Raw genomic sequence first — 144179 nt, 5'->3', positions numbered from 1 at the left:
GGAAGAGATTGCCTTGCCACTGTACATGCACAACAACACCAATTACAGTGGCAAAAGGCAAAACATCAAAAAATTTTTTACTTTTTTCATTTTTGATACCCCAAATTATTTTTTACTTTTAGTTTTTCTAAATTATTATGTATTTTATTTCTTATCTTTAAATCTATCATTACTATTCAATTTTCCTATTAATTGAATTTGGCAATGTATTAGGCTCCATTTTTGAAGAGGTTTTGGATCACAGAGGGGTTCAACTATGGCAGGGGAGGAGCACTGTTATGGGGTGTCATTGACAGCAGATGCATGGGTGGGAGGGAGTTCTCCAGGGCATACATGTATGGTGTGTGTGTGTGTGTGTATATATACGTTCAGATGTTAATCGTGTATTGACATAGTAGGTAGAATTTCACATGACAACTGAGGGAGTGCTGAGTTCACATCCTGGGGAGCTCTGTCACATCCCCCAATGGAAGAGGAACAATCCACCAAGAGCAAAGGCAAAGACCAGTGGAGAAGGATGGTCCAATGATGGGCCCTTGATACTGATGACTATGCTTATGAGCCTGAGCTGTAGGGAACCTAAGAGTTAACTACTGAAAGCCTCCATGTTGCTCAAATGTGGCCATGCTCTAAGTCAAACTAGGCATGTAAATGCATTACCTTCCCCCAGAGCAGGATATGACTCCCAGGGATGAACCTTCATGGTAGTGAGGGTATTTTTACCAAGCACTGCCTGGCGATGCAACAAGAAATAGACATTGACTGAAAGGGGGAAATGGTGAAGAGAAATGAGTTTATAAAGCTAAGAGACTTCAAAATGAGTCAGGAGCTCATCAGAAGGGTCGCACTTATGCACATTTCAGCAGAATCTCAGAGACAGCCAAAGTAGATACAACCCAAAGTAGTGGTGCTCCTGAGGGCTATGGAGACACCCAGGGCCATTGGCCATGACAGATGGCTCTGGAGTTCAGTGCCTTGCCAGTGGGCCCTACATTGAAATTTGTGCTCCTGAGTGTGATGGAGTTGGACTCAGATATGACTTTTCTACACCTGACTCTTCTGTCACTGTTACTGAACCTGTGGTTGGCATTGGGGTTGGTGTATACACAGGAGACTTGAATCTCTGGACTGTCCATGTGTCAGCCTGGTACCAAGCCTGAGCAGAGTTGAAACACCTACTGGCCAGTTTGTTGGACATACCCAGGTCAACTAACAAGGAGGGGAGGATGGTTAACCCCACACCAAGAAAGTCTACAATTGAAAGCACGAGACTCCCATCCATCAGTCATGTGGGATCTAAGCTCCTTCTCAAATTAGAGGTGGAGAGGGCATCGTAATCCCAGGGACCTCAGGATGGAGGAATAAAATATGGATAAGAGTGAACTTACGAGTATTCTAGTATAGAATTATTGTGACTGTAGCAATGGAAGAAATTGTACTATTAATGTGGAGCCAGTGACCACAGGAGTTGCCAAAGGCAGGGAGAGGGAAAAAGAGGTATAATATGGGGTCATTTTCAGGACTTGGGAGTTGTCCTGAATGATATTGCAGGGACAGAGGCATGACATTATATATCCTGTCATAACACTGAATGGACTGGGAGAGAGTGTAAACTAAAATGTAAACTATAATCCATGCTGTGTAGCAGTGCTCCAAAATGTATTCATCAAATGCAATGAATATACCACACTAATGAAAGATGTTGTTGATGGAGAGGAGTGGGGGAAGCGGGAGTGGGGTATTTGGGAACCTCTTATATTTTTAAATGTAACATTTTCTGTGATTTATGTATTTGAAAAATATATAATAAGAAATTAAATATAAAAAAACTGAATCATGAAATGCAATTTACTCAAAGTGACTCTACTATGGACAAATTTCTCGTCAAAGAAAGTCCACATTAGCTCAGTCATATTGATCCAAGGTACAAGCCTTGGAGCCTTTTTGTTTTTTCTGAAAAAGCAAAATCCTTAAACTAAGATTGATGGGATTGTCCCATCCCCAGGTGCTCCTTATTGTTATTTTTATTTAATCATATTGTGATCCATGGTGAACAAGGTCCTGCCAACAAAAGGGAGGACAGCACATGATTATCAGCAATCTGTTAGAATTACTTCAAAATACATGGAAACCTTCTCAGGACACAAATCTGAAAATCCAGAGACTCAAATGGGATTTGCTCAGGCTTAGCTCTTTTAGGGGAAAACAAATCTCACTTTTCCTAGTGAAGGCAGGGTACAGTTATTACAATCCCTCCTGCTATAATCCAGCATTTTCAATTCACGCAAATCCCACTTAAAATACAGAATTTAGAGGACACAAGAAGTACGCAGAATGAAAATAAGATACATAAAAAGCAATGAATTTATATTATTACTTGAATACTGTATTTTGTACCTTATAAATATGTATTTGGATATATATTTATTCAGGAGTCATCTTTAAAACACTTATAAACAATGTTCCACTGTACATAGAATAGGCATCCAATACCTGGAAGAGGTGAGAGGTGTGTTCAAGGCAAAAGTACATTAGATGATTACTAACAGAGTAGAGAAAGAAGAATATGATGGGACTGGGTGTAACAAGGTGGTTGAGTGGCTGCTTCTCTTGTATGAGGTCCCCAGTTAAATCCTTAGAACCTCCTAAAAAATATATGTTAACTCTAAAATATCTATGCTTAGATATGATCAAGTATATCAAAGTTGTTTTGTTTTCCAAGGCTATTAATTAAAATGAATTCTTAATAAGAAGTTAAAAGTTTGGTTACAAATAAATCTATATCACAAGTAGAACAAATTCTTAGCATTTCTCTGTAATGTTCTGTTTGCAATAATCACTCTGTATAATAAGCTCTGTGCAACTATCCATGCGACGGCTTGCTCGGTCGGTAGAGGTGGGGTCTGGCTGCGGACGAGGGGTCGGTCCCGCTTGGGATGAGGGGTCAGTCCCACTTGGGACGAGGGGTCGGTCCGGCAGCAGACGAGGGATCGGTCTCACAAGGGGTTGCGCGGTTCGGCTGACGGGGTCGCCCGGCAAAGCCGGCGACGAAGGGGTCGCCCGGAGAAGCCGGCGACGAAGGGGTCACCCGGAGAAGCAGGCGACGAACTGGGGACAAGGGAGGCCAGGCCCTTGTCGGGGGCTCTCAGGACTGGAGGGCGCACGGCAGAAGAACTACCGCGGAGACAAGGTAAACACGCAAGTCCAACTTTATTGAGGTAGAGGCAACAGTTTTATAGGGGCTGGGGAAGGCTGATTGGTCGAAGCCACGCCCTGTTCTGATTGGTTGCCGGTGAAAGGTCAGTGGGCAGTACTGGATGGGGGAGGGGTGGTGGTTAGGGATTGGCTGTCGCTGTTGCTGGGGGAAGGGGCAGGGTTTAGGGATTGGTGGCTGCTGTTGCTGGGGTGGAGGGCAGACTTGAGTTTCCCACCCACGCCTGGCTGTTGCTGCTGTCGGGGGAAGGGAAAAGGGCAGACTGGATTTTTCCGCCCTGCACCTGCGCAGGGAGAAGGAAGAGGAAGGGTACTGCCCCACAGGCATCGTGTGGCGCCACCCGGGAGGAGGGGCGGCCGCGGAAGCATGGCTGCCGAGAAGGGGAGACCCAAGGGCACTCTGCACCCATGCCGAGCTCCCTTCAGGGGTGGCAGTGAGTCCGACCAGCCACCCTATTATGGGGGCAGCGGCTTGGCCTGCCGCGGCTGCTCCCCCGCCAGGCCAGCAAACCACACTTCAGCCCGAGGGGTGACCGCATATCCATATTTAATTTTAGAAAGACCAGTTCTCCTCAACCCAAAAACAGACTCTCACTGCTATGTCCTCGAACAATGTCTCACTTCCAAAAGTCCCCACCTATTTAATGGTTATATCATCCCAGTGATATTGAGGAAGATGGATGTACAAGTCAAGGAAGCGCAACACACCCCAAACAGCGTAAATCCCAAGAGGCCGACCCCAAGAAATATACTTGTCAGATTATCCAATGCTCAAGACAAAGAGAAAATACTGAAGGCAGCAGGAGAAAAGAAAGCCATCACATACAAGGGATGCTCAATAAGACCAAGTACTGATTTCTCATCTGAAACCATGAAGGGAAGAAGGCAGTGGAATGACATAATGCACTAAAAGAAAAAAAATTCCAGCCAAGAATACTCTATCCAGTAAAGCTAGCATTCAAAATTGACAGAAAGTTAAAAATATTCACAGATAAACATAGACTAAGAGAGCATGTCAGTAAGAAACCTGCTCTTCAAGAAATATTAAAGGGAGTTCTGCAGGAGAAAAGGAAAGAACAGGAGAGACAGAGTTGCAGGAGAGTGTAAGACCAACTAGAAAGACAAAAAGAGAAATAAAAACAAGTAAAATAAACCTAAAGAAAATATCGCTAATGTAAATAATCCCTTGAGAGTAATAACACTAAATGTTAAAGGATTAAATTCACCTGTGAAGAGACAGATTGGCAGAATGGATAAGGAAATATGACCCATCTATATGCTGTCAATAAGAAACCCACCGTACACACAGGGATACAAGGAGGTTGAAAGTGAATGGCTGCAAAACAACCTTACAAGCAAACAATAACCAAAAAAGGGCAAGAGTAGCTATAGTAATGTCAGACAAAATGGACTTTAATTGCAAAACAATTGTGAAAGACAAAGATACACACTACATATTAGTAAAATGGTAATCTTTCAAGAAGAAAGAACAATCATAAACATGTATGTACCAAACCAGTGTACCTCCAAATACATGAGGCAAACATCAGAAAAATTAAGTGCAGTAATACATGCCTCTACACTTATCCCGGGGGTCTTTAATATACCATTATCACAATTAGACAAAACATCTCAACAGAGAATCAATAAGAAACAAAGACTTTCAATAACATATAAGAGGTTCTATAACTAATAGGCATATACAGAACATTACACCCAACATAGCAGGATAGATATTCTTCTCAAGCACACATGGAACATTCTCCAAGACAGACCACAGTTTAGGCCACAGAAAAAAGTCTCAATTCAGAAGGACTGAAATCCTACAAAATAATTTCTCTGACCACAGTGGAATGAAGCTGGAAATCTACAAGGGCCAGAGAACCAGATCAGGCACAAAGATATGGAAGTTATGCAACACACTCTTAGGTAAACAGTGGGTCAAGGAGGAAATTTCAAAAGAGATCAAAACCTACCTAGAAACCAACTAAAATGACAACACTACATATCGAAACTTATGGGATGCAGCAAAAGCTGTACTGAGAGGGAAATTCACAGTCATAAATTCAAACATCAAAAAAATAAGAGCTAAAATCGAAGACATAACTGCACACTTAGAGCAATTAGTGAAAAAACAACAAATTAACATCAAAGCAAGAAGAAAGAAAGAAATAAAGATCAGAGCAAAACTAAATGAAATAGAAAATAAGAAAGCACTAAGAAAATTAAACAAAACAAATAACTGGTTCTTGGGCAGGATCAATAAAATTGACAAATGCTTAGCTAGGTTAATAAAGAAAAAAGAGAGATCAAATATATAAAATACAAAATGAGAAAGGGAATATCACCAGTGACCCCACAGAAATAAAGACTATCATAAGAGGATACTTTGAAACACTATATGCAAACTAGAAGGACAATTTAGAGGAAATGGATCAACTTCTAGAAACACATAAAGAGCCTACAAGGTCGAAAGAAGAAATCGATGAGCGTAACAAACCAATCACAAATAAAGAGATGGAATCAGTCATTAAAAACCTCCCGTCTATGCAGAGCCCTGGCCAAATGCCTTCACAGGTGAATTCTATCAAGCATTCTGGAAAGAACAAACACCAATCTTGCTTAAATTCTTTCAAAAAATTAAAATAGAAGGAACATTGCCTAACTCATTCTATGATACCAACATCACCCTGATAACAAAGTCAAACAAAGACACCACAAGAAGGGAAAATTACAGACCAATTTCTCTAGTGAACCTAGATGCTAAAATCCTCAACAAAACACCTGAAAAACAAAAGCAACAAAACATTAAAGGAATTATATACCATGACCAAGTGGGCTTCATCTCTGGGATGCAAAGTTGGTTCAACATATAAAAATCAATCAATGTAATATACCACTAAATAGATGTAAGTAAAAAAATCATGATCATATATACAGATGCAGAAAAATCATTTGACAAAATGCAGCACAATTTCCTGATAAAAACACTGCAAAAGGTAAGAAGAGAAGGAAACTTTCTGAACATGATAAAGGGCATATATGAAAGACCCATAGCTAACATCATTTAGAATGGTGAAATCTTAAAATCTTTCCCTCTAAGATCAGGAATAAGAAAAGGATGCCCACTATCACCCCTCCTATTTAACACTGTATTAGAAGTACTTGCTTGAGCACTGAGGCAAGAACCAGATAGAAAAGGCATCCAAATTGGAAAGTAAAATGTCAAAATTTCACATTTTGTAGAAGATATGATCCTATACACAGCCCTGAAATACCTACAAAAAAAGCTTCTAGAACTTATAAATGAGTTCAGTAAAGTCACAGATTATAAGATCAATGTACAAAAATCAGCAGCATTTCTGTACACCAATAATGAGGGATCTCAGGAGGAAATCAAGAAGAAATTACCAGTTACAATAGTAAATAAAAACTTCAAATACCTAGGAATAAATCTAACTAAAGATGTAAAGGACTCATACACAGAAAACTACACAACACTGTTAAAAAAAATTAAAGACTTAAATAAATGAAGAAATATTTCCAGTAAATGGAAAGGAAGACTAAATATCATCAAGGTATCTATCCTACCCAAACTGATCTAAAGATTTAATGTCATCCCAATAAAAAGCAACACAGCATTTTTTATTGAACTTGAAAAACTATGAAATTTATTTGGAAGGGAAAGAGGCCGAAAGAGCCAAAGACATAATGAAAAAGAAAAATGAAATCGACTTTAAAACATACTACAAACCTACAGTGGTTAAAACGGCATGGTGGGAAGTGGATTTGGCTCGACTGATAAAGCATCTGCCTACCACATGGGAGGCCCAGGGTTCAAACCCAGGACCTCCTGACCCATGTGATGTGATGACCAATAGACAGTGCTGATGCACACAAGGAGTGCCATGCCATGCAGGGTTATCTGCAGCATAGGGGAGCCCCACATGCAAGTAGTGTGCCCCATAAGGAGAGCTGCATCACATGAAAAAAGTGCAGCCTGCCCAAAATGGTGCTGCACACACAGAGAGCTGACACAGCTAGATGACACAACAAAAAGAGACACAAATTTCCAGTGCTGCTGATAAGAATACAAGTGGGCAAAGAAGAACACACAGCAAATGGACACAGACAGCAAACAAATGGGGGGGGGGGCGGGTGGGAAAGGGGAGAGAAATAAAAAAATAAACCTAGAAAAAAAAGAATCTACCATGTACCACCAGGTCTTGAAGATAGTTTCCTATAATTTCTTTGAGAAACTTTACATTTTTAAATTTTATTTTCAGATTTTTGATCCACTTCAAGTTAATTTTTGGATAAGGTATGAGATAGGAGTCCCTTTTCCTTCTTTTGCCTATGGGTATCCATTTCTTTCACCACCATTTGTTGAATGGACTGTTCTGCCCAAGCTGTGTGGGTTTGACAGGTTGGTCCAAAATCATTTGACCATACATGTTTCTGAACCATCAATTTGGTTCCATTGGTCTATGTGTCTCTCTTTATGCCAATAGCATGCTGTTTTTACCAATATAGCTAGGTAATATGATTTAAAGTCTGGAGATGAGGGTTCACTTTTCCTTTTTATGCTGTTTCTGGCTATTCAGTATCCCTTACCCTTCCAAATAAATTTGATAAGTGTTTTCAATTCTTTTTAAAATGCTGGTGGAATTTTGATCTCGATTGCATTGAATATGCATATCAATTTGAGTAGAATTGACATCTTAATGATATTTAGTTTTATGATCCATGAGCGTGGACTGTTCCTCCAGTTTAGGCCTATTTTGACTTCTTTTAACATCGAGTTGCAGTTTTTTGAATACAAATGCTTTACATTGTTAAGTTTAATCTTGACTATTTGTGTTTTATCCTTTATATTTTATTTTCACCGTTGTTTTCACACTTTTAGTTACTTGTATTGATAAAATCTTCATTTCTAGACGCTCTTCCAGGCCTCTCTCCCCTGTCTTGTCTTTTCGGGCTCTAGCACACACTTTAGTATTTCCTGAAAGTCCCTTGCTTAGAAATTCTCTCAGCTTCTGTTTATCTGTGAATATTCTAATCTCACCCTCATTTTTTGAAAGACAGCTTTTCTGGATATAATATCCTTGGCTTGACATTTTTCTCTTGTAGTATCGTAAATATATCAGACCACTGTCTTCTTGCCTCCATGGTTTCTGGTGAGAAATCAGTACTTACTCTTATTGGGTATCCCTTATATATTATGCATTGCTTTTCTCTTGCTGTTCTTAGAATTCTGTCGTTGGCACTTGATGTTCTGATGAGGATGTGTCTTGGAGTTGGTCTATTTGGATTTTTTTGGATTGGACTATATTGTACTTCTTGGACAGGGATATCCCTGTCCTTCAATAGGGTTGGGAAATTTTCTACCATTACTTCTTTCATTATTCCTTCTGCCCCTTTTCCCTTGTCTTCTCCTTCTGGGACACCCATGACATGTATGCTTGCATGACTTTTGCTGTCATTTATTTCCCTGAGACCTTGCTCGTTTTTTTTTTTCATTCTTTTCTTCATCGATTCTTTTGTAGGTTCCCTTTCAGAGACCATTTCTTCAAGCTCACTTACCTGTTCTGCTGCTGCCTCAAACCTGCTATATGATTTCAATTTTTTTTAATTTCATTTTTTGCACCTTCATTCCCATAAGATCGGCTATTTTTTATGTATGCTTTCATGTTCTTCTTTGTGCTCATCCAGTAGCTTCTTACTATCCTTCATCACTTTAGCCATCTCACTGAATCTACTAGGGAGATTTGAACATCTATGATTAGTTGTCTCAACTCCTTTTTGTCATCTGGAGGCTTATCTTTTTTTTCCCCCAAAGATTTATTCATTTATTTTATTTCTCTCCCCTTCTCCCCCCCCCCCCAGTTGTCTATTCTCTGTGTCCATTTGCTGCATGTTCTTTTTGTCCGCTTCGGTTGTTGTCAGCGGCATGGGAATCTGTATTTCTTTTTGTTGTGTCATCTTGCTGTGTCAGCTCTCCGTGTGTGTGGCGCCATTCCTGGGCAGGCTGCACTTCCTTTCGTGCTGGGCAGCTCTCCTTATGGCACGTATTCCTTGTGCATGGGGCTCCCCTATGCAGGGACACCCCTGCGTGGCAGGGCACTCCTTGTGTGCATCAGCACTGTGTGTGGGCCAGCTCCACACAGGTCAAGGAGGCCTGGGGTTTGAACCACAGACCTCCCATGTGGTAGACGGATGCCCTAACCACTGGGCCAAGTCTGCTTCCCTGGAGGCTTATCTTGTTTATTTAACTGGGGCATATCTTCCTGTTTCTTGGTGTGGATTTTAATTTCTTTTTGGTGTCTTGGCATCTGGCTTACTAGTGTATTTATTCTGGGTGCAGTTTTTCTCTTATTTTAAGGCTTCCTGCTCTGTCTTCCTTGCTGGTTGTGCAGGAGGAGCCAAGGATGGAGATGGTACTACAACCTCTGGAGGCTCAAGCTGCCCTCATTTTTTCAGCAACCCATGAGGCTTCTCTCAACTTTCTCCTTTGCCAGGGTAGAGACAGAGTCACAGCTATGTGGAATAATCCAGGTCATGCAGGCCTACACTGTAGTTCCCACAGAGAGACTAATGAATATTCATGGCCCTTTCTCCCCTGCCTGGGGCAGGGATGGAGCTCCAGGTGTGGGCAGCAATCTGTGCAGTGCAGGTCCAAGATGACCACAGTTGCCCTGGTAGACCTCCGATTATTCACTCTGTGCCAGCCAAAGGTACCTGCAGTTCTCTGGATAGGCTGGTGCAGGGCCCACTAGCCTCATCCCTGACAAGGGTGGCGTCGAATCCTAGTGTAGGGTTGCAGGCCTATCTAGGTGAAAGAAACTGGTTCCTACCATCACTGTGATTTTTGGTCAGCCCAATTTTCCCTCATGTTGGGGATGGAATAAAAATGGCAGCTACTGGTGGCAGACTTGGGCCAGTGGTTTGGGCATCCGTCTACCACATGGGAGGTCTGCAGTTCAATCCCTGGGCCTCCTTGACCCTTGTGCAGCTGGCCCATGCACCATGCTGATGGACACAAGGAGTGCTGTGCCATGTAGGGGTATCCCCCGCATAGGGGAGCCCCCCACACAAGGAGTGCACCCCATGAGGAGAGCCGTCCAGTGCGAAAGAAAGTGCAGCCTGCCCAGGAATGGACAGCTGACACAAGATGATGCAACAAAAAGAAACACAGATTCCTGTGCCGCTGACAACAACAGAAGCGGACAAAGAAGAAGACGCAGCAAGAAGACACAGAGAACAGACAACTGCAGTGGGGGGGGAAAGGGGAGAGAAATAAATAAATTAAATCTTTAATAAAAAAATGGTGGCTACTCAACTCTTTCTGACTTGGGCAGATTCACACTTCAGCTGTTCCTAGGGTTTTGCCTTAGCCAACTGAGTTTACTAATCAGTAGCCGAAATCAGTAGCCGAATTGGTGGTCTCCTCCTCCCCTGTTTTTGGTAAACGGAGCTTCCAATACGAGGCACAAAACAGCTCCTGGGGTGACTTGCACTGCCAAAGTAAGGTAATCACCAGCCTCCATGGCTTGGCTGGTAATTTCCTGGAAAGCCTGGCACAGGTCACAGCAGCTTCCTCCCTGCTGGAGGAGGGGCTGGGGCTTAGGCTAGAGTACAATGTGATCTGGATGGAAAGAAGCCGGTCCCCACTGGCACTGGCATTTTCACTCTGGTCCACATCCCCTCGTGCCAGGCGTGGAGTTAAGATGGTGGCTCTTGGCCTCTTTGTGACTTTGATAGGCTCAACCTTCAGCTGTTCTTATGGTTATACTTCAGCCTGCTGAATTCACTCATCAATAGCTGAAGTTGGTGCCCAACCATCTCTTCCTCCCCCATTTTTTGGAAGTGGAGTTTTCAATACCAGGTGCGGAACAGCTCCCGAGGCAGTTTGTGCCTCCAGTGGAGCTCTACTTATGAATCTTCTCTGCAGATGGGCAGTCTCCTTCCATTCCTCCAAGTATATTGTAGGATGCCCTTCTGGCCTCCTGAAGACCCCAAATAGGTGCTTCAGATAGCTCCAGAGAACTCAAGGTGTTAACTAACTGCCCTGTAGCAGGAACTGACTCTAGAAGTTCCTTACTCTGCTACCATCTTGTTGGTTCTCCAGTGATTTCTTTTTGACAGACACTGGAGTTTCAAGTTATAAGTTGCTCTTGCTGTTAGAGGACAAGCACATTGATGAGGTGGAAGAAAAATGAGAACAGAGCCGGTCCTCCAGTTTGTGATTAGGGTGTCTGATATTCTGTTTTTGCCATTAAGCAGTTTTTATTGGTACACATGATAACACAGAGCTCTTGAGAGTTTTGATATTATATGACACTGAGTTTGACTTCAAGGACCATATTAACCAGTTTTTTTGTTTTCTTTGGACACTGGAAACTACCCAGAAAAGGGACTTTGGACCTTTACATTGATTTTTAAGTCTGCATTTATACTATGTAAACACGCAAGCACATCCACATCCAAACACTCTTGATAAAAAAGGAATAATGTAAAAAATAATAAATACCTCTTTACAATGATTTCACCACATCCTGGTTCCTGGAAAAATAGCTTTCACTTATGTTCTGCTTTTAATATTAATAACCCCACTTAGCAGACATTTTTATTACATGCTAAATAAAATTCATGTTTATATGAATACTCAAGCAGTTCATAGGGTATTTATTTCACTTATAACTCTGGAGGTTCTGGGTGGCATTGAAGATTTAGGTGCTTACTCAGTTTTTTTTCCTGCTCCAAAATAGCTGATTATTTCTGTTTAAAAAAAGTGTTTGAACCCTGTTAATGTTAGGAACAGCAGCTCCTTTGCATCTTACAATTTTTAGACTCCCTGTGATTGGGCAAACGTGTCATGCTATATACTTCTTAATAAATGTAAAGGTACTGTGTAATTACAGTGGCCATCTACTCAGGGAGTGGGAGGTGGGGATAAGTGAGGTATGGGGCATTGAATGCTTGTTTTTGTTTTTAAGAAAACAATAAACTCCAGTGCTATAATATTTCAAAAAGACTAAGCCTCAAGTTAAAATTCACTGTGTAGTCTGGAAATTAACCCATACATTTATCTTTATTGTCAAATAATTTTCAACAAGGATACCAAGTACCTTCAATAGGGGAAAGAGTGTGTCTTCAACAAATGGTGCTGGGACAACTGGATGTTATTTAACATGCCAAAAGAATGAGTATGAACTACATACCATATAAAAAATTAACTCAAAATGGATCAAGTACATAAATAAAACATCCAAAAGCACAAGTAATCAAAGAAAAAAATAGATACATTGGATTTCTGTTGCAGATCTGGACCCAAAGGGTATCGGGAATGAAAGAAAGCGAAAGAAAGAAAAAGAAAGAATGAGAGAGCTTGTATCAGGGGGTCTGTAATAACTCATCAGACAAATTTATTGTTTACAAGGGGCTCTCTATATACCCCAGTGTACATGACAAGAAGCAGGCATACATAGCCTACGTACCAATAAGCATTAACACATAGCGTACATGACATCAAGCAGCAACATGTATTAACTATCAGAATTACCTGTAGCCTAAGAGATTTTAAAAAATCTTATCTTAAGGTACAAAGTCAAAGTGTTCTATTCACTACAAAAGGTATGTGCTCATCTTTTCATTCAGCCTTTAACAGCTTCATCTCTTTTGCCAGGAACTCTTAATTACCGCATTCCTTAGGTTGCAAATGTAGCCTTAGAGACAGCACTAGCATGGAGACAGCACGTCTCTCCTTGAGAGGCCACCGTGCCTCAGTTTCCAACATCCCCCCTTTTTGTTTTAGTCGAGGTGACCGTGCCTGTCTTAGGTTGCCCTCCTCTGAGAGTCTTACCCGTCATTGACTACCGGCCAAGCTCTTCGACTTGGGGAAATTATTGAAGTGCTTTTGCTAGCACGAGATTATTTGCATGTCCCATGGCTGTTACGCTTTGTAATTTTCTTCAATAGCACTGTCCGGCACAAGCAAGAATCATGAGCAATAGAACAAATATGATTAGCCCTATTCCTAGAGCTGACAGGAAATGCTGTGATTTCCACCAATTAACTGGGTTAAATTTTGTAATATGTGAAATCATATCTGAGAAAATATCCTTATCATTGGCTACATGAATTTGATTTTGAGACATTTCTAATATTTTTCTTTGTAATTCCATTATTTCCAGAGATATTACTTTTATGGCCTGGCAAATGATTCTTAATTTTCCCCCATTCTATATCAGATGAATTATAGGCAAGAGGAGTAATACAAAAGTTGCTTTCATTCCAATCACATCTCAATCCCCTTAACAAGTTTAAATTATACAATTATCTCCAATATGCAAAACAGCAGATTCTAACTCATTAAACGGATTATTTAACTGTTCATCAATGTGTTCTTGGCTAGGCCACAAACCACTAGCATTTTTATGCCAATCATGCATGTATTGTTGAGTCTGTACTTTCACGTAAAGTTACCACAGGAGTACCAGCAGCTGTAATGATTCCAGTTAGTCCCAAAATGTTTACAATAAGCAGTCCAATAAAGCACTTAGTCCATTTCAAGAATTCTTATGTAGCAATAATTGACTTTCAGAAGATGACTGCCAAATCTGCATCATTCTAACCGGTATCCAGATGCATTTTCTTCTTCTGGCCATGGCTCATTGATGTTCACCTTTTCAGTGGAGCCACTTTTGCCTTTTCTCAGGTTTCAGTGGTAGGGCCCTGGATCTTCACAAAGGCATCTGCGTCAACAGTTCTAAAAGGGATGATAGTGGAGTGGGCAGGGACATGACAGGCACCTGTTACTACTAGCAGGTTCCTGGATGTTTTTTTCATAATCTGAGGATGATTTACAGCAGTCCATCATTTCTGTCTTGCTTTTAGTATTTGCAATCCACCCCTGGATAGGGATGGGAATCTTTATAATGACCAGACACTATTGGGTTAAGTCTTTCACTTTTAGCAGGACCTCCTATGCTGCACACAATTGCTTTTTTATATTTTGCTTTTGGCCTCCTTCCACAATTGTGATTAAAACCCAAGGGGTACTTTAGAATTTTGCTTTTGCCATGAATCTACCCAAAGCCAATATGGGTGCTTGCTACATCCAATTCATAGGCTAAGCTAATGTCCACAATTTACCTTCCTTTTTTTACTATTTAAAGCAGCTTGCTGGAGGTTTTCCTACTTCCATGAAGGACCTTTCCCAATTAATACATACAATGGTTTTAATATTTGAGACTAAGTGAGAGAGAAAACATTGCACTTTATCAATTACAGCAGGTTATAGTTTTGTTTTACCGAACTAAACAACATTGAAGAATTTGATAGAGCAGCAGGGACCCTGCAGCCTGTCCCAATTGTTTGCCTAGTTCAGGCTCTTAAGATAAGACAGTATTGTCTCTGATGTTTCTTTTCATTCTGAAAAAAGGATTACTGGTTAACAATGTCATCAGTAGAGTTTCAGCCACTGAGTTTTTTTCTATGCAGGTAGATTATCATCACCATGGAAGGACTGATGGCTAGGCTATGCACACAGCCTTGGGGAAGCACTGCAAAAGTCCATTGCTGACTTTTCTACAGGTAGGAGAATGCGGGCTGGCCTGACTTGCTGAAGGAAATACTAAAGAAAGTGTTAGGATGTTTAAAACAAAGTGATAGCGACATGGCTGGACATTAACTTCTTGCAACAAACTAGGAATATTTGGGACTGTTGCATACTACAGTGTTATTTTAATTTATGATGAGGTTGTTTCTGTGACACATAACCTTTTTATAATAATCAAAACCATAAATTAACCACATTGCACTTCTGTTTAATATTATGCTGAAATATTGGTAAATTTATACACTCTTAAGTACTCATCTGAAACTTTTACTCATACAACTTTAATTAACAGAGGGTTAAAAAATCCTGTTAATTTTATAACACTTTTAAGCACTCTCTACTTAACTTATAATGTATTAAATGAACTTAACTATTTTATTACGTTAATTTTTCTTTCAAGGTAAAAGAACAAATCTCTTGTAATTAGTTCAGAATAAAAAGCTACTTTTCAGGATTTGATTTTTAGAAAGCAGGTTTAAACTTATTTTCCTTTAAAAGAGATAAGACCCTTTCTTCTTCAAACACAGGAAATGATGAGATTAAAGCACAAAAAGCTGTTTTGATAAAACAGGCTTTCTTTGTATACTGATTATTCAGGATAAATACTTTTCACAAACTTCTAACAAAACAGACTAATGATTTGAGAGACTTTGAAAAAGGACAAAATGTTTAACTTTACATTACTATACTATTTGATACTAAAGCTTTTTAAAACTTTATAGACAGACCCATCAAATCTTAACATTTAACCATAAAGTTTTCTTTTCCACAAAGCTTTTGCACTTTCTATATTTATTCAGGTTTAGTCCCACATTTTATATTTTCTTAGTAACCAATTATTTTATTTTAGTGTTATAGACCAGCGATATTGACCAGACTCAGACTTTGAATAAGGTTCCAGTTGAGAGCTTTATTAGCCACGTGGCGACTGCCTCATCCTACGCAGAGGAGAGAACAGCCCCGCGTCTCAGGGAAGGGGTGGTTTTATAGCCTTTTAGGAAAGGGGGCATTTGCGAGCAAGCAAGCAGGCACAGAAGCGGAACACTGCAGTTAGCTGAAGAAAGCGTATCTATTTTTTTCTTTTTTAAAAAGCCCCTTCCTGTAAGCATCCCCGTGTTATTTATTCGCCCTTTTCTTGGGGACAGCCCTAAGTTATTTATTGGCATGCTCCTTGGAGACAGCCCTATGTTATTTATTGGCACTCTCCTTGGAGGCAGCCCTAACTTACTTATTTACACTCTTCTTGGAGGTAGCCCTAAGTTATTTATTTATCTGAAGGCACTTGCAATTCTTATTTCCTAATGTAATTCTATTCCTGTTTTCCCAATGGGGCCCTACCCTTACATTAGGACAAAATTATTACTATTATTTTTAATAATAAAAACACATTCTATATATTCCACATACTAACTTACCAGACAAACTTCGTACAACATATAATTGCCATGAACAGTAAACAAGCTTGTTAAAATAATGAACTTTTCTTCACTTTAAATACTTGGTAGCATGCAATACTACAAACAGTCCCCAAGAAGCAAATTGGCAGGGGAGGATGGCCACCAACAAGTTTTCCTATCATAAAATTACCTTTTATTAGTAGTATTATCAATTCAGGTTTTGTTTAATAATGACTTTTTGGAATTAGCTATTTAAATACCTTAATTTAAACAATGCTTCATTAAACTTCTTATAATTTTTTCTTAAAAATTTTTAATTGATTTTGTAAAAACATTAAATTACAAAAAAATATATGAGGACCCCTTCAACCCCACCACCCCCACCCCACCACTCCCCCCCCAGCAACACTCATTCCCATCATCATGACACATCCATTGCATTTGGTAAGTACGTCTCTGGGCACCTCTGCACCTCATGGTCAATGGTCCACATCATGGCCCATACTCTCCCCCATTCCATCCAGTGGGCCCTGTGAGGATTTATCATGTCCGGTGATTGCCCCTGAAGCACCATCCAGGGCAGCTCCAAGTCCCTAAGACACCTCCACATATCGTCTCTTCCTGCCATTCCCCATACCCATTAGCCACCATGTCCACTTTTCCCACTCCAATGCCACCTTTTCTCTGTGGACATTGGATTGGTTGTGTCCATTGCACCTCTATGTCAAGAGGAGGCTCAGATTCCTTATGGATACTGGATGCAATCCTCTCGCTTTCAGTTGTAGGCACTCTAGGCTCCGTGGTGTGGTGGTTGTCCTTCTTCAACTCCATCTTAGCTGAGTGAGGTGAGTCCCATAAATCAGATTGTAGGTGCTGGAGTCTGTTGAGGCTCAGGGCCTGGCTATCACATTGTCAGTCCAGAGATTCAGATCCCCTAAATATATCTTAAGCCCCGACACCAACTACAACTCCAGCACAGTAGCATGAAAGTCTTAAGAAGAGAGATCCCATCTGAGTCCAGATTCATCACGCATAAACATCAGCTCCAAAGAAGGGCCATCTGACATGGCAGTTAATCCCATCTGCCATGACCATAGCACCCATGGGCCTCTTTAGCCCTCAAAGGAACCAATATCTGGGGATTGTATCTACTTTATCTGTCTCTTAGACTCTGCTCAGTTGTGCATAAGGGCAATCCTTCTGACAGCCTCCAGACTCTTTTTCAGAGACTCGTAGCCATATAAACTCATTTCTCCTTTCCATTTCCCCCTTAGATTAGGTCAAACAGCATTTTAAAGTCATGTTATTTTATGTAGACAGGGATATTCTGCTGATCTGCATTGAACCTTCCATTCAAGGTCATTGTCCAGTTGCATCATCCGTTGGTAGTTGATAGTGATCCCTCGGTGCCAGGGAGGCTGATCCCCGGGTGTCATGTCCCACGCTGGGGGTAAGGCATTGCATTTACATGCTGAGTTTGGCTTCGAGACTGGCCACATTTGAGCAACATGAAGGCTGTCAGGAGGAAACTCCCAGGCACAATGCTGCTCTAGGCCTTGTTCTTATTTCAGGCATATCAGCTCACAAGCATAGTCATTAGCGTCAGGGGCTCACTGTTGGACCCTCTTTCCTTCCCAGTCCTTGACGCTGCACTTGGGGGACTGTCGCTGCTCCCCTAGGGACCACGACAGAGCACCACCGGCCAGGAACCCAGTACCCCACCAGCTGTAGTTTTTAATTGTTGCCACTTTGAGTATATCCAAACATTACCATGGACCCTGGACATATGTGCTGTATAGCTCCCTGTCAGCCATATATCATCACCTGTCAATAGTATCCTATACCGTATTCCTCTGTTGCCATTGTTGAACCACTCTGTGATCCAGAACTTCCTGAAAATTGAAGCCCAATATAACGTCAGGATCCCTTACTAGCAAAATGGCATATAGCGATGGGTTTAAAGGTTAGATATAGAATACATGTTGACTTGGAAAAAAATTTACATCCTATCTTTTTCCTTTTCTTTTTTTCCCCTAATTATTGAACTTCTCTTAACAAGAGCCCTAGACCACAGCAATTCATATATACAATATACAGCACTCCCACACATCCACCACAAAACCTTTTCCCTTCCACAGCGATACTCTTACACCCTATTCATATCATATTTACTTAAAGTGATGTACAGAGTCTGAGACAATAGCTTTCAAACAAGGTGACATCTGTGCTTACATTGTGGTGCTTACTTTAGGATACACTGTTTTCTAATTTTTTAGTTACCCTATGTTTTACATTATGGTTTACATTATCAGTCTGTCGTCTCCTATATGTTATGGTGTAATATAACATGTTTTATATCCATCCTTGTGTACTCTCGCAAAACTCCTCTCTTACCCCCCATTTACCTTGGTTCCACACATTTAACATCCACTTTCCCATCCACCTTGGTACCCACAATGACAGCGAACCTCCGTTTCCCGAGGAGCTACGTCTAGAGATAGTTGGAATAGTGTTCAGGGCCTAACTTGCTCAACTGCCCCAATGCCCTGGGAGCCACCCTTTCTCTTGAGAGATACAGTTCCCTCTATTTGATGGCATTAGTCCTCCCCAGGATGTGGGTCCACCCCCACTCTCACTCCTTGGGTCTCTACCCAATGGTGCCACCCACTCTGGCAAAATGAGCATTCATACATTCCTCAGGAGCCCGTCCTGCATTGGACCATCCCCTCAGAGCATTCTAAACAGGTAACCTTCTTAATTATATTTTGATATGATTTTCTCGGCATTTTACTCTCCACCAACACCTGACACTCTCCTATGTACGTATGCTACCCCTCCCTCCCCCCACTTTTGGGCAACATTACCTATCCGCCCAGCCCCAGCCCCCCGCAATCCCCCTCCCAAAGGAAACACCTTGCCCCCATTTTATCTCTTCTTTGTGTTCATACTTACCACCAGCTCGTCATAAATTCCACCCCTGCAGACGCCGGCTCACATCCTTCCTCCACCCCCCGACTTCCTGTAAGCCTATCGTTCAGTCTCTTGCTCTCTGAGGCAGCTTGCTTATATCATATCATTGAGGTCATGTAGTATTTGTCCTTCAATGCCTGGGTTGCTTCACTCAACATAAGGTTCTCAAGATTCATCCATGTTATCACGTGTGTTTGTATTGTTCTTACAGCCGAGTAGTATTCCATTGTGTGTATATACCACATTTTATTGATCCACTCATCTGCTGATGGGCATTTGGGTTGATTCCAACTTTTGGCGATAGTGAACAATGCTGCTATGAACATTGGTGTACGTATATCGGTTTGCGTCCTTGTTTTCAGTTCTGCTGGGTATATACGCAGCAGTGGTATTGCTGGGTCATATGGCAAATCTATGGCTAGTTTTTTGAGAAACCGCCATACTGTCCTCCAGAATGGTTGGATCCTTCTGCATTCCCACCAGCAGTGGATGAGTGTTCCCCTTTCTTCACATCCTCTCCAGCATTTGTATTCTTCTGTTTTTTTCATAGATGCCAATCTTATGGGTATAAGATGGTATCTCATTGTAGTTTTGATTTGCATTTCCCTGATAGCTAGAGATTTGGAGCATTTTTTCATGTGCTTTTTAGCCATTTGTATTTCTTCTTTGGAGAAGTGTCTCTTTAAATCTTTTTCCCATTTTTTAAATGGGTTGTTTATCTTTTTATTTTCAAGATATAGGAGTTCTTTATATATGCAAGTTATAAGTTTCTTATCAGATATATGGTTGCCAAATATTTTCTCCCACTGTGTGGGCTCCCTTTTTACTTTCTTGACAAACTCCTTTGAGGTGCAGAAGGCTTTAATTTTGAGGAAGTCCCATTTATCTATTAGTTCTTTTGCTGCTCGTGCTTTTGGTGTGATATTCATGAAGCCATTTCCTATTACAAGGTCCTGTAGATGTTTCCCCACACAGCTTTCCAAGATCTTTATGGTCTTGGCTCTTATATTTAGGTCTTTGATCCATCTTGAGTTGATCTTTGTATAAGGTGTGAGATGGTAATCCTCTTTCATTCTTCTACATATGGATATCCAGTTCTCCAGGCGCCATTTGTTGAATAGGCCATTCTCTCCCAGTTGAGAGGATTTGGTGGCTTTATCAAATATTATGTGGCTATATATATGATGTTCTATATCAGAGCTTTCAATTCGATTCCATTGGTCTGTGTGTCTCTCCTTATGCCAATACCATGCTGTTTTCACCACCGTAGCTTTGTAGTATGTTTTGAAGTCAGGTAGCGTGATTCCTCCAATTTCATTTTTCTTTTTCAGTATGTCTTTGGCTATTCGGGGTCTCTTTGCTTTCCAAATAAATTTCATAGTTAGTTTTTCTAGTTCCTTAAAGAAGGCTGTGTTTTTATTGGGATTGCATTGAATGTGTAGATCAGTTTTGGTAGGATAGACATCTTAATAATATTCAGTCTTCCTATCCATGAACAAGGAATATTCTCCCATTTATTTAGGTCTTTGATTTCCTTGAACAGTCTTGTATAGTTCTCGGTGTATAAGTTTTTTTTACATCTTTAGTTAAATTTATTCCTAAGTATTTGATTTTTTTATTTACTATTGTGAATGGAACTTGTTTCTTGATTTCCTCCTGATCTTGCTCATTATTGGTGTACAGAAATGCTACTGATTTTTGTGCATTGATCTTATAACCTGCGACTTTACTAAACTCATTTATGAGTTCTAGAAGCTTTGTTGTAGATCTCTCAGGGTTTTCTATGTATAGGATCATGTCATCTGTAAATAATGAAATTTTGACTTCTTCCTTTCCAATTTGAATGCCTTTTATATCTGGTTCTTGCCTCAGTGCTCGAGCAAGTACGTCTAAGACAATGTTAAATAGGAGCGGAGACAATGGGCATCCTTGTCTTGTTCCTGAGTTTAGAGGGAAGGATTCTAGGATTTCTCCATTGTAAACAATGTTGGCTTTAGGTTTTTCGTATATACTCTTTATCATGTTCAAAAAATTTCCTTGTATTCCAATCTTTTGGAGTGTTTTTATCAAGAAAGGGTGCTGTATTTTCTCAAATGCTTTTTTTGAATCTATAGATATAATCATGTGATTTTTTTCCTTCGATCTATTTATATGGTATATTACGTTGATTGATTTTCTTATGTTGAACCATCCTTGCATACCTGGGATGAATCCCACTTGGTCGTGGTGTATAATTCGTTTAATGTGTTGTTGAATACGATTAGCAAGTATTTTGTTAAGTATTTTTGCATCTAGGTTCATTAGAGAAATTGGTCTGTAATTTTCCTTTCTTGTGGTGTCTTTGTTTGGCTTTGGTACTAGGGTAATGTTGGCATCATAGAAGGAGTTCGGCAATGTTCTTTCTGTTTCGATTTTTTGGAAGTTTCAGCAGGATTGGTGTTAGTTCTTTCCGGAATGTTTTGTAAAATTCACCTGTGAAGCCATCTGGCCCTGGGCTCTTCTTAGTTGGGAGATTTTTAATAACTGATTCTATCTCTCTGCTTGTGATTGGTTTGTTAAGATCATCAATTTCTTCTTTCATCAATATAGGCTGCTTATGTGTTTCTAGGAATTTGTCCATTTCCTCTAAATTGTCATTTTTGTTGGAATATAGTTTTTCAAAATATCCTCTTATGATAGTCTTTATTTCTGTGGGGTCAGTGGTGATATTGCCTTTCTCATTTCTTATTTTGTGTATTTGAATCATCTTCTCTCTTTTTTTCTTTGTTAGTCTCGCTAAAGGTTTGTCAATTTTGTTGATCTTCTCAAAAAACCAACTCTTGGTCTTGTTCATCTTTTCAAATGCTTTCTTATTTTCTATTTCATTTAGTTCTGCTCTTATCTTTGTTATTTCCTTCCTTCTTTTTCCTGTTGGGTTATTTGTTGTTGTTTTTCTAATTCTTTCAAATGTGCAGTTAGCTCTTCAATTTTTGCTCTTTCTTCTTTTTTGATATATGAGTTTATGGCTATAAATTTCCCTCTCAGTACTGCTTTTGCTGCATCCCATAAATTTTGGTATGTTGTGTTCTCATTATCATTTGTTTCAAGGTAGTCATTGATTCCTTTTGAGATTTCCTCTTTGACCCACTGTTTTTCTAAGAGTGTGCTGTTTAATTTCCAAATCATGGTGTGAAACCTGGGCTTCTGTCCCTTGCAAATTTCCAGCTTGACTCCACTGTGTTCAGAGATATTGTTTTGTATGATTTCAATCTTTCTGAATTCATTCAGCCTTTCTTTGTGGCCTAGCATATGATCTATCTTGGAGAATGATCCATGTGCCCTTGAGAAAAATGTATATCCTGCTGCGTTTGGGTGTAATGACCTATATATGTCTATTAGACCCAGCTCCTCTAATATACTGTTCAAATGTTTTGTTTCTTTAGTGATTCTCTTTTGAGATGCTCTGTCCAGAGTTGATAGTGGTGTATTAAAATCCCCCACTATCATTGTAGATGCATCTATTGTTTCACTTAGTTTTTCCAGCGTTTTTACGTATTTAGAGGCGCCCTTGTTAGGAGCATAAATATTTATGTTTGTTCGATCTTCTTGACAGATTTTCCCTTTCACTGAAATGTAGTATCCTTCTTTGTCTCTCACAATTGTTTCACATTTAAAGTCTATTTTGTCTGATATTAATATAGCTACTCCTGCCTTTATTTGGTTATTGTTTGCTTGTATGATTGTTTTCCAGCCATTCACTTTCAATCTCCATGCGTCTCTGGGTCTAAGATGTGTCTCTTGTAGACAGCACACGGATGGGTCATATTTCCTTATCCAATGTCCCAGTCTGAATCTTTTGATAGGCGAGTTTAATCCGTTGACATTCAGTGTTATTACTTTCAAGGAATTATTTGTGTTAGCTATATTTTGTTTGGATTTGTGTTTGTCATATTTTGTTTGTATTTTTTTTCCCTTCTCTTTTTGTCTTTTTTTTTTTTGGTTGTTGTTGTTGTTGTTGCTCTTATACTCTCCTCCTACTTTGCCTGTCCTGTTTTTTCCTTTCTTTCTGCAGAACTCCCTTTAGAATTTCTTGAAGGGGAGGTTTCTTGTTAGTATACTCTTTCAGTTTCTGTTTGTCTGTGAATATTTTGAACTCTCCATCATGTTTGAATGCTAGTATAGCTAGATAGAGTATTCTTGGTTGGAAATTTGTTTCCTTTAGTACCTTGACTATTTCATACCACTGCCTTCTTGCCTCCATGGTTTCAGATGAGAAATCAGCACTTAATCTAATGGAGCTTCCCTTGTATGTGATGGTTTTCTTTTCTCTTGCTGCTTTTAGAATTTTCTCTTTGTCTTGAGCATTGGATAATTTGACAAGTATATGTCTTGGGGTGGGCTTGTTGGGGTTTATGACCAGTGGAGTGCGCTGTGCTTCTTGGATATGTACATCTGTCTCTTTCAGTAGATTTGGGAAGTTTTCAGCCATTATTTCCTGCAACACTCCTTCTGACCCCTTTCCCTTCTCTTCTCCTTCTGGAATGCATATAATACATATGTTTGAGCATTTTGCATTGCCATTCAGGTCCCTAAGTCCTAGCTGGATTTTTTCTATCTTTTTATCGACCCCTTCTACTATCTGTTTGATTTCTGATGTACTGTCTTCCACATCACTAATTCTCTGCTCTGCCTCTTCTAGTCTGCTGATATTTGCTGCAAGTGTATTTTTGATTTCTTGAACTCTGGTGTTCATTTCCATCATATCTGTTATCTTTTTGCATATGTGTGCAATTTCCCCTCCAAGTGATGTCTTCATGTTGTTAACCTCTTTCATTACTTCATCAAATTTGTCGGTGACAAATGTTCTGAGATCTCTCACTGCTTGTGCTAAGTTCTGCTCCCCTTCCTGATTTCTGATTTGTTGATTGGATTCAGCCAGGTTTTCCTGATTACTGGTTTGGTTTGTAGATTTTTGTTGCTTTCTGGTCATTATTTAATCTTGACGGATTTAATCAGTTCCTTAGCTTCTTTGTCTACTCTTGGGGATGAATTAGCTGTTGTTTTTGCGTAAGTGTTATATCTTCTGTTTGTCACTTTGTTCTTTTTATTCTAATTTCTTGCTGTTGGTTAAGTTCACTTTAAAGGAAAGTATTAGTGCCAGGGAAAGGCAATTGTGTAAGCAAGGGAAAAGTGTAAAGTAGTATTGGTGATATAGGTTAACAAAACAAGAATATGAGATGTGGGAGGATGGAGGTTAGATTCATGGAAATTGTGTAGAGTTATAGCAGTAGGTAGAGTACCTATTATGAGGTAGATGATTGAATATGGGAGGAATGTGGTATGAGCTAAAAAGCTGTTGTTTTCGTGAGAGAGGAAAAAAAGAAAAGAAAGGTAATAGTTTCAAGAGTGGATAACAGACAGAAAACAAAACAAAAGTATTAGAAATTAAGACTTAGACACTTCGTTGATCAAAGAAAGGGAGGTGGGAGGTGGAATATAGGAGAGACAGTAGATGATGGCAGATATCAAGATGTAGGGGAAAGAGGATAGTGTAGGTCACCTAAATCAGTTCACATAGAAATGAGGCAGTGGAGGATGAGAAAACCTCAGCAAATGTGAGGTGTTTCCTGGCACACCTATTGTATAACTGAGTTAAAATAAAATAAGTAGAAGATGAGGGACACGAGGGGGAGAGAAAACAGAAAAAGAAAACAAATAAAAAAATAAAAAATAAAAATTTAAAAAAAGGGGGAAGAGAAGAAAGGAAGAAAGGAAAAGGGGGTGGGCTAAGGGTGGGGAACAGGTAGGGGAAAGAAAAAAAACACAGATATACACGATCCACTATTAAAAACACCACCTAAACAACAACCACCACAAAAAAACCCCTAACTAACTGAATATTTGGGGGATATGCTGTGAGAACAGACTAGGGGATAATGTGGTGTTAGCAATCAGGACATTTAAAAAAAAGTAAAAAATAAGACAAAATGAAAATAAAAACAAAACAAAATGAAACGATAAAGAAAAATCGCCAATGTTGAAGGCTAGGGCTTTCAAGGACCTCAGATGGACCTCAGGGCGTGATGGATTCAGGGGTGGAAAGTCTGAGATATTAAAGACTCAAGAGGTGTGATTCTCTGGGGTGTGGGCCACCAGAGTTTAGGGGATTCAGACCAGGCAACCTCCAATCTGGTCAACAGGAAGCCTAGGAGCCCCGTAGTGTAACACAGCCCTCAGGGATCCCCACAGCTGGGCGCCAGCCCTATGGGGGAAGTCAGATCTGCAAACTCTATATTATGTCTGAACCCTGCAATTCACTTACTTAGTAGGGCTCATTAATGTGAGTATATCGCCACTTCAGCTTTTGGACAGCTCCCGCCCTGGGCTTCCATAACACTGCCACTTGAGGGCGTCTTTACACCGCAGCCATTTTACTGGCACAGATCTGAAGCCTGGCCCGTGACGCCGAAAACAGATTCCAAAACCGGAATTCCCAAGCTTCGCAAAATATTCCCTAATTGGCTTCTACACGTGTCCCCCTCCCTCACCGCACCCTGAGACAACTTCCAATTATGTTCCTTTATTGCCTACAGCCTAATTCGGTTGCAGATTGGCAGCTGGGGTGTGGCGGTGGGGCTTCAAGCGGAAGTGCTATTATTTGTGTCCGCCATCAAAAATTTTCCTCTGCTTCACAACAGAACACCGTCTATCTCCCCAAATCGATCCGCAAAGGCAACCCGTCGCATCAACCCGCTAACAGCCCACCCAGGACTCGCGAACTGCCTAGCACCGCAGAGCCACCAAAAAGCTGAGCTGCTGCGCGGCACCACGGCTCCACCCACCCCCAAGAGGGAGGAACTCGTGTGCGGGTCTCACCTCCGGTCAATAGAACCCAAATTATATCTTATAGACTGATCCTCTCCGTTACCTTTCCACCAAATCGATGTCCAGACACTTCCTGCCCTGCAAAAATCCTGAAAAAGCCCCGCCTGGGAGAACCTCCAGCCGCGCCCAGCCGTTTCTTCCCAGGAGAAATTGCAAGGCAAGTTCACTCCTCTTATAATTATTTATAACCATACAGACTATAATTATATTACTTTAAGACAAATATTACCTTCACAGAACACATTCCCTTACTTAAAGTTACCACAATACCTTCTACAACTTGCCACATGCATTTAAGTTCCAAGAGTTTATGAAAATTAGCCATCCTTAGGACGAAACACAGCTTTTAGAAAAAACTTATTTTCAGTCAGCATTCCCACAAACTTTTAACCTTCTTTAATATTCATTTAAGTTTTACATCCTTCATTTTATCCTGTGAGGAAAAATAAACTATTCATTTCAATCTAGGCAAGAACTATTTTTTATGAAAAGACTTATAGTAATTTTGTTAATCAAGACTTACAATTTTTTATCATTGTAGATATCTTATTAACATTTAAACTTATGTATTAAAAATAATGAATAAATTTTTAAAAAGTAAAAAAAAGACAATTTTTTATCATTGTAGATATCTTATTAACATTTAAACTTATGTATTATATAAGCAATTATTTAATAATTTTTGGCCATTTGAATAGAACTCTTTATATTTATTAATTTATATCACCATCCGGAGGTATCAAAATGTACACTGACATTGAACAAACAGACAAACACAAAACAATTACAACACACTAACAGAAACATACAGTTTACAATTGACTCATAAATCTTACTTTCTTGGTATAGTTGCTTTTAAGTTCTCTGTTATAGCATATGTTAGATTGTACTTTTTAAAATTTCTTCTGGAATCCATGTTGCCTGTAACATGCAAGCTTGTGCTTGGAAACATTTTTATTCGTTATTAGCAATTAGTTAAGATAACTTGAGCAGCATAAATGTAGCTAAGCTCTTATTTAGGAGTTTAGACAGACCGTTAACACACATTTTTTATTACTACTCTGTAAGACTATACTGAGACTTGAAGTTCAGTAGTAAACTACTGATTTAAAACTGAAAATTCCTTTTAACACCTTGATAAAAATTTTGTACTAATTTTATTATTTTGGTTAAAGAGGCCCAATCAGAATTAGCATGGAAACAAAACACAAGGGAAGGCAATTAGGTAGGTGCAGAGGGTTGTACTGGATACACAGAAGATATTTCATTAGGACATTTCACTGAGCTTTTGATGATGAAAGGGTTAATATTCCCCATTCACCTCAATCTCCCAGTCTTGTTCCAATTTACTTTCTTTCATTTCAAATTTACTTATGGGCTTAGGAAATAATTTCATCTTTCTCAACTTTCTTCAGACTGTAAAGGATTTAAAGCTGCCGCTATCTGGTGGTGTAAGGTCCATACTGATAATGGAATGAATTCCTTTTTTTCATATGCTCTTCATAAAGCTTTCATTACACATCTCCACTGTTTCAAATTTAAAACATTAGCCACTGAGGCTGAAGCCAGCAACAATGCTTTTGTGTTAAAGCTAACAATTCTAGTAATTCATAGCTTTTTACAGGCACCCCATTAACTTTCAGTAAAGTTACTAATGCGAATATGCTTCCACACGTCCCATTTAATTACCCACTACCCTGATCACTTCATGGAAAATGTTACTTAAAAGAAGACTCGAGTCACTCTGCTTTGGATGTCACATGACCCTCAATGAGGTCTTTTCCGTGGTTCCTGATACTGATTTGGAAGACACTTCTTCAGGCCCCACGTTGGGCGCCAGATGTTGGAGATTGGGACCCAAACGGTATCGGGAATGAAAGAAAGAGAAAAGGGAGAAGGAAACAAAGAAAAAGAAAGAGTGTAAAAGAAAGAACAGGAGAACTGGGACCAGGGGATCTGCGAGTAATAACTTCTCAGAGAACTTTATTGTTTACAAGGGGCTCTCTATATACCCCAGTGTACGTGACAAAGAGCAGGAATGTGTAGCCTATGTGCCAATAAGCAGGAACACGTAGCATACATGACATCAAGCAGCAACATGTATTAACTATCAGCATTACCTATAGTCTAAGGAATTTTAAAAAATCTTATCTCAAGGTACAAAGTCTAAGTGTTCTATTCACTACAAAAGGTATGTGCTCATCTTTTCTTTCAGCCTTTAACAGCTTCATCCCATTTGCCTGGAACTCTTAATTACCACATTCCTTAGGGTGCAAGCGTAGCCATGGAGACAGCACTAGCATGGAGACAGCACGCCTCTCCTGGAGAGGCCACTGTGCCTCAGTTTCCAACAGATTTCAAACCAAAATCAGATCGTAGGTAAATGGAAGAAAATTGCTGAAAATCTGGATGTAAAACTGGTGTCATTACAGGAACGTCTGGATGAGGTGAATGCTGCCTTGGACGCAGCATTGAGACTTACAGAACAGTTAGATCTGAAGAAGGAACAAATTGAAGAACTTAAAAGAGAAAATGAGCTCCGACAGGAAGTGCTGGATGATGTACAAAAGATATTGATGAATTTAGTAAACTGCACAGAAGGAAAAGTGGACAAAGTTCTAATGAGAAACCTCTTCATTGGACATTTTCACACACCAAAAAACAAATGTCATGAGGTGTTAAGATTTTTGGGAAGCATCCTGGGTATCAAAAAGGAAGAATAGGATCTATTTTTCACTGAAGACATGGGCAGAGATACTAGGTGGGTGAATGGTCGGCTTGCAGGGGGATCAAAAAGTGTCCCCACCACACATCTGAAACTGAATCAACAGAGTGTACTTAACAGTTCTTTTTCAGAACTTTTTCTTAAATTTCTAGAAACAATCTCACACATCTGTCCCAGCACCAAAACTTTCTGTTCATGCCATGAAACCTCTAGATTCACCAGGAAAGACAAAACTAGCCATAAATGTAGCACCATGTTTTAAAGATACAGCAGAGACCAGAACCAGAAGAGCAGATGGGAGTCCAGTGTTACCTAGGGTCTGCAGCTGTGCCTCTTATCAACCTAGCTGGACTTGGAAGTGGTGGGCCTGGGAATCTTCTTTTAAAAGCCATTTCAGATGAGTTGCCCATATATACCCCTTTGCCATGTTAACTGACAACAATGTTGGAGCTACATTGAAAGACTTTTTAAAGCAAGAGGTGATTCTCAAGCTAGAAAAAATATAGCACTTTGAAACAAGCAAACCAACCTTGAACATTAGGTGTTTATGTTTTATCACAATGTGGCCTTTTGGAAGAAGTCACGTATTTGTTTGTAGTTGTACTTTCCTTATGTTCAATAAAAACATCCTTAAAGTACTTTTAGAAATTACAGATGTTATAGAAAAAGTGTTTGCTATATAATATGCCCTTTCTTCTCTGAATTGAACCCATTTAAACTAAAAACATTGATCTTTTATCATAATATATAAAAGGGAAAAAGAAAGAAATGCAAATAGCCATGTAACGGTTCTTTATTTCCTTCTCTGATTTTGTTAAGAGATGAAACCTGTGGCTAGTTACCCAGAGCTGAGCCTCAGGAGAGAGTGGACTCTGGGGGGGTAAGGCAGGGATCTCGGCAGGGACAGGCAGCCAGCTGTGCCACGGGGCAGGACCTGAGGATCACCAGTGCTGACCCTGGTGAGAAAGCATCTCTGCTGGTGCTTTCATTTGCACACTTCACAGCCTCAGCGCTGTAAGTTTTCACACTAAATAAATCTCCATTATGATTTACTTGATTTAACTTAATGTGTGAGGGAGAATTCCTGCATCTATGCATTGGGACTGGCTCCCAGTGCAGGACAAGGCGCTGATATCCAGGCTACAGGTCAGGGAATACAGATGGGGAGAGTGAGATGAGAAGGAGGGGCTCCTGACAGGGCCCAGTATTTCCTCTCCTAGGAACACCCCACATCACTTTCTTCACTCTGCTGATCGATATATGTACAGGGCCTTCATGAAGTCCAGGCAAGTGGCTGTAAGAATGTGCTTCCTGAACTGCTCCTTCCAGAATTAGCACAGGGATCCCCAAACCCATAATCCTTCCTCTCTGTCCCATGCTCCCTCCCCCGGGCCCCTTTCCAGTGACTGCACGGCCTCTGCCACCACCCTGACCACCAAGACATTGTTTACTTTGGCTCCAGGAAGACATGACTGTCTTGTGGACATCATATCTCCTGTCTCCTCATCAGTGCCTCCAGAGTCTCTCAATCCCCTTTCCCATTCCATGTGCCAGACCCTTGAAGTCCACCTATGGTCATCTCACCCATTTCCCCGAATCCAGAAAACCCATTCCGAAAGTCCAATGCTGACACACTAGGACCTGCTTAATAAATTGGGTTCATGTCTCCAGCTGTTCGTCCCTCTACACCCGATCTGCTTGTGGGAAACCTATGCCTGATTCAGGAGTTTCAGTTCACCCAACTTGATAGCCTCTAAGAGCTTCCTGTCTCACACAGTATACTCACATGCAAAATTACGGGACTGACATACTTAAACTATGCCATTCCTACCCTTCACACTGCACAGAATCGGCTTCTGTCATTTATTATTAATATTTTTACTGTTTGTGTAAGTAGAAATTCTAAGTGATGAGAACATTAAAATAAATCATGTGTTCTACCATGGAGTAATATCAATGACCTACAACGATGAATTAATTTGAATGTTTTGGAATTTTTGCTTGGTATTGATCTATATCTCCTCTGACCATATTTTTTTCCTCTGACCACATTTTATATGTACACACAGAGATATGGAGATAGAGAATGAGTCCCAGGGTCCTGTGTCTGTGCATGTGCTGATATACAGCCCAAGTGGTTCCTCTCCCTTGGAAAATGCTGACATCACATAAACAAGTGGAGCACAAAGTGTTCCATCAAGAGTCATGGGTACTCTTCCCAAGAAATTGAGTGCCCTTCCCAAGAAAACCTAATGAACGTGACTCTATGACAGAAACACCTAAGACCTGAGGGTCAGTAGTCATAAGGAAAGAAGGCAAAGGCAATGAGGGAGGGACTGTGAGGCCAGAACCAGGTCTGCCCTTCAGGGAGCCCAGGAGGGGGCTGGACTGAGTGGGATCAGGACCAACGAGCTGAAGCTCTTCCCAGGAGCGGGGAGTGGAGGCAGGGAAGGGCCTTACTGCCAGGTTCCTGGACTTCCTCTCTCATCTCACCTCCAGCTTCAACTTTCTGGTTCCTTTCCTGGCTTTCAAAATCATAAGTTATATTCTTAGAGAAAATGCCTATCAGATGATGGCAGAGCCTAGAGTGACACTGAGGAAGGTGGAAGACACCATGACTTTCCCTTTTGCCTTTGTTCTGTGCCCTGGGAGCCCCAGCACGGCCCCCAGTGCCTTTCCTCATCTGACTCTAAAGAGATATGAGGGAAATGACTTAGCACAGAATTATTCTGAAAACTCCAAACAGTCTACCCTTTTGTCCAAGGTTGAATATTCCCTGAGCAATTCATGGTTAAACACTAATGCATCAGAGATACTCTGTGTCCTCCAAGCTCCCAAATAGTAAATGATGGTGTAGCTTCCTCATGACCAGGAAGATGAGCTGGACCCATCTGATGCTGCGGTCGGGTTGCTATTCTGTGTCTAAGATATAAATGTTACCTTTTTTGTTTCTTTCTCTTTCCATTGACTTCAGATAAGGTTATCTAAATGTGTACAGTATATTTGACATATATAATTTCCTAGAAGAGGAGAGTGTCAAGTGGGGGCATCTTCAAACTGACCCCTTTTTGAAAAGGACATCCACAAAAAGCAGCAGCAGATTATAAACTACCTTGCAGGGGTCTTTATCCCAGCAACATTTTTCCTCCACCAATTAAGAATTTTGGAATCACAAAGCAAAATGGGCTTGAGAGATGTATGCACAAGCAAAGCATGTGCCCTTCCACAAGTGTCCCCACACTTGCTTAGAGAGCTTTGATTTGACCACCATATCCCATCTGTTCTTCTAAAGCACCAAGAGAAAAGCATCTGAGCAGAGTGCACAGCAGGGTCCAATTCTCAGAGAGTTTTCATTTGGGCAACTGGGCATTACTCTAAGAGAAACCAGAACAGTACAGATTCTGGATTCACTCACTTTTCATTGTTGTTGCATCATCATCTTGCTGCATGACTCACTTGCGTGGGCACTTCTTCACCACACAGGCACTCGGCATGAACTAAATGATCCAGAAGTTAAGGAGATAAAGGACAAACGAGATGTTTTTAAAAAGTTACGTAAGGAAAAAGACCTCTTAATCGAAGCAAAAAGTGCCAAGTAACTTTCGTTAAATGAAAATTTCACTAATAAAGTGAATGAAAATGAACTTTGAAGGCAGGCAGTAACAAACCTGAAGGAGAGAATATCAATTTTAGAAACGGACATTTCTAAACTGAAAGAGGAAAATGAAAAAATAGCAGAAACATCTAGGGTAAAAGAAACAGAACATCAAGCATTAAAAGAGGCTAATACCATGATGTCGATGATGCAGTAAGAAAGGGAGTTTGAGTGCCAGGCAATGAAGGAGAAGGCTCTTGTTTTGGAACAACTACTCAAAGGAAAGGAACAGGACAAGACTGGGGAGTTAGATCAGCTTTTAAATGCAGTGAAATCCATGCAGGAGAAGGCAGCTGTGTTTCAACAGGAGAGAGATCAAGTCCTGTTGTCCTGAAATAGAAACAAATGGAAAACCATGCCCTGCAGAGTGAGGTACAACATTTACATAACAAGGAATTACACTTAAACCGGGAGCTAGAGAGCCTGCATAAGCATGTTTTACAATCAGAAGACTCTTCTACTCGTGAAGCTTTGGCTGCAGAAGACAGGGAGAACAGCCTAAGAAAGAAAGTCACAGCACTGGAAGACAAGCTACTTTCATCCCCTGATGCAATGACGGACGCAAAGTGTCAAGCCAGTTTGCAGGTAGCATCATTGCAGGTCCAACTGAATGCAGTCTCCACACAGAGGGATGAAACTGCACAACAGCTTTCCATCTCACAAGAACAAGTAAAGCAGTATGCTCTCTCCCTAGCCAACCTGCAGGGGGTACTAGACCGTTTCCAGCAAGAGGAAAAAGCTATGTATTCTGCCGAACTACCAAAGCAAAACCACCTTGTAAGGGAATGGAAGACAAAGGCAGAAAATCTGGCAGGAAAACTTTCATCACTACAGGAACGTTTGGATGAGGCGAATGCTGCATTAGACTCAGCATCGAGACTGAGAGAACAAGTAGATGGGAAGGAGGAACAAGTTAAAAATCTTAAAAAACAAAATGCATGCCAACAACAAATGCTGGATGAGGTACAAAAGAAACTGATGAATGTACTAAAGAGCACAGAAGAAAAAGTGGACAAAGTCCTAATGAGAAAGCTCTTTATTAGATACTTTCAGACATCAAAAACCAAGTGTCGTGAGGTATTAAGATTAATGGGAAGCAGTCTGGGTATGAAAAAGGAGGAAACGGAAGAGTTGTTCACTGATGGCCAGGGTGCAGTTACCAGGTGGATGAGTGGGTGGCTTGGAGGAAGATCAAAGAGTGTTCCCAATACATCTCTGAAACCTAGTCGACAGCGTGTACTTAATAGTTCTTTCTCAGAACATTTTCTGAAATTTTTACAGAGTCTCATCCATTTGTGCCACCACCAAAATTTCTTCTCATGATATGAATCTCCAAGATCCACCAGGAAGGAAACAACGAGCCACAAATGTGCCACCACATTTTAATTATACAGCAGCGTACAGAACCAGTACAAGAGCACCTGAGAATTCATTCTTAGCTCCCTGCTCTGCAGCGGTGCCTCTAATCAGCCTTCCTAGACTCGGAACTGGTGGGCCTGAAATCTTCTTTTGAAACCCAACTCAGATGTGTTGCCCACATTTACAGCTCTGCCATGCCACCTGACAACACCGCTGCAGTTAAACTGAAAGACTCTAAAGCAACGAGCAATCAAGCCAGAAACAACTGTACCACGGTGAAACAAGCAAGCCACCCTTAACCATTATGTGTATATATGTATATATTTTATCACAATGTCACCTTTTAGAAGAAGTCAGGTGTTCATTTGTACCTGTACTGTCCTTATATTTAATAAAACTATCTTTATACTTTTAGAAATTGCAGGTGTCATAGAACAAGTGTGCCATATAATTTCCCTTTTTTCCCTCTGATTCAAACCCTTTTAAACTAAATCATGTATATTTTACCATAATTGACAAAAAAGAAAGAAATGCAAATAGCCATAAAGCAGCTCTTCATTTCCTTCTCTGATTATTTTATGAGACAAGCCCTGTGACTGGTTGCCCACAGCACATCTCCAGGACACAGTAGATTCTAGAGGGGAAGGCAGGGCTCTCGGAAGAGACAGGCAGCTGGCTGTGCCATCGGGCAGGACCTGAGGATCACCAGGGGTTGACAATGTGAGAAAGCATCTCTGCTGGTGCACCGAATTGGGCAGTTCATATCCTCAGAAATGTAACTTTTATGCTACATAAATCTCTATTATGACTTACTTGGTTTAAATATAAGTCGGAGGAAGAATTCCTGAGAATTCTATGCATTGGGCCTGGCTCCCAGTGCAGGACAAGGGTGCTGACATCCGGGCTACAGGTCAGGGAGGACAGATGGAAGAGTGGGATGAGGAGGAGGGGTTACTGGCAGGGCCCTGTTTCCTCTCTGAGGAACACCCCACATCACCTTTCTCACTCTGATCGATACATACTCAGTAACTTCATGACACCCAGGCAAGTGGATGTAAGAACCTGCTTCTGAAACTGCTCCCCCCAGAATTAGCACAGGGATCCCCAAACCCATGGTCCTTCCTCTCTTGACTCTCACTCCTGGGCTCCCCTCCCCCTGGGCCCCTTCCCAGTGACTGCATGGCCACTGCCACCACCCTCTCGACTAAGACAAATTCTGTCTTGGCTCCAGGAAAACACGCCTGCCTTGTTTCTGTCATAGCCTCTCAATCCCCTTCCCCATTCCATGTGCCACCCCCTTGCAGTCCACCCAGGTCATCTCACCCAGCTTCCCCTATCCAGAAAGTCCATTCTAAAAGCCCACTGCTAACACACTAGCATCTGCTTTATAAATTGGCTTTATGACTCAACCTTTTCCTCTGTCTCCACCCCATCTACTTGTTGGAAATCTATGCTGGATTCAGGAGTTTCAGCTCACCCAACTTCAAAGCCTCTAAGACCTGCCTGTCTCACACAGTGATACTCACATGCAAAATGATGGGATTGACATACAGAAACTACTCCATTCCTACCCTTCATTGTACCAAATGGGTTTTTCTCATTAATATCATTATTATCAGTGTAAGTAGTAACTCTAAGTGATAACAATATTAAAATAAATTATGTTTTATCATGGAGTAATATCACTAATGCACAAAAGACCAACTAATCTGAATGCCTTGGAATTTCTTGTTGGTATTGATCTGTAGCTCTTCAAGCCATATTTTATATGTACACACAGAGATATGGAAATAGAGAATGGGTCCCAGGGTCCTGCGGTCTGTGCATTTGCATGGACGCAGGCCAAGTGAGTTCCTCTCTCTTGGAAAATGCTGAAATCACATACAGAAGTGAAGCACAAAGTGTTTCATCAAGAGTCATGGGTACTCAATGGGACAGTTGAAAGCTGAGTGCCCTTCCCAAGAAAACCTAATGAATGTGACTCTATGACAGAAAAACCTGAGATTGAGAGCTCAGTAGTCCTACGGAGAGAAGGCAAAGGCAGTGAGGGAGATAATATGAGGCCAGAACGAGTTCTGCCCTTCAGGGAGCCCAGGAGGGGGCTGGACTGAGTGGGATCAGGACCAACGAGCTGAAGCTCTTCCCAGGACCAGGGAGTGGAGGCAGGGAAGGGCCTTCCAGCCAGCGTCCTGGGCTCCCTCTCTCATCTCACCTCCAGCTTCAAGTTTCTGGCTCCCTCCCTACTCTGAAAATCAAAAGCTATATTCTTAGAGACACGCCCATCAGATGTGGGCAGAACCTAGACTGACACTGAGGAAGGTGGAAGACATCATGACTTTCCCTTTTGCCTTTGCTATGGGCCCTGGGAGCCCCTTCTGCCTACCTGCAAGCCTCAGTTTCTGAGCCCAAGTGAATGCCACTTTTTTCTCAAACAGGCCCAAATCAATAAATTCATCCTGACCCAAATTTCTTTTCAGACATCTCAAAACTGTAGCTTCAAGAACAAAACCTTCTTTCTCCACAAAATACGTAAGGGGTTAAAAACATGCTAGTCCAGATCCCTGCCTCTTATGAACATTGAAAGAGTCATACCATGGGGTGATATTCTGGATCACTATTGCCAACACATGCTGAAGCCAGCTAGTAAGACAGGAAGTCAAGAGTCAGATCTGGAACCTGGCAAAGAGTCCAGAGGGACATCAGTAACCTCAAGATGGCTGTGGGACCCCTCAAACAGTTCTGGCATCCAGAAGACAATTTCCTCCACAAGCCAGGAGAAGCCCAGGATATTCCACAAGGACTTAATAATTGGATCCTCCTGGGGGATTGATGGGAGAGGAAATCAATCAAAACAACAAACAGCTGCAACACATACCCTGCCGTTAGCAAAGTGTGGAATAATTTATAGTTTGAACGCAAGCGCCAAGCTCTCCTGCGCTCTTGCCTTCACCCTGTCTCAGTCCCAGTGCTGGGTTGCCCTGCTTCTGCCTTCTGCACCCTTCTCCCGCTGAGTTCTACCACATGGATCAACATGCAAGTCAAACCTGGACACTTATAAACTATAATGGGAAATTGTAGTCTGTAACTCAGCCTGCTTGATCACTTCTCAGCATCTTTCTCTCTACCTGGGACCTGTGATCCGTCATTTTCTCCCATTTCTCTTCCCACCCGACCTGAATAAATTACTGGCCTAACTCAACAGATGTGCTCTTCTTTTTTCCCCTCGATGTGCTCTTGAAATTCACTTCTGCAGCTCAGTCAAGAACCTAGACAAAATCTGGTAACAATGCCATGAACTGTCAGTAGCCTCTTGATTAGTGGAAACAGAGGGTTCTTAAGGTCCTTGAAAATAATCAGAGGGCAGAGTCAGCTTTACAACTCCCACTGGAGAAGCTAGCTATCTTATATAGAGATGGGGATTCTCTTTCTGAATGATGAGATCATTCTCCTTTTAAGAATTTCAAACAAAAGGATGAGAGGTCACTCATTGCTGACAGCAATCTCCTCATTGATTGTAGAAGAATTCTGCCATCTATGCCATCAACTCACTGATTAAAGTCCAGGAAAGACCCTTGTATAGAAATTAGCTCAGTGCTTTCTTTTTTTTTTTTTTTTCTTTTTTTTTAAAGATTTATTTATTTATTTAATTTCCCCCCTCCCCTGGTTGTCTGTTCTTGGTGTCTATTTGCTGCCTCTTGTTTCTTTGTCCGCTTCTATTGTCGCAAGCGGCACGGAAGTGTGGGTGGCGCCATTCCTGGGCAGGCTGCTCTTTCTTTTCACGCTGGGCGGCTCTCCTCACGGGCGCACTCCTTGCGCGTGGGGCTCCCCCATGCGGGGGACACCCTTGCGTGGCATGGCACTCCTTGCGCGCATCAGCACTGCGCATGGCCAGCTCCACACGGGTCAAGGAGGCCCAGGGTTTGAACCGCGGACCTCCCATATGGTAGACGGACGCCCTAACCACTGGGCCAAAGTCCATTTCCCAGCTCAGTGCTTTCTTGACCAAACAAATGCACACTTCACCTGATTGAGTTGACAAAGTCTACCCATTACACCAACTGAAAATGGGCAAGGTAGAGACTTAAATCTTCAGGCTTTTCATATCCTGCTTGAGCCCTGAATCTCAGCAGAGGTGCAAGAACACCTACTCTCCAGATCATTGTATTTGCCCAGAGCAACTAATAAAATGATCCCAAAAGACAAGGAGTATCTACAACTGCAAACAAAACATTTCCTTCATCTGCCCTATAAGATCTAAGTCTCCATGCTATCTGAAGGAGAGCAAGCATCACAATTTCACACTCAAGATAGAGGAATGAATAAACATAAGTAAGGATGCAACCAGGGACCAAAGTAGATCTTGTATCATTCAAATAACAGAAAACATTTTAATGCTGATTTAAAGGAAGTGGTTACCAGACTTTCTTTTGGGAGGGGGAGAGAAAAGAAGGTAGAAATCAGAATATTTTTAGGGCAACTGAATTTTTCTGCATGACATTGTTATGATGGTTATGGGCCATTATACATTCTGCCAATATCTATAAAATTGTATGCGGAAAAGTGTAAACTAAAATGAAAACTATAGAGCATAGAAGTAGCAGTGCGCCAATATTCATCAATTCTAATAAATGTAACATACAAATGGAAGAAAGTATTCTAGGGGAAATGGGAGAGGCAGACAGGTAGGTTATACTGAGAGCTGTCCCCTTGGTGGACTGATACAAAAGTCTTTACTTAAGAAGATACACGGAAGAGGAGAGAGCTCTGTTTTGTTTCATCCTGTGGCCATGGGGAGAGAAGAGTCACTCACCTGTCACTTTGCAGCTGAAGACAACAGAGCAGCTGAGCAGCTGAGCAGGCCTGGAAGGAACCAGCCCTATGACAGAGACTGAGGCAGGAAGCCCTGGGAGCCCAGGCAGAGGTCTCCTCCCTACGGCTTCCACTCCGGGCAACTGACTCTCCTGAGAAAACAATGAGTAGGACTCTTAGGGCCTTGTAACTGTAAACTTTTACCCAAATGAATACATTTTAAAGCCAACAGAGTTCTGGCACTTTGCATCAGCACCCCGTTGGCTGACTAATACAGCTATAAGTCTTTATTTTTTTTTCGTATTAACAAAATATGGATTAGTGAGAGTGTGAAAAATGAGAATACTCGGAAATAACTGGTGGTGGTGTTAACTGGCCAACTGTATTTCAGAATATTTTGGCTCTTCCCAATGTGTTAAAAATAGAATTTTCATGTATCTGGAAAATATCATGTGCTGGAAAGCATGGTCATCAATAATCAACATGGGGATGAATCTACTAGTACCCCTCAAATTCCATCTTGTGTTTTACACATCTGTTTGCAAGGGAAACCCACCTTTTCTCCAGAGCTCTGCAGTCAGTGTGCTCTGCTACAAACAATGCATCTCAGTCTTGTTTTCACCATTCCCCAATAAGGGCAGCCAATCCTCCTCACAACTTTTGTATGTGAATTTTAAATAAATGAACTAGAAGGGAAGCTAGCCATTATTAAAACCAAGACAGTTTTTCTGTTTCCAGCTCATTTCCAATCTCCAAAGCCCTAAGGCTCTGACAGGGAAATCATTAGTAACTGGCCTCCCAGCCAGGGGCTCACAGGCGGGCTCGGTTCAAGCACAGTCCTGATCAGCACCCCCTCCTTCAGTCCTTTCCTTGACAGAAATACCTGAACACAGACATATCCATGGGCCACAGATCTGTTACTAGGGTTGTCCTGATGGACATACACCTCCTTGGAGGCATGAGATTCCTATGGCTGTTTCGAAGAGGATAAATTTGGGAATCAAAGCAACATGTATTACCATCCTTAGAATTCTCGTATTTAAGTCTGAAATAGGATTCATTGTGCCAAATCATGGTATTTATAGGAATGCATCTCCTCTACAGACCCTAGGAGAGAATCTAGTTTCAGATTCTAGAGTAGGGTTTCTTGAACTCGCTCACTCATGGCCTCTTGGCCATGTTGAAAACTGATGTGATCAGTCTACTTCAGTAGTTATATTGTCTTGTTATTGTCCTGCTACCTAATATCCCTCTCGTCCTCAAGGACACCTGTCAATGTGTATAGGGCCCACTGAAAACTCCAGGAATTCTCATCTCAAAATCTTGAATCATACCTGCAAAGACCCTCATGCATATCAGCCATCATTCGCAAGTGTCTTGTTTAAGAACCTAGATATATTTGGTGCTACATATTCAGCCTAATACATTGCCCTGGTGGACCAATCCTCAGGTGTTACCTTCTCAGTGGTCATTTTATTTTCTAGTGTACAGTAAATATGTGTTATTCTATGTGTGTTTGTCTTTGATGTTTAAATCATTTTTCATAGGCACACATGTGATCCATCTGGGCCTCTCAAAATGAGTGTACTGCTGTTCTTTATGTTTGTAATCTGGAAGTATATAATTAAGAACTTACAGGAAGGGCACCTTCTGAAGCAGAAGGCCTCTGTTAGTCTGGTATATGCCCACTGTGGGTACATATCCTTGTCAGCCCATGGGGAACAATGTCCCTACTGAGCTTCCCCATAGCTTAGAAGAAGGGCTCTCCCACATGCACACGAGGACCCCTGCTTCCAGGGTAAGGACAGATTCAGAATTGGAAAGTTTATGACTCTCTTCTCTGTGAACTGGGTGTGTCCTCAGGGAGATCACCTCATGGACTTGGAAATCTTGGAGTTCACAAGTGTCTTAGGGATTGGTGGGGATGGATGAATGGTGAGGTTTCATCTCACTTACTGTGGTTAACCGTGTCCTCATGTGTCCTATGTCAGGTACAGCAGGGGGTGTCAGGCCCACATCAGGTGAAACCCTCGAAGACCCTTTTGTCACCTCATATTTTGGTAGGTTCTTCATCACAGCCCAGTGTTCCAACTAAGTCTGGATCCTTCAGTCCTGAGAATACCATCACGGTGGAAGAGTGGCACTGCATTCACTTCTACTGCCTACTCCAAACCTTTCTACCAGAGCAGAATATCGATGCCAGAGATACGCCAAAGAACCAGCTCCTGTTTCAGCTGAGCTCCAGGACTGTCTTGGAAAGAGCAGTGTATCACTGTTTAAGAATCACTGTGAGAGAAATGTAGTGGGATTCCAGGCACCAATGCCCCCCCACAGCTGGCACAATGGGGATGGCCACTAGGTGGAGTGAAGGATCCATGAATCACTGATGCCCATCTGATGAACCAGGGCACAGAGAGCTTAAGTAGGACCTTCTTGAATTAGCCTGATTATTTCTTCTCCTTAGAGAGAAAACAACTTACCAATAGCGTCTACCTTTCTAATATGTGCGGGTATGTTTGCAGGTGCTAACCTAAGTATATGTGATAATGTGTTTGATATTCTATATCAATATGTACGTAACACAGGTTATGCTATGCACATTTTCATGGGTTCATGTGTTTGCATTAGCATGTGGGTAGCTATGTTTTACTCTGGGAAATGATGTCTTTGTGTCTGTGTGTGTCTAAGTGGGAAAGAGTGTGGATTAACTTGGGTGTAGTAGTGTACATGAATCTTAGTATACGTGTTAGCCTGGGGTGGCTCGAATGGCTGAGTGTGGGTTAGCATGTGATTGTGTTAGTGGTTTATGGCAATGAACATATATCATTTATGGATCCTAATGTCTACATTCTTACGTGTTTATGTGGCAGTACATTGGTATATATGTAAGTGTGATTATGGTTTTGTGTCTTTTATCCCATTTCTAATTGGATGATTTGACTAAAGGACAGGACCATATATTTCATGATAATTCCTAAATTTCCAGAAAAATTCAGATGCTGCACAAGTATGCCTAAAAATCTGTAAGTTGTGATTTGATGACATCTCCCGACTGGATTTTCAAAATTTCATCCCTGGCATGAATGCTTCTGGTTTCCGACTACTTTGTTTCTGAGCCCTTGGTTCCATGGACCTCAGTTTCTCCTGAATCTTGCCTTGGACTCAGTCTTCCTAAACTCCCCTGGCACTGATAAAATCCTGGCCCCTGGAATCCATGTGGCTGGGTCCCCCTTTCACCTGCTTGACTAGAGAAGCTGGACTCCATGGTTCCAAACGCTCCCTCCACCTGCAGCAGGTCCTGCCCTGGCACTCAGTAATGTTGAGGTCCCCTGCACTTATCCTTGGGTCCTTGGTCTCCACCTCACCATAGTTCACATTCCTGGACTCGAAAATCTTGAGGTCCCTTGCACCTGCCCTGCACCTGCACTTTGATTCAGTGATCTTGACCTTCCCCTCACCTTCTCTTTGACATTATCCCTGAGGTGCATCTTCTTGACTTCCACAAGCACAAACCCTGGCCTTGAACTATGGGCTTGGTGTTACTGAGACAACCTTATAGTCAGTCCTGCTGTTCCTGTACAGCTGTAGGTCTGATGTCCTATATTCTTCTCCCTAATATGTGTCCACACAGCATATCTTCATTGGTTTTGAGCATACAGGCTGATGGATGTAGATGACAGCTAGAACTGTCCTTGGCAGGCATCTTGGACTGGGATGGCTGAGCTATAGCTGTGAGTCAGTATGGCTACTATCGCTAGCCAAGTTTTGCAGCCCTTGGCAGGCTCCTCTGGTTAAAACGCAGTCCTTGGTCAGCAAAGCTACACACTCTGCTCTCAGCTGCTGGACCCTACAGGTGTCCACAGAGCTACTCATTACTTCAAAGAAGAGCTGTCCAGGGTACAGGAGAAACACAGACCCTTAGGGAATATTCCAGATGACAAAATCAACCTCTCCTGCCTTTGCACAACTCTGGCATTGTGGGGCCATGAGCAACCCCTGAAAGCCCCTCTGCAGGGGAGAGTTGAATCTGGGCTCACACTACCTCTCTTCATTTTATCTCACGCAGTAATACACCAACATACTCTTGGCTTTCAGACTATCCACTGGAGGACATGGTAGGTTCTAGGCATTTTTCTTGGACATGATGGACTTGCCCTTCATAGTCTGTGTAGTGCTTCTTCATTCCATCAATCCTGAACCCCAATCAATCAGCAGACACCCCAGCAGGGGGTCTGCTGGAAACAGCCCATCTACTAGTTACTGAGGGTGAACTCAAAGGATACAGGAGAGTCTCAGAGACTCCCCACTCATTACCCAACTCTCCCCCAGACTCCACCATCTGCACCCAACATTCAACACCTTGAGAAAATGCTCCCACAATGTCAATCTTCCTCTCACTCACATTCACTCACAAAGCCAATATATTTATTTTTCTACAAAAAAAAATTCTATTAAACTTCCATATTATGAACCTAGCTAAGCTAAAACCCCATGATAAATTGCTGCTTTTCAGTTCTACTCAATGAATGTGAAGACCTCAGAATCCCAGGGCTGGGGCTCTCCTCTCCCAGAGTTGTAGGTTCAGGACTGAGCTGGTTTCAATCAGCTGGGTTAGGGACCCAGTTGTCATTTCCTCGCACCATAAAGCAAGGTCTAGTGTTGGATACCGGACAGTGCCTAGAGCAGATATGAGTGTCCTGGTGGCCTTAGAAGAGGTAGCATTCAGGAAAATGGGATTTCACATTATATGATTGTGCTAAACTAAAACTGATACCAATCATTTCATTTTAACAAAAGAACATGAAACATGGAAATAAGTATCAATATATCTCCACTTCGTGGACGTAAAACTACAAAAGACGTAAAACTACAAAAAGAATAAAAGACAATTAAGTGACATGCCTATGAACACATATTTGGTAAATGTGAGCCCAAATCTACATCACTAGACTGGAATTCCTACGTGAACAAGACACAGTTTCACAAACTTACTGACGTTTACACCCTGGACAGATGCCATTCTGTAGTAGGAATCAATTGTGTTGTGAATGCATTCTAGTGTTTACCTGAGTAACAGGCAGAGGACCAGGGTTCAGGAATTTTTCTTCAGGCGTCTCTGTCACATCATGGATCCTCATTTATGTCTCCATATCACCTTCCTTACCAATATATCTACTTTTTAAAAATAGATTCTTGAGGGATATCTGACATCTCAAAAATGACATACATTTAAATTATAAAATTCTTTATGTACTTTGATATGCATACACTCACGCAACCAGCACCACAATCAAGAATGTGAGCAAATCCAACAACCCTACAAGTGTTCTCTTCTCCGTTTCTAATTCCTCCATCCTACTTCTTCCAACTCCCAAAACGTGCCCAGCTAGGACAAATCTTTATGTAACACTGTATTACGATGCATCTTCCAGAATTTATAAAAATTGAATCATAATGTACGTGCTTTATTTCTTCACCTTCTTCACTCGGTGCAATTTGGTAATCCATCCATATTGTGAATCCGAAGTAATCATGACTCTACTACTGAGTAGTATTTCTAGTATCGTAATAAATGCATATACCCCCCCCCCAGTGCATTCATCTACTCACCTGCTTATATTAGGACTGTTTCTAGTTTCTAGCTGTTAGAAAGAAGTCTGATACTCAGGAAAAAAGGGCCTATATTATTCCTACAACAAAATCATTAAGAAAGTGAAGTCGTTTTATACATAAGTATAAAAGAGAAAAATTTTAAAGTAAAAATATTTTTAAAAATTGGGATATTGAAAAATAATGAAAAAACATTTGAAGAAAAAGTAACGTTTTTTTGCATTTTGCCTTTCATCACGGTAAGACAGTTATTCTGTATGTACAGTGACATTTTCTTCAATTTATGCACCCAGTGTCATATATTTTTTTTCATTTATTCTTCAAAGAAATTTTAGATCATAGTAGAGTCACATACAGAATATAGGGGATTCCCATATAACCAACATTCTTCCCCTTTTCCTCTTTCCCACAACGATAGGATTTTATGTGTGGAAAGTACACTTGGTCAACTGATACACAAATATCTAAACATAGTTAACTAACCACCATCAATGATTCACCTTATGGTTTACATTTTGGACTATATATTTTTATAAAATCTGATAAAATTTAACATGGCCTTAATCCATTACTGCAAGATCATGCAGAATTTTAAGGTTTCTTATCTGGTTTATTATAACCTTTTATATCTAGTTTTATTTACATTACTTTTGAAAAAGTATATTCCAGTATACAAAATGTATCAAGATCAAGAGCTTTCATTTATTTGCAGTGATATTACTCATTACTCTTCACCTATATTACTTTTCCACGGGAATAGGCTTGAATATGTTTTCTAGTTGTCATTATATACGAACTTTTTTCTTGAAATTCTGGACCTTAGTATGATTCAGGATAGCTTTCTCAACCTCACAAACCTCTCTCTCTCGCTGTTATTTCACTGCAATGCTAAAACTATGGAAGCGTGATTCTTTCTATTTTTCAATTTTTAAAAAAGCTTTAGATTACATAAATGTTATATAAAAAATAGAAGAGATTCCCATATGCCCCACCCCCTCACACACTTTCCCATGTGAACAATACCTTCCATTAGTGTGGTACATTTGTTGCACCTGATGAACACATACTGAAGCATTGCTACTATGACCATAGTTTACATTATAAAGTTGCCCAACATAATTTTATATGTTGTGACAAAATAGATCATTGGCTTTATCTATCATTGCAGTATCATGCAGGACACCTCCAGTGTTCCAAAAATGCACTCGTATTACTCCTGTTCTTACCTCTCCCCACCCACAGAACCTCCAGTGGCCATGGCATTTATACCAATGATAAAAGTAATTCCATTGCTGGAATAATAATAAGTCCAGTAAAATAATAAGTCTACCTTAGTCCACTTTTCATTCCACAATACTGAAGATTTGGGGATGCTGATGCACACTCTGTTTCTAGTTCAGTGGGCGTTTAGGTCCCATCAGGCAGTGGGATACTAAAATCTACAGGAGCTTGCTTCCCTATTTCCTGCTTCCAAATTTCATCCACTCTTAAGTATGGATCTTCACACTCCTTACCTCCATTCTCTATTTTGTTTTTCCATCTGATTATGGCCCCTTACTTAACATTTTCAAAGGGAACAACTACAATAAATCTAGATATGATCTTAATTTTCATTTTTTTACATGCATCTTTTCAATTTATTCAAACAAGAATTTAGCGTGCCATTACTTTTAACAGGTTCTCACCTTTAGTATATTGTTAAGAGCTTGGGACTCTAGGTTAGTGTTCACAGAAAATGTTAGAATTTTCTTTACATATTAACCCACATAAGGTTGTTTCATTATCCATTTTCAAAATTAAAATCAATGTCTAAATAAAAACAGATGACATGTGTATGTTTCCTTTCGTTGTCTGTAAAATGAAGGGCTTTTTCTCATTGATTTTTTTTTTTTGCCGGTTTTTCAAAATTAACCTGATGGTATGAGCTCTCAGGAAGGAATTTCACAGCCAACTTGCCTCTCAAAAGACAGCTATGCCTCCTTCAAAATGAGGCTTCTCTTTAGGAACATCAGGATCCTCACTAGACTTCAATCAACCCCAAAGATGCTTTCAAAAATGTCATGTCTTTACAAATTTTCATCGAATATTCTTCTGCACTCTGCAACTTTGGTTTGCATCTATATATGCTAGCCACCAACTTTCAAGTCCCAAGGTAAAAGACTGGACATTATCTTTACATCTGCATGTTTGCAGTATCAATTACCTTGAAAGGTGTTTTCAATTACATGTCTTCAAATGCATTTTATTTCTGAATTTGGGCTTATGGATATTTATGAGTATTTTGTTCTTATGATTATTAAATTTTAGTTTTTTATTGTATTTAAGTACTGTGATTTCATTGATTTTTATCATTCATGTGAGGCATTTGATTGATTTAAATTTCTTAATTTTTTATTGCCTTTTTAAAAAAGATAAGTAGATCGCACAAAATACGTCAAAAAACATGAGGTTCCCGTTTACCCCAATCTTCAATCACCAACCCACATGTCCCATATCAACATCTGCTTTCATCAGTGAAGCACATTCACTGCATTTGGTGAATACATCCTGGAGCACTGATATACCACATCGACTGTGGATTACATTGTAGTGCACACTCTCCCCCAGTCCATTCAGGGGGTTAAGGAAGGATATATGATGTCCTCCATCGGACTCTGCAATATCATTCTGGACAACTCCAAGTCCCAAAAAGGCCCACTATCATACCTCTTTTTCCCTCTCAGAGCCCTCAGCATCTTCCGTGGCCAACAACTCCACATCAATGATACAATTTCTTCCATTGCTAGAGTCACAATAATTCTATAGTAGAATGCCAGCAACTCCACTCCAAAGCACATTATATTCTTTCATCTTCTGGAGCCTGGGACGGAAATGTACACTCTACCTCTAAATAGAGAAGGGGCGTACATCCCACATGGTTGATGGATGGAATTCTCCTGCATGCAGTTGTAGAAACTCTCGGTTAGCTGATGTGGTGGATGAACATTTCATCTTCCTGTTAGCTGACATGGGTACCAGAATAAGACCGGGGTAAATCCAATGAACTGGAGAGTAGGTGTTACCACTCTACTGAGGATCAGGGTCCAGCTAGTACATGGAGAGTCCAGAGATTCAAGTCTTCTGAATATATATAAACCCGAATGTAAACCATAAGTTCACTAAAAGTGACAGAAGAGGCATGCATAGAAAGGTGCCATCTCAGTCCAACTCAATCACACTCAGGAGCACAAATTCCAAAGTAGGTCCCACTGCCAAGGCATTGAACTCCAGGGCCACCTGCAATGACTGTGGGTCTCAGGAGTCCTCAGGAATACCACCACCTGGGGTTGTATCTACTTTGGCTGTCTCAGGAATCCTGCAGACATAGGATGAGCACGACCCCTCTGAAAACCTCATAACTCATTTTGAAGTCTCTTAGCCTTATAAACTCACCTGTCTTTACCATTTCTCCCTTGTATTCAAGGATTATTTTCTGCTTACATCAATAGGTGGTGACTGGTAGGAATACCTTGGCGCCAGGGAGGATCATCCTCGGGAGTCAGGTCCCATGCTGGGGGGAAGGTAATGCATTTACATGCTGCTCATTGAGGGAACGGATGTGGTGGTTGAACATTTCACCTCCCTGTTAGCTGACATGGGTAATAGGGTAAGACCAGGGTAAGTCCAATGAACAGGAGAGTAGGTGTTGCCACTCTACTGAGACTAAGGTTCCAGCTGGCACATGGACAGTCCAGAGATTCAAGTCTCCTGAGTATACACAAACCTGAATGCAAACCGTAAGTACACTAAAAGTGACAGAAGAGGCAGACATAGAAAGGTCACATCTCAATCCAACTCCATCACACTCAGGAGCACAAATTGCATAGTAGGTCCCAGTGGCATGGCACTCAACTCCAGGGCCCCCTGCAATGACTGTGGGTCTCAGTAGGCCTCAGGAGTACCACTATCTGGGCTTGTATCTACTTTGGCTGTCTCAGGAATCCTGCAGACATGGGCATGAGACCCTCTGATGACCACATAACTCATTTTGAAGCCTCTTAGCCTTATAAACTCATTTGTCTTTACCATTTCCACCTTGTATTCACGGTTTTTTTCTGGTTGCATCAACAGCTGGTGATTGGTAGTAATACCTAGGCACCAGGGAGGCTCAACCCCGGGAGTCATGTCCCATGCTGGGGGGGAGGTTATGTATTTACATACTGAGCCTAGCTTAGAGAGTTTCCACATTTGAGCCACATAGAAGCTCTTAGGAGGTAACTCTTAGGCACCCGGCAGCTCTACACCTAGTTCAAATTTCAAGCACACACGCTCAAAACCAAACTCATCAGTATCAAGGGCCTATCACTGGACCATCCTTCACCACTGCTCTTTACCCCTGCCCTTGGGGGATTGTTGCTGTTCCATTGGGGAATGTGACAGAGTTCCGTTGACAAGGAACTCAGCACTCCCTCAGTTTTCATGTGTAACTCAACCTACTATGACAATATCCAACAAATATCCAAACATTTTTATATACCCTATACATATGCCCTGGAAAACTCCCTCCGAACCATGTGTCCACCATCAATGACACTCCACATGGGTGCTCCTCCCTTGTCATAGCTGAACCCCTCTGTGATCCAAAACTTCTTCAAAAAAGAAGACTGACATATTGCCAAATTCAATTAGTAGGAAAATAAAATAGTACTGATAGGTTTTAAGATTAAATATAGAATAACACTACTTTAGAAAAAGTAAAAATAAAAAATAAATTGGGGTATTAAAAATGAAAAATATTAAAGTTGTTTTTTACTTTTTGCCTTTCATCACAGTAATACGTGTTGAAATGTATGTAGTGGCAAGGCAACCACATCCACTCCTCAGTGTCCACATCCTCTTTAATTTTTAATTTTGTTCTCAAAGAAGTTTTATATCAAAGTAAAATCACATATACAATACAGGGCACTCCTATATACCCAATATCAAACCCTTCTCCCCCTTCCCCAGCAATGACTTTTTATATGTGGATGCTATATTTGCCACAGCTGATGTACAGATATTGAAACATACCTACTAACCATGGTTTCATTATGGTTTACATTATAGCTTATATTTTACTGCACACAGTTTAAAATCTTTAGCTTCATTATTTTTTACATTATGATTTACATTTTAGACTACACACTTTCACAAATTTTTGGTAAAATTTAACATGCCCTTTGTCGATCATTGCATGACCTTGTGGACCACTTCCCCTACCCCAGTTACCCCTCTTCCGTCTATTCACCTCTTCTCTCCACCTCTCCTCAGGACCCCCAGGGACAACCAAGCTTCACTGCTTGAAGAACCAGATTCCACATCCTTGCAACAATGCTGAAGGACTGAGACACTAGACTGTCCTCCCCAATTGGGAGACACCAATGCTCTCAAGAGACACCCTACCCTCTGTTTGAGAATATCAGGCCTCCCCAGGACGGCAGTACAGCACCTTCCTGCTCATTGCATTGGTCTCCACGCAATGATATAACACTCTAGGACGAGATGAGCACTCACACACTCCCTAGCAGCCTCTCCCACGTGCACCCTGTGCCAGGTGCCACCACCAGACTCCTTAAACAAATAACACTTCCTTATTCTATTTTCTAAAGATTTTTCTCAACATTATACTTTCAACCATACACCTGACAATCTCCCATGTTCACCCTCTCCCCCAAAAAACCCCCCCAACTTCACAGACCATCTGTCCTATCCTCCCAAACCTAGTTGACCTCTAGCATTCAAAGCCCCACCCAATAGTATGTCTATGTCCCCGTCTTATCCCTTCTGTGCACAACTACTTACTTCCATTCTATCATAGATTTCGCCCATGTAGATGTCCATTGACAACTGTCCTAGCTCCCACAATTTCCTATAAGCCTAACCTCCCATCTCTTAACTCTCTGAGACAGCTTGATTTGCTTAATTCATATCAGAGAAGTCATGTAGTACTTATCATTCAATGCCTGGCTTGGTCCTCTCAAAATAAGGTACACAAGATTCACCTATCTTATCTCACGTATTAGTTCTCTGTTCCTTCTTACAGCTGAGTAGTATTCCATTGTATGGATATATCACATTTTGCATATACCACATTTTATGAATTGTGCACATCACATGGTCCAAGGACTCATCAGTAACTTTTACACATACTATATGTCAACACTTTATTTTACAAATAACCTCTAGCAAGAAAGAAATGATTTCATTTTGTGTACTGATCTTAGATTTTTATGAACATAAAAATTCTGCAAGCCGCATTTTACTGTGATTCTCTTACTAAGCACCTTGTAAATATATGCAGTATTAATAACCGTGTGGATTGAAACCATGAAAATGTTGCTCTCCTACCAATGGGGTAACATTCTAAGATTTCAGAAATGCACATGCAGGCTTCCCTGAAACCTGGGGACATTCTGCTGCTCAGTGAGGGAACTGTCAGTTGTGGAAGTCACTGAATCATGTTCACAGCAGCATCTATACCACCTGCTTGTAGCATCTCTCTTTTTTCTTTTTTTTCCTTTCTTTTTTAGTTAGGCCAGGAAAAAGAATTTATTAAGAAATGGGGGAAAGGACAGAGCTTGCAGAGAAATGGAGAGATGGATGGAAATAATCACAAAAATTTGGTGTGAGCTTTTATAGGCAGAGTAAATGAGTACTGGCTTGTGTGACACTTTTAAAATTATTAAGTATTCCTCCCATTAGCAATGCTAATAAGAGGGGCCGAAGCTGTTATTGGCTACCCTACCAATGGTGGGAGCCAATGTTGAGTCTGATCCGGATATCCAGCACCTCTCCTCAACCCAGGAAAGAGTCTCAACTGGAACCTCAAGGTCAAGGACTCGGTGGGGATTCATGGCCACGGTGTCTACTGGCCATGTTGTGGCTCATCTTCTCATTTCCCTATGCTAAACAGCCTCAACTCCCCCTTAAAGAGTGTTCATGCCATTATTCTTAAGGGCTGCTGAGGGGCAAAGGTCATTCTTCTGCAGTTAATTCCTGCTGGTTAGGGTGGTAGTCCCTGCCTGACAGGGAATGAACCTACTTGGCAATTCTGTGTTTCAGGGAAGATGGGTCCAGCACCCTGGCGGGAACTGGATGAAATCCCCACATGACTAGTAGAGCATTGATTATGAAAGAAATAACCTTAATTAGACTTTTGAAGGTAAATGGTCCGACTAAAAGAATAAAGAAGATGGTGGTAAACAGACCCAAAAAGGGGGCCAGTCACGATGTCCTGGAACCCAAGCGTGGGAAAGGCCAGGGGCCTTCAGAGGCCACTTCCTCCAAAGTTGATGGAAACAGCAATCTTCCTTGACTTCTTTATGCTCCTGGTCAACCCTAGGGGCAGACTGTGGTGAACCTGATGAGTGTGGGTATAAATGGCCAACCGAGGTTCCCACAGTAGTGGTTATGCTTACGACAGCAGGAGAGGTGTGAAGATAGGCACTGCCTTAGACATAACCTAACAAAGATAGTATACGCAACAACGAGATGAGCTTATTGCAAACAAAATAAAGGTGGTACTTAAGAGAGCCATTTCTTTCTCTTTTAGCCACATTCATTAACTCCTTATGAAATGAATGAACTTATCAAGATTTTTGACACATTCGATACCATTCTGCATATGATGTAGAAGAGAAATTACATTCATCAGGTGTATAGGTACAGTACTTAATTCCAATCAGTGCACTAATCAACGCATAAGTTTCTCTTTCAGCTGCAGTGAATACATCTCAGATCCAGTTTTGCAATACCATACATGTTCTCTCTCCACAGGAGCAGGTCATAACGCCAATTGTGTTTTAAGTTCTACTCACAGTACTCCGGTAATTTTTGCTCTACTTATTATGTCCTTCACATAGCCAGCATGCTGGAGCACAGTTGATCCTAGAGAGAGACTAGGAAGGTAAGGCTCCAGGGTTTCATCTGCCTTGTGCATACAGGCCTTCAGCACTAAGAAACTGAACCAATCTGAAGGCAGTGTTCATTGGACAACTGGCCATATCAAGCCCTCGCCAGCTGCTCCAGGAGTCTGAAACTGCAACGTCCTCTCCATCCACCTCAGGAACGTAACCAGAGATGCGGTAGATAATTTTGAAGAGATCAGTGACCACCTCAGCCAAGAACTCAAATGGAGAGGCAACATGCAGGGAACTTCAGCCAGGGTGGGATGCACAAGAGAGTGTAAATGAGATAGACTTCAGTATTGTTAATCTTTATAACTTTATAAATATTTCCAAGGCAATATATAACATACTAAATGATATTACTTTTGACGTGATTATGTAAATTAATGGATATTATACTTGAGCACTACAGTAGAAAGTACTTTCTTCATTATTTTGTGAAAACTACTGGTCCCAATACAATCAAGATTACCTTTCTTTACCACTACTTTCAGTTGTAGATTTCTTTATTTCTCCCATGTGGTAGGTGGACATCCTATCCTCTGGGCCAAATCCGCTTCCCTTTACTTCTTTAATATGCAGATTGAGGTGGCCTCTCACAGGATTTCTTGCAATGAAGCTACTTTTTGTTATTAATATCAATTTACATTCTTAATTAATAATGGCTTCCTGGAACTAGCCATTTATATGCTTCAGTTTAGAAGATGCTTTTACGAACTCATAATGAAGCATAACCACATAGACTGGATAGTTTTCATTGAAATAATTTTATTAAATTACAATTAGGGAATGTTTTGCTAAGAAAAAGGCAAAAAGCCTAAATGCTATATAAAACAGCTTTATTCAATTAAATGAGTTTCAGGTGATATCAAATGATAATAACTGGGAAATCACAATAGAAAATAATTAGTTAGAGGTATAGCAAAGAAACAAAGTATGTATAAACACTCACCAAACTGGGGGAAAATAACATCTGATCCTTTACAAGGCCAGGAAGTCCCTTTAGTGGACAATCAGAGTCCCAGTTGGAAAAACAGTCCCAGGCAGAGCAGCGCCGCCTTGGTGAGACTTGAATCAGAAGCCAAAATGTGCCCCAATTTATACGAGACCAAATCTATGATTTCAGGGTGATCATGCAACTTGTGAATTGTCAGCTCCCCCTAGAACAACAATGCCCATCTCCAGGGCAATGGCCAGTTCCCCTGAGGAGGGACACTGTGCCCCAAAGAGCTCTGTTCTACACATGGAACTCTGAGCAGGAACATGAAGATATTCAGCTTTTAGTTTTACAGAGGATACAAACGGGAGGTGTAAGTGCCACCTCTGATAACTTGTTCCTGTTAAACATTTGTTTTTTTGCTTACTAGGTAAAGGGGTTGTCTGCATAACAGTATTACAACATTCTAAAGGACAGTGCACAAGTTAATCATTCACAAGTGTAGGCTAAAACAAAAGACACTATTGATTTGAAAGCTTATGAATTCACAATTACTAATAATTTTCCTATAGTACATCAGGGGAGCAGATATGGGTCAAGCAACTGGGCTCCCGCCTACCATATAGGAGGTCCCACGCTTGATTTCCAGGGCCTCCTGATGAAGACCAGCTGGCCTGCATATCACAGAGCTCTGTCAGCCTGTGCCAGGGAGAGCTGATGGCCTGAATGGGGGACAGCGGATGGCCCGCGCCACAGAGACCTGGCAACCCATGCTGTGGGCAGCTGGCGCAGCAAGATGATGCAACAAAGTGAGATGCGGAGGAGAGACGGTGAGAGATGCAGCAGGCAGGGGAGATGAGACAGCTCATGTGATTGAGCGTGTCTTTCCCACACCCGAGGTCCAGGGATCAGTACCCAGTGCCTCTTGAAGAAAAAAGAAGACATGAGAAGAATGTATGAGTGCAAAAACAACAGAGTGGGGGGAATAAATAAATAAAACAAATCTTGTAAAAATATTATAATTAGTAACCACTGAAGTTTACTTTGTTCATTGAAGGGAGGGCAGATCTATATTTCCTTCTTTTAACTTAATTTCATTAAACATGAACTTACAACTTTCATTCTCTTAAAGATTCAATAAATATTAATTTAGTTGGTATTATATAAACACAAGGAGAGCATACCAAAGTTAAAGAAAATTGAAGCCATTATACTGGATTCCAAGAATGTTCTTTTATTTCATTTACAAGGGGCTTATAACATTTTCTTAATAAAATTGTAAAACTGTGAATCATTTTAAGAACATACTGAATGCGAGGTTCGGGAATATATTACAATACATTTAACTTGTTTTAATTATAATTTAGAAAAGATCTTTCCATAGAAGCTTTCAAGGATATTCCCCTTACTTCATGAAATTTGTTACGAGGATTAATAACCACCCTTATTTTAATGTGTTAAAAGGTTTAAATTGGAAAACTACAGGTCAAACTGGTTCTTCATTCCCCAGCCTAGAAAACAGTTTTAATCTGCCATAGGAAGCCCCTCCTCAGAACTTTTAGAAAGAAAGAGAAAGCCCTGGCAGTTGGGTACATTAAAGGGCTCAGGAAAATCTTTCCCCTTCCCAATTCCCATATGCCCCTCTCTCTCCCCTTCCCACACTTGCCCACATTAATAACATCCCTCATTTGTGCGGTACATTTGTTACAATTGATGAACACTTATAGGAAAACTGCCACTAACTGTAGATTATACTTTATATTATATTTTAAATTCTCTTCCAGACAAATCTGTAAGCTATGAGAAGACATATAATGGCCTGTTTTGTGAAAGGGAATGTCCTGAAAATGCCCACATATAATACCTATTTTCGCTTCTCCTTCCTCTCAGAACTTTTGGTGGCCACTGCTAACACATAAATGATAAAAGTTATTCCATCATTAGAATCACAATAAGTTTATGGTAGAATAGCAATAAGCCTATGCTGGTGGAGCATTCATTCACCAAGCATGAGGATTCTGGGATGGTGATGCCAACTCTGACTCTAATTAAGATGGCTTAGTTCCCATGGGGCAGATGGATGAGACTATCTTCTTGTAGTTGTACACTCTCCCTGTTCCTTGGAATAGTTGTTGTCCATTATCATCTCCTTGTCAGTTGTCCTTGGTCCTAAGACCTGGAAAGTAGGTGTTGCAACTCTGTTGAGATTTAGGGCTCAAATGGGAAATGGAAAGCCCAGAAGTTTAAGTCTCTTGGAAATAAACCTATCAACTCTAGTCCCAACTGTGGGTTCAAATAAAATTGGCAAAACAGCTTTGTGTAGGGAAATCACAACTGAGTTCCATCTCTGTCACACTGGGGAGCATGAATTCCAAAGGAGAAAAGAGGGCCCACTGGCAAGGAGCCAAACTCCTGAGATGACTGCCCTCCCTGCAGGGTGTGGATGTCTCCAGAGGCCTCAGGAGACCTGCTAATTGAGGGAATATTTACTGTGGGAGTGAATGAGATCCTGTTGAGACGTGCATATTCATAACCTCTAAAATGACCTCCAGGCTAACTTTACTTTTTACTTCAAAAAATTTTTTATGTTTTTTATGTTTCTGTCTTTATTTGATTTTTTAATGCTACAATAAAAATATATAAGGTCCCCATATATACCCCAACCCCCTACTCCCCCCATAACAACAACCTACTCCATCATGAGACATTCATTGCATTTGGTGAATGCATCTCTGAGCACCGCTGCACCTCATGGTCAATGGTCCACACCACAGCCCACACTCTCCCAGAGTCCAACCAGTGGGCCATGGAAGGACATACAATCTACGATAAGTGTCCCTGCAGCACCACCCAGGACAACTCCAAACCCCAAAAATGCCCGCACATCACATCTGTTCCTCCCACTCCCTGCCCCCAGCAGCCACCATGGTTACTTTCTCCACACCATGCCACATTTTCTTCGATTATTAATCACAATAGTTCATGAACAGAATATCAGTAAGTCCGCTCTAACCATACTTTATTCCTCCATACTGTGGACCATAGAATGGTTGTGTCCACTCCACATCTATATCAAGAGGTGGCTTAGATTCCACATAGATGCTGGATGCAATTCTCCTGCTTTCAGTTGTAGGCACTCTCGGCTCCCTGGTGTGGTGGTTGACTTCTTCACCTCCATGTTAGCTGAGTGGCGTAAGTCCAATAAACCAGAGTGTAGGAGTTCCAAGTCTGATGAGGCTCAGAGCCTGGCTATCACATGGTCATTCCAGAGATTCAGGTCCCCTGGGTATATATTAAACCCCGCCACCAACTACAGTTCTGGTAAAAGTAACAGGAGAGACTTGTGGACAAAGGTCACATCTGAGTCCAGCTCCATCACACAGAAACACGATCTCCAAAGTAGAGCCAACTGACATGGCATTGAACTCCATCTGCCATGACCATAGAACCCGTGGGTCTCTGCAGCCCTCAGAAAAACCAATACCTGAGGTTGTATCTACTTTATCTGTCTCTAGGGCTCTGCTCAGGTGTGCATTAGGGCAATCTGTCTGATAACCTCCAGGCTCTTTTTGGAGACTCATAGGCATATAAACTCATTTGCCCTTTCCATTTCCCCCTTTTGTTCAGTTCAAAAAAAAAAAAGCCTTTTTAACTCCTGGTATTACATGTAGACTGAGATATTCTGCTGGTCCTTGTTGACCCTTTTATTCAAGGTCATTTTCTAGTTACATCATCAGCTGGTACTTGGTAGTAATCCCTCGGGCAGCAGGGAGGCGCATCCCTGGGGGTCATGTCCCATGCTGAGGGGGAGGCAATACATTTACATGCTGAGTTTGGCTTTGAGACTGGCCACATTTGAGCAACACGGAGGCTCTCAGGAGGGAACTCTTAGGCACCCTGCAGCTCTAGGCCTTGTTCTTAATTTAGGTGCACAGGCTCACAAGCATAGTCATTAGTATCAAGGGCTCATTGTTGGACTGTCCTTTTTTGGTCTTTGCCGTTTCACTTGGGGGATTGTTGCTATTCCTTTAGGGACTGTGACAGAGCTCCCCTGGCGAGGAACTCACCACTCCCTCAGTTGCTGTTTTTAATTGTAATCACTATGAAAAGATCCAAACAGTTTTATGTACCCTGGATATATGCCCTGGGGAACTCCCTGCCAACCATGTATCTCCTGTCAATAACATGCCACACCAGTATTCCTCTCCTGCCATTGTTGAACCTCTCTGTGATCCAAAACTTCTTCAAAAATGAAGCCCAATATATTTCCAGGTTCTATTAATAGTAAAATGGAATATAGTGAAGAGTTTAAAGGTTAGATATAGAATACATATTAATTTGGAAAAATTACAGTAAAAATAAATTGGAGTATCAAAAAATTTAAACAAGCAAAAGCTTTGTTTTTGGTGTTTTCCCTTCCATCACTGCAGTAAGTGCTCCCCTGTATGCAAATTGGCAAGGGAACTTCTTCTGCCTTTTCCTCGGAGTCTATGTCCTTCTTTTTTTCTTTCACCCTAATTATTGAGCTTATCTTCACAAAAGTTTTAGATCACAGTAATTCATATATACAATATACAGTACTCCCACACACCAACTTAAAAACCTTTTTCCTTCCACAGCAATAATCTTTTTACATATTCATCCTATATTTATTTAAACTGATGTACAGATATTGAGACAACAGCTTTCAAACAAGGTAACGTTTGGGTTTACATTGTGGTTTATGTTTTAGACTATACAATTTTCTAAATTTTTAGTTATCTTATGTTTTACATTATGATTTACATTTTACCTGATCAGCCAGTATATATTTTTGGTGTAATTTCACATGTCTTATATCCATCCTTACGTACTCCTGTGGAACACATCTATTGCCCACACAGTTACATTGATTCCATCTATTCAATACCTCTCTCCCGCTCCCCTTAGGGCCCACAGTGAAGGTCAATCTTCATTGTTCCAAGGGCCATGTTCAGAGATATTTGCAACAGTGTTGAGGGCTTGACATGCACAACTGCCCTTAATACATTGGGAGCCACCATTTCTCTCGAGAGATACAATTCCTTCTATTTGAGAACATCAGTCCTCCCCAGGATGTGGGTATACCTTCACTCTCATTATATGGGTCTCTAACCAATGATATAACCCCCTATGGCAAAATGAGCACTCACATTCCCTAGGAGCCTGTCCTATGTCGGATTATCCTGTTTAAGCATCCTAAACAGGTTTCACAGCATTATACTCTCAGCCACATACCTGACAATCTCCTATGTTCTTATGTCCCCAACCCTCCCCTCAATTTCTTAGGCAATATTACCAATCCTCCCATCCCTAGCCCCCTTCAAGCCTGCACAGCCCCACGCAAAGGTAAACCTTTCCCCCCATTTTATCCCTTCCTTGTACCTCCAGCTTATCATAGATTTCACCCATGTAAGTGTCAGTTTACATCTTTCCTCTACCAACCCCTCTTCCCCCCATTTCCTTTCAGCTTATCATCCAGTCTTTAGCTCTCTGAGGCAGCTTGGTTTACTTCTTTCATATCATTGAGGTCAGGTAGTATTTGTCCTTCAATGCCTGGGTTGCTTCACTCAACATGAGGTTCTCGAGATTCATCCATATTATCACGTGTTTTTGTAGTGTATTCGTTGTTAAAGATGAGTAGTATTCCATTGTATGTATATACCACATTTTATTTATCCATTCATCTGTTGATGGGCATGTGGGTTGATTCCAACTTCTGGCAATAGTGAACAATGCTGCTATGAACACTGGTATGCATATATTGGTTTGTGTCCTTGTTTTCAGTCCTACTGGGTATATACCCAGCAGTGGAATTGATGGGTCATATGGCAAGTCTATACCTAGTTTTTTGAGAAACCGCCAAACTGTTCTCCAGAATGGCTGGATCCTTGTGCATTCCCGGGAGCAGTGGATGAGTGTTCCCATTCCTCCACATCCTCTCCAGCACTTGAAGTCTTCTGTTTTTTTCATAGCTGCCAATCTTAAGGGAAAATGGTATCTCATTGTAGTTAGATTTTCATTTCTGTAATACCTAGAGATTTGGAGCATTTTTTCATGTGCTTTTTATCCATTTGTATATATTTTTGAAGAAATGTCTCTTTAATCTTTTTCCCATTTTTAAAATGGGTTCTTTGTCTTTCTATTTTCAAGATACAGGAGTTCTTTAAATATGCAGGTTATAAGTCTCCTAATCAGATATATGGTTACCAAAAATTTTCTCCTATTCTGTAGGCCCTCTTTTCACTTTCTTTTTTTTTTTTTTAATTGATTTTGTAAAAATATTACATTAAAGAAATATGAGGTCCCATTCGACCCCACCACCCCCACCGCACCCCTCCCCCCCCACAGCAACACTCACTCCCATCATCATGACACTTCCATTGCATTGGTAAGTACATCTCTGGGTATCTCTGCACCTCATGGTCATTGGTCCACATCATGGCCCACACTCTCCCCCATTCCATCCAGTGAGCCCTGGGAGGATTAACAATGTCCAGTGACTGCCCCTGAAGCACCATCCAGGGCAACTCCAAGCAAGTCCCAAAGGCGCCTCCACATCTCATCTCTTCCGGCCATTCCCCATACCCATCAGCCACCATGTCCACTTTTCCCACTCCAATGCCACCTTTTCTCTGAGGTCCTTGGATTGGTTGTGTCCGTTGCACCTCTATGTCAAGAGGAGGCTCAGATTTCACATGGTTACTGGATGCAATCCTCCTGCTTTCAGTTGTAGGCACTCTAGGCTCCATGGTGTGGTGGTTGTCCTTCTTCATTTTCCTGACAAACTCCTTTGAGGGGCAGAAGGCTTCAATTTTGAGGAAGTCCCATTTATCTATTTGTTCTTTTGCTGCTCGTGCTTTCGTTGTGAAGTTCATGAAGCCATTTCCTATTACAAGGTCCAGGAGATGCTTCCCAAAACTGCTTTCCAAAGTCTTTATGGTCTTGGGTCTCATATCTAGGTCTTTGATCCATCTTGAATTGATTTTTGTATAAGGTGTGAGTTGGTAATCCTTTTTCATTCTTTTGCATATGGATATCCAGTTCTCCAGGCACCATTTGTTGAATAGGCCATTCTCTCCAGCTTGAGAGGGTTTGGTAACTTTATCGAATACTCAATTCAGTTCCATTGATCTGTGTGTTTCTCCTTGTGCCAATACCATGCTGTTTTCACTACTGTAGCTTTGTAGTATGTTTTGAAGTCAGGTAATGTGATTCTTCCAATTTCGTTTTTCTTTTTCAATATGTCATTGGCAATTCAGGCCCTCTTTCCTTTCCAAATAAATTTCATAGCTAGTTTTTCTAGTTCCTTAAAGAATGCTGTGTTCATTTTTATTGGGATTGCCTTGAATGTGTAGATCAGTTTTCATAGGATAGACATCATAATAATATTTAGTCTTCCTATCCATGAACAGGGAATATTATTCCATTTATTCAGGTCTTCTTTGAATTCCCTGAACAGTCTTGTGTAGTTCTCTGTGTATAAGTTTTTTACATCTTTAGTTAAATTTATTCCTAGGTGTTTGATTTTTTAATTGACTATTGTCAATGGTATTTGTTTCTTGATTTCCTCCTAAGCATGTTCGTTATTGGTGTACAGAAATGCTATGGATGTTTTTGCATTGATCTCATAATCTGGGACTTTACTAAACTCATTTATGAGTTCTAGAAGCTTTGTTGTAGACCTCTCAGGGTTTTCTATGTATAGGAACATGTCATCCACAAATAATGAAATTTTGACTTCTTCCTTTCCAATTTTAATGCTTTTTATATCTGGTTCTTGACTCAGTGCTCAAGCAAGTACTTCTAAAACAATGTAAATAGAAGAGATGATAGTGGGCATCCTTGTCTTGTTCCTATCTTAAAAGGACAGATTTTAGGATTTCACCATTGTAAACGAGTTGGCTGTGGGTTTTTCATATATATTCTTTATCATTTCCAGAAAATTTCCTTGCAGTGTTTTCATCAAGAAAGTGTACTGTATTTTGTCAAATGCTTTTTCTGCATCTATAGATATAATCATGTGATTTTTTTCCTTCAATCTGTTTTTATGGTATATTACATTGATTGATTTTCTTATGTTGAACCATCCTTGCATACCTGGAATAAATCCTACTTGGTCACGGTGTATAATTCATTTAATGTGTTGTTGAATACGGTTAGCAAGTATTTTGTTGAGAATTTTTGCGTCTAGGTTCATTAGAGAAATTGATCTGTAATTTTCCTTTCTTGTAGTGTCTTTGTTTAGCTTAGGTACTAGGGTAATGTTGGCATTATAGAATGAGTTAGGTAATGTTCCTTCTGTTTCAATTTTTTGGAAGAGTTTCAGCAAGACTGGGTTAGTTCTTTCTGGAATGTTTTGTAGAATTCACCTGTAAAGCCATATGTCCCTGGACCCTTCTTAGTTGGGAGATTTTTAATGACTGATTCTATCTCTTTACTTGTCATTGGTTTGTTGAGATCGTCAATTTCTTCTTTCATCAATACAGGCTGCTTATTTCTTTCTAGGAATTTGTCCATTTCCTTTGAATTGTCATTTTTGTAGAAATATAGTTTTTCCAAGTATCCTCTTATGATAGTCATAATTTCTGTGGGGTCAGTGGTTATATCTCGTTTCTCATTTCTTATTTTGTGTATTTGCATCTTCTCTCTTTTTTTCTTTGTTGGTCTAAGGGTTTGTCAATTTTATTGATCGCAAAGAACCAGCTCTTGGTTTTATTTATCTTTTCAAATGCATTTTATTTTCTATTTCATTTAGTTCTTCTCTTATCTTTTTTTCTTTCTTTCTTTCTTCTTCCTGTGGGGTTACTTTGTTGTTTTTTTTAACTAATTCCTCTAAATGTACCGTTGGTTCTTCAATTTTTGTTTTTTTTTTTTAATGTATGAATTTATGGCTATAAATTTCCCTCTCAGTACTGCTTTTGCTGCGTCCCATAAGTTTTGGTATGTTCTGTTATCATTTTCATTAGTTTCAAGGTACTTAGTAAGTTCTTATGAGATTTCCTCTTTGACCCACTGTTTTTCTAAGAGTGTGCTGTTTAATTTCCATATCTTGGTGTGAAATCTGGGCCTCTGGCTCTTGCAGATTTCCAGCTTCGCTCCACTGTGGTCAGAGACATTATTTTGTATGATTTCAATCTTTCTGAATTTATTGAGCCTTTCTTTGTGGGCTAGCGTATGGTCTATCTTGGAGAATGATCCACATGCACTTGAGAAAAATGTATATACTGCTGTATATGGGTGTAATGATCTGTATATGTCTAATAGGTCCAGCTCCTCTAATATACTGTCCAAATTTTTTCTTTCTTTATTGATTCTCTTTTGAGATATTCTGTCCTAAGGTGATAGTGGTGTATTAAAGTCTCCCATTATGATTTGAGAGGCATCTATTCTTTCACTTAGTTTTACCAGTGTTGGCCTCACATATTTGGAGGCACCCTTGTTAGGAGCATAAATATTTATGATTGTTCGTTCTTCTTGACAGATTGTTCCTTTCACTAATATGTAGTATCCATCTTTGTCTCTCAAAATGTTTCACCTTTCAAGCCTATTTTGTCTGATATTAAGGTGGCAACTCCTGCCTTTTTTTGGTTATTGTTTGCATGTAAGATTGTTTTCCAGCCATTTACTTTAAAACTCCTTGAATTCCTGGGTCTAAGATGTGTTTCTTGTAGACAGCACATACGTGGGTCATATTTCCTTATCCAATCTTCCAGTCTGAATCTTTTGACAGGTGTGTTTAATCCACTGACATTCAGTGTCAGTACTTGCAAGGAACTATATTTATGTTAGCCATATTTTGTTTGGACTTGTGTTTGTCATATTTTGTTGATTTATTTCCGTCTCTTTTTGTCTTTTTTGTTGCTCTTATACCCTCCTCCAACTCTGCCTCTCCTGTTTTTTTCTCTCGTCCTGCACAACTCCCTTTAGTATTTCTTGAAGGACAGAGTTCTTATTGCCATACTCTTTTAATTTCTGTTTATCTGTGAATATTTTGAACTCTCCATCATTTTTGAATGCTAGCTTAGTTGGGTAGAGAATTCTTGGTTGGAAATTTATTGTAGTACCTTGACTATATCATACCACTGCCTTCTTGCCTCCATGGTTTAAGAGGAGAAATCAGCACTTCATCTTATGGAGCCTCCCTTGTATGTGATGGTTCTCTTTTCTCTTGCTGCTTTTAGAATTTTCTCTTTCTCATGAGCATTGGATAATTTGACAAGTATATGTCTTGGTGGGCCTGTTGGGATTTATGGTGTTTGGGGTGCCTTGTGCTTCCTGGACATGTACCATCCATCTCTCTCAGTAGATTTGGGAAGTTTTCAGCCATTATTTCCTCCAACACCCTTTCCAGGCACACTTTGAACTCTTATCCACATAAACTCATTTGCATTTACCCTTTCCGCCTTTTCTTCAATGACTTTTTCAAGTTGAACTACTAGGTGCCTGGTAGCAGCCCCTTCTTGCCAGGGAGCCTCATCCCTGGGAGTCATGTCCCATGCCAGGGGCAACATAGTGCATTTCTATGCTGACATGGCTTAGAGGACACACTTGAGCAACAAGGAGGTTCTCAGGTGATATCCCTTAGGCAGCCTATAATACTAGGATAAGTTTCAATTTCAAAAGTAAAGATTGCTAAGTATAGTCATCAATATCAAGGGTCCATCAATGGTCCATCCTCCTTCAATAGTCACTGTCCCTGTACTTGGGGGATTCTTGCTATCCATTAGGGAATGTGGCAGAGCTCCCCAGGATGGGAATTCTATATTCTATTGTTTATTGTGTCAATCTCCACACACCGTGACAACACCCCATGAATATTTCACCTCATGCAAATGCCTTATACGTATGCCCCAGGTGAACTTCTTCCCATGCATCCCCCAACACTGACACCCCACACCAATGATCCCCCCCTTCCACAGCTGTAACCTGTCTGGGATCCAGAATTTCTTCAAAACGAAGTCAACAAAATAACCAAATACATTTAATAAGAAAATGAAGTAATCAAACTATTAAAACTAAGAAAGTTAAAAAATTTTTTACATTTTGAAATAAAAAATTAAATTTAAAAAATTCCATTATGTCTTTCATCACTATAAGATTTACTGTCCTGTAAGCAAAGTGACATTTTTTCCATTGCTTTCCCCAGTGTATTATTTTTTCTTCTTAAAGAAGTTTTAGGTTATAGTAAAGTCATGTAGAGAATACAGCGCATTCCCATATATCCAACATCCTCTTCCTTTTCCTGTTTCCCCTATTAATTACATTTTACATGTAGATGGTGAATTTCTTACAGATGAGGTACAAATATTGAAGCATTCCTGCTAACAGTGGTCAATGATTCACATTATGCTTACAAGTTGGACCACGCACTTTTTAAAATTTTGATGAATTCTTACACATCCTGACCCATCATTGTAAGATAAAGTAAAAATATTCCAATGCCCCATGTTCCATCTATTGTATTCTTCCTCCCGCTTTCCTCAGGAGTCACGGGAACCACCAAGCTTCACTCCTTGAAGAACAAGATTCATAATTACTTATGGTAACATTGAAGGCTTGACATACTGGCCTGTCCTCACCTATTAGGCTCTGTCTTCTCTCTCTAAAGACTCCCACCCTTCTATTTAAGAACATAGCAGCACTCCCTAGGATGGGAGTCCATCACCTTCCCATTCATTGTGGGTCTCCACACACTGAAACAGCCCACGATGACAGGATGAGCACTCACACACTCCCCACAAGCCTGCCAAGGTGCACCCGCTCCTGCATCGCTCCCTCATCAAACACCCTAAACCAGTACAACTCCACTGCTGCAAAGGCCAAAAGAACATACCTAATGTTCTAGTTTCTACTGCAAAACCCCAGCGATCATCTACTCCCTCCCCCAAAACTGCCCCCAGTTCCATGGACAGTGCAAACCCCCACCCTACCGCCCTCACAGACCACCACCGCCCATCCCAATACCATCACTGCAACACTGTCACGTCCATCCAACGCACAACTACACCCTTCTACCTTACCATAGATTTTGCCCATATGGACATTGGCTCACAGCCCTTTATGCCATTTCTGAGAGACACTTAAATTTGACACCCTTGTCTGATTCATTCAAAACTGGGAAAGGATTAAAATAAAGTGGATATTTTTTGACAAAACAGCTGTGTTTCATGGACAGGACACTGACCTTGGAGTTTCCACTCCCAGCTGTGAATCCACCTCTAAGTTATTAATTTCTGAGATCTCAGGGAAGATATTGCACTTTTTTAAAAAAAGATTTACTTATTTATTTATTTAAAAAACCCCTCTTTTTGACATGTTTTTGGCTACCTGTTCTCTGTTTCTATTTGCTGTGCATTTTTGCTATATTTGCTTGTCTCCCTTTGTTGTGTCGTCTTGCTATGTGAGCTCTCCGCGGTGTACAGACCGTCTATTTCTGTGATGGGCAGGCAAAACTCCCTTACCAAGGAGGCCCAGGACTTGAACCCAGGGCCTCCCATATGGCAGGTGGGAGCCCAACTGTTTTGAGCCACAGCCGCTTCCCCGAAAGGCACTTTTTTAAAAAATTGATTTATTGAAATACATCACCCACTCACAAACATACATAAACAATAAGTGTATACTAACAGTTGTGAAAGAAAGGAATAAACATATATAACATCAGACAGGACTTCCATGACTCACCTACCACCAATAACATATTCTTGTCAAACCTTTTAAACTAATGATTCAAGAGCATAGTCAAAATATTACTATTAACCAAAGTGTTTTCCCCCAAGCCTCCCTATTATTATCTTCATGTCATATATATATGAACATACATAAACAATCTGAGGAACATGGAGGCTCTCAGAGGTAACTCTTAGGCACCCTGCAGTTCTATGCCCAGTTGAAACTTCATGCACACAGGCTCATTATCATAGTCCTCAGTATCAAGGGCCCATCATTGGGCCATCCTTCCTCACTAGTGTTTGCCCACTTAGGTCCTACAGTTATGACAGATGGCTCTGGAGTTCACTGCCTTGCCAGTGGGCCCTACTCTGGAACTTGTGATGGAGTTGGACTCAGATGTGATCTCGCTACATATCCCTCTTCTGTCACTTTTACTGAACCTGAGGTTGGTGCTGGGATAGGTGTATGCTCAGGAGACTTGAATTTCTGGGCTGTCCGTGTGCCAGCTGGGCCAAGAACCTAAGTAGAATTCCAATACCTACTCTCTGGTTCGTTGGACTTACCCAGGTTAATTAACAGGGAGGTGAGGATGGTCAAACACCACACCAGGGAATTGAGAAAGTCTTCAACTGCAAGCAGGAGAATCCCATCCATTGGTCACGGGGGATCTAAGCCCCATCTCGATTTATAGGTGGAATGGACATCGCCATCCCAGGGTCCTCAGGATGGAGGAATAAAATATGAATTAGGATGGACTTACTGGTATTCTACTATAAAATTATTGTGACTCTAGCAATGGAAGAAACTATGTCATTGATGTGGAGACGGTGGACATGGGAGTTGCTGAAGGCAGGAAGAGGGAAAAAGACGTGTGATGGGGGGACATTTTCAGGACTTGGATGTGTCTTGAATGAAACTGCATGAACAGATGCGGGACATTATATATCCTGTCATAACCCAATGAATGGATGGAGAGACAGTGTAAACTACAATGTAAACGATAATCCATGCTGTGTAGCAGCGCTTGAACATGTATTCATCAAATGCAATGAATATGCCACACTGATGAAAGACGTTGTTGATATGGGAGGAGTTGGGGGGTAGGTAGTGGGGTATATGGGAACCTCTTCTATTCTTTAATGTAACATTTTGTGTAATCTCTGAATCTTTAAAAAAAAGACACTGACTTAAAAATAACACCCAGAACACAAAAGAAAGAAAAGCAACACAATTAAAAATGGGCAAAGGACATGAATAGTTAAGTCTCCGGAGGACATAACAATTACCAATGATGACATGAAAAGCTATTCAAAGACATTATTCATTAGGGAAATTCAAATGAAAACAACTTATATACTACAATAGCCAAAATAAAACCATGAAAGGAAAAGAATACGTGCTAGAATGTGAATAAATAAGAGCGCTGATACATTGCTTGTTAACCAAGAGCTTCCATACCCTCTAGCCCCTTCCTTGTTCTAGTCAAGTCAAGTTCCCTGAGCAAGGTGACAGTATCTTTGTCTCCCAGGTCCCTTGGAGAACATGTTAGAGGAGCTTCTGACTGACAGGGTAGATCAAGGGCCATATCTAATGCCAAGATAAAGTCACCTGTTTTTCTCTAAAATAGATATGTTCCTTTCTTGCATTCATTCTTGTTCAATTGAGTACAGACAAGAAAACACGACCATGTACACTACAGATGCCAGCTGCCATTCTGGGGGAGGAGACATATCGAAGAGGGGATTCCTAATAAAGGACACCTGATAAAACAAGCAGCCTCAGCTTATAAGCTGTATGGTAGGGAGCCTTTTCCTATGAAGCAATTTTTCCTCTTTGAATTAAGGCACTCGTAATTGCCACCAAATGGACAGGAACAGCTCATGTAGGTACCCTCCAAAATTTTCTTCGGTCTTTGAATTTAGTGCTATATCTAAAATCACCAAGATTTGGTTTTCTAAATTCACCAAGATCTGAGCAAACACTGTACAGCATGACTCTCACAGAGTTTTATTTTCTCTAATTGCAGGGGGCTTCAAGAGCAAGCTAAGAGAGTACATATTATGGAATCACTCAGCTTTGAGGGGAAAAAAGTAGATGATTTCAAAACCACAGTATTTGAGTTGCCTGGAATTGAATCCAATCCACCAAAATGGTTGCTTTTCATCAAGGAGAAATTCCTAGAGAACATATGGCAAATGCATGGTCAGCATATGTGGATCCATGTGGTTGAAAAGATCTGGAAGATGTAAAAACAACAATGGCAATTTTGGAAATTTACGAGATATTTTACAGAACACACAGAAGGCACCACGGGACACTGTTGTTGAATTTTTAAAAAGTAGAAACATAACATTCGTACATAAACATACATCAACAATAAATTTATAATAGGGGAAGGGGACTTGGCCCAACAGATAGGGCATCCACCTACCACATGGGGGCTCTGCAGTTCAAACCCAGGGCCTCCTTGACCCGTGTGGACCTGGCCCATGTGCAGTGCTGATGCGTGCAAGGAGTGCCCTGCCACGCAGGGGTGTCCCCTGCGAAGGGGAGCCTCATGCGCGAGGAGTGCGCCCTGTAAGGAGAGCCACTGAGCGCGAAAGAAAGTGCACACTGCACAAGAATGTTGCAGCACACACGAACGCAACAAAAAGAAATGCAGATTCCCGCTGCTGCTCACAAGGATAGAAGCAGTCACAGAAGAACACACAGTGAATAGACACAGAGAGCCGACAACTGGGGTGGGGAGGGTAGAGAAATAAAAAGAAAAATGTGTAATAGTTCTGAACTTAGGAAACAAACATACATAACATCAAATAAACATATATATCATCTCACCCTACCACCAATAACTAGCATTGTTTTTAAACCTTTTTGACTAATGATTAAAGAGCATTGTCAAAATATTACTAATAAACAAAGTATTTTCCCCCTAACCATCCAATGATTATCATCTTTATATCATTTATATATGAACATACATAAACAATTAAGTATAGATAAAGTTGTGAACCTACAAACCAAACACGCATAACATCCTACAGGGGTCCCATACATCGACCCTCCACCTTAAGACGTTTCTTACAAACTATGAAAGAACACTGTCAAAAATCTTACTACTAATCATAGTTCTTCTCTTGCATTTGGTCTGTTTTTCCTCCAACCCACCCTATCATTTTTTAAATATGTATATATATTTTTAATAACAAAAGTTATACTTATAAAACAATCACGTACATGCGCAAAACTCCCAAACAACACTCCTCCATCAACACACCACAATGTGCTGTGTCATCTGCTACAGGTAAAATAATATCATCTGATTATTGCCATGTCCATAGTGTACATTTGCCTCACATTTTCCATACTGCCTCAGTATCAACATAGTACATCTTTTGCATAGATTCAAGAATAATATACTATTGCCACAGTCCAGAGGTCACTGCAGCTGTATTTTTCCCATGCTTCTCCACATTCCCAAAACCCTGCAGTACTGACTTACATTTGTTCGAGCTCACAAAGGACACTCGTGCATCTGTACCATCAACCACAATTCCACATAATTGGACTACCATTTTCAGTCACATCCCATTTTATAAACTAGCTGTTACTCACTGTGTGTTACCATCAACTCTATACATTTCCACAATATTACAGTAAAGCTAATTAAAACATCTACATACATTAAACATCAGTACTCCACTCAGTCCTTCTCTTATCTCATTTAAGAATCCACCACCTTCCACCAGGTCTTGAAGATATTTTCCCATTTTGGGGAAGTGGTGCTTTCAATTCCAGCCTCGGGACAGCTCCTCAGGCGGGCTGTGCCACCAGAGGAGGATGGGCCCCGGTCTCCTGGGCGTGGAGCCTCTACTTACGAGTCTTCTCTGCAGATGGGCATCTCCTGCTTCCACTCCTTCAAGGATGATGCAGGATGCTCTTCTGGCCTCCTGGAGCCTTCCAACACGTGCTTCATCTAGCTCCAGAGAGCTCTGGGTGTTTGCTAACTGCCCTGTAGCAGCAGCTGCCATTAGGAGCTTCTTCTTACACCACCAACTTGCTGTATAGTTCTCATTGAATTTTAATTCCATTTCTACACTAATTATCACAAGTTAGTTTACGTTGCCATTAACTACAAAAACAAGCACTCTAATTCACATTTCCTTCCTCCTACTGTCTTTGCTATTCTTCTTATAGTAAGAAAGATGGCCAGACCAGCAGCTCACACTGAACTTGTTAATCCACAAACTCCAAACACTCTACCCATCTGTCCAAAGCCAGAATATTCCAAGTAATACATGGTTAAAATGCCAATGTGCTCGGAGATACTCTGTGTCCTCCCAGCTCCCAAGGAATAAATGATGGTTGAGGTTCTCAATGACTAAGAAGATGAGGTGGCACCATCTAATGTTGCGGTGGTGCTGCTATTCCATTTTACGATACAAATTTTACCTTGTTTCTTTATCTTTCCAGTGATTTCATATAAAGAGACCTAAGCATATACCTGTATTTGATATTAACAAGTTTGTAGGAGAAGAAAGTGTCGAATGGGGTCCTATTCAAACTGACCCCTTTTGAAAATGAGATTCTCAAGAGGCAGCAGCAGATTATTAACTATATGGTAGGGGTCATTACCTCAGCAACAATTTTCCCTCCATCTATTAAGAATTTTGTAATTGCAAAGCAAAATGGGCTTGAGGGATGTATGTCCAAGCAAAGCCTGTGCCCTTCCACAGATGTCCCGATACTTCCTTATGGGGCCTTTGACTTAACCACCATTTCCCACCTATTCTTCTAAAGCACCAAGAGAACACAGGACCTGAGCAAACACTACACAGCATGATCTGATACAGAGTTTTCACTTCTGTAATTGGGCATGACTCTAAAAGCAAGCAAAAACAGTGCATATTCTGGAATCACTCACTTTTGAGGAAAAATCTGTATAAGAAGATCAGAGACTGACTGCTGGCTTTGTCTGAAGAATCATTCTGGTTCCATATGCTAGAAGAAACAAGAATTGGGGTTTGGTTAGAGAAACTGATATTCCAGGTAAAGAACTACCGTTCTTATAAGCATCGGTGGTCCCGTAAGCTGGCATGGATTCTGGGTACAGGGACTGGGGACTGTCTATGTGCAAGCCTGTGGGGGTGCTTGTGAATGTGGGGTCAAGGCAGGGGGTGTGAGTGAGAGGGGCAGTGGGTGGCATATCCTGGAATACACTTCCTAGCCTCCACATTTCACCCAAATCCAAAATTCCAGGATTAGGAATGAAACTGAACTGGCTCCCATTTCAGAGAAAGCGCTGTCCAGCTGCCCCTCAGCACTGCCCAAGGCCTGGCAGGGTTTCTGCAGGACTTGGGGAAGGGGCGACTGACTGGCCTGTTTCACACCCTGGCTCTCCCCCTCTGCTGACCTGCTCTCCTGGAATGAACCAGGCCCACCACAGCGTCTCTGGACCACAGGGCCCAGGGCTCCCTGCTCCTCTCAGAACCCACAGCTCCAGCCAGACACGGCTGCCCTGTCCCCCAAGCTCTACTCATGCCCCTCCCTGACAACGTTCCTCAGGCCACTGCGGGTTTTCCTGCACTGGGTCACGTGGACACGCATAAATCTTTTCTCCCCTCCCTCCCCCAGCTGTCAACACTGTTCCAGAACAAGTCTGATTCTAGAAATTATCCTGTACTAGGGTCAAATAAAGAGATTTGGGAAGTAAAAAGAGATGAAGAGAAAGAAGAGGAAATGTGGAAATCAGAAGAAGAGAAGAAGGGAAACAAGTGCACATGGAATCCACGGCTTTCCTAGCTTTCTTTTTGGCATTTCAGGAAATTCAGGAATACTGAAGGGAACACAACGGAAGCTGCAATTAATATTTTATGTGACCATGCAAGTGAAGAAAAGAACTAGCTGATGAAAATAGACACAGGAAGTAAAGGGTGTCCTGAGAACTACACAGGGAACAGAGACCCTTTCCATACAAGCCCCTGGGGTGCTTGGCCATCCACCCAATGGCTCCTTAATTTGGAGAAGTGGGCTGGCAGGTGTCTCTAGGGTCAACATGGACAGCTTCCTCCTCCATTCCTCTCTCTGCCTTCCCAGATTCCAGAACAAGTGTTTGTGTTGCAGATCCTAGTACTGACAGCTACAAAGACCACGCATGAACTGAGGGTCTTAGCTGGAACCTCAGAGGAGCTGGTGTTTGGAGACTGAAAGAAGACATAAAACCAAACAAATGGAGATGCCTCAGGACTGGACCCCTTATACACTTTCTCTAATCAACCAATTCAGTGAAAGTCAAGTTTTTACTACAATAGATTTAAAGTGAGTTTTAGAATAAAGATTTACTTTTAATATTAGGTATTATATTAAACAATATTTAACCCTCACTAGTTTTTTTCTTAATATTGATCAATAAAACAAACACATATACAGATAAGCACCCTAAAGAGAGACAGAGTTCCCTGGATTATCTGAAGTCTGTCTTCCTGGTGGCTTCCACCAAGGACACTCCCTCTCTCATAGAACCCTCATTTAGTCATAGCTGAACAAGCAATGGTAAATTTAATACTTAGCATCTGTCCTCAGGCCAATGTCTTTCTAAACACTTCCTTTATTGAACTCTGCTCACTCACATGGAAGGGAACAAGGGAACATTATGACCCATGACCCATGGTCTAAGTGTAATACTTGGTCTTCCATGCCTTTTACACGTGGACATGAGTTGTCATGGGTATAAAATTAATGACTCCATTTTCCATTCACACGATGCACGGTTTTCAAAACCTTGATGAGATTCTAATGTTCTTACTATTATGCCACTTGGTTTTTTCTAAATGCACAAAGGATTTCTATTTTTCTTTAAAGTCCATCTATTTGACTAGAATATATATTGCCATTATAATCATTCTCATTCAGTGCTCTGTTTGAGAGCAGCAAGAGACAAGCAATGCGTGACACATGAGGGATTTCCAGTAAGATTAAATGCAGATTTCTCATCAGAAACCATGCAGAAAAGAACAGAGTGCAATGATGTATGTAAGACACTGTAAGAGAAAAACTTCAAAATAAGAATTTCACATCTGGCAAGACTGTATTTCAAAATTGGGATGAATATAGAATATTCACAGATAAACAGAAATTGAGAGAGTTTATAACAAAGAGACTAGCTTTGCAGGAAATACTAAAGGGTGTGCTCCTGCGGAAAAAAACAAAAACAAACAAGAGAGAGAGGCTTGGAAGAGAGTCTACAAATGAAGATTGTATCAGTAAAAGTAACAGAGTATCAAAAGAGTGGTGAAAATAAAGGATGATAGATAAAACCACAATATTTAGGAATGAACATAACCAACATTGCAAAGCACGTGTATAAAGAAAACTACAACTCACTGTTAATTTCAAAAAGATGTAAATAATTGGAAGGACATTCCATGCTCACAGACTGGAACATTAATGTTATTAAATGCCAATTCTACTCTAGTTGATACACAGATTCAGTGCAATCTGATAAAAATTCCACCAGCATTTAAAAAATAAATGGAAAGCAGGATTACAAAATTTATTTGAAATGGGGAGGGGTCTTGAATAGTCATCACATCTTAAAAACGATAAGCAAAGTTGGACGACTCTCACTTCCATGCACTCTCACTCTGGATTTTAACTCATATTACCTATCTGCAGGGGAAAAAAAACAGCATGGTGCTGGCATAAAAAAAGACACATAGACCAATGGAAACAACACGATGGTTTCAGAAACAGACCACCACATCTAGGGTCAAGAGATTTTTTACAAACCTGTCAAACACACCCAGCTCAGGCACAACTGTCCATTCAATAAATCTACATGGGAGATCTGTAGAGCCATACCCAAAAGAAATAAAAAGGACCCTGTAGCAGTTTGATATTACTCATAAATTTCAAAAAGAAATATTGGATTATGTTTGTAAACTTGTCTTTTCCTCTGGGTATATAGATTACACTGGATTCCCAGGTTTACTTGATTCAGTAAACTTAACCTACTTATGTCAGTAGGGCCTTGAGCACCAGCCCCATGGTGGGATGGGACTCTCCAATAAAAAGTATGGCAAGGACAGAATTGAGGGTTTTTGATGTTGCAGTTTTGATGCTGGAGTTTGATGCTGAAGTCTTAAGGTGGAGCCACAAGAAGGAAGCACAGAGAGGGAAGAGAAGCAAGCCCCAGGAAGGGAGGAACTCAGGAAGCCTGAGCCCTAGCAGATGTCGGCAGCCACCTTGCTCCAAACAAGTGAAAATACACTTTGGTGAGGGAAGCACCTTAACCTTTAGGGCCTGCTATCTGTAACCTCCTACCCCAAATAAATACACTTTCTAAAAACGAACCAATTTCTGGTATTTTGCATCAGCACCCCCTTGGCTGACTAATAAAGAATTTGTTCCTGAGGTGTGGGGAAGTTCTTTGGTAATTACCAAAATGCTGGAATGGTTTTAAAAAAGGGCAAGGGGTATTTTTTTAAGGAATTGTGAGATATTTGGAAGAAAAGACCTATAGTGCTTGAAGAGACTACTGATAGCAATATGGAGGCTAAAGAGACTTTTGATGATGCCTTAAAACTAAATGATGAAATTATTATTGGAAACTGGAGGAAAGGCAATCCATGTTTTAAAGTTGCAGAGCACTTAGCAAGATTAACTCCTGGTATTTTATGGAAGGCAGAATTTGAAAATGCAAGCCTGGGCATTTAGCTGAAGAAAATTCCAAATGGAGCTGGAGAACGCAGCTTGGCGTCTGCATCCAGTTTACAGCAAAATGCTAGATGAGAGAGATACGCTGAGGACTGAACTGTCAGGAATAAAGAAAACAGAAACAGATTCCGGAACTTCCAAGCTTCTGGAGATGAAGATCCCTGATGAAAGTGCCCCACTGGAGGACTTAACTAAACTAGGAACTGGTAAATCAAGATTGAAGATATACTTATCTAGGAAAGACTTGTGGGAAGACTTACTGTCTGTAGGCATGTACCCCTGCTTCCTACATGCTAAAACAACAAGGTTTATGAGAGAGCTGTATGAACAAAAAAAAAAACAACTCTCAGCCTGTAATAAAAAGGACAGGGGAAGGAGAGATTGAAGGAGAAACAGCTTTAAGAGGAAAATCATGGAAGCAGAGATCTGGAATTAGGACATCACCCTGGGACAAGAGAGGAACCCCACCCATATGGACAAAGGGTGATTTTGCCAGCAGTTGAAGAGGGTGGATGTTCCTGACCAATGTTCTGGGAGACTTTTGCTGCCCCATGGTACAGAGAGGGTAGAACACATTCCCCAAGGAATAGGGCAGTTAAAGTCAGCACTCCACAGGTATGAGAGAGGTGGACCCCTCCCCCAAAGGTTAGAGAAGACCAGGTGGTCAAGTCACTACTCTGAGAGAGCTGAGGTTGTATGCCATAGGTTAGGGAGAATGTTGTTTTCACATCACTCTACTAGGGGGGGTGAAGACTCTAACCCAAAGATTGGGTAAGGTGTGGCAATCACCCCAACATTCCTGGAGGGAGAGATCTGGAGCTTGGTCAACGACACGATGCTTGATGAGGGTAGAAACAAGAAAATAACCTTTGGACAATTCAGTGGAAAGGGCGGTTCCACACATGGACCCAAGAAGAAGAAACCATCACCTTAAGAATAACTCTAAGACTGAAATTGAATGGAGGATGCCCTGCAGCTTTACTGAAATGTTGAGGACCCATGACTCATGTTTCCCTCCCAGTTTCTCTACAATATAAGGAAAATGTTTACCCTTTGTCCATTTCTGTATTGGAATTAGATGAATTATTTTGTAAGTTGCAGAGATCTATAGAAAACTTTGCCCCAGCACAAACTGTATTTCTTTATATTGATTGCCACGTGATTTACTACTTGCATTGTAACTGACTTAAATTTTTTTTTATTGGTAATGCCTTTTTATAATTTAGAGGGTGGGGTGTAGCAGTTTGCAATTATTATTATTATTTTTTAAGATTTATTTATTTATTTAATTTCCCCCCCCCTCCCCTGGTTGTCTGTTCTTGGTGTCTGTTTGCTGCGTCTTGTTTCTTTGTCCGCTTCTGTTGTCGTCAGCGGCACGGGAAGTGTGGGCGGTGCCATTCCTGGGCAGGCTGCTCTCTCTTTTCATGCTGGGCGGCTCTCCTCACGGGCGCACTCCTTGCGCGTGGGGCTCCCCCACGCGGGGGACACCCTTGCGTGGCATGGCACTCCTTGCGCGCATCAGCGCTGCGCATGGCCAGCTCCACACGGGTCAAGGAGGCCCGGGGTTTGAAGCGCGGACCTCCCATATGGTAGACGGACGCCCTAACCACTGGGCCAAAAGTCCGTTTCCCCAGTTTGCAATTATTCATGAATTCTAAAAAGAAATATTGGATGATGTTTGTAAACTGGTCTTTTCCCCTGGACATATGAGATTATACTGCACTCAGTATACTTGAGTAGTTAATCAAGTAAACCTCTTATGTCACTTGGGCACTGAGTACCTGACCTTGGTGGGTGGGGATTGACAGATAAAAGGCATGGCAAAGGACAGAGTTGAGGGGTTTTGATGTTAGAGTTTTGATGATGGAACTTGATGCTGAAGCCTTATGCTGGAGGCCCAAGAAGTAAGCACACAGAGGTCAGAGAAGCAAGCCCCAATAACGGAGGAACTCAGGAACCATGAACCCTCACAGATGTCAGCAGCCGTCTTGATCCAACAACTGAAAACACACTTTTGTGAGGGAAGCAACTTATGCTTGATGCCCTGGTATCCGTAAGCTCCTACCACAAATAAATACCCTTTATAGAAACTTACTCTGGCAGTTTGATATAACTGATGAATTCTAAACAGAAATACTGGAGTATGCTTCTAATCTGATCTGTATCTGGGCATGACAGAGTTATGATTAGGGCTTTGACTAGGCCACCTGATTGGGGCATTGATTCCCCACACCATGGTGGGTGGGGACTAACAGATAAAAGGCCAAACAAAGGACAGAGTTGGAGCTTTGGATGCGAGGGTTTCTGATGCTGAAGTTCGATGGTCAAGACATAAGCTGGAACCCTGGAAAGTAAGCTCATGGAGGAAAGAGAAGCCAGGCCCAGGAAGAAAGGAACCTTAACCCAGAGAAAAGCAAGCCCCATGAAGGTAGGAACCCAGGAAACCTGAGCCCTAGCAGACATTGGCAGACATTTGCTCTCCAAATAGACTTTGGTGAGGGAAGTAACTTATGCTTCATGGCCTGGTATCTGTAAGCTCCTACCCCAAATAAATACCCTTTATAAAAAACAACCAATTTCTGGCTTTTTGAAGCAGCACTCCATTGGCTGACCAATACACCAAACCATTTCTGTTATTTTGCATCAGCACGCATTTGGCTATTACAGACCCCTCCCTCACACCTTGTACAAAAATTAACTCAAAATGGAACAAAAACCTAAACATAACAGAAAGAACCATAAAGGTTCTAAAAGAAAATGTAGGAAAATATCTTCAAGAGCTGGTGATGGGTCGTAGATTCTTAAAGGAGATTAGAGAAGGACTGAGGTGGACTACTGATGTTTAATGTACGTGGAAGTTTTAAGTAACCTTACTGTAAAAAGTGTGGAAATGTACAGAATTGATGGTAACACATTATAGTGAGTAACAGACGGTATATGGACGGGAATATGGCTGAAAAGTGTACTCTAGGGATGTAAATGTCAATTAACAGAAAGCTGGAGAATCATCTAGGAACTGAATAGCACAGTAAAACCAGAGGAGAATGAGAAATGTGGTTGACTATACAGATGCAAGAGTGTCCTTTGTGATCAAGTGCAAATATAGATCACTATTGCAGGGTGGTGGGAATGTGGAGAAGCATGGGAAAAACACAAAGGGAGTGACCTATGGACTATGGTTAATGATAATAATGTAATATTCATGAATCAATGCCAAAGATGTACTGTGTTCATAATGTGAGAGGACGGAATAAGTGTGCCAACTGTAAACTATGGCCGCAGTAATAACCTGATGATATTGTCTCATAACCTGTAACATATATACTACCACGTTGTGGAGTGTTAACAGAGGGGTGTTGAATCAGAATGCTGCATATCTGCATGATTGGTTTGTAGGTTTATAACTACCGTCATAAAAATATATTTAAAAAATAACAATAGCATAATTGGAGGAAAAACACACAAATGTAAGATAAGGACTATCGCTGGTAGTAAGATTTTGATGACATTCTTTCATAATTTGTAACAAATGTTGCAAAACAGTGCAAGGTATTGCAGGAGCATTTCTGTATGGGACCCCTGTATGACTGTATGCATGTTCACATTGTAAGTTCACACCTTTTACTACACACATTGTTTACCTATGTTCACGTATGAATCATACAAAATACTACTATTATGGTGGGTTGGGGGAAAAATACACCAAACATAAGATACTTTAGTTAGTAGTAATATTTTGAGGATACTCTTTAACGACAAGTTAAAAATATTTCACAACCATGTAAGGCATTGGTGGGAGGGTGAGGTATGAGAGCCCTGGATGACGTTAAGTATGTTTGTTTTGTAAGTTCACAACTATTGCTATAAACTTATAGTTTATGTATTTTTAGGTATGAATGATATACTTCAATAAATGAACAAAAATGAAAAGAAAATACACAATTCAAAAGTTCCCTGGGTACGATCAATAAGAAAATGGAGGTAAAACAGGCAAGAGTCAGTGAGATGGAAGTTAGATGAGTAAAATGAGTTAATGAGGAACATGGGGAAAAAAGGATTGAACTAAAGTTAATGGAGCCTTAGAGACATGTAGGACAGTTAACATTCATGCCAAATGCTCCTAAAAACAAACTAGCAAAACGAGTGAATAAACCAACTCAAGGGCGTTGAGTATATGACTCAGCGAATCAGTGCCAGCTTCTCACAATAAGGTCCCAGGATCACTGTCCAGCCCTGCAACCACAAAAAGAGAAAAGAAAAATTTACCTAAGTCAGCGGAGACAAGACTGGAGATAGGGATCAAAAGAGGAGGAGGATGGGAAGCGGAATTGGCCTAGTGGTTAGGGCGTCCGACTACCACATGGGAGGTCCGCGGTTGAAACCCCAGGCCTCCTTGACCCGCGTAGAGCTGGCCCATGCGCAGTGGTGATGCGTGCAAGGGGTGCCCTGCGACACAGGGGTGTCCCCGTGTAGGGGAACCCCATGTGCAAGGAGTGTGCCCTGTAAGGAGAGCTGCCCAGCATGAAGGAAAGTGCAGCTGCCCAGCATGAAGGAAAGTGCAGCTGCCCAGGAATGGCGCCGCACACACGGAGAGCTGACACAAGATGACGCAACAAAGAGAAACACAGATCCCTGTGCCGCTGACAACAGAAGTGGACAAAGAGGAACACTCAGCAGATACACACATAGAGCAGACAATGGCGGGGGAGGAGAGAGAAATAAATAAAATAAATAAATCTTTAAAAAAAAAGAAGAAGGCGGAGGAAGCAGCCAAGTCCTGAGGGGGAATTTACACAACCAAGAAATAGCCAGTGACAATTGCAGAAGAGTCACTGGCTAACCTCCAAGGGAGGGGGCATGGCAAACAAACACACGTAAACCGGCAAATATTTAAACAGACATTTCTTAGAAAGAAGATATACAAAGGGCCAATACGCATATGGAAAGATGCTCAAGTCCATTAGCCATTAGGGAAAGGCAGTTGAAAAGCATGATGACTCATCACTTCACATCCACTCAAAGGGCTATTATTTTAAAAATTGGAAAAGAGCAAGTGCTAGTGAGGAAGTATATAAATAGCAAACCTTATCCACGGGTGGTAGGAATATAAAAATGCACCCAGTGTGGAAAACAGTTTGGCAGTAACTTGAAAAGTTAGACTTAGAATTAACATATGACCTGGCAATTCCACTTCTACATATATTTCCAAAACAAATGGAAAAGCAGGGATTCAGACAAGTATTTGTATACCAATGGTCACCGCACAATAGACAAAAGGTAGAAGCAAATATCCTCCAACAAGGGCTGCCGAGGTTGTAGCTGCGGGAGGGGTGAGCCTCGCTGTCTGGTAGAGGCGTGGGTGGCCGCGGCCTCTGGGCTGGGATGAACCGCGCTCCCGCTGGAGGCAGCACAGCCAAGCTGCAGCTAAGGCCAGCACAGCGGTAGCAGCTGGACTGACCATTGCTGCTGCAGGATTTGCAGGCCGTTAGGTTTTGCAAGCCATGAAGCATATGGAGCCTCAAGTAAAACGAATTTTTCAAAGTCTCCCAACATCTGCCTTCAGTGGTGGCTATTACAGAGGTGGGTTTCAGCCCAAAATGACAAAACCAGAGGCAGCATTCATACCAGGTGGAAGCCCTACTGCCAATAAAGGAAAACTAAGGGATGCTCATAGACGAATTATGCTCTTACATCACCCAGGCAAGGGAGGATCTCCTTATTTAGCAGCCAAAATCGATGCAGCTAAAGATTTACTACAAGGTCAGGCTAAGAAATGAAGTAAATGTAGGATGAATTTTAACTTCATACCAATTTATGCGTATGATTACCAACTTTTTATGATAAAATACCTCAAAGTTGTAATTTGTAAGAAATGAGTTGGGACAAAGCCTTGTTGTAATTGTTTAAACTTGAGAATTTAAAATCATACTATAGACTAGGAAATTTGGAGGTTTTTAATGATAAATGTACTTAGACCATTTAAATAAAAATATTATTCATTACTCATTTAGCTAATAATCTAGTAACTATGTGTACCAGGCATTCTACAAGGGGAGGTGAGCCAGTCCCTGCACCCACAGACTTCTCAGACTAATCGCAGGCTGGTAAACAGGTAATTAAAATACAGTGTGATGTTCTGATGGAATTCGCACAAACTGTTGTAGTGATTGTTACCTTGTTAGGAGAACACAGAAAACCACTTTGTAAAAGGCAACGGCCCAACTACTTGGAACCTTGTAGCTAAGTGACACAATCTTGATAGAAGAAATTGATCCAACTATATATATGTAACATATATACATATATATATATCTAACAACTACGATAAAAAGAAAAACAACTCCACCAACACATAAATGGATGAACAAAATGTGGTAAATACCTAAGACAGAATATTATACAGGTATAAGAAAGAAGGAAGTCCAGATGCATGTGACAACATGGATGAACACTGAGGACATTATATTCAGTGAAAAAAGCCAGACACAAAAGGAAAATCATCGTATGCTCTCACTGATAGCAACTAATGATACTAAGCAAACTCATGCATTTAGACTCTAGACTACTTTACCAAGGGATAGAATGGGGGTAGAGAATGGAGAGCTCATGCTTAAATTGCACAGAATTTCTATTTCAGGTGATTGTAAATGTTTGGAAATGGACAGTGATGGTGGTAGCACATTATTGCAAATGTAGTTAACTGTGCAGAATTATGTTTATGAATATGGTTGAGAGGAGGAGTTTAAGGTAATATGCGTTACTAGAAGGAAAGTTAGAAGTCAAAACAGGGTTGTTTACTGAACGCTGTTGTGGATGATGGACTGGGTTAACAATACAAATACAAGACTGTTCTTTCATGAATCCTAGCAAATATATGACACTATGACATGTTGTTAATAATAGGATGGTATATGGGAAAAAAAACCTAATGTAAACTATGGATTTAGGTATCAGTAATATCTTATTTTCCTTCATCAGTCCTAACAAAGGTAGCACACTAATGCAAAGTATCAATACAGGGATACATGAGAACAATGTATTTTTCATATGACTTTACTATAAACATACAACCTCGCTAATTATTTAAAAATTGCAAAAATTTAAGAAAGCATTAGGCTAACTGAAAGAAACCAGACATGAAGTACTACATATTCTATTATTTCATTACTGTAAAATGTAAGGATAAAGAAATTTATAGAGATGGAAATAGATTAGTTGTTAGCCAAGGCTGGGGAATAATAGAGGGATTGAGACGTGACTGCTAAGAGCTATGGGCCTTTCCTTCCTGGAGTGAGAAAATGTTCTAAACTTGGTTGTGGTGATGAATGCACAACTCTTTGAATATACTAAAAGTCACTGTGGACACTTTGCATAGATTGTCTGGTATGTGAATATATCTCAAGAAAACTGCTCCTAAAACTTGGTGCACACATTGTGAGGTCCTTGTAGTTCAGTATAAGAACTTTTGATTTTACTGTAAACTGGGAATATATGGGGTTCAGTAAAGAGTAACAAGGGACAAGACCTGCCTTAGGCTTTCACAGGATCACTCTAGCTACAAGATAAGAATGGGCCACAGAGGGAAGCAGGCCAAAATGCAGACCAGGTAGGAGCTATCACAGTATTCCAGGTAAGAGACATGGTGGATTAGACAGAGCACTAGCTGTGTAACAAATGGACCACACTAATGAAAGATGTTGTTCCTGAGGGAAAGTGTGCTAGGGGGAAGGGTGGGGTATATGTCAGTCCCCTCTATTTCTGATGGAACATATATGTCATCTAAAGCTACTTTGTAAATTAAAAAACATTTTTTTTTTTGATTCTGACATGGAAGCAGAAGAATCAGTGGAGTGGTCAGGATAGGCAATAGAAATACTGAGGCATCATCAAACCCATTTCATATTTGAAAACATGGACACAGAATCCTAAGGGAGAGTGCGCTGAATGAGATCCATAAAAAACAAAGAGGACACATCAGTCTTCAACAAACTTTAAAATACTGATCCACAAAAGATAAACTATAAAGGCAAACTACTGACCAGAAAAAATATTTACAAACCTAACTATGACAAAGAAAGAACAGATATCTAGAAAATCTGGAGCTGATATATGGAACAGGTATGTAGAAAATTGGGAGTGGATGTGGCTCACGCGGTAGAAAGCCTGTTTCCCATATGGGAGGTTACAGTTTCAATGCCGATACCTCTTAAGACAAAAAAACAAACAACAGACAACCAGCAAAAAAACAAATAGACAACTCAAGGGAGCCAATTTGGCTCAGGGGTTGAGGGCTGCCTTCCCACTTATGAGATCCTGGCTTCAATGCCTGGACATTGTTCTAGGAAATTTTAAAAAACCCTCATATCTAGAATATATTAAAAGAATTTCCAAAATTCAATCATAAAAACATTAGTATTAGAAAGGACAAAATATATGAACAAATATTTCTCCACAGTAGATATATGGATGGAAAATAAGTACATGAAGAGATGCGCAATATAATTGGCAATCAGGAAAATGAAAACTACACCATTATGAGGTATAACCACATGTAATCAAGACAAAAATAAACTGACAATACCAAATGCTGGTTAGAAGGCAGAGAAGCTAGATCTCTCATGTATTGCTCGAAGGGATGTAAAGTGGTATAGTCGCTCTGAAAACTAGTTAGCAGTTCCTTGTAAAACTAAATATACACTTATCATACAGCCTGGCAAGGGCACTCCTGCACGTTAATCACATAGAAATGAAAACTAAGCCCAACTAAAGCATGACTTTCTTCTTTGAAAAGATTAATCAAACTGATAAACCTCTACGCTAACCAAACATAAAATAGAGAAGACACAAATTACCAATACCAGGAATGGAAGAGAGGTCATCCCTCCTGGTTCCATGGACATTAAAAGGATACCCTAGAAAGTGGATCTGGTCCAACGGATAGGGCGTCTGCCTACCACATGGGGGGTCCTTACCCATGGGGAGCTGGCCCACGTGCAGTGCTGATGCACACAAGGAGTGCCGTGCCATGCAGGGCTGTCCACCATGTAGGGGAGCCCCACGCACAAGGAGTGTGCCCTGTAAGGAGAGCTGCCCAGGAGTGGCACCGCACACATGGAGAGCTAACACAGCAAGATGACACAACAAAAAAGAGACACAGATTCCCGATGCTGCTGACAAGAATGCAAGTGGACATAGAAGAACACACGGCGAATGGACACAGAGAGCAGACACCTGGGGGGTGGGGGAGAGGGGAGAGAAAAAAAAAGGGTATTCAAAGACGACTATGAACATCCCTACATCCAATAGTTTGATAAGTTAGATGCAATGGCCCAAAACTCCTTGAGAGATACAAATCATCAAAACTAATACAAGAACAAATGTATAATCAGAATAGACCTATAGCCAGTAAAATTTTGAATAAAAAAATCTATGACATTTGAAAAAAGAAAGGACCAGGTTCAGATGATTCATTCTATCAATCATTTAAGGATAAATGAAAACAGTTCTCCACAATCTCTTTCAGAAAACAAAGGGAACATTTCCTAACTCGCTCTAGGAGGCCAACATTACCCTAATCCTAAAACCACATAAAGATATTTTTAAAGTGGAAAATTGCATACCAATATGTCTCATGAACATAAAAACAAATTTTCTCCCATTGTCTGGCAATGTCCGGCTGACTAGAGGTCCCTGGAAGGAAAATTCACATGACAGTACATACCTATCTTTATTATTATTATCAATCTTTCTTATTATTTTGTATTTGGTGGGAAAAAAATACATGCTCATATTAACAAAAAATCAAATGCTGAAGTGAGTACACAACTAAAGGTAATCCTCTCTCTCATCCAGCCCCTGCTCCCAGACGCCACTTACCAATTTCTCTCACCTCCTTCCATGAACAGATCAGCCAGGTATAAGCATATATATCTGTGGTTGACTGGACATTCCATTTTTTGCGCATTTTAAAATTTCTACCCAAATAACTAAGTTATTCAGGCATTAAGTCAAACTTCCTTAAGTAAATTTCCATAACAGACCTAATAACGGGACAATATAACATAAAGTCACATCAGAATAGCCTCAGTGGAACGGGTGACATGAAAAGGGAGGACAACAGACATAACCCAGGACTGCCCTGGACAGGTGGGAACACACCACGTTAAGGTACAAATCCGGGCTCTGGAGTCCCCTCGGGTCCACGGCAGACACACGCGCCACCTCCCACTCCAGCCGCCGGGACACCCAGTGGAGTAAAGGACAAGGAGCGCAGATGAAGGGGGGCTCCCTCAGTGCACAGGACTCACACCTACCACAATCCTCCCAGGTGCGAGCTCAAGGCGGCCTAGACCTGAGGAGCCACAGCCGTCGCCCAAGGCCTGGCGCTGAAGCCTGGACACCACCAACTGCCAAGGCCTGCAGCCCGGAGCTGAGCATCATGGGAGGAGGGGGCAGCTTCCAGGACCACCCACATGAGGCCCCCCCAGACCCAGGGACAGCCAGGGCCGAGGGACTGTGATGGCCCCGCCCACCTCCTGGCTCAGGCACCCCAGGGAACAGACGCTGGACCAGCTGCACCATTCCTCAGCCTGTGCCTTGTTTTTCATCTTTACCATTCTCCATTTAAGACTTTCAGTCCTTTCTACTTTTTTATCCTTCTCTTTAGACTTAAGCATTATCTTGTCACCTTACTTCGTGGAGATTACATTTCAATCTTGAACTCTTTTCCCATTGTTCTTATTTTCTTCTTCTCATTCATTTATTTTGGGGTTTTTTTTTTCCACTTATGATGTATTGTCATATATTATTTCATTTTCTTAATGCCTTTCATATTCTTTTCAGAAAGTATATTTCAGTACATCATGTAGGTCATGATGAAGAGTTTTCATTCATTTGTGGTGGGATATACTGCACTTATTTCTTTCGTATTTGAATATAACATGAATTCTTTTGTTTTTATTCATAGAATTTTTTAAAATTATGGATGATAGTGAGATTCAAAACAACTTTTCTAATCACATGGGTCTACTTTTCTTTCTAGATTTTTAATAGGATTTTTTAAAGGATGAAAGCTTTCTTCATTGTATTTCTGCATTCTGTACTTCTACCACTCTTATAAACGGGTCCTCACTCTCATTACTTCTATTGTACCTTGTGTTACCTATTTTCTTTCTCCCACTGACTACTGAATATTCCTCTTACATGTACTCCTCTCTTGAAGAGAAACATTAACACATTGCCAAATATAGTCATTTTCTAAACATGTTTGCACATTTTGAAAATCAGTTATTTGTAAGTTATTTAAATGAGTTACACTGATTTCATGTCTTATGTTTTATGTGTAAATGGACTGTATTCCTATAATCATTAGCTTTTAGTTTCTATTTATGTTATAATGAAATTTTTTCTCTTTATACTTTATGTTTGAGTCATTTGGCCAATTATTAATTTTCTCTTCAGCTTTTTTTTAAGATTTATTTTTTACTTATTCCCCTCCCTTCCAGCTGTCTGCTCTCTGTGTCCATTCACTGTGTGTTCTTCTGTGACTGCTTCTATCCTTATCAACCGCACCGGGAATCTGTGTTTCTTTTTGTTGCATCATCCTGTTGTGCCAGCTCTCCATGTGGGCGGTGCCATTCTTGGGCAGGCTGCACTTTCTTTCGTGCTGGGCAGCTCTCCTTACAGGGTGCACTCCTTGAGTGAGGGGCTCCCCTATGCCGGAGACACGCCTGCGTGGCATGGCACTGCTTGTGCACATCAGCACTGCGCAGGGGTCAGCTCCACACGGGTCCAGGAGGCCCAGGGTTTGAACCATGGACCTCCCATGTGGTAGGTGGATGCCCTATCCACTGGGTCAAGTCGGCTTTCCTTCTCTACAATTTTGTATCAATCTTGTCATACGTTTTTTTTTGCTCAAACATACTGGGTGTTAGCAATGGCAGTTCATATTCAGCAAATTTTAAAAAACTGTCTATTGCTTTAGATTCACAATCACATAGGTTCAGTATCATTTATATCTGGACTATACAATTACCACCATATGGCATTACATCTGTCTTCAGGAATATAAACCAATATGTTCAAAATAATCTTTCTGTTTCCCATGGTCCTCAAGGATAATGGTTAATACTCTCATTGTTAAAGTTAAAAGTACTATTTTATAAATAACCTCTAGGAAGAAATATTCATTTAATGGGGTTTTCTCAATTTTTAAAGTTTAAGAACACATAAACATGCCAGGTATATGGTCATGATCTTATTATTAAAACTTGAACACATGTACCTTAGTAAGAAATAAGTAATTCAAAACCATAAAAACGGATTTCTTCAAATATTAGCTCATATCCTCGGATTTCAGAAATGCACTCACAGGCACCCCACATCCTGGGGACTTTTTGCTGCTCTCTGAGGGGACGGTCACTGGTGGAACTCATTCCACTCTGTGCACAGCTGCATCGACATGACCCACTGCTAACATTATACTCAAAAGGGAAAGCCTGAAAGTCTTCCCATGAGGGCCGGAACAAGATCTGTCAGCTCACGTTCATCACTGCTATTCAACATCGTAATGGAAGTTACAGCCAGAGAAAATGGGCAAGAAAATACATAAAATCATCCAAATTGGAATGGAAAAAATAACTCTCCTCATACACAAATGACACAGTGTTTTAAAACACAATCCCACAACACTACTGCAATAAATAAAGACATTAAGTAAACTTGCATTGTATGAGATATACACTCAAAAGCCAGTTTTGTGTATATAGCAGAAAATAATATGAATTTTTTAAAGAAAATCCATTCATTTGCTCTCTAACAAATAAAATACCTAAGGATGAATTTAATGAAAGGGTGAAGCAGTTGAACAACTAGCAAACATAGCCCAATAAAATTTTAGCAAGACCTAAATATATACCAATACATCTACTTTTCATGGATGGTAAAACCCATACGGTTCTAATATCAAGACTACCCTAAGGTGTCTGCCCTGCTTCCTCAGGGGGTCTTTCACTTTACCACTGTTTCCCTTCTGTGTTTTAAAATCACCAAGCCATGAGCAAATACAACACAACATGGTCCTCTCCTCCTCATGTTTTCTTTTCTGCCATTGCAGGTGACCTTGAAAGCTAATGAAATCATTTATGTAAAAACCTTGAAATAAATGGTTTATAAAGACAAAGTTATGTATTGTCTCAAAAAATCTTTCCATAGGTGACAGAAAGAAAATTGGTAAGTTTGCAATGGAGAAACTTGGCACACTCCACCTGAACCAAGTGCTCAAAATCCACTTCATCAGCAACTACACAGACTGACATGAGGTGCCCCCTAATGTGAAGCATCTAAGAAGGACATAATGTTCTTTCTGTGGTATTACTGACAAAGTGCATACTCTTAAATAAAGAAATAAAAACCTCAAAAAGGAAAGAAAGCAAATGAAAATGGCAGCTATTCTGGCTCATCAAAGTATGCTGAGAATAACTGAGATAAAATAGGGGGCTTCCTGCAAGCTGTAGGCTGGAGACCTAGCCTGGTCACAGCCTCAAAGGAGGATGTGGACATGATGAAAGACTTCCCATTCAGGAACTGTCCTTCTTTGCAGAGTCTCCAGGAATGGATCTGTCTGCTTTCAGGGTTACGGGATATGCTGTGGGGAGGCTTAAGGGAATCATGTGAGTCTCTGTGGTGTGACTGTGAGACTATGTGTGAGCTTGTGGGGGTCTCTGTGTGCATTTCCCCAGGTGAGATGGACTGCTCAGGCTCTAGTGCTCCAAGGGGCAGGGCCTTAATGTGACCCCAGGCGTGTGGCTCCAAAGCTCTGCACTACAGACCTGCAGGCATCACTCAGTCATGGGAACATTAGAAACCATGCAGGGAAGCAGATGTGCCTCAAGAGATTCAGCTCCTGCCTACCATATGTGAGGTTCCTGGTTTAGTTCCAGGAAGCTTGCATGAAAGGCAGGCTTGGAAAACTGACACGACAAGATGATGCAATGAGACACAAGAGGAAAATACGTAACAAGATACACAACAAAGCAGGGATAAGAGCTTCCCGGTGCCTCCTGAAGACGTCAGCAAGCTGGCACAGTGGGCAGCCACAGCAAGCTGACACAACGAGATAATGCAACAAGAGACACGAGAGGAAAACTATGATGACAGAAACAACAAAGACCGGAAACAGAGGTGGCTTAAGTGATTAGGCAAATCCCTCTCACGTCAGAGGTCCCGAGTTCAGTTCCCAGTGCCTCCTGTAGAAATAAGAGCAGACACAGCACGTTTAAACAATGAGGGCATAGAGAGAAAAAAGGCAATGAAAATAAGTCTTTAAAAAAACAACAAAAAGGAAAGAAAAACATCCACCACAAGAACAAAAAAAGAAACCACAAGGGAGTTCCTCCCTCTGTGCATGTGTTTACAATTACCTGAGTCTACAGAGAGATCAAACTATCCACCTTTATGAGGTGGCCTCCAGATCTCAGGGCCTAGGGAAGCTAGCTATGCACACAACTTCAGACTCTGGCATTAGTTCCTGACGTCCAAAACTAAAAGAAAGCCCACATGACTCTGCTTATAGCAGTTTGCTATTACTGATCAATTCCAAAAAGAAATATTGGATTATGCTCATAAATTGGTCTTTTCCTCAGGGTATATTACATTATCTAGGATTCAGAAGTTTACATGATTAATGATCAAGACTTGGATGGGGCCACATCAGCAGGACGTTGCATCCCTGCCCCTTGGTGGGTGGGACTCACAGAGAAAACAACATGACAAAAGACATGGTTAGAATTTTTGAGCTGGAGCCCAGGAAGTGAACACACAGGAGATCATCGCCAGAGGAACAGAGAGAGCTCCGTAGACACAGCAGAAGCCCGAGGGAGAGGACAGAGATGTTTGCCTGATACTCTACAGCTGACCTCGTAGAGAGAGGCAAAGCCTAGAGAGCCTTCTAGTCTAGAGCTGACCTTCTGGTGAACACACAGGGGCTGGACGTGGAGAGAAATGAACCCCGGGAAGAGAGGAACCCAGGAAGCCTGAACCCAGGCACACATCGGCAGCGATCTTCCTCCAGCTTGTGGCAACAGACTTTGGTGAGGGAAGTAACTTGCACTTTAGAGTGTGGTAAATAAACTTCTACCCCAAATAAATAGCTTTTATAAAGACCAACAGATTTACGGTATTTTGCACCAGCACCCCTTTGGCTGACACTGGGTTCAGAGCCCAGTTTTTAAACAACAACAGGGAAAAGACTAACAATCCAGGATTAACACAGGATCAAAGAGGAGAAATAACACACAGCCTCCCACCACCAAAGTCCAACAAAAAGAAACAAACTGAGAATCTGAGGAAACTGCATCCTAATCAGTTGCCTAACATCAGCAAAAATTTACAAGACAGCGAAAAAAAAATGTAACACATGGCCCAGGAAAAGGAATATAATAAAACCTCAAAAGAAACACAGGATTTGAGAAAACTAATTAATGAGATGCATACACAGTTCCAAAATCAAATTGAGATGAAAGAAAAATATGGTGAAAGAAATGAACGAGATCAAGAAGAAACTGAACAAGCACAAATGAAAATATGAAACCCGAAATAGAAAAGTAACAGAGCTAATAGGAATTAAAGACACAATAGGTAAGATCAAAATCACATTAAAGACATACAGCAAACTTGAAATAAACCAGAAAGAATAAGTGATACCAAAAGACAGAAGAGCTGAAATTGCAGAGAGAAAAGAATGGGGAAAAATGAACACGGGTTCAGAGAAGTTGAATGACAACTCAAAAAGTAACAACAAACATCTCATAAGAGATCCAGAAGGAGAAGAGAGGGGAGGGGGGGGGGAAGGAATATTTGAGAAAATACTAGTTGAAACTTTCCCAACTCTGTTGAAAGAAATTAACCTACATGTCTAAGAACCCCAGTGTATCTCAATCATAATAAATCCAAATTGACTTATTCCAGACACATACTACTGAGAAAGTCAAACGTAAGAGATAAAGAGAAAATTCTGAGAGCAGTAAGACAGAAGGGAACCATTATTTACAAGGGACACCCAGTAAGATTTAGTACAGATTCCTCATAAGAAACCATGGAGGCAAGCAGACAGCACTATGATAAAATTAGGAGACCAAAAGAGAAAAACTGCCAGCCAAGAATTCTGCATTCAGCAAAACTGTCCTTCAAATATGAAGGTGGGTATATAATATTCACAAGCCAAGAAAAATACAGTTCACAATAAAGAATCCATCTTGCAGGATATATTAAGGGAAGCTTTAGAACTTGAAAGAAAATGGAGAGTGAAGCTTGGAGGAGGGAAGGGAAGAAGAGAAGGAGAATGAAAAAACTAAAAAGACAGACCAAAATGTGATATGACATATGATAACCAAAGAAGAAAATGGTGGAAAGAAATAATGCACTTACAGTAATATCACTGAATATGAATAGGTTAAACTCACCAATTAAGAGATATAGGGTGACAGGATGTATTAAAAAAAAAAATGAGTCAGTCGTATGCTGCGTAACAGAGACCCACCTTAGACTCAGGCATACAAACTGCCTGAAAGTGAAAGGTTGGAAAAAGATACTCCATGCAAATAGTAACCAAAAACAAGCAGGATTAGCTACGCTAATATTGGAGAAAACAGACTATAAGTGCAAAAAAGTTAAGAGAGATGCAGAAGGCCATTAAATATTAATAAAAGGGACAAGCAATCGGGAAGGTATAACAGACATAAATATCTATGCACCTAACCAAGGTCCCCCAAAACACATGCAACAAACTCTCAGAAAATTGAACAGAGAAACAGGCATCTCTACAATAATCACTGGAGAATTTAATAAATCTCTCACATCATTAAATAGAACTAGAGAGAAGACCAACAAGGAAATAGAGATCTGAAACAGTATGATCAATAAGTTAGACCTAACACACATATACAGAACACAGCATCCAAACACAGTGCATTATACATTCTTTGAACATACCCATGCATCCTTCTCAAGGATAGACCACATATCAGGGCACAATACAGCACTCAATAAATATAAACATAATCAATTTATGGAAAGCATCTTCTCAGATCATAAGCGTCAAAATCAAACTCAATGACAGAGAGAAAATGGTAAATACATAAATGTATGTACTCTAAACAACACAGGCCTAAATAATCAGCGGGTCAAATAAGAAATTGCAAGTGAAATCAGTAAAGGTATTCAGACAAATGAAAGCGAGATCACAACTTATAAGAACTTACGGGATACGGGAAAGGCAGTCCTGATATGGAAATCTGAAGACTTGAAAGCCTATATTAAAAAAAGAAGAAAGAGCTGAAATCCAAGAATTAACTGAACAACAGAAGAAACTAGAAAAAGAAGAGCAAACCATCCGCAAAGCAAGCAGAAGAGGTAAGAAAGATTAGAAAAGAATTGAAGGAAATTAAGAAAAAAAAATAGACAAAACCAAAAGCCAGTTATTTAAGATGGAGATCAGGAAAACTCACAAACCCCTACCAAGATTAACAATGAAAAAAAAAGAACCTAATAAATACAATTGGAAATGAAAGAGGGGAAGTTATGACTGATCCCACAGAACCAAAAAGGATCATGAGAGGATATTCTCAGAAACTGTATGCCAACAATATAAACAACCTAGATGAAATGAGCAAACTCCAAGAAAAGCACAACTAACCTCCATTAACACTACAAGAAATAGAAGAACTTACCAAACCAATCTCATTTAAGGACACTGAAACGGTCTTTAAAAATCTCCCAACAATGAAAAAATCCAGGACCAAGTCATTTCACAGGTGAATTCTACCAAACATTTCCAAAAGAATTAACACCAAGTGATCTGCAGATTAAATGCAATGCCTATCAAAATCTCTGCAGTCTGTTTTCTGGTTTTGTTTTGTTTTTTGTAGAAATGGGAAGAGTTGATCCTCACATTCATATGGAATAGCAGGAGGCCCCAAATAGCAAAATCAATCTTTCAGAAGTCGAACAACTCTATAACAAGCACACGAAATCAGGATATCATCACATGTTATACAGCATAACATATAAAGAACTAGAAAAACCTGATCTGTTCTCCAGGGGAGAAAACAATCAGCAGATTCGGCCCCAAATGAACCACAGGAGGAATTCTTAGCCAAAGCAGTTATTAAGTGTCTGCTCAATGAGAAAGGTCAGTCCTCTTGGAAGGAAAGAAAAGATAGTTCTGAACAAAGAAACATAAACAATGAAAAGACATAAAAAGAAACTTTAGACCTACATATAAAACATCTCAAATTCAAGGACAACCAGCAAGACGGTGGCAGAGTAAGGAGCTGCTAAAGTCAGCTCACGCTGCAGGACAGCTAGTAATCCCATAGAGCTATCTACAGCACCCGTGTGGGGGCTCCGGGAGACCAGAAGAGCATCCTGCAACACCCCTGAAAGCATGGAAGGAGGCCACTGCCCATCTGCAGAGAAGATTCCTAAGTAAAGCTCTCCATGTCCTGGAGGCGGGCGCCCATCCTCCACTGGCAGCACAAGCTGTCTCAGGAGCTATTCTGCAGCAAGAATTGGAAGCTCCACTTCCCAAAAAAGGGGGAGGAAGAAAAGATGGGGCACCAGCTTCAGCCACTGATTAGTAAATTCAGTGGGCTAAAGAATAATCCCTAGAACGGCTAAAATTTGAACCTGTCCTAGTCAGAAAGAGGCTGGTAGCCATCATTTTAACTCTGCCCCTGGTACGAGGGGAAATTCACAGTGGTGGTAGGGACAGGCTTCCTTCCATCCAGACTGGACTGCAGCTCTAGCCTAAGCCCCAGCCCCCCTCCAGCAGGGAGGAAGCTGGGGGGCCTGCACCAGCCTCTCCTGGAAACACAGGCCATGCCATGGAGGCCAGTGATGATCCTACTCTGGCTGCCTCAGGAGCTATTCTGGAATTGGAAGCTGCATTTCCAAAAACAGGGAAGGAAGAGATAGTTGGCATCGATTTGAGCCACTAATTTGAACATTTCATGGCCTAAACTATACCCTTAAGAACAGCTGAAGTTTGAACCCGTCCAAATCTGAGCGAGGCCAGTAGACACCATTTTTGACTCTGCCCCAGCGTGAGGGAAGCTGGGCTTCTGAAAATCATAGTAATGGTGGGGACCGCATTCTTCAGTGAGATTGGCCTGCAGCCCTAGCCGAGGCTTCAGCACCATCTCTAGCAGAGAGGAAGCTGGTGAGCCCTGCACCACCTCTCCAGGTAGCCGCAGGTACATTCAGCTGGCAGCCTGAATCGTGGGAAGTCTACCGCGGCAACTACTATCACTTTGCACAGGCGCAGGAAAGCTTGTTACCCACACCTGCAGCTCCATCCCCACCCCAGGCAGGGGAGAAAGGGATTGAAGCTTTATCAGTCTCTCTGGGGGACCACAGACTAGGTCTGCACGCCTTCAATTATTACACACAGCTGTGGCACTATCTCTACCCAATCAAAGGAGAAAGATGGGAGGAGCTTCAGTCCCTGCGGTAATGAGGGCAGCTTGAGACCCCACAGCTTCCAGCACCAACTACATCCTTGGGTCCTGCTCAAACCAGCAAGGGAGAAACGGCAAGAAAGCCCTAAAGTAAAGAGCGAAACTGCAACCAGAATAAATAAATCACGTAAGATGCCAAGACACCAGCAAAAACTGCAATCCATCCCAAGAAACAGGAAGATAGGGCCCAGTTACAGGAACTAGATAAACCTCCAGATGATATAAAGGAGTTTAGACAACTAATCATAGATGTTCCAACAAATATCCTTAACAAATTCAATAAGATGGCTAAAGAGATTCAGGATATTAAGAAGACATTGGATGAGCACAGAGAAGAATTTGAAAGCATCTATAGAAAAATAGCAGATGTTATGGGAATGAAAGGCACAATAAATGAAATTTAAAATACACTTGAGTCATATCAGAGCATATTTGAGAAGGCAGAAAAAAGGACTGGTGAGCTTGAAGAAATGCCCTATGAAAGGAAACATACAAAAAACATATGGAAAAAGGCATGGAAAATTTTGGACAAGGTACTGGGGAAGTAAATGAAAACAAGTGATGTGCAAACATACGTGTCATGGGTGTCCCAGGAGAATGGAAGGGAAGGGAAAAGGGGCACAAGGAATATTGGAAGAAATAATGGTAGAAAATTTCCCAACCCTACTGAAGGACAAGGATATCCATGTTCAGGAAGCATAATGTACTGTCATCTGATTGAATCTGAATAGACCAAGCCTGAAAACACATATTAATCGGAATGACAAATGACAAAGAATTCTCTGTCTTCAAGAGAAGCAAGAGAAAAGCAATGCATAACATATAAGGGACACCCAATAAGATTACGTGCCAATTTCTCATCAGAAACCATGGAAACAAAAAGACAGTGCTATGATATATTTAAGATACTGCAAGAGAAAAATGTCCAGACAAGGACCTTATATCTGAAAAAACTGTCTTTTGAAATTGAGCATGAGTTTACTTGAAAGTATCTCTGAACATGGCCCTTCAAGCAATGAAGATTCACTGTCACTGTGGGCCCTAAGGGGAGGGGGGAAGAGGTCTTGAAGAGATGGAACCAATGTACCTGTGTGGGCAATAGAAGTGTTCCACAAGATTACGCAAGGATGGATGTAAGACATGCTAAATTACACCAAAAATATATAGGGGCTGATAGGATAAAATGTAAATCATAATGTAAAACATAAGTTAGCTAAAACTTTAGAAAACTGCATACTCTAAAATATAAACCACAATGTAAACACAAATGTTACCTTCTTTGGAAGCTGTTGTCTCAATATCTGTACATTAATTTCAGTAAAAACAGTATGAATATGTAAAAAGATTATTGCTGTGGAAGGGAAAAGGGTTTTATGTTGGATACGTGAGAGTACTGTATATTGTATATATGAAATACTGTGATGCAAAACTTTTGTGAAGATAAGCTTAATAATCAGGAAAAAAAAGAAAAAGATAGGACGTAGACACTGAGGAAAAGATGGAAGAAGTTGCTTTGCCAATTTGCATACAGGGCAACACTTATTGTAGTGATGGAAGGCAAAACATCAAACACAAAGCTTTTGCATTTTTAAATTTTTTGATACCCCAACTTATTTTTACCGTAATTTTTTTAAATTAATATGTATTCTATATCTAACCTTTAAACTCATCACTATATTCCATTTTCCTATTAATGGAACCTGGCAATATATTGGGCTTCGCTTTTGAAGAAGTTTTGGATCACAGAGAGGTTCAACAATGGCAGGGGAGGAATACTGGTGTGGGATGTTATTGACAGGGGACACATGGTTGGCAGGGAGTTCTCCAGGGCATATATCCAGGGTACATAAAAATGTTTGAATATTTTCATAGTGATTACAATTAAAAGCAACAACTAAAATAAATAAATAAATAAAAGCAACAACTGAGGGAGTGCTGACTTCCTAGTCAGGGGAGCTCTATCACGGTCCCTAAAGGAACAGCAACAATCCCCCAAGTGCAAGTCCAAAGACCAAAAAGGAAGGAAGGTCCAAAAATGAGCCCTTGATACTAATGACTATGATTATGAGCCTGTGCACCTGAAAAAAGAAAAAGGCCTAGAGCTGCAGGGTGTCTAAGAGTTACCTCCTGAGAGGCTCCGTGTTGCTCAAATGTGGCCGGTCTCAAAGCCAAACTCAGTATGTAAATGTGTTGCCTTGCCCCCAGCGTGGGACATGACTCCCAGGGATGAGCCTCACCGGTGCCAAGGGATTACTACCAAATATCAGCTGATGATGTAACTAGAAAATGACCTTGAATAAAAGGGTCAACTCGGACCAGGAGAACATCTCGGTCTACATGTAATACCAGGAGTTAAAAATGCTTCTGACCAGAATAAAAGGGGGAAATGGAAAGGACAAATGAGTTTATATGGCTATGAGTCTCCAAAAAGAGCCGGAAGGTTATCAGAGCGGTTGCCCTTATGCACACCTGAACAGAGTCCCAGAGACAGATAAAGTAGATACAACCCTGGGTAATGGTTCTGCTGAGGGCTACACAGACTCACAGATTCTATGGTCATGGCAGATGGAGTTCAGTGCCATGTCAGTTGGCCCTACTTTGGAGTTTGTGTTTCTGATAGATGGCGCTGGATGCAGATGTGATCTTTGTCCACAAGGCTCTCCTGTTACTTTTACCGGAACTGTAGTTGGTGCTGGCGTTTCATGTATACCCAGGGGACCTGAATCTCTGGACTGACCATGTGATTGTTAGGCCCTGAGTCTCAAAAGACTTGCAACTCCCACACTCTGGTTTATTGGATATACCCCACTCAGCTAATATGGAGTTGAAGAAGGTCAACCACCACACCAGGTTGCCAAGAGGGACTACAACCGAAAGCAGAATTGCATCCAGCATCATGCGGAATCTAAGCCCCCTCTTAATATAGATGTGAAGTGGACACAACCATTCTAAGGTCCACAGGATGGAGGAATAGAGTATGGATTAGAGTGGAATTACAGATACTCTATTCATGAACTATTGTGATTAGTAATCAAAGAAAATGTGGCATTGGTGTGGAGAAAGTGGTCATGGTGGCTGCTGGGTTAGGGAGTGGGAGGAAGAGATGTGATGTGGGGGTGTTTCCAGGACTTGGAGTTGTACTGGGTGGTGCTGCAGGAACACTGACTGGACAGTGTATGTTCTCCCATGGCACACTGGGTGGACTGTGGGAGAGTGTGGGCTATGATGTGGACCATTGACCATGAGGTGCAGGGGTGCTCAGAGATGTATTCACCAAATGTAATGAATGTTTCATGATGATTGAGGAGGTTGTTGTTATGGGGGGAGGAGGGTGGATGGTTTATGGGTACCTCATATTTTTTGAATGTAACATTAAAAAAATAAAGACAAAAAGAAAACAAAAGAACTTCTAAGAAACTTCTTTATTATATTTACTGGACTTTTGCTCTACAGAATTTCCATTTGTTCTTTTTATACTTTCTATTTCTTTATTGATATTCTTCTTTGTTATATGGGACATCAATACCATAAGTTCATTTAATTCTTTAAGCATGGCTTCTTTTACCTCTGGGAACACATTTACAATAGCTTCTTCTAACTTTTTGTCTGCTGAATACAAAATCTGGGCCTTCTCAATAGCAGTTTCTGTTGCCTGTTCTTTTTTTCTCCCTGTGTATGAGCTACACCTTCTTGTTTATTTGCTTGCCCATATATTTTGTTGAAATCTAGACATTTTATTTAATTTATTGTGGAAACTCTTATATTGTTCCTGCCTTTCCCCCAAGGCTGTCACTATTCTTTACTAGTTTGCTTGTTTATTTCTTAAGTGGCCTTGAAGGCCTAGGTCACTGAAGACAAGCATTTGCTCCTTTGCATGCTTATTTTCTAAGTGACCTTGCTGGTGAGTTTCCCTCAAGCATGTAGCCCCTTATATTTCTTCTAAGGGGCCTTCTACAGGTACTCAGTCACCCCGAGTCTCCTTACTCCACCACTGACAGTGGTTTGAGGCCATATCTTCTTTGACTGTGTCTGTCCCTGATTTCTCTGTTAAGCTGCTAGCTTGTCTTCTATCAGTATCAGATAGCTCATATTCCTGCACTGCAGTTAGACTCCACTAATTTCTAGCTTATTGCTGTTTTATGAAGGAGGTACTAGGGAAAAGACCCAGGAACCAAGACCCTCGTACATGGGAAGCAGGTGCTCAAACCTCTGAGCTATATCTGCTCCCCTATCATCTTTAACAATATTCTGGGTCACAGAATGCTCCACAATATTATCCAATTGATGTCAGGCCCCACTGCAGTGGTAATTTTTGAGGACAATATCTGAGGATTGCATGGAGTGCTCTTCATGTATGTTTCCTTCTTTGTTTGTGACTGTTAAATTTCTAGTGAGTCTGCCTTTTCCCTTATTACTGTAATCCTACGAAAGGTCTCTTTTTGATTGCTCCCAACCAAAATCTCCATGATTTTAGACAGTGCCCTTAGCCTGGACATCGAAGAACACACAGTGAATGGACACAGAGAGCAGACAACTGGGGGATAGGGGGAAAGGGAGAGAAATAAATAAAAATTGTTAAAATAAAAATAAAACACCTTAGATAACTTCCCCCAGTATGGGACATGACTCCAGGGATGAGTATCCCTGGCACTGTACTACCAAGCACCAACTGGCAATGCAACTGGAGAAAGACCATGATCGAAAGGGGGAAAAGTTAAAGAAAAATGAGTTTATGTGGCTAAAGACTTCAAAGTGAGTCAAAGGTCATTCTAGAGATTATGCTAATGCAAATTTCAGCAGGATCTCATTGACTGCCAAAGTAAATACTACCAGACACTATATTCGGGGCAGATACCTGAGGAATTTGTTGCCTTGACAGTGGGCCGTACTTTAGAGCTTATGCTCCCCCGTGTGAAAGAGTTGGACTAGAATTTGGTTTCGCTACACATGGCTTTTCTGACCCTTCTATTTGAACCTATCATTAGTATAGCATATGTCCAAGAGACTTCAATCTTTCCGTGCCTCTGTATCAGCTGGGTCCTGAATCTCATCAGAGTTGCAACACCTACTCTCTAGTTCATTGGACTCACCTAGGACAACAAAGAAGAAGATGATGATGGACAACAAACATCCCAAGGAACTGAGAGTCTACAACTAACTGCAAGCAAGGAAGTCCCATACATCTGCCCTATGGAATCAAAGCTCCCTCTCAATTAGACGTGGATTGGGCATCACCATCCCAGAATACTCAGGATTCGGGAGTGAACTATGGACTAAAATAGAATTACTGGGAATCTACTATAGACTTATTGTGATTCTAGCAGTGTAAGAATTTATATGACTGATGTGGAGACAGGGGTCACAGGAGGTTCTGAGGGAAGGGAGAGTGAAAATCAGGAGTAATACCGGGGTAATTTTGGGACTTGGGAATTGCCCTGAATGACATCGCAATGATAGATATAGACCACATAAATGACGGATATTATTAATATCCAAAATGTGGGAGGTGTAGTGATTGGGGTATGTGAGAAACCCCTATAATTTTATGTAACATTCATGTAATCAAAGTATCTTTTTAAAAAGTAAAAATGAATGAATAAATAAAAAACAAAAAAATCTGCACAGTCTGATGAATAGGATGCACCTAATACCTGGGTAGGTGCTCTAGTATTTCCAGTCTTGACAACCTCCTAAAACTTAGCTGAATACTTGAATCAATGCTGGCTCCAAATTAGTACTAAACTTGGATGAGGCTAAAACAACAATCTCCTCATGATGAAGTTTCACCTCCCATTTCGGACTGCACTCAGTGAGCTTCATTCCCAATTTTTGATAAGCTACTGGGCAGAAGTCAACTCCCTTGACCCCTCCATCCTCGGGTAGAGGAAAATATTGTGGACAAAAGAGCAACTGTGATGGTTTCCAATGCTCCACCAGACTATTATTAGTTATGTCCACTCATGGAATCACTGAATCAGTGGTTGCATGAAATGTACTAATTAGTTTCCTTAATAGGGAACCTGGAGAATACGTGTACTGTAGGAAAGGTAAGATGTTGGCAGAGTAGGGAGTTCCCTTCAGGGCAGTTAAGAATCATCCAGAGCTACCTGGTGATTTAACCTATTTATGGGACTCAGGAGACCTGAAGAGCATTCTACAAGATCCTTGGAAGAAAAGGAGGAGGAGACTGCATATCTGCACTGAAGATTCATGAGGAAAGCACTACATGCTGCAGAGCCTGGTGCCCATTCCCCACTGGCAGGGCAAGATGCTTTGGGAACTATTTTCTGGATGGAGTTGGAAGCTTCATTTCCAATAAACAGGGGAGGAAGAAATGATTGGGTGCCTACTTCAGTCACTGATGAGTAAATTTGGCTGGATGAAGTACAGCTGAAGATTGGACCTGTACAACTCAGAAAGAGACTGGTAGCCTTCATTTAAACAATGCCTCCAGCGGAAGAGAAGCAGAGCTACTTTAAAGTCACAGTGAAGGTAGGGACAGGCTTCTTTCCATGCAGGTGCGACTGCTGACCTAGGCTGGGCTCAAGCCACGACTCCAACATGGAGGAAGCTGGGGACTTGTACCAGACTCTCCAGGCCACTAGAGTCACTTTCAGCCAACAGAGATGAGGAGAGGGCTCTAGTGCTTGTAAGGCCACATGTCCATTCCCAATGCATTCTGGTGAAGTGTGTGCTTGGAACTGTTCAACATCAGTCCTGCAGGACTGATCCCTGCCCTCCCAATCACCTTAAGGTCAACAAGGAGTTTCACCAGTTAAGTACTGAGAGGGGTGGAGAGTTTGGGGTGGCCTTGACTGCCTCAGGGTAAGCTTTCCAGGGGAAAGGTTACATTAACACTCTTCACTTGCTGGGCTGCTCTAACAAATACCACTGCCTCACTGCCTTAAACAACAGGAATTTATGGTCTTGCAGGGTGAGAGGCTAGATGTCCAAAATCGGCATGTCAGCAGGATCACTTTTATGGTCAACAGCATTCTGGTGGCAGGTTGCCAGCAACGCACAACTGCATCCCTGCCTCCACCACCTGGCCATCTCTTCTCTGTCTCCCACTGCTGAGTGGGTTCCAATTTCCTCTACTTATAAGCACTCCAGTCGTATTGGGTTAAGGTCCACCCTCATGCAGACTGGCTTCACTGCCGTGAATGGGATCGTTGAAGGTCATGTTCATAAATGAGTTCACAGCCATAGTGTAGGAGATCAGGACCTGACATGTCATTGTGGAGGCCACGATGCAACTCATAATAAAGACTGAGACGCTCTGGGGTGCCCCCCCATGCAAGCAGGGGAGCTCCTCTGGCCCAGCTTTCTATCTAGTGGGTACTCAGCAGGCGCGACTGGGAGCTGCCCAAGTGCTGAGGGCCCTCTGCCCCAGTGGAGGCCTGTTCAGGGCCCAGGTCACCCCATGGCACCTTGTCCCAAACTGAGGTTATATAAAATTCTGTAATAATATGTATGTAAAATACCAATAAAAACAAAGCCTGAAGGAAAATGTACTTGCAGTGATCACTTGGGATGAGTGAATGGATAAGTTCCTTTTTTTATTTTATAATATTAAAATTAAAATAAATATAACTGGTTTTATTATATTTTTAGAAGGAGTATTTTTTATAACTGTTTCATGTCAAAATATACTCAAAAAATGTATGTTTTTTAAATCAAACTTAAATTTTTAAAATTTAAAGTCAAAGGTAAAGGTTGCTGGTGGCTTTAAGAAAAAATAATGGCAAGAAGCAGACGTGTCTCAACTGACAGAGCATCCGTCTACCATATGGAGAGTCCAGGGTTCAATCACCAGAGCATCCTGAGCAGTGTGGTAAGCTGGCCCACACACAGTGCCGCCGCGTGCAAAGAGTGCTGTGGCATGCAGGGGGGCCACATGTAGGGGTGCCCCACACACAAGGAGTGTGCCCCGTAAGGAGAGCCACCCCGCGTGAATAAAGTGCATCCCACCAAGAAGTGGCACCACACACACAGACAGCTGACGCAGCAAGATGATGCAACAAAAAGAGACGCAGTTTGCCAGTGCCGCTGCATAAGAACACACAGCGAATGGACACAGACAGGAGACAATGGGGGGGGGGGAGGGAAGGGGAGAGAAAGAAATAAAATAAATGTTTTTTAAAAACAGGTTATTAGAGAGAAAAAAGGAAGAGCACCAGAAAGCCGTCCATTTCTTCATAAGCAGCTGTCGGTACTGGTTGTGTTGAGGGTAGGGGTCATAATGAATCATTAAATCATATAATATCATAAAATCATTATGTCAGCCTCTTTCCTTCACAGCTCCCACTCATCACATGTCCTAAATGTGGTATTACGTCTGCCACCCCAGAGTCCTAGACCCTCCCCTCAGTGCTCCATCAGTGTCACTCTTCAAGGGAAATTTATACGAAGGCTGCTCAGCCTAGCAATACGTAAACACACTGTATGCCAAAACAGAGACCCACCTTAGATGCTGGGATACAAACTACCTGAAAGTGAAAGGTTGGAAAAAGATACTCCATCCAAATAGTAACCCAGAAAGAGCAGGGGTAGCTATCCTAATATTGGACAAAACAGACTATAAATGCAAAAAAGTTAGAAGAGATACACACGGCCATTAAATACTAACAAAGGGACAATCAACCAGCAAGATGTCACAGGCATAAATATCTACGCACCTAACCAAGGTCCCCAAAATACATGAAAGAAACACTGGGAAAACTGAAGGGAGAAATAGACATCTCTACAATAATCATTGGTGACTTCAAAACACTTCTCACATCATTAGATGGAACTAGACAGAAGACCAATAAGGAAATGGGGAACTGAAACAATACGATCAATGAGTTAGACCTAACACACATAGAAAGAAGGCAGCATTCAAATTCACTGGGATATACATTCTTTACGCGTGCCCAAGGATCCTTCTCCAGGATAGACCACATGGTAGGGCATAATACAGCTCTCAATGAATATAAAAAGATTGAAATTATATAAAGGATCATCTCAGATCATAGGGGAATGAAACAAAATAAATAACAGACAGGAATAAGGGAACTTGGCAAATGTGTGGAGGATTAACAACACACTCCAAGATAATTAGTGGGTGAAAGAAGAAATTGCAAGTGAAATCAGACAAATGAAAATGAGATCACAATTTATCAAAACTTATGGGATACAGCAAAGGCAGTCTTGAGAGGGAAATTTATACACCTAAAAGCCTGTATTAAAAAAGAAGAAAGAACTAAACTCAAAGAATTAAGTGAACAAAAAGAGAAATTAGAAAAAGAACAGCAAACCAATCCTCAAAGAGAAGAAATAATAACAATTAGAGAAGAAATAAATGAAATTGAGAAGAACAAAAATAGAGAAAATAAAAACCAAAAGCAGATTCTTTGAGAAGATTAGTAAAATTCACAAACTCCTAGCAAGATTAACAAAGAAAAAAAAAAACTAATAAACACAATTTGAAATGAAAAGGGACAACCCAAGAACTAGAAAGGATCCTAAGAAGATATTCTCAGAAACTGTATGCCAATAAACTAAACAACCTAGATGAATGGGGAAAGTTCTAGAAATGCACCTAACCTACATTGACACTATAAGAAACATAAGAACTTAACAAACCAATTACAATTAAAGGCACTGAATCTGTCTTCAAAAATCTTCCAACAGAGGAAACTCCAGGACCATATGGCTTCACAGGTGAATTCTCCCAAACATTTCAAAAGAATTAACACCAATCCTGTTTAAACTCCTCCCAAAATTCAAGAGGAGGGAAAATAACCCAACACATTATAGGAAGCCAACATCACCGTAATACCAAAGCAAACAAAGACACTGGAAGGAAAAGAAAATTACAGACCAATCTATATAATTAAGATCGATGCAAAAATTATCAACAAAATATTTATAAATCGAATCCAGCAGCACATCAAAAGACTTATCTATCAAAACCAAATGGGATTTATTCCTGGTAGGCAAAGCTGGTTCAACATAAGAAAATCAATCAGTGTAATACACCACATTAACAAAGTGAACGAAATAAAACCAAATGATCGTCTCATTCAAGGCAGAAAAAGCATTTGACAAAATCCAACACTGTTTCTTATAAAAACATTTCAAAACAGATGAGTAGAAGGGAAATTCCTGAATATGGTAACAGGCACATAAGAAAAAACCCACAGCTAACATCGTACCCAGGGGGAATGGCTGAAAGCTTTTTCTCTGAGACCGGGAACAAGACAAGGATGTCCACTAGCACCATTGATCTTCCACATTGCAATAGAAGCTCTAGGTAGAGCAGCTAGAGAAAAAATAAAGGCATCCAAATAAGAAAAGAGGAAGGAAAACTCTGTTTTCGGAAGGCATGATCTTATATTTAGGAAATTCTGAAATGTCTACACCGAAGCTACTTGAGCTAATAACTGAGTTCAGCACAGTGACAGGCAGCAAGATCGACATGGAGAAATCAGTAATGTTTAGGTACACTAGCACTGCACAACCTGAGGAGGAAATCGGGGAAATTCCATGTACAATAGCAACAAAAAGACTCCAATACCTAGCAATCGATTTAACAAAAGCAGCACAGGACCTATAAGGAGAAAATTACAAAACAATGCTAAAAGAAATTTAAAAAGACCAAAACAATTGAAAAGACATTCCGTGTTCATGGACTGGAAGACTAAATATCATAAAGAGGTGAATCGTACCCAGATTGATTGATATATTCACTGCCATACCAATGAGAATTCCAACAGTCTACTTTACAGAAATAGGAAAGACAATTGCCAAATCATTTGGAAGGGAAAGTGCACACGAGGAGCCAAAAGTATTCTAAAAAAGAGGAGCAACAAAGGAAAAATTTCACTGACCTTGAAACATATTACAAAGCTACAGTGGACAAATCAGCATGACACTGCCATAAAAAGAGATACACCAATCAGTGCAATAAGATTGAGAGTACAGAAATATACTCTCACCTCTATGGTCAAGCAGTTTTTGACAAGCCTACCAAGTCTGTGTGAATGAGAAAAAACAGACTCTTCAACGAATTCCTACAGAACAGGTTATAAATAACCAAAAGAATTAAAGAAGACCCCTATCTCACTCTCTATACAAGAATCAACTCAAAATGGATCAAACACCCAAATATCAAATAAGTACCAGAGAACCAGGAAGATGGCAGAGGAGTAAGGAGCTCCTACAGTCCGCTCCTGCTGCAGGGCAGGTAGCAAACACCCAGAGCTCTCTGAGCCAGCTGAAGCATCGTTTGGGGGCTCCAGGACGCCAGAAGAGCTTCCTGCAACATCCTTGGGAGAGTGGAAGGAGATGACTATCTGCAGAGAAGACTCGTAAGTAAAGGCTCCACGCCCTGGAGGCCGGTGCCCATCCTCCACTGGAGGCACAAGCCACCTCGGGAGCTGCTCTGAGGCTGGATTCAAAGCTCCACTTCCCAAAACCGGTGAGGAAGAGATGGATGGGCACCAACTTCAGCTGCTGAAGAGGAAATTCAGCGGGCTACAGTATAATCCTGAGAAGAAGTTTGAGCCTGTCCAAGTCAGAAAGAGGCCGGGAGCTGCCATCTTAACTCCACGCCTTTCACGAGAGGAAGCGGGGTGGACTGAGGATCCCAGTGCTGGCGGGGACCGGCTTCTTCCCACCAAGATCACATTGCAGCTCCAGTCTAGGCCCCAGTGCCACCAACAGCCAGCAGGGAGGAAGCTGCGGGGACCTGAGTCAGCTCTCTGGGAAATTACCGGCCAAGCCAGGGAGGCCGGTGATCATCCTACTCTGGCGGCCCAAGCCGCCCCAGGAGCTGCTCTGTGACAGGAATTGGAAGCTCCATTTCCCAGAATCATGGAAGGAGAAGACAGTTGGCTGCCTATTTCAGCTACTGATGGGGGACTTGGCTGGCTAAGAGATAACCCTGGCAACAGGGGTTTGAGAACCAGCCCAAGTCAGAAACAGGCCAGTAGGCGCCATTCTGACTCCACCCCCAGCCTGAGGGAAGCCGGGCTGATTGAAACTCTCAGTGTGGGCAGGAACCAGTTTCTTTCCCGCAGATCAGCCTGCAGCCTGCCTGGGCTTCAGCGCTGCCTCTGGCAGGGAGGACACTGAGGAGCCCTGCACCAGCCTGTACAGGTAACTGCAGGGAACTTTGGCTGGCACAGACTGAAAATCAGAAGTCTACCAGGGCCACTGCGGTCACCTTGGACCCGCACTGCAAAGACTGCTGCCCACACCTGCAGCTCCATCCCTGCCCCAGGAAGGGGAGAAAGGGATGTGAGGCTCCATCAGTCTCTCTGGGAAACTACAGTCTAGGCCTGCACGTGGATTATTCCACATAGCTGTGGCTCTGTCCCTACCCCTGGCAAAGGAGAAAGTTGGAAGAAGCTTCATTGGTCCCTGGCGCAATAAAGGGGACTTAACCCTCTATAGCATACAGCACCAACTACATGCTTGGCTCGTACTGCACAATCAGCAAGGGAGGAAGGATAGGAAGCCCTAAACTAAAGAGAAAGATTACACCCAGAATAAATACTCTAGGAAGCCAGATGTGAAGACACCAACAAAAAATTACAATCCACACCAACAAACAGGAAGCTACGGCCCAGTTAAAAGAACAAGATAAGCCTCCAGATGACATAAAGGAGTTGAGACAAATAATTATACATGTTCCAACAAATCTCCTTAATAAATTCAATGAGATAGCTAAAGAGATTAAGGCTATTAAGACGACATTGGAGGAGCACAAAGAAGACTTTGAATGCATACACAGAAAAATACCAGATCTGCTGGGAATGAAAGGTGCAATCAGTGACATTAAAAAAACATTGGAATCATATAATAGCAGGTTTGAGGAGGCAGAAGAAAGGACTGGTGAGCTTGAAGATATGGCCTCTGAAAGTGAACATAAAAAAGAAGAGTTGAAAACAATGGAAAAAATTGAACAAGGTCTCAGGGAACTAAATTACAGCAAAAGGCATGCAAACATATGTGTCATGGGTATCCCAGAAGGAGAAGGGAAGGGAAAAGGGGCAGAAGGACTATTTAAACAAATAATAGTAGAAAATTCCCCAACCCTATTGAAGAACATCGGTAACCCTGTCCAAGAAGTACAACATACTCCCATCCCAAAAAATCCAAATAGACCAACTCAGACACATACTCATCAGAATGTAAAAGGCCAAAGACAAGGAGAGAATGCTGAGAGCAGCAAAAGAAAAGCAATGCATAACATATAAGGGATAGTCAATAAGATTAAGTACGAATTTCTCACCAGAAACCACGGAGGCAAGAAGACAGTGGTCCGATATATTTAAGATACTACAAGAGAAAAACTTCCAGCCAAGAATCTTATATCCAGCAAGACTGTCTTTCAAAATGGAAGGTGAAATTAGAATATTCACAGATAAACAGAAACTGAGTGAATGTCTAAGCAAGAGACTAGAATTTCAGGAAATACTAAAGGGTGTGCAAAAGGAAAGACAGGAGACAGAGGCCTGGAAGAGAGACTAGAAATGAAGATTATATCAAAAAAAGTAACCAAGAGTGTCAAAAAAAATAGGGAAAATAATCTACGACAGATAAAACTAAAATAGGAATAAACTTAGCCAATGATGAAAAGCACTTGTATTCAGAAAACTGCAACTCAAAGTTAAAACAAAGCAAAAAAGCCCTAAATAACTGAAAGCATACTCCATGCTCATGGATTAGAAGGCTAAATATCATTAAGATATCAGTTCTACTCAAATTGATATACAGAGTTAATGCAATTCCAATAATGATTCCACCAGCATTAAAGGAAAAATTGAAAACACAATCATTCAATTTATATGGAAGGGAAAGGAGTCTTGAATAGCCAGAAACACCATAAAAAGGAAAAGTGAACCCTCATCTCCAGACTTTAAATCATAATACCTACCTATCGTAGTAAAAACAGCATGGTACTGCCCTAAAGACAGACACAATAGACCAATGGAACCAAATTTCTGGTACAGAAACAGACCCTCACAGGTATGGTCAAGTGATTGTTGACTAGCCTGTCAAATCACACACCTCGGGCAGAACAATCCATTCAGCAAATGGTGTTGAAAGAATTGGACATCTATAGCTTAAAGAAGGAAAGAGGACACCTATCTCATACCTTATCCAAAAATTTACTCAAAATGGATCAAAAAACTAAAAATAAAAACAAGAACCATAAAACTTCTAGAAGAAATTATTGGAAAATATCTTCAAGACCTAGTGGTAGCTGGTGGATTCTTGAAGGAGAAAAGAGAGGAACTGAGTGGACTATTGATGTTTAATGTATGTAGAAGTTTTATTTAGCTTTGCTGTAAAAGTGTGGAAATGTATAGAGTGGATGGTAACACACAGTGAGTAACAGCTGCTTTATAAATGGGGATGTGACTGAAAATGATAGTCTAGTTATGTAAATGCCACCTGACAGAATGCTTGAGAATAATCTAGGAACTGGATAGCACAGTAAACCAAGAGGTGGGTGAGAATTGTGGTTGATGGTACAGATGCAAGAGTGCCTTGTGAGCTGCAACAAATGTATATTACCACTGCAGGGTGTTGGGAATGTGGAGAAGCATGGGAAAAATACAGCTGGAGGGACCTATGGACTGTGATTAGTAGTAATAATATAATATTCTTACATCTATGCAAAAGATGTACTATGTTCATACTGCGGCAGTATGGAAAAAGTGAGCCAAATGTACGCTATGGACATGGCAATAATCAGATTTCTGCACATGTGCATAATTGTTTTCTAAGTTTACTTTTGTCATAAAAATATACATATTTAAAAAATAATAGGGTGGTCTGGGCAAAAAACACACCAAATTTAAGATAAGAACTATGATTAGTAGTAAGATTTTGATAGTGTTCTTTCACAGTTTGCAACAAACGAGTCATGACAATACAAGGTTTTGGTGGAGGGTTGATGTTTGGGACCCCTGTATGACGTTATGCATCTTTGCTTTGTAAGTTCACAACTTTTACTATACACTTGTTTATGTATGTTCATATATAAATGATATAAAGATAATAATTGGATTGGTTAGAGGAAAAATACTTTGTATAGTAGTAATATTTTGACAATGTTCTTTAATCATTAGTTTAAAAGGTTTAAAAACAGTGCAAGTTATTGGTGGTAGAGTGAGATGGTATATGTTTGTTTTTTAAGTTCACAACTATTATACATTTATTGTCTATGTAAAAAAAAAAACAAACCAAGTACCATAAAACTACTAGAAGAAAATGTAGAGAAATGCCTCAAAGACCTTGTAGTATGTGGTGGTTTCTTGGACCTTACACCCAAAGCACAAACAACAAAAGAAAAATTAGATAAATGGGACCTCCTGAAAATTAAACACTTTTGCACGTCCCAGGACTTTGTCAAAAGGGGGAAAAGGCAGCCAATTCAATGGGAGAAAACACTTAGACATCACATGTCGAATTAGGGATTAATATAGAGGATATATAGAGAGATGTAACAACTCAACAATAAAGAGACAAACGACCCAATTACAAAATGGGAAAAGACATGAATAGACATTTGTCCAAAGAAGAAATACAAAAGGCAAAAAAACACATGAAAAAATATTCAACATCATTAATGATTAGAGAAATGCAAATCAAAAGAGATATGATTTCACGGCTATCAGAATGGCCACTATGAAAAAGTCAGAGGACTACAAGTGTTTGAGAGGATGTGGAAAGACAGGAACACTTATTCACTGTTGGTGGGAATGCAGAAGGCCACAGCCACGGTGGAGGACTGTCGGGCAGTTCCTAAAGAAGCTGAATATAGACTTGCCACGGGACCCTGCAACAGCACTACTGGGCATATTCCCAGGAGAACTGAGAGCACTGACATGTCAGACACCTGCACACCTACCTTCAGAGTGCCGTTATCCCAACTGCCAGAAGCCGGAAACAGCCCGGGTGTCCATCAGCCGGTGACTGGAGAAACACACTGTGCTGTATTCACACGGAGGAGCATCGTGCCGGGGTGTGAAGAAGTCAAGTCGTGAACCCGATGACAACATGGATGAACTGGAGGACGGGATGCTGAGTGAAGCAAGCCAGACACAAAAGGACAAATACAGGAGGCTTGCACTACTCTCACCTAATTGCACTGTGTAACATAACGTATGATTCCATCTACGTAACATGTCACTATAAATCAATGTATAGAGGGAAAAAAAGTATTTGTGCAAAAATACCTAGAAATGGGATCTGCGGACAGCAGGGGAAGCACAGAGAGATCAAGAGGTGATGTATTTTACTAGTTGTTTTTTTCATTTATTATTATTATTGAACTAACGAAAATGCTCTAATGATGACTGAGGTGATCAACCCACGACTTTGCGATTGTGCCAAATACCACTGACTGCGCACTGTGGATGAACTGTATGCTTTTTTAAAAAAAAGGCAAATAGTGCGGCTGGGGCGGCTTGCACCCCGATGCTGACAGGGGGGTTTGGAGGGGTCAGACTAGACCGCAGTGGTGTCTGATGCTAGGGCAGACAGCATCAGAGGGGCTCTCAGGCGTGGAGGACGCACGGCGAGGGGAGGAAGAATGCCGTGGAGACCAGGTCTCTGCGCAAGTCCGTTTTATTAAGGAAGTGCAGTGGGTTATATAGAGAATGAGGAGGGCGGGGTAGAGCAGGAGGAGGGAGGGCTACGGGACGGCAGGGGATTGGCAGAAACTTGTGGGCGGACTTGTGGTTTTGTGCTGTTAGCTGTTGCTAGGGAAGTGGGCAGATTTCAGGTTATGGTGCAACAAAACAGCACTTAAAAATGGGAGAAATATGAGAATACACATTTACCAAAGAAGAAACGTATGATTCTTTTCATCACTAGGGAAATACATGCTAAAATCTGCTATACATAATAAAATGGTTAAAATCAAGAGACATAATACCAACCATTAAAGAAAAGGTGGAAAAACTGGAGCCCTCACACATTTCTGGTGACAATGCAAAATGGTGCTGCCACTTTGGGAAACATTTTGTCAGTTTCTTAAAAATGTAAACTTACCATAATTCATCCTGACTCTGCTCCAAAAAGTCTTTCCAAAACAAATGAAATTGTTTCCGTTCAATAATTCCTAGAGCAAGTGTACGGCAGCCAAAACTGGAAAAAAAAAATACACATCTATGAGCTGGAGCATGGATAACAAAAGGCGGTGCATTCATAAATAGATCCGCACCTCTACCTATCTAATCTCAGGCACCTCCCCACCACGCTGCCCTTGGAAGCAGCCCACCAGGCCTGTCTACAACCTACCTGGAGGACACGCAGGCCTCTACAGGACTAACTTCAGTGCCAATTACAGATATAAATAGAAGGTCAGAAGAGCCATGTGTGGGGAAACAACAACTGAGCCCAATTCAGTCACTCTAGGGGACCATAAATTCCAAAGTAGGGACCACTGGACAGGCACCAAACTCCTGAGCTGTCTGCCCTGACTCAAGTGTCTGGATGCTTCTGGAACACTCAGGAGACCAGCTACATGGGGTAGTATAGACTCTGGCAGTGAAAGAGACCCTGCTGGGACACGCAGAAGCATTACCTCTGGGATGACCTCTGGGCTCACCTCCCTTTGAAGTCTCTTAGCCGCATAATTGATTTGTCTTTATTGTTTCCTCATTTTGGTCAAGGTCTTTTTCCAGTTGCATTGCTAGTTAGTGCTTGGCAGTAATCCCTCCGTGCCAGGGAGTCTCATACCCTGGAGTCATGTCCCACACTGGGGGACAGATAATGTATTTATAGGCTAAGTTTGGCTTAGAGAGAGACCACATTTGAGGAACAAGGAGGCTCCACGAGGCAAATCTTAGGCACCCTATAATAGAAGGCCAAGTTTCAATTTCAAGTGTGAAAGTTCATAAGCACACACAGTCATCGAAATCAAGTGTCCATCAGTAGACCACCCTCCTCCACTAGTCATTGGCCCTGTACTAGGGGGATTCTTGCTGACGTCTTAGAGAATGTGGCAGAGCTCCCCAGGATGGGAATTTGACATTCCTTCGGTTACTGTCTGAATCTCCATCCACCGTGGCGATGCCCCACGAACGTACATTTATGTGCCTTATATGGACGCGAGGTGGGCTTCCTCCCATGTTATCCCGTCCCTGACATCCCACTCCCGTGATCCTGCCACAGACAGAGAACCACAGTGCTGGAGAGGACGTGGAGAGACAGGAACATTAACTCACTGTGGGTGGGAAAGCAGAGTGGTACAGCCCCTGTGGAGGACTGTTTGGCAGTTACTAAAGAAGTTAAAGATAAACTTGCCACATGACACTGCAATATCACTACTGGGTATACAGCCCTGATAGCAGGGACACAAACGGACATCAGCACACCCATGTTCAAAGCAGTATCATTCGCTATTGCCGAAAGTTGGGAACACCCCATGTGTCCATCCGTTGATGAATGGATAAACGTACTGCGGTGTATTCACATGAAGGAACATTACGCAGCAGTAAAAAGAAATGAAGTCATAAAGCCCATGACACCATGGATGAATCTAGGAGACATTATGTTGAGGGAAGCAAGCCAGACACAAAAGATCAAATACTATATGGTTGTGTTACTATGAACCAAATATATCGTGTAATAGAATGTATGATTGGAAAAAATTTATCATATACCCAATATATTCAATTTATAATTGTATTGTTTTTACTCAAGTGTTTTCTTCTCTTTAAGTTGTTTATATATTCAATTATTAAATGCACAAAAGAAAAAGAAAATAGATGAGGTTACACTGAAGAGTTGAGTTTGGGGACTTTAAAATGTGATCTGTTCCTCAAGAAAAAGAGGTAACAAAATAGAGATAGAGTAACCAAAAGGTTATTTTTTAGCATAGTAAAAATCACGTGTGAAATATGAATGTGGATAAAACTGCATATATCACTGCAATCTTTGAAAATGAACAAATGTATGTTAACACTACAAAATATTAATAAATCACGGGCTTGAGGTTTTTCTTTTTAAAGTACTGAAAAAGATTCTAAAAAAATTTATAATGATGAATGCACAACACTGTGATTATACTAAAAGCCACTGATTACACACTTTGGATGGTTTATATTTGTATGTGAATATATCTCAATAAAACTGCTTAATACATAAATAATTGTGCTAGAGCAGCCAAAAATGGAAGCTATATCCAGCAGGGAAACAGATAGAGAGGTGTGAAGAATTTTCTCATTAGTTTATATTTCTTACTACTGAAATAACGAAAATATTCTAATGATGACAGAGGCAATGAATGCACATCCATGTGATTATACTAAATACCATGCATTGTACACTCTGAATGAATTCTATGCTTTATTAATATCAATAAAACTGAATTGTTAAAAACATACATGTATCAATAAAATTAATTTGTTAAAAAAAAAGAAAGGACTGCTAATCCTCATCCAAAGATTTCATTGCTAAGCTTTTCTTGTAAAACCTTCCTGGATTTTCCCACTGAGAGCACACTGTATTCTTCCTCGTCACACTTAGGATCTGCTGAGCGACAGGGCACTAGGAGAACAGCGTGGTCATCTGCATGGAAGTGACAGGGCCCCAGCAGCCCTGCCTGGCTCCCCTTCCAGGAGGCAACCCTGTGAAAACCACCTTCAGAAGTGCAGGGGGAAGTGCAGGGGACAAGAGAAGGGGGTGGGCTGAGAAGGTCCAGCCATCTGTCCTGAGTGAGAGCAGCGGCTCCACAGCCCTGAGCTGCTTCCCTACAACGGGACCAACTCTTCTAAGAGGCCGAGAACAGTAAGCACAGAGGCGTCCTCTGCAGCCAGGCTCCTTTAAGGCCAGCTGGCTGACTGCTCCTGGCAGACAAAGCAGGGCGACAATGGTGTCCCCAAGGCACCCAGGTCATCCCCCCCCCCCCTCCGCCAAGGAGAGGCTCCTGGAGCTCCTGGAAATGCTCAGCACACCCCTGGGCTCCCACAGCAGCCTCGGGCAGGCGGCCTGACCAGCAGGCACCCTTTCCCAGGCTGTGCAGAGGGTCCTAGCAGGCACCCAAATCCAGTGGCCCCCACTGGCCAGCTGCCCTCCTCCGGCCCTAGCAAGCTATCACCTTAGAAAGAGCTCACGAACTCAGCGTTACTCCAGGAAACCACACTTCTAAGAAAACTTGTCACCACTACCAAAAGGAAAGAGTGTCCTGGGACCAAGGGGAGCCCTGAGGAAAGCCAAGCCTGAGGCTGTCCAGGGGCTCCAGTGCAGCCACAGCCAGAAGGGGACACAGCGGTGCGGGCCCTAGAACCCAGCCCTCACCTGCCCTGTGGAATCCAGAAAGCAGAAAGCAGTAAAACAGGACACACAGACAAGGAAAGGCTCAAGAAACTCACCAGGGTTGTGACCCAAAGAACACAAATGCCTGAGAGCAGGAGGAACCACACCTGCAGACCTCTGGGGCCAGATACACACTTTTAGACGCAAACTGTGGTGGTCCCTGCAAAGCTCCCAGGCCGGGCACAAACCTGCACCCAGAGGCCCCTCCCGCGAGGGCCCCACTCACTGTGCTCCCTGCAGGCACCGGGGGTCACTCACGCTCCCCCTGGGCCTCCCAGGAGCCCTTCCCCAGGAGCCCCCAATTCCCCCTCAGCAGTGACCCCTGGAAGAGCCACTGCTGCAGGCCAGTCCCTGAGCCTGGCCTTTCCAGGTGGGAGGAGAAGAGGGAGAAGCAGCCTCCGCCTGGCTCCAGGGGCCATCTGAAGTGTAGGGCCTTGGCAAGGGGGTGCTGAAAGGGGAAGCACCCAGGGACCTGGGAGGGCCAGGAGGGTGCAGGGCAGGGCCAAGGGGTGGACCATGGGGGACCCTGGGCAGTGCAGGGAGGGAGGGGGGACTGTGGAGAGGGAGAAGGGACCATGGAGGGGAGGGGGGACCACAGGGGTGGAGGAGGGATCATGGGGGGCAGGAAGGGCTGTGGGGGGCAGGAGAGACCAAGGGGAGGCAGGAGGGACTGAGGGGGAAGGAGGGAATGTGGGGGTGGGCAGCTGGGACAGTGGGGGGAGAAAGGACCTTGGAGGGGACCATGGGCAGGGAAGACCATAGGCGGGAGGGACCAATGAGGAGGACAAACTTTGAGGGGACACTGAGGGCGGGGAATCATGGGGGGAGAGAGAAAGAGGGACTTTGGGAGGACAGGAGGAACTGTGGGGTGACAGGAGGACCGTGGGAGTGCTGGAAGGAAAGTTGGAGGAAGGGAAGATGGTGGGGGGACAGGACGGACCATGTGGGGGGACCGGGGTTGGGGAGGATCATGGGAAGGAGGGAACATGGAGGAGGATGGACTTTGGGGGGGACACAGTGGGTGGGGGGACAATCACGGGGAGGAGGGACCGTAGGAGAGGAGGAGGAACTGTGGAAGGGCAGGAGGGACCGTGGGGGGGATGAGGGACCATGTGGGGGAGGAACTGTGGGGAGGCAGGGACCGCGAGGGGAGGTGATACTGTGGGGGGCACGAGGGAGTGTGGAGGTGGTAGGAGGGACCGCGGGGGCGAGGAGGGACCTTGGCGGGGGAGGAGGGATCATGGGGGGGATAGGAGGGACCTTGGCCGGGGAGGAGGGGCCATGGGGGAGGCAGGAAGGGGGGGGCAGGAGGAGCCATGTGGGGGTAGAAAGGATTGTGGGGAGGATGGACTGTGTGTGGGGGTGATTCATGGGAGGGGCAGGATGGCCTGTTTGGGGAGGGACAATGGGGGGACAGTAAGCGGGAAGGAGGGACCATGGGGGGATAGGAGGGACCTGGGGGGGACAGGAGGAACCTTGGCGGGGGAGGAGATACTGTGGGGGGGCAGGAGGGTTCGTGGAGGGAAGTAGAGGCCCTGAGGGGGCTAAAGGGACCTTGGGGGAAGGGACTGTGGGGGAGAAGGGAAGGTAGGGGTGCAGGAGTGACTGTGAAGGGGCAGGAGAGAACTTGAGGGTGAGGGACCCTGGTGAGGTGGGAGTAACCATGAGGATGGAGGGAGCGTGGGGCACCAGGACGAACCATCAGGAAACAGGAGGTACTGTGCGGGGAAGAAGAGGGACCTGGGAGGGGACAGGAGTGACTGCGGGGGGAGGAAGGAGAGTGGGGGGACAGGAGGAGCCATGGGGGACAGGAGCCTTGGGGGGGGCAGAAAACATTGTGTGGGGGAGGGACCGTGGATGGGGGCTGGTTCATGGGGGGGATAAAGGAGGGGACTTTGGAGGGTCAGGGACCAAGGGGGGGCTGGACGGCCTGTTCGGGGAGGGACAACGGGGGGGTGGTCTTGGGGGGAGGGACAGTAGACTGGGAAGAGGGACTTTGGGGTGAGGGCAGGAAGGACCATGGGAGCCAAGGAGGGACCTGGTGTGGAGAGGGACAGCGGGGGTTAGGAGGGAGAGTGAGGGGGAGGGAGTGGGGGGGGACAGGCAGGAGTGGGGGAGACAGGGAGCGTAGGGGGGGGGTAGGACCTTGCAGGAAGGGGGACTGTGAGGAAGAGGGGGGACTAAGTGGGAGGAGGAGGCGCTGTGGGACTGGAGGAACCCTGGGGGCAACATTCAGGGGCCAGAGGGGCCCTGGGGGGGACACGGGGGACGGTGGGGTGTTCAGGACCATGGGGGGCGCAGGAGGGGCGGGGATGAGGGCGGGCCACCCTTCCCGTGAACCCCCGGGACCTTACTGTGCCGCGGGCCCGGCACCACAGTCCCGCACGGCCAGGACCCCGACAGCAACCTGCGCCCCCCCCACTGCACACTGCGCCCCCCCCCCCCGAGTGCACCCCGCCCCACCCCGACTGCACCCCGCGCCCTCTCGACTGCACCCCCGCCCCCGGCCCCGCGCCGCCCCGGAAGCAGCGCCCCCGCCAGGCCTCGCCCGGGCCCCACCAGGCCCTGAGGGCGCGCAGGACCGGGGCCCCGCACGACTTCCCGGGACCCGCGCCCCCGACGCCGCCAGCGGGGAGCTCCTCGCCCCCTTCTCCGCGCCCCGGGGGGTCCCCGCCCGCCTGCCCCGCCCCGACGCCAAGTCCTTCCCAAACTTACCGCTACCCGGGCGGGACACGGGCGGGTCCCTGGGCAAGGGCCGACAGCTCCCGCAGCCCCCACACCCGCCGACCACACGCTCCCCCGCCCTCGGGGTCCCGGGCGGCGCCCCCGGAACACCCAGCAGGGCCTCGTGCGCCCCACACGCCGCCATCTCTTCAAAGCGCCGCCAGCCCGGGACGGGGCGGGGCTTCAGGGGCGGAGCGTCTGCGTCTGCGCCAGAGCTTGAGCCAATGAGCTATCACCCCGCTCCGGGACGCCACGCCCCTACGGGGGCCTGTCCTACCCTTGATGGACAGCCAAAGTCACCCAATCACCTACTAACCGGCTTGATCCCCGGACACCTGTGCAAAAACCAAACACCTACACCAATAATGACCAATAGAAGGAGGAAATCAAGAAATAAACCGTCATTTATAATAATAATATAAAAACATCACATACTTAGGAATAAATTTAAATAAAGATGTAAATGACAAACACAGAAATCTACACAACACTTTAATCAAAGAAGACATAAACAAATGGAAAAATATTCCCTGTCCATCAATAGCTAGAATAAACGTCATTAAGGTGTCTAAACTGCCCGAAATAATCTACAGGGTGAATGCAATCCTAATAAAAATAAACACAGCATTTTTTACTGATTTGGAAATACTCCCTGTGAAATGTATTTGGAAGGGCAAGGTACCCTGAACAGTCACAGACATATTGAAAAAGGAAAATGAAATCAAGGAAGGGCACTACCTGACGTTAAATCATACTACAAACCTACAGTGGTCAAAACTGCATTGTACTGTCACAAGGACAGGACATACTAACCAATGGAACTGGACTGAGAGTCGGGATATAGATCCTGATGTATAGAGTCACCTGATGTCCGACAGGGCACCAAGCCCAATCAACTGGGAGAGTATGGCCTCGGCAACAAATGGTCCTTGGAGTACTGCATATCCATATGCAAAGGAATGACAGATGAACACCTGATATAAAAATCAACACAAGGTGCATCAAAGATCCAAATATAAAAGCCAAGACTTAGGAATATACCCTAAGGAAGAATCTACAAGACCTTGTGACAGGAACTGGCTTCATGAACTTCACACTCAAAGCAGGAGCAGAAAAAGAAAAAATAGATGAAAGGGACCTCCTCAAAATTAAAACCTTTTGTACTTCAAAGAAGTTTCTCAAGAAAGTGACAAGACAGCCTCCCTAATGCAAGGAAATATTTGGTAACCAGATACCTGAGGGAGCCTAATATCCAGCATATGGAAAGGAATCCTTGATCTCAAAATAAGGAGACAAACAACCCATTTTAAAAAATGGGCACGAGATTTGAACAGACAGTTTTCCAAGGAAGAAATACAAATGGCTAAGAAGCACATGAAAAGATCCTCAACATCAATAATTAGAAGGGAAATGCAAATCAAATCTATAGTGAGATACCATCTTACACCCATTAGACTGGCTACTATAAAAACGAAAGGACTTCAAGTGTTGGAGAGGATGTGGAGGAAGGGGAACCCTCATTCCCTGCTCGTGGGAATATACAATGGCCAGGCATTGTGGAGGACAGATTGGCAGTTCCTCTGTGCTTACTGTTCTGGGCCTCTTAGAAGAGTTGGTCCCATTCTAGGGAAGCAGCTCAGGGCTGTGGAGCCGCTGCTCTCACTCAGGACAGATGGCTGGACCTTCTCACCCCACCCCCTTCTCTTGTCCCCTGCACTTCTGAAGGTGGTTTTCACAGGGTTGCCTCCTGGAAGGGGAGCCAGGCAGGGCTTCTGGGGCCCTGTCACTTCCATGCAGGTGACCACGCTGTTCTCCTAGAGCCCTGTCACTCAGCAGATCCTAAGTGTGACGAGGAAGAATACAATGTGCTCTCAGTGGGAAAATCCAGGAAGGTTTTACAAGAAAAGCTTAGCAATGAAATCTTTGGATGAGGATTAGCAGTCCTTTTCTTTTCTTTTTTATTTTAATAAATTGATTTTATTGATCCATGTATATGTTTTTAGGAAATCAGTGTTTTATTGATGTTTTAAGAGAAGCATACAGTTCATTCAAAGTGTACAACCCATGGTATTTGGTGTAATCGCGTTGATGTGAATCGTTACCTCAGTCAGCATCAGAATATTTTCATTATTTCAATAAGAAGAAAAATAAACTAATAAGAAAATTCTTCAAAACTCTAACGGATTTCCATGCTGGAAATAGGAGCACAATTAAATTTATGTATTCAGGAATTTTATTGAGATATATTCACATACCACACAATTTATCCAAAGTTTATAATCAATGACATTTATTATAATCACAATGTTGTGCATTCATCACCATAAAAATTTTTAGAACATTTTTAGTACTTTAAGGAAAAACCACGCCCCTTAGCAGTCCTTCCCCATCCCTACATAACCACAAATGTAACTTCATCTTTATAGACTGATTTACATTTTATATAAATAGAAGCATGCAGTAGGTTGTAGTTTCTGTCAGGTTTCTTTCAGATACCAGAAGTGATAATAAAATATTAGCATTTTGTAGTGTTAACATACATTTGTTCAATTTCAAAGAGAACAGTCATATCTGCAGTTTTATCCATAGTCATATTTCACACTTGGTTTTACTATGCTGAAAAAATAACGTTTGATTACACTCTCTTGTTTGTTACATCTTTTTCTTAAGTAACAAAGTTTAAAGTCTCCAGTGCTCAACTCTTTACTGTAACCTCACTTTATTTTTTACTTCATTTTTTACATTTAATAATTGAATATATAAAGAATATTTTAAAAAGAAAACCCTGTTGGATAAAATCATACATTTCTAAAATATATTGCATACATATACACTTTTTTTCAATCATACAATATATTACACAATATATTTGGTTAATGGTAACTTGCTCATATGGTATTTGTCCTTTTGTGTCTGGCTGGCTTCCCTCAACATAACGTCCTCCAGATTCATCCACGTTGTCATATGCTTTATGACGTCCTTTCTTCTTACTGCCCGCATAATGTTCCGTCATGTCAATACACCACAGTTTTTTTAATCAGGGCAAGTGCCTGACAGCCACAACTGGAAAAAAAATACAAATATATATTGGCTGGTGCCTGGGATGTGCTTCACTCACCATCCTGTCCTCCAGGTGCATTCCCGTTGTCGTGTGGTTGATGACTTTATTTCTTCTTAGCACTGCATGATCTTCCGTCGTGTGAATACAATACAGTTTATCTGTTCATCAGCTGTTGGACACCTGGGCTGTTTCCAGGTTTTGGCAATTGTGAATAACGCCGCTATGAAGGTAGGTGTGCAGATTTCTGTTGATATCACTGTTCTCAGTTCTTCCGGGAATGTACCCAGTAGTGGAGGTGCAGGATCACGTGGCGAATCTATATTCCACTTCTCTAGGAACTGCCAAACAGTCCTGCACAGTGGCTGTAGCATTCTGCATTCCTACCAACAGTGAATAAATGTTCCTGTCTTTCCACATCCTCCGCAACACTTGTAGTTCTCTGACTTTTTAATAGTGGCCTTTCTGATATCTGTGAAATGATATCTCGTCGTGATTTGCATTTCCCTAATCATTAATGATGTTGAATATTTTTTCATGTGCTTTTTGACATTTGTATTTCTTCTTTCAACAAATGTCTATTCATGTCTTTTGTGTCATTTGTCTTTTTATTGTTGAGTTGAAACATCTCTCTCTATATCTGGGATATTAAACCCTTATCCGACATGTGATTACTAAGTATTTTCTTCCATTGAATTGGCTGCCTTTTCCTTCTTCTGACAAAGTCCTGGGAGGTGCAAAAGTGTTTAGTTTTAAGGAGGTCCAATTTATGTAATTTCTCTTTTGATGTTTGTGCTTTGGGTGTAAGGTCCAAGAAACCACCACATAACACAAGGTTTTTAAGATGCTTCCCTACATTTTCTTCTAGTAGTTTATTGGTACTTGCTTTTATATTTAGGTCTTTGTATCCATTTTGAGTTGATTCTTTTTTTTTATGTTATTATCATTTATTTATTTATTAATTTTTTAGAAAGCTTTTAAATATACTTCTCTTCCCTTCCCTTCCCCCCACACCCATTGTCTGTTCTCTGTGTCCATTCATTGTGTGTTCTTCTGAGTTTGCTTGCATTCTTGTCATTGGAACCGGGAATCTGTGTCTCTTTTTGTTGTGTCGTCTTGCTGTGTCAGCTCTCCGTGTGCGCGGCACCACTCCTGCGCAGGCTGAACTTTTTCGCACAGGGCAGCTGTCCTTGTGGGGGCGTGCTCCTTGGGCATGGGGTTTCCCTACGGAGGGCACACCCCTGCGGGGCACGGCACTCTTTGCGTGCATCAGCGCTCCGTGTTGGCTAGCTCACCACATGGGTCAGGTGAGCCTGGGTCTGAACCCTGGGCCTCCCATCTGGTAGGTGGATGCTCCATCAGTTGAGCCAAATCTGCTTCCCTTGAGTTGATTCTTATATAGAGAGTGAGATAGGGGTTGCCTTTCATTCTTTTGGTTATAGATAACCTGTTCTCCCAGCAGCATTTGCTGAAGAGTCTTGTTTTTTCCCCATTAACACAGGCTTGGAGGGCTTGTCAAAAACCACTTGACCATAGAGGTGACGGTTAATTCCTGCACTCGCAGTTCTATCCCACACATCGCTCCCTCATTCTCTTTTTATTGCAGTATCATGCGAATTTGTCCAGCGTAGCTTTGTAATATGTTTCAAGGTCAGCCAGTGAAATTACTTCTGTGTTGTTGTTCTTTTTTAGAATACTTTTGGCTATTCACATGCACTTCCCTTCCAAGTGGTTTGGTAATTGTCTTTTCTGTTTCTCTAAAGTAGGCTGTTGAAATTTTGCTTGGTCTTGCAGTGAATCTATAAATCAGTTTGGGTAGGATTCACATCTTTATGGTGTTTGGTCTTCCAGTTCACAAACATGGAATGTCTTTCCAATTGTTTCGGTCTTTTCAAATTTCTTTGAGCATTGTTTTGTAATCTTCTCCCTATAGGTCCTGTACGTCTTTTGTTAAATTGATCGCTAGGTATTTGAGTCTTCTTGTTGCTATTGTAAATAGAATTTTCCCCTTTTTTTCTCCTCAGAATGTGGAATACTAGTGTACAAAAATATGACTAATTTCTCCGTGTTGATCCTGCTGCCTGCCATTGTGCTGAACTCATTTATTAGCTCAAGTAGCTTTGTTGTAGACATTTCAGAATTTTCTAAACATAATGTAAGGTGACTTCCTCTTTTCTTATTTATACGTCTTCAATTATTTTTTCTTCTCTAATTGCTCTACCTAGAGCTTCTGTTACAATGCTGAATAACAATGGTGCTGGTGGGCATCCTTGTTTAGTTCCCAGTATTAGAGGGAAAGCTTTCAACCTTTCCCCAGTTGGTACGATGTCAGGTGTGGGTTTTTCATGTGTGGTTTTTATCACATTCAGGAATAATCCTTCTATTCTTCTGTTTTGAAATGTTTTTATAAGAAATGATACTGGATTTAATCAAATGCTTTTTCTGCCTCGATTGAAATGAGCATGTGTCTTTTTTTCCTTCCATTTATTAATGTTGTGTATCACAATGATCGTGTGTCTTTTTTTCCTTCCGTTGATTAATGGTGTGTATCACAATGATTGATGTTCATATGTTGAACCAGGCATGTCCACCAGGAATAAATCCCACTTGATTGTCATGTATAAGAGTTTTGATATGCTGCTGGATTCAATTTATAAATATTTTGGTAAGAATTTTTGCAACAATGTTCATTAGAGGGGTTGGTCTGTAATTTCTTTTCTTTACTGTGTCTTTATTTGGGTTTGGTATTACAGTGATGTTGGCTTTCTAAAAAATGGTGGGTTATTTTCCCTCCTTTTCAACTTTTTGGAAGAGTTTAAACAGGATTGGTGTTAATTCTTTTTAAAATGTTTGGTAGAATTCACCTGTGAAGTGACATGGTCCTAGATTTTTTCATTGTTGGGAGATGTTTAAAGACAGTTTTAGTGTCCTTCAATATGATTGGTTCGGTAAGTTCTTTTATTTCTTGTAGTGTTCATGTAGGCTGGTTGTGCTTTTCTTGGCATTTGCTCATTTCCTCTAGGTTGTTTAGTGTGTTGGCAGACAGTTTCTCAGAATATCCTCTTATGATCCTTTTTAGTTCTGTGGGATCAGTCATAACTTCCCCTCTTTCATTTCCAATTGTATTTATTAGGATCTTTTTTTTTTCGTTGTTAATCTTGGCAGGGGTTTGTGAATTTTACCGATCTTCTTCTCAAATAACTGGCTTTTGGTTTTGTCTGTTTGTTTTTATTTTCTTTCTCAATTTCCTTCAATTCTATTCTAATCTTTCTTATCTCTTCTGCTTGCTTTGAGGATGGTTTGCTGTTCTTTTTCTTGTTTCTTCTGTTGTTCAGTTAATTCTTGGATTTTAGCTCTTTCTTCTTTTTTAATATAGGCTTTTATGTCTTTAAATTTCCCTCTCAGGACTGCATTTCCTGTATCCTGTAAGTTTTGATAAGTTGTGATCTCGCTTTCATTTGTCTGAATACCTTTACTGATTTCACTTGCAATTTCTTATTTGACCCGCTGATTACTTAGGAGTGTGTTGTTCAGACTACATACATTTGTGAATTTACCTTTTTCTCTCTGTCATTGATATTGATTTTGATTTTGATTCCCTTCTGGTCTGAGAAGATGCTTTGTATAAATTGATGATGTTTATATTTATTGAGTGCTGTATTGTGCCCTGATATGTGGTCTGTCCTTGAGAAGGATGCAGGGAGGGGTACGTTCAAAGAATATCTAATGCACTGAGTTTGGATGCTGTGTTCTGTATATCTGTGTTAGGTCTAACTGACTGATCAGATTGTTTCAGGCCTCTATTTCCTTGTTGGTCTTCTGTCTAGTTCTATCTAATGTTGTGAGAGGTGTTTTAAAGTCTCCACTGATTATTGTAGAGAGGCCTGTTTCTCTGTTCAATTTTCCCAGAGTTTGTTCCATGTATTTGGGAGACCTTGGTTAGGTGCGTAGATATTTATGTCTGTTATACCTTCCTGGTTACTTGTCCCTTTTATTAATATTTAATGGCCTTCTGTATGTCTCTTAACTTTTTGCACTTACAGTCAGTTTTCTCCAGTATTAGTATAGCTAAGCCTGCTTGTCTTTGGTTACTATTTGCATGGAGTATCTTTTTCCAGCCTTTCACTTTCAGGCAGTTTGTATCCGTGGGTCTAAGGTGGGTCTCTTGTACGCAGCATACGACTGACTCATGCTTTTTTTTAATACATCCTGTCAGCCTATATTTCTTAATTGGTGAGTTTAATCTATTCTTTTTTTTTTTTTTTAAAGATTTATTTATTTATTTAATTTCCCCCCCTCCCCTGGTTGTCTGTTCTTGGTGTCTATTTGTTGCGTCTTGTTTCTTTGTCTGCTTTTGTTTCTTTGTCCGCTTCTGTTGTCCTCAGCGGCACGGGAAGTGTGGGCGGCGCCATTCCTGGGCAGGCTGCACTTTCTTTTCACGCTGGGCGGCTTTCCTCACGGGCGCACTCCTTGCGCGTGGGGCTCCCCCACGCGGGGGACACCCTTGCGTGGCAGGGCACTCTTTGCGCGCATCAGCACTGCGCCTGGCCAGCTCCACACGGGTCAAGGAGGCCCGGGGTTTGAACCGCGGACCTCCCATGTGGTAGACGGACGCCCTAACCACTGGGCCAAAGTCCGTTTCCCTTAATCTATTCTTATTCAGTGATATTACTGCAAATGGGTTATTTCTTTCCACCATTTTCTTCTTTGGTTATCATATGTCATATCACATTTTGGTCTGTCTTTTTACTTTTTTAGTTCTCCTTCTATTCTTCTATTCTCTCCTCCAAGCTTCACTCTCCTTTTTCTTTCAGGTTCTAAGCCTTCCCTTAATATATCCTGCAAGACGGATTCTTTATTATGAACTATATTTGCATTGGCTTGTGAATATTATATACCTGCCTTCATATTTGAAGGACAATTTTGGTGAATGCAGAATTCTCGGCTGGCAGATTTTCGCTTTTGGTCTCCTAATTTTATCATAGTGCTGTGTGCTTGCCTCCATGGTTTCTCATGAGGAATCTGTACTAAATCTTACTGGGTGTCCCTTGTAAGTAATGGTTCTCTTCTCTCTTACTGCTCTCAGAATTTTCTCTTTATCTCTGACGTTTGATTTTCTCAGTAGTATGTGTCTTGGAATAGGTCTATTTGGATTTATTCTGATTGAGATACAGTGGGCCTCTTAGACATGTAGCTTAATATCTTTCCTCGGAGTAGGGAAATTTTCAACTATTATTTCCTCAAATACTTCCCTCCCCACTCTCCTCTCTTCTCCTTCCAGATCTTTTATGACATGATTGTTGTTGGTTTTTGAGTTGTCATTTAACCTCTCTGAGCCCATGTTCATTTTTTCCTACTCCTTTCTCTCTATAATTTTAGCTCTTCTGTCTTTGGTATCACTTATTCTTTCTTCCTTCATTTCGAGTTTGCTGTATGTCTTTAATGTGTTTTTGATCTTACTACTGTGTCTTTCCTCCCCATTAGCTCCGTTACTTTTCTATTTCGGGTTTCACATTTTTTTGTGTGCTTGTTTAGTATCTTCTTGATCTCATTAATTTCTTTAGCCATATTTTTCTTTCAATTTGATTTTGGAACTGTGTATGCATCTCATTAATTAGTTTTCTCAAATCCTGTGTCTCTTTTGAGGCTTTGTTATATTCCTTTTCCTGGGTCATGTCTGCCATTTTTTTTAGTCTGGCTTGTAAATTTTTGCTGATGCTAGGCATCTGATTAGGATGCAGTTTCCTCAGATGCTCAGTTTCTTTCTTTTTTGTTGGGCTTTGGTGGTGGGAGGCTGTGTGCTATTGCTGCTCTTTGATTCTGTGTTCCTCCTGGATGGTTTGTCTTGTCCCTGTTCTTTGCTCAAAACAGGGCTCCGCACCCAGTGTCAGCCAAAGGGTTGCTGATGCAAAACATCATTATTCTGTTGCCTTTATACAAGGTGTTTATTTGGGGTAGAAGCTTATTTACCACGCTCTGAAGTGCAAGTTACTTCCCTCACCAAAGTCTGTTGCCACAATTTGGAGGAAGATGGCTGCCGATGTGTGCCAGGGTTCAGGCTTCCTGGGTTCCTCTCTTCCTGGGGTTCATTTCTCTCCACGTCCAGCTCCTGTCTGTTCACCACAAGTTCAGCTCTAGACTAGAAGGCTCTCTAGGCTTTGCCTCTCTCTACGAAGTCAGCTGTAGAGTATCAGGCAAATATATCTGTCCTCTCCCTTGGGCTTCAGCTGTGTCTAAAGAGCTCTCTCTGTTCCTCTGGCGATGATCTCCTGTGTGTTCACTTCCTGGGCTCCAGCTCAAAAACTCCAGCCATCTCTTTTGTCATGTTGTTTTCTCTGTGAGTCCCATCCACCAAGGGGCAGGGATACAACGTCCTGCTGATGTGGCCCCATCAAAGCCTTGATCATTATTTAATCACATAAACCTCTGAATCCAAGATAATGTACTATACCCTGAGGAAAAGACCAATTTATGAGCCTAATCCAATATTTCTTTTTGGAATTCATCAGTAATATCAAACTGCTATGCCCAGTAATGAGTTGCATACTTGCTTCCTGGGGCCTTCGGAGGGAAGCCATAAAGGATAGCAGAAGCCTCTGCAATTTATTTTTAATTTACTCATGTGTTCTACCTAGTTCTGCTCCTGGAAGGTACTCTTTGGCAGCCCTTTCAGGTCAGTGCCTGGCTGGAGCGTTTTTGCTGTGACACAGACTGGAACAGTGTGGTAGAGGTTCTTGCCTGGAGATGAAGAGCCTTGTAATTTAAACTTTCTCAGAAAGAATTCGTCAGACTTCTCCAGCAACCCCCTCTCTTTTCCTGGGTAGGAAATGGTTCCACTCCCCTCTGTGTCCTCCACAGTCATTCCAGGTTAGTAGAGTAGGAGATTGAGAGGGTCAGATCTCCTTAGTCCTTTGCAGTCTCCCAAGGCAAACAATGGGCTGGTACTGCCCAGCCCGGTAGAGCTCCTGGGACTCCGCAGACCAAATTTGTGGGTTCAAAGTTTTCAGCCTTAGGCTGTGTCCCTCTCTCTCCTCTTTGCTGCAGAGGCGAGTCCTCCACACTCAGTCCTGGCTATAAGAGAGTGAGATTGAGGGGTCCCACCTGGCCTGGAAAGGCTGGTGGGGACACAGCAGACCAGATTTGTGGGTTAGAATGTGCAGCCTTAGATGGTGTCCCTCTCCATCCGCTTTCCAGGGGCTGTGGATCCCTGGAGACCCCTTTGTCTAAAGTTGGCTGAGAGGCCTGAGTATTGTGAAGTCCTTAGAGTCGGGGAGGGTGCCAGGAGCAGTAGCTGCTGCTTTCCAGTCACAGTTCTTCTGCCGCGATTCCCCTCCTTTGTCCGTCTCTGTTCTGGGTGGGGTTCAGCCTTCACCTGCTGTCCTAAAGCCTAGAGATCTTTTTCCAGTCTGTTTCAGCCTGTCCTGCAGATACTTTTCTGGAGGAGGAAAGAGTCCCATGTCTTTGTATTCTGCTCTCTTCTTGGAATTCGTGACTGGTGTCTTCTTTTTTTAAAGGTTTATTTATTTATTTATTTATTTATCTCCCCTCCCTCCCCCACCCCAGTTGTCCTCTGTGTCTATTTTGCTGTGTGTTCTTCTTTGTCTGCTTCTGTTGTTGTCAGCCCCACGGGAATCTGTGTTTCTTTTTGTTGCATCATCTTGTTGTGTCAGTGCTCTGTGTGTGCTGTGCCATTCGTGGGCAGGCTGCACTTTCTTTTGCGCTGTGCAGCTCTCCTTCCGGGGCGTACTCCTTGCGGGTTGGGCTCCCCTATGCGGGGAAACCCCTGCGTAGCATGGTGGTCCTTGCGCGTGTCAGCACTGCACATGGGCCATCTCCACACGGGTCAAGGAGGCCCGGGGTTTGAATCGCGGACCTCCCGTGTGGTAGACAGACGCCCTAACCACTGGGCCCAGTCCGCCGCCCGCATTGTTTTTATATAGGTAATCTTTTTTTTAATTTAACTGACTTCTTTCAATCCTTTCAAAACTAATACTATCTGAACATAATTTGCCTAGATATATATTTTTATTTACTTTCAAAAGATACGTAGATCACACAAAATGTGACATTAAAAGCGGTAGGAGGTCCCGATGCCCCACCCCGCACCCCACACTTATCCCACATCAAGAACTTCTTTCATTAGTGTGGTACTTGCATTGCATTTGATGAATACATTTTATCAAATGATGTATCAAATGATGAAAACTATTACTTACAGTGTAGTTTAAACTCTCTTCAGTCCATCCAGTGGATTCTGGTAGGATATGTCATGTCCTGCATCTGTCCCTGCAATATCAATCAGCACATCTCCAAGTCCTGAAAATGCCTCTGCATCACACCTCCTTTTCCCTTTCCCTGCGTTTAGCAACTCCAGAGGCCACTGTGTCCACATCAATGATACAATTGCTCCTATTGCTAGAGTAAAAATAATTCTGTTGTAGAATACCATTAAGTCCACTCTAGTCCATATTTTCTTTGTCTATCCCTAGGACCCTGGGATGGCGATGCTCACTCCTTCTCTCGATTGAGAAGGGGCTTCTTTCCCACATGGCTGGTGGATGTGACTCTCGTGCCCACAGCCGTAGACTGTCTTGGTTCCCTGGTGTGGTTGTTGTCCATCCTCATCTCCCTCTCAGCTGACCTGGGTAAGTCCAATGAAGTGGAGTGTAGGTGGTGCAGCAATACCACTGAGACTTAGGGCTCAGGTGGAACCTGGACAGCCCAGAGATTGAAGTCTCCTGGGCATACAGCAAACCCAGCATCCACCAGAAGTTCAATAAAAAGGGACAGAAGAGGCATTGTAGAAAGTCATATCTGAGTCTAACTCCATCACAGGAGGACAAATTGCTAATTAGGGCCTACCGTTAAGGCACTCACATCATACACAAAAATTAATGCCAAATGGATCAATGACCTTAATACAAGAGCTAAAACATAAAACTGTTAGAAGAAAGTAAAGGGGAAATTTTCCAGGACCTTGGATTTTGTAATGGATTCCTAGATATGATACCAAAAGCCTGAACAACAGAAGAGAAACACTGATAACTGGACATCATCCAAAAAAAAAAAAAATGTGGGGGTGTTATCAAGAATATGAAATGATAACTACAGAATGGGAGAAAATAGTTGCAAATCATACTTCCAATAAGGGCTTATTACCCAGAACATACGAAGAAAGTTTTTAATACCATAAAAAGACAACCCAAAAGAAAATGATCAAAGGACTTCAAGAGACATTTCTTCAAAGAATACATACAAATGGTCAATAAGTACATGGAAAGATGCTCCACATCATAAGTTATTAAGGAAATGCAAATCAAAACCACAATGAGATACCCCTTGACACATACTCAATGATTATTAGTGAAAGAAAATAAAACTCCAGAAAATAACAAGTGTGGATGGGGATGTGGAGAAATTCCTGTTGGAATTGAATTATGCCCTCCCCTTCCCAAAAGGCATGATCAGGTCCCAATCTCGGGCCCTGCAGGTGTCAACCCATTTGTAAATAGGACCTTTGCAGATGGTATTACCTAAGGTGTGTCAAAACTGAATGAAGGTGGGCCTTAATCCAATTTGGCCGAGGTCCTTCTAAGCAAAGGAAACTGGAAACTGGGAGAGAAGCCACAGGGAGCAGTCAGCAGCTAGAAGTCAATGGGTCCAGAAGAGGGAAGAGAAGATGCCACCCTGTGCATTTTGTCATGTGACAGAAAAGCCGAGGAACCACAGAACACAGCCAGTCACAAGACACTGACCCCAGGAAGGAGCCAGCCTTCCAGTCTCTGAAAGTCTTAGCCAATAAACTCCTGCTGTTCAGGCAAATGACTTCATGGGAATTGTTTTAGCAGCCAAGACACTAAAGGAGTTTTTGGGAACGGAAAGTGAGGTGCTCCTATTACGAATACCTAAAAATATGGGAACAGCTTTGTAATAGGTATGGAGTAAAGGCTAGAAGAATTGTGAGCATTCAAAAAATGAGTGAGAGCTGGAAAAAAAGTTTGTTATCATCTTGGAGAATGCGTAATTCATCATGAACAAAATGTGAGTAGAACTGATGTTAAAGGTACCACCGGCAGGGCCTTCGAAGAGAATGATGACTGTGGCATTGGAAGTTTGAAAAGACCCAATCCTTGCTAAACAGCAGAGAACTTAGTAAAACTGAGTTTCTGATGTTGGATGGAAGGCAGAATTTTAGAGTGATGAACTTGGACATTAAGCTGAGGAGACAGATATCCCAGCTAAATGTGGAAGGTACAGCCTGGTTTCTCCTCGCAGCTCATAGTGAAATCAGAGAGGAAAGAGAGAAACAGAGGATTGAATTGTTAAGCACATACACATAAACAAATAAAACAGTGATTGATGATTTGAAAAATTCTCAGTTTATCCAGATAATGTTTCTGAAACTAGGGTCAGAAATGGCTCTATCAGAGACTTCCTGAGCTTTCAGAGAGTTCCCAGAAGACAGGGCCCAGGTAAGGGTGAAACCCAACACCCTACGCTAAAGAAGGTGTGGCTGAACAGGGGTCCACTCGGCCATTTCAGTGGAGGTCAGGACTGGAAATGCACTTGCCCAGGCAGGATCTGTGGACTGTTCTATTGTCTGATGGTGTGGCTCCTCCTGAACCACACGCAAAGCCAACAAGGTTTTCTCCAATCTTGTATGAGTGGAACCACTGCCAGCCTGGACTGAGGGGAACAGAGAAGGCCTGAACTGATGTGCTTAGAGATGGTGAGTCTTGTGCCATGTTGTTCAAGGAGAGAGCCACCACCCAGAGCTTGGAGATCGTGGGGCTGTGCGCTGGACTTGGGTACTAATGGAGAACCGGGCCACCATTCCAATGCTCGGAGAGTGTGGAACCAGTGTTTGGGGAGAGCAGGGCCTCTACACAAAGGCTTAGAAGAGGTGGGCTGCTGCTCTATCAGGCACAATGGACTAAGCATCAAGCCACAGGTGGCTTTCAGATCTTGAGAGCTAATAGAGTTTGCCCTGCTTGGTTTTAGAATCGTATGGAACCCATGACCTCTGTTTTCCTGCTAATTTGTCCTTTCTGCAATGGGAATATTTGGTCTACGCCTGCTCCACCATTGTACATTAGATGCTGATAAGTGGTTTTCCAGGTTTCCACGTCCATCTGAAAGGGGAATTTTGCCCCAGGATGGACCATACCCGTGACAGATTTTGCTGAGAGTTTATTTGAGAGTTTATTCTTAGCATTGTTCTAAAATGGCATAAGGTTTTGGGGATGTTGTGAAGGAACTCACGTATTTTGCATTTGTGAAGAGCATATCCTTTGGTGGTAGGTAGCAAGGGAGGACTGTTGGGGATTGAATCATAGCTATGACAAAAGGCACGTTCAGGTCCCAACCCCTGGTCCCATGGGTATGATCTCATTTGTAAACAGGAACCCTGAAGATGTTATTAGTTAAGGTGTGCTCAAATGAATGAAGATCCATGTAGCTGAAGTCCTTATGGGCAAAGGAAACTAGACACACGGAAAGCAGCCCCGGGGAACAGCCAGAAGCCAACAATCAAAGGAAACTGGAACAGAAAAACAGAAGACGTTACTATGTGCATTGTCATGTGATGGAAAATCAAGGAACCACAGAGACTGCAGGCCAGCTAGAAGACACCAACCCCAGGAAGAAGCAAGACTTGTAGGCTCCGAAGTCTTTAGACAATAAATTCCGGTTGTTAGTCACACCCTGGCAAGGTGTTTGTTTTAGCAGCACGGAAACTAAAACAGAACCCTCCTGAATTGACAGTGGGAATGTAAAATGCTGCCATCTGGCCATTCTTCAAAAAGTGGAACATACAATTACCATATGACCCAGAAATTCTGTCCCTAGGTATATATTGAAAAGAACTGAAAACAGGGACTCAGATAACTGGACAACAATGTTCAGAAGAGCATTATTCACAATAGCCAAGGGTAAAAATGACCCAAATGTCTATCAGCAGCTGAATGGGTAAACAGACTGTGGTACACATATACAGTTGAATATTATTTAGTCATAAAAAGGAGTTTTGATTTATGCTCTAACATGGAAGGAACTTCAACACATTATGTTAAATGAAAGCAGCAAGGCATAAAAGGACAAATATTCTGAGTCCATTACCATGAAACAGCTAAAGTAAACCAAGCCATAGAGAAAAAGAGAAGATTAGAGGTTACCAGGGGCCAGTGGGAGATGGAAAGGGCAGTCATTGCTTAGTGGACACAGAGTTTCTGTTTGAAGTGATGAAAAAGTTTTGGTAATGGATAGTGGTAATGGCAGTATAACATTGCCAGTGTAATTAATGCTGTTGAATTGCAGGCATAAACATGGTTAAAATGACAAAATTTATGTTACATAGGTTGCCACAATACAAATAATTTTTTAAAAGAATTTGAGGAAATGGGATGGTTAGTACAAATGCTAACTTCAGACACAAGTCATTGATTTGTAATTTGGTGAAATATCCTCTACCTAAAAATCACAAGGTAAGAATATATCAGGTAGAAATGTTGAGCTACTTTCAGTAGATGGAAAAAACCCAAAAAGACATCCACTGAGACTCACTGAATGGACATGTACTATCAAGCAGCCTAGTACAACTGACCAAAAAGAGAAGACTGTGTTGAAATTTGGCTGACAGTGCACCCGGGAAAAAGGATACACCATAACAATGGATCTGTAGAAAGGCAGACAGACTCACTACCAAGATGAATGTAGACAAGCTAAGCCAGTCCAGTTATTTTTCCATTGTTTCCACTGAAAGACCAATGAAGATATGCAGGATATACATACAGTATTTATCTTTTAAGGTTAACATACTGAGAAGAACTTATCTTTTCACTGTTTCCACTGAAGGAATGATATAATTAGGAAGAATATACATACATTATTTGGGGGACCATGTTTAAGGTAAACATATTGAGATAAGAAACTCGATAGACTCAGGGAAGCATAGAGTATATTTTTTGTAAGTTCCAAGATGTGTTAAGTAATAAATTGTTTAGATATTGCTAACTTAACAAAAACACTCGGGGGAACCAGATGTAGCTCAAGTGATAGGACTTCTGCCTACCAGGTGAGAGGACCTGGGTTTGATCCCTGGGGCCTCCTGGTGAAAAAGAAGAAGAGAAAGCATGCCTGTGTGGTGAGCTGAGTGATTGCACGAGAGCCCACGTGGCGAGCCAAGTGCCGCTGTGGCAAGTCGAGTGCCCACGCAAGTGCCCACGTGGCGAGCCAAGTGCCTGTGTGAGTGCCCACGTGGCGAGCCAAGTGCCTGTGTGAGTGCCCACGTGGCGAGCCAAGTGCCTATGTGAGTGCCCACGTGGCGAGCCAAGTGCCCACATGGTGAGCCAGTGGCAACACGGGTGAGTCACACGGCAAGATGATGATGCAACAAGAAAAAAAAGGGAGATGGAGGGGAGAGTCAAGGAGAAACACAGAAAAAACCAGGAACTGAAGTGCCACAACTGACAGGGAACCTCTCTGCACATCAGAGGTCCCCAGAAGCGAATCCCAAAGAATCCTAGAGGAGAAAAAACGAGAAGAAAAGACAAAAAGAGAAAGAGAGAGAGAAATAGATACAGAAGAATACAGATTTAAAAAAAAAAAAAAAAGCAGGGCAGGAGAAGGTAGGGAGGGGAAGGGGAAAACACTTGTATGTTTTTTTTTAAGTAGATTAAAATAAAGAACCTCTCTATGATGGACATCATTGAATTTAGACAAACATTTGGAAAATAACAAAATTCTTTGACAGACATATAAGAAACTATCAACTTACATTTATTTCTTTTTTTATTTTTTATTTTTGTCTTTATTTTTTTAATGTTACATTCAAAAAATATGAGGTCCCCATATACCCCCCACCGCCCTCCTCCCCCCATAGCAACATTCTCCTCAGTCATCATGAGACATTCACTGCATTTGGTGAATACATCTCTGAGCATCGCTGCCCCTCATGGTCAATGGTCCACATCATAGCCCACACTCTCCCACGTTCCATCCAGTGGGCCATGGGAGGACATACAATCTCCGGTAATTGTCCCTGAAGCACCACCCAGGACAACTCCAAGTCCCTAAAACACCTCCACATCTCATCTCTTCCTCTCATTCCCCACACCCAGCAGCCACCATGGCCACTTTCTCCACACCAATGCCACATTTTCTTCCATTACTAATCACAATAGTTCATGAATAGAATATCAGTAAGTCCACTCTAATCCATATTCTATTCCTCCATCCTGTGAACCGTGGATTGGTTGTGTCCTTTCTAGTTTACAAAGCACTTTCACAAAGCTTATGTCAACAAACTCACACAGAGACTATCTACCAAGGTACAGAACAAAGTTGTGTTGAAACAGTCACCAAGGCACAAGCAGCCCTCAGCTCAGTCCTGGCTTTATTGCTCTCCTGGCTGTGCAACCTCAGGATTCAGTCACTCAAGTCTCTTCAGGTCACATTAACTTCAGTTTCATTTTGATCCTTACAATAATCATATGTGGCAGGTGGCGAAATAAATATCACCCCCATTTCACAGATAAAATAACAGGAATGCAGAAATTAAATGGCATGGTCAAGTTCACCCAGCTACTGAGTAGCAAAGCCACGACTTGATGCCATATCTAATATTCTGTGATTGTACCAAGCTTTGAGTCCAACGACATGAAAATATACATCTAATGGGAAGAAATATTTGGTTAGTGAGTGGAAGACTGGCATATATACATTGATTTAACAGGAAATATGCAACGAGAATGAGTCACTCTTTGACTACGCATTGAATTAGATGCCAACCATGAAAATGGATACAGCTTCTCTTCAAAACGATCTAAAGTATTTTAAAAACAGGAATCTAAACCAGGAAAATCAAAGGCACACAATCTTTAAATCAAAGGCATCTGATCTTACACATGGTTGACCACTCTTAGCATTTATTGATTGCTGTACCTAATACATGATACTAAGGAAGAATAGAAATAGGGCCAAAGTAACATACCCAAACCAGTCTAGGGAACCATTCTTAGGAATCCACCAGAACATCCTGACAGCCAACAAATTATAGATGTAACTCAACTTGCATAATAATGTTCCTTAAAATATAGCATGGAAAAAAATCCAAATTCATTGAGTTGAATCACTGCCAATGCATAATGCAAACCTTTTAAAGAAATATTACATTTACGTACAACCTACAACATTTTTGTTAATGGAATCACTATATGATGACAGGACTGCTGAATTAAGATTCATATATTATACAAGATCTATGAATGTTATAAATTGAATAAATTGTTAAGGGGATCAAACTGCAAGGGAATGGTCAGAGTTGGAAGGAGAGTTGCTTTTCTGGAAGAGCAAGTTCTGGAAAGGAAGGGGATTCCAAGTCAGATAGGAAACATAAAGGGACAGAGATCAATAAAGAAAAACAACACAAGATATGAGCGGATAAAGAATATGACAGGTAGGTTCTATGACATGTGCAAAGGTCCAGTGGCAGCAAAGAGTGAAACATGAACAGGGAATTCTAAAATAATAGTGTTTTCACTGGGGTAAAGGCTTTAAAGAAGGTTCATCATGAGAATCCTAGGAAAGTGGACATTTTGCACAAAGGCTTGTATGTCAACACAGTGAACCTTATGGTACATGATGGATTATAGACATTGTAACAAGAAAATAAAAGGGGCTTTAGATTATATAAATGGTACATCAAAAATATCAGGGATTCCCATATACCCCAAACTTCCTGCTTCTACACTTTTACCCATTAACATCTTTCATCAATATGGTATATTGGTTGCAATTAATAAACACAGATTGAACTTACCAAATGCAATGGATGTGTCAGGATGATGGGAGTGAGTGTTGCTGGGGGGGGAGGGGTGCGGTGGGGGTGGCAGGGTTGAATGGAACCTCATATTTTTTTAATGTAATATTTTTACAAAATCAATTTTTAAAAAATTAAAAAATAAATAAATAAACACAGATTGAAGCATTGCTGCTAAGAGTGGTGTATAGTTTACGTTACGCTTTACATTTTGGACCACACAATTACCTATGTTTTGACAACTGTACAATGGCTTGTATATGTCATTACAATATCACGCACAACTATCTGAATATCTCAAAAATAATAGGGGCTGAAGACGATGTGTGAAAAAACTATAAATTTATCTCAGTCTGATTTACTGAAGGAGATGTATTAATTCATTACTCTTTCCTTAATTGTAACTATCATGAATTCTAACAAAACTTCTATACCAACACAATGGCTTGGTGATGAGGTAGTACTTGGAAATCCTTAATTTTATGTAAGACTGTCCTGTAAAACCACAAATTTCTAATGGAAATATTTTTTCAAAAAATTACAAACTATAAAGTATCTCTATGAGAAATAAAAGAGAACCTAAATGAAAAATATAGACTACCTAGATGAACAGAGAGATATAACTTTCTCTTTTTAAAAAAATTCTTTAAAAGATTTATTCATTTATTTATTTCTCTCTCCTTCTCCCGCCCACCCTGCTCCTCTGTGTCTGTTTGCTGCATCTTCTTTGTCTGCTCCTCTTGTTGTCAGAGGGGCTGGAATCCGTGTTTCTGTCACCTTGCTGTGTCAGCTCTCCGGATGTGCGGCACCATTCCTACGCAGACTGCACTTTCTTTGGTGCTGGGCGGCTCTCCTTACGGGGCGCACTCCTTGCGCATGGGGCTCCCCTATGCGGCGGACACTCCTACGAGGGGGACAGCCCTGTGTGGCAGGGCACTCCTTGCGCGCATCAGCACTGCGCATGGGCCAGCTCCACACGAGTCCAGGAGGTCCGGGGTTTGAACCACGGACATCCCATGTGGTAGAAGGATGCCCTAACCACTTGGCCAAGTCCGCTGCCTGAGATAGACCTTTTTGATGGGCTAGAAACCTTAATGTTATGTCAGTTTATTCTGAATTAATCTATAAACTGAACGGCTGCAATGAAAATTGCACTGATTTTTTGGAGAAATTGACAAGTTTATTTTAAAATTGGTAAGAAAAGGTAAGAGAGCTAGAATAGCCCGTGTGAGAATTAAATGAGAAAATGCATACGAAGCACTAGGCAAAGTGTCCAGCACTTGTACTAAAATAAGACAGTCAATAAATACCATAATTAAAATGCTGCATCTTAAAATCGTTACAATTTTGAGCTTCTCACACATTAATGAGCACAACACCTGCTTATCTTCTTAAACGTTGTTTCTGAATCAGCAGATCTGGGATGTTGCCCGAGACTGCGCATTTCTAAAAGAGGTGAACACACATTTTAAAAATTTGAAATGAATTCCATTTTTTCTATTTTTTCACTTTTTCCTTTCCAAGTATTACAAAATATTTATTTTTGAATAAAAAATATACTTCTAAGAGAAATAAGTACGAGGCATATTCTTGCCCTAAACAGATTAAAATGTAGAGAAAACAAACTAAAAATCAACTGTCATAAAATTGGACTCCAATAAGCCACTGCTGCTCTCAGGGCAGGTGTCCCTGCACTGGGGTGGAGGCGGCAGGAATTGCCCGTGGAACCGGGGAAAGTCAGGAAAGCAGAGGAAGAAAAAGCCCATTCAGATGGGGGGAAGGTGTGGGAAGGAGCGGAGGCTCCGTGGACCTGACTGAGTCACTGGTGGAGGCCTGTGGTCAAGCCCCAGGCCAGGTCTTGGTGTTTCTGGGCAGAGCCGGGCAGCTAGGGGGAGCCCCTGAACCTGGTGTTGCCCAGCAACCCCTCACTGTGCTGTGGAATCCTGAGTGCTTAGATTTGGACTAGTTCCGTCAAGGCAGCAGTTGGAGGACACTTGGTGGGAGAGTCTGACCACATCGGCTGCTTCACTCAGAGCAGACCGTGTAGGTCCTTGACCCACAGCGATGTCGTCCTGGCTTGGTGACCTCGGCTCCAGCTTGGGACAAACTCTGGGCAGAGTGAGGGGCAGCCTGGCTTTTCTCACTGGACAGAGGTCAAACTTGACAAGAGGGGAGCTGAAGGAAGGCATGGAGGACGTGGAAGCAGCTTTACCTAACTCGAGCAGAGAGGAGAGCGAATCCATTCATTCAACCTTAAAATCAGTGAATGAGAGACTTAAATACTGTGCAGGCTTAGAAGAGAAGCATGAAGCCTCACAGCTTCAAGACAAGCAGCGATCTACAAGTTACCAAAATGAATTACAAGAGGAAGATGCAGACATCAGTCATCTTAGAGTAGGACAGACTGTGCTACAGGAGCAGGTGCAGAATCTGCAGCCAGCCACTGAGTCTGACGTATCTCAACTGTATATGGTAAAGGGTGATCTTCAAGAGGAAACACAACATCATCAAAAGACAACTGAAGATCAAAACCAGAGTAAGATTCAACGGCTTCAGTTCTTAGAGGAGCACAAAAAGGAAAGGGATGAGTTTCAATACCAGCATGAGCAAATGAATACCTCCCAGGCCCAGCTTTGCTTAGAGAAGGATGAGGAAACAAGGAATTTGCAAGACACTATTGAACAAGTCAGAACTCAGATGCAGGAAGGAAGACAGGGACTTCAAACAGAGAATTTGGATATTTCTGTTGAAAAGAAAGCTGAGAGCCTTAAAATAGAATATGGAAGTGAAAGGCTTGATTTATCTAAAGGTGAAATTGAAATGTTAGTAAAGGGGATAAAAGAAAGGGAATTAGAGATTAAAATTCTAAACGAAAAGAATATCTCTTTAAGAAAGCAGATTGATCAGCTGTCCAAAGAGGAGCTTGTGAAACTAACTCACATAATCCAGCAGAAAGATTCGGAAATACAAGCTCTTCATGCAAGAACCTCTTCAGCTCCCTACACCCAGGATGCTGCTTATCTCCAACAGCAAATGCAGGCCTTTGTCCTGGAGAGAGAACACGTATTAGCTGTTCTCAGTGAGAGGACTAGGGAAAATAGCCACCTAAAAAGAGAATACCACAAAATGGTGGACATAGTCTCTGACAAAGAAGCAGTCCTTAGGAAGCTGCAAGAAGAAAATAAAACCTTGTGCACTCGATTTGAAAGTAGTGACCAGAATATGTTTAGAGAAACTGTGCATAATTTATCATATATCATTCGAGAAAAAGACATTGAAATAGATGCATTGAGTCAGAAATGTCAGACTTTACTGACTGTTTTACATGCATCCAGCACTGGTAACGAGGACGGAGGTGTTAACAGTCATCACTTTGAGGAGATACTGCAGGAACGGGATAAATTAAAGCAACAAGTAAAGGAAATGGAAGGGTGGAAACAGCAAGTGATGACCACAGTACAAAACATACACTGTGAGTCAACCCAAGTACAGGAGGAATTTCATCAAATTCAGGCTCAGGTTTTGGTTGATAGTGAAAATAACTGTAGATTCCAAGGAGAGCGTACTGAACTAATCCAACGGTACAAGCAGAACGAAAGCAAACTCAAAAATTTTGGGAAGAAATTAGCACAAGTTCAGCACAGCCTAGGGCAGCTTTGCAACACCAAGGATCTTCTTTTAGGAAAACTTGATATCATTTTACCACAGCTCTCCTCTGGACCATCACCTGTTTCACAGTCAGCAGAATCTCTTAGGGACACTAAATCTGATGTACTGAGGGAGCCTTCTAAATTACTTCAACAAGAGTTACAAGAGTTAAGAAAATCACTGCAGGAAAAAGATGGAACAATCAGAACTCTACAGGAAAAGAATCACAGATTATGTCATTTAATTGCTGCCACCCCAGAGCTAGAAGGAAAAGAACATGAACAAAATGATCCAGAAGTTAAGGAGATAAAGGACAAACAAGATGTTTTTAAAAAGTTACTTAAGGAAAAAGACCTCTTAATCGAAGCCAACAGTGCCAAGTTCCTTTCGTTAAATGAGAATTTCACTAACAAAGTGAAGGAAAATGAACTTTTAAGGCAGGCAGTGACAAACCTGAAGGAGAGAATATTAATTTTAGAAATGGACATTTCTAAACTGAAAGAGGAAAATGAAAAAATAGCAGAAACATCCAGGGTAAAGGAAACAGAACATCAAGCATTACAAGAGGCTAATACCATGATTTCAATCATGCTGCAAGAAAGGGAGTTTGAGTGCCAGGCAATGAAGGAGAAGGCTCTTGTTTTGGAACAACTACTCAAAGGAAAGGAACAGGACAAGACTGGGGAGTTAGATCAGCTTTTAAATGCAGTGAAATCCATGCAGGAGAAGGCAGCTGTGTTTCAACAGGAGAGAGATCAAGTCCTGTTGGCCCTGAAACAGAAACAAATGGAAAACAGTGCCCTGCAGAATGAGCTACAACATTTACATAACAAGGAATTACACTTAAACTGGGAGCTAAAGAGCCTGCATAAGCATGTTTTAGAATCACAAGACTCTTCTACTCGTGAAGCTTTGGCTGCAGAAGACAGGGAGAACAGCCTAAGAAAGAAAGTCACAGCACTGGAAGACAAGCTACTTTCATCCTCTGATGCAATGACGGACGCAAGGCGTCAAGCCAGTTTGCAGGTAGCATCATTGCAGCTCCAACTGAATGCAGTCTCTGCACAGAGGGATGAAACTGCACAGCAGCTTTCCATCTCACAAGAACAAGTAAAGCAGTATGCTCTCTCCTTAGCCAACCTGCAGGGGGTACTAGACCGTTTCCAGCAAGAGGAAAAAGCCATGTATTCTGCCAAACTAGCAAAGCAAAACAACCTTCTGGGGGAATGGAAGACAAAGGCAGAAAATCTGGGAGGAAAACTTTCATCATTACAGGAACGTTTGGATGAGGCGAATGCTGCATTGGACTCAGCAACAAGACTGAGAGAACAGTTAACTCTGAAGGAAGAACAAGTTAAAAATCTTAAAACACAAAATGCATACCAAGAAGAAAGGCTGGATGAGGTACAAAAGAAATTGACGAACGTACTAAAGAGCACGGAAGGAAAAGTGGACAAAGTCCTAATGAGAAAGCTCTTTATTAGATACTTTCAGGCACCAAAAACCAAGCGTTCTGAGGTATTAAGATTAATGGGAAGCAGTCTGGGTATGAAAAAGGAGGAAATGGAAGAGTTGTTCACTGATGGCCAGGGTGCAGTTACCAGGTGGATGAGTGGTTGGCTTGGAGGAGGATCAAAAAGTGTTCCCAATACATCTCTGAAACCTAGTCGACAGCGTGTACTTCATAGTTCTTTCTCAGAACATTTTCTGAAATTTCTACAAACAGAGTCTCATCCATCTGTGCCACCACCAAAACTTTCTGCTCATGATATGAATCTCCAAGATCCACCAGGAAGGACCCAACGAGCCACAAATGTACCACCACATTGTAAATATACAGCAGCGTCCAGAACCAGTACAAGAGCACCTGAGAATCCATTCTTAGCTCCCTGCTCTGCAGCGGTGCCTCTAATCAGCCTTGCTAGACTCGGGACTGGTGGGCCTGGGAATCTTCTTTTGAAACCCTTCTCAGATGTGCTGCCCACATTTACAGCTCTGCCATGCTACCTGACAACACCGCTGCAATTATACTGAAAGACTCTGAAGCAAAAGGCAATCAAGCCAGAAATAACTATACCACTGTGAAACAGGCAAGCCACCCTTAACAATTGTGTGTATATATGTATATATTTTATCATAATGTCACCTTGTAGAAGAAGTCAGGTGTTCGTTTGTACCTGTACTGTCCTTATATTTAATAAAACTATCTATCTTTATACTTGTAGAAATTGCAGGTGTCATAGAACAAGTGTGCCATATAATCTCCCTTTTTCCCCTCTGATTTAAACCCTTTCAAACTTAATTGTCTCTCTTTTACCATAATTGACAAAAAAAAAAAAAGAAATGCAAACATCCATAAAGCAGCTCTTCATTTCCTTCTCTGATTATTTTATGAGAGACAAGCCCTATGCCTGGTTGCCCACAGCACATCTCCAGGACACAGTAGACTCTGGAGGGGAAGGCAGGGATCTCGGCAGAGACAGGCAGCCAGCTGTGCCATGGGGCAGGACCTGAGGATCACCAGGGGTTGACAATGTGAGAAAGCACCTCGGCTGGTGCACCGAATTGCACAGTTCATATCTTCAGAAACGTAAGTTTTATGCTAAATAAACCTCTATTATGACTTACTTGCTTGAATTAAAAGTGCAGGAAGAACTCCTGAGTATTCTATGCATTAGGCCTGGCTCCCAGTGCAGGACAAGGGTGCTGACATCCAGGCTACAGGCCAGCGAGGACAGATGGAAGAGTGGGATGAGAGAGAGGGGTTACTGGCAGGGCCCTGTTTCTTCTCCTAGGAATACCCCACATCACCGTTCTCACTCTGATCGATACATACTCAGTAACTTCATGACACCCAGGCAAGTGGATGTTTAAGAACCTGCTCCTGAAACTGATCCCCCGAGAATTAGCACGGGGATCCCCACACCCATGGTCCTTCCTCTCCTGACTCTCACTCCTCGGCTCCCCTCCCCCTGGGGCCCATCCCAGTGAATACATGGCCACTGCCACCACCCGCTCGACTAAGACAAATTCTATTTTGGCTCCAGGAAGACATGCCTGCCTTGTTGCTGTCATAGCCTCTGGATCCCCTTCCCGATTCCATGTGCCACCGCCTTGCAGTCCATCCATGTCATCTCACCTTTTTCCCCTATCCACAAAATCCATTCCTAGAGCCCACTGCTACCACACTAGATTCTGCTTTATAAATTTGCTTTATGACTCAACCTGTTCCTCTGTCTCCACCCCATCTGTTTGTGGGAAATCTATGCCGGAATCAGGAGTTTCAGCTCACCCAACTTCATAGCCTCTAAGACCTTCCTGTCTGATACAGTGACACTCACATGCAAAATGATGGGATTGACATAATGAAACTACTCCATTCCTACCCTTCATTGTACCAGATGGGTTTCTCTCATTAATATTCTTATTCTCTGTGTAAGAAGAAACTCTATGGGATGACAATATTAAAATAAATTATGTTTTACCATGGAGAAATATCACTGATGCACAAAAGGCCAACTGATCTGAATGCCTTGGAATTTCTTGTTGGTATTAATCTATAGCTCTTCTGGCCATATTTTACATGTACACACAAAGATATGGAGATAGCGAATGGGTCCCAGGGTCCAGCGTCTGTGCATGTGCAGGAATGCAGGCCAAGTGAGTTCCTCTCCCTTGGAAAATGCTGAAATCACATAAACAGGTGAAGCACTAAGTATTTCATCAAGAGTCATGGGTACTCCATGGGACAGTGGAAAGCTGAGTGCCCTTCCCAAGAAAACCTAATGAACGTGCCTCTACGACACAAACACCTGAGATCTGAGGGCTCAGTAGTCATCAGGAGAGAAGGCAAAGGCGGTGAGGCAGGGAGTGCGAGGCCAGAACCAGGTCGGTCCTTCAGGGAGCCCAGGAGGGGCTGGACTGAGTGGGATCAGGACCAACGAGCTGAAGCTCTTCCCAGGTGCAGGGAGTGGAGGGAGGGACGGGCCTTCCTGCCAGGGTCCTGGGCTTCCTCTCTCATCTCACCTCCAGCTTCAAGTTTCTGGCTCCCTCCCTACTCTGAAAATCACAAGCTATGTTCTTAGAGACATGCCCATCAGTGTGGGCAGAGCCTAGACTGACACTGAGCAAGGTGGAAGACACCATGACTTTCCCTTTTGCCTTTCTTCTGTGCCCTGGGAGCCCCAGCACGGCCCCCAGTACCTTTCCTCTACTGACTCAGAAGAGATATGAGGGAAATGACTTAACACAGGGTTTAATGGGATTCAGGAGAGAATGAAGAGAAGCTATACAAGTTAAAATAGTGATGACTGCTTTCTAATATGGACACTGTGATGGTGATACATATCCAGTGAATAAAGTGAATACCTGTGAATTTTACACTAGAAATGTTCCAAGTTTAAGGCATAATTCAAGGAAACGAGTTGAACAGGGAGATCAAACATTGCCAGAAGAAAAGAGAAGGGGCTTGAGTTATGAATTACAGAGGTAGAAGAGGAAAACTGGGGGCATTCACTATCCACTTGGTAGTAATAGTTACACAGATATATGTCTATATATTTCCTGTGTTTTTTATTGCAGTAAGTTATTCACGGGAAAAGGAA

The 144179-nt window shown here is 41.8% G+C and overlaps 1 long non-coding RNA gene and 1 pseudogene across 1 annotated transcript; one reads left to right on the top strand and one right to left on the bottom strand.

Moving 5' to 3' along the window:
* Positions 1-32075: 32075 nt before the first annotated feature.
* Positions 32076-117254, bottom strand: LOC131277413 (uncharacterized). Its single transcript, XR_009184582.2, has 6 exons — positions 117044-117254; positions 111059-111154; positions 109914-110086; positions 70699-70775; positions 38614-38764; positions 32076-32286 (listed from the first exon to the last, which is right to left on the bottom strand). It is a non-coding gene; the product is annotated as an uncharacterized lncRNA (long non-coding RNA).
* A 20702-nt stretch (positions 117255-137956) lies between these two features.
* Positions 137957-141785, top strand: LOC131277411 (thyroid receptor-interacting protein 11 pseudogene; annotated as a pseudogene).
* The last annotated feature ends 2394 nt before the right edge of the window (positions 141786-144179 follow it).

This window comes from Dasypus novemcinctus (assembly GCF_030445035.2).
Source record: "Dasypus novemcinctus isolate mDasNov1 chromosome 12 unlocalized genomic scaffold, mDasNov1.1.hap2 SUPER_12_unloc_3, whole genome shotgun sequence".
In the NCBI taxonomy this organism is placed as follows: Eukaryota; Metazoa; Chordata; class Mammalia; order Cingulata; family Dasypodidae; genus Dasypus; species Dasypus novemcinctus.
This window is presented reverse-complemented; position numbering and strand designations above follow the sequence as displayed.